General features: G+C 34.7%; 1 long non-coding RNA gene across 6 annotated transcripts; it reads left to right on the top strand.

Annotated features, from left to right (window-relative positions):
• The first annotated feature begins 41,550 nt into the window (after window positions 1–41,550).
• On the top strand, window positions 41,551–128,346 carry LOC144366185 (uncharacterized). Of its 6 annotated transcripts, none has more exons than XR_013425118.1 (7): window positions 41,552–41,798; window positions 51,907–52,119; window positions 56,345–56,549; window positions 58,213–58,321; window positions 72,677–72,739; window positions 86,710–86,858; window positions 99,542–101,764. It is a non-coding gene; the product is annotated as an uncharacterized LOC144366185 (long non-coding RNA). The 6 variants fall into 6 exon arrangements; XR_013425116.1 differs by lacking the exon at window positions 99,542–101,764 and adding an exon at window positions 127,882–128,346 and having other exon boundaries at window positions 41,553–41,798; XR_013425115.1 differs by lacking the exons at window positions 86,710–86,858; window positions 99,542–101,764 and adding an exon at window positions 53,975–54,128 and having other exon boundaries at window positions 41,551–41,798; window positions 72,677–73,026.
• Window positions 128,347–144,179: the final 15,833 nt, after the last annotated feature.

Genomic DNA, 144,179 nt, shown 5'->3' with positions numbered 1-144,179 from the left:
TTCATAAAATCAGTTATTAATTTACAGAAATGTAAGTTTTATTTAGCACTACAAAAGCAACCATTGTAATTTATCATATGAACAGCATAAAAGGAAAAACATCTTCATGTTGAAATAGCACCTGATAAAAATATAACAAGAATTGTAAAAAGACTTTCAGAAAACTAGAGAGAGATGTATTAAATCTGGCATAAAAAATGTTACTGTAAAACTTGTATTTAATTGTAATAGTGAAAACTTCTCCTCTTAGATTGCATAAATACACACTGTTATCATTACTATTTGTACTACACTAGAAGTCTTAAGCATGAAAATGAAATGAGAAGAAAATTTAGGATGGCAGAAAGGAAAGAAAAAAAACTTGTTATCCTCAGGGAACATGGTAGTGTATGAGAAATATAGAAATTGTTTCCAACCTGAAGTACATGTTAGGCCAACCCGATAATTAAATTTGAGTTTGTGATTTTCCTACTCTATAACACCTACCTTTTTCTTCCCTCAAGACAATAAACTTAATCCTAATCTTAGTGCTTTTCACATAAATGGTAATTATTTTCAGAATTCTCATGCTTATTATAATTTCATGACAGATTGTTATGAGACATTATTTAGAGACATTATCTCACCTACCATCCAAAGCAACCTTATAAAATACATAGTATTTTCTTCATTTTGCAGATTAAGAGAGGGTTAATAGCTGACCTTAATCACATAGGTCATAGAACTAGAATGCTTACCCTGGTATGTTTAGTCCCATGTATAGCATATTATTCACTTGAGCTTGACAAAGTCATATCATTTCCTAGTGTTTCTCATTTCTCATTTTTAAGAAAAAAGGGTTAAAAATATCTGAAGATTTTCAAACTTTGTAAATTGTGTATTTTTTGAAACAAAATTGTATGTATAAGCCTGATTTATAAAAGTCAAGCTACAGGAAGAGAAAAAAATGCTTAGTCTCTAAATCACAATTTCTCCTCTCATTTTTGGTAGTCTGGAAACAATAATCTGAGTTCCTATGCAAACCCACAGGAAGCCTTTTGTGGGCCTTATCCATGTCCTCTCAACAAGTGCCCTCTACATTTTCCCTTTAAAATCTGATTTCACCAAGAAACTCATGAATCTAGTACAGGGTTTCATAAATGAACACCATTGGGCTCCTGGGGGGAAACTAAGTGCCCAGGGTGCTTTCTTTCCTGATCGCTCATATGACAATTCCCATAGTGTAACACACTTGATCTGAGGACATGGTTGAGACCACCAAGGAGAAAGTAATATCATGTTGTATTTGCCTTTAACCTGGAAGATGGTGAAGTCATGTTCCTCCTGAGCAGACTCTTAATCAAGGTGCTCCCCACATTTTGACTTAACTCTTCTTAGGTTTCTTTTGTTATTCTGGGCCTCTGAACTCCCTTTGCTTAGAACTTTTACTTTAGAAACAAGATGATAAATTATTTCTCTATTCCTTTGAGATATAACTCTCCCAGGTTCTTTCCAGTTTAGCAATCCTAACCTGACATTTCAAGGAATAGATGATAGTCAGAGTTTGCTAGCCTCACAAGACACTGGTATAAACAGGTTAAAAAAATATGACTCATATTTTCAGATTTGGAGAGGGATTAGAGTGTGTTAAAGGAAAGAAACAACAAAGAATAAAATGTGCATGTTGAATGGGAGCAAGCATAAATCTCAAATGATTTGATACTCTTTCTTTTTACAATCACAGAATCTGTAAAAGTGGAAGAGATTGTCCTTGGGTAGAAAATGGAATAGATATGGTGGCATTTGGAGAAAAGAAAGGTATTTTAAAATAGCAGAATAATTTAGGGAAAAGCTAACCAAAAAGGAAATTAGTTTTAGGTTAAAAAAACTTTTCCCAGCAGTGATAAAGTGAAAAGATTTATAATTCAGGCAATCTTGAAGCAGCAATGCCTTTCTGTGATCTCCAAATTGGAAAGTACACTCACACAGAGTCCCGGGTGAAACCACTAAGGCTAAAGACCCAAGAACACTCTGTAAGACCAAGAATAGATAACAAAATTAATTGATGCTGGAAAGTTCATATGAACAACAGGTAACATTTTAACACAACCACATAACTACTATAAGAATTAATTGATCATTAAAACACTGCATTCTCTTTGATCCAATCTGATGATGCTGATATTCTAAGTAGTCGTAATCATTAGATCAGTGATAAAATTTTATTACATAGTGAAAAACTTGAAAGTTATATTTTTATATGAGACACAAAGGGAATTAAAAGTCAAAGCAATCAGTTCACAAAGGCACAGAGGAAGATGGGTTATACAAAAATTGACTTGAAACTCTGGGTTCTTTTCCATTTTCCAGAGTTAATTAATATTTGTGTTATGAGGGAGGTAAAAATGGCTCTAGAAAGTAGGAGGAATGCTGGAACTTTGGTGTGTAGTTAATATTTATCTTCCTTTTTCCCTTTACTTTATGTTCACAGTACTGATGAAAAGTTGTGGTCTCCAAAGGACAAAACTGTAAGAAAATATAATCTTCACATATCTGCATTTTCTCATTAAATGAGGAAGAATTAGCTAGAAATAAGTTAAAGCCTCTTCATGTTCCAAAGTTTTCTCACATAAAATAGGATAGGCATTTACTGAGCATGACTTTACTCAGTATCATATTAGATAATACTTCCTGTTTGTTCTGTTTATTTCTCACAATAACTTTGCTGGATGGTTTTTGCTATCTTCATTTTAAAGGAGTAACTCAGGTTCATGGAAAGCATATTACTAAGTAATAACAGATGCTATAAAAAATCAAGAAAAACGTGAAATGGCTTAAACATGGTAGAAGTTTACTTGTTGCTCCTGCAATGTGAAAATGGGTGACAATGTTATGTCGGAGTCTCTCCTCTATTAATTTAATCATGGAACTTGGTCCTATTCCACTTTTGGATTCTGCCACTCTCTCTACATCAAGTTTTCAAGGTCATGAAGGAAAAAGGAAACAAAACAGAATCTTATTTGGGAGTACTTTATGAATGAGGCCTTAACTGGGCTTATTAATTATAGTTATGCTCTTAGTTATACTCTCAGAAGGAAAAGAAAATGGGTTTTCAGTGGCTAGCCAGTTTGAAGCACAATTGACTTTTTTGTCACTAAATGTTCATTTAAATCTTCATCTCACATAGTTAATACCTACCTCTTTCCCCAAAGAAGATAGCTCAAAATCTCATCTGGCAAAACATCAGTTAAGAGCCCAGGATCATTTAATTCTCTTAGTTTTTGTGTTAGGTATAGATACAGTGTATTAAAACATGCCATCTTTCAAAGCAACACATATAAGACTAGTCAGAACAACATTATTTTTAGTAATATATCACCAAAAACAAATATTCATAGAGGATAACTTGTGTAATATTCATATAATATAAATTAAAAATGAAAATGAATTTTTAACTCCAGCCAAATCCAAATATATAGAGAGATCATAGAAAATTAATACACATGACTTCTCTGTAGGTTTAGAATATTTGTGTAACAATATGGATAAAATTATATTTTTTAACAACTAGTGTTAAGTACTCCCTGGAAGAAATACTCTATTTATTGAGCATTTTCTTTGGAAAATTCACTTGAAGTAGAAACTGGTTCTCCAAGGAGAATTGTGAATGAAGTTATCTTTGTAAGAAAGTAGAGAGAATGCATGGCTCCAGTGAGCAGAGATATGGGGAGTAGGCCACATGTGCCACACAGTGAGAAACTACCCTGTGATCTCTAATTCTATATTAGTTTCCTGAGCCCAATCACTATTTACATGCAAGTAAAAATTTTGAGTAACCGGAAAAAGAAGTTAGCTTTAGGCCTCAATTAAATGCAGAATTGGAGAAGGAGGAGTACAAAGGTGTAGGGAGGAAGTTAATGCCAATTGTAGAAGCCCTGTGTACATCACAAGGTTTCTGGAACCTTGTCAGACCAGGGAAGTCGAGTTCAGACTGAGTTTAACCATTTCATAGCTGGATGAGTAGATTTTGGAGAACATGTGAATTATAGTAATTGATCATCACGTAAGTGCAGAGTCTCTCTGAAGCAGTAGAATAACTGCATAGTTATTCTCAAATCTAGGTGCTGTGGCTATAATTCCAGCAACTGGGGAGGCTGACACAGGAGGATCGTGCGTTTAAAGCCAGCCTCAGTAAAAGCCAGGCACTAAGCAACTCAGTGAGACCCAGTCTCTAAAAAAAATACAAAATAGGGCTGGCAATATGGCTTAGTGGTTGAATGGCCTTATATTCAATCCCATGGTACCTTAAAAAAGAAAAGAAAAGAAAAGAAAAAGAGTTATCAAGAACAATATTCACCATATTTTACATGTATGCCACCAGCAATGACCAGACAGAATAAAAGTCTCTACAAAGATGATGCAGGGTCTTTGAAAGTTCCCAATATTCCAGACATGGATAACTAGTAACATGTGACATCTCAGGAGAAGGGTGAAATCACTGGGAGGACAATAAGGACACTCAAAGAAAGAAGAAAGCCAGAGGCTGAGACAGGATGATAATTGTTAGAGTCTGTAAACAAGTCTGGATGTTGCCTGGCATTTTGCCAGAGGGAGTGGTTTGTGAAGTAGCAATTAAGTGTGGAGATTCCTTATTGGTTGACTGCTGTATCTAGTTTATGTTAATTAAGAAAAGCTTTGTGGAATGTGTAAATACCTCTGTTGTCCTACAATAAACGGCTCCCACTCCTGCTGTATCAATGTACACAAGTTGTTTGTCACCCCCTGGTTATTTTGCCAAAGCCAGCCAGCCTGTGGCAGATAGTGGTTCGTATGGGGAGCCCTGGGACATTCAGGGGGAAGTGACGGAAAAAAAAAAAAAGCTGCCCATCCATAGATAGGACGGGAGCAAATCTGCTCATCCCTAGGCAGATAGGGCGAGAGGAAAAATGGCCATTTCAAAAAAATGTAGAGGATTGATACAGTATGTTTGTGTCTTGTTTGGTCTTGAAATGTTGTATTGTCTTTGTGATGAAAATATGGAAGGGGTGAGAAGTAAATTACTAAGGGAAGAAGGCACCCCAGTGAAACCAAGAGCAGTTAGGGCATGTGTTGATAAAAGCCCAGGAACTCTAGTCAGAAAGAAAAAAAGTTCAGAACAAGAAGTATTATCAGAAAAGAAAAGAAAGAAAGTTCAGAACAAGAAGAATTATCAGGAAAAAAGTTGCAGCAAAAGGCTATTACTGAATACTTTTTGTTACCGGAGAGTGCGTAAATTGGTGCCCAGCCAGCCTGCAGCAGATAATTGCCAGTTCAAGAACAACTTAGTGAAATTCTGTCTCAAAATAAAAATTTAAAAGGGTGGGAATGTGGCTCAGTGGAAGAGCATGTGCAGCACAAGCCTTTGAATTCAATCCCCCATGTGGCAAAAAAAGAAAAAAGAAAAAGAAAAAAGAAAAACTAGAACAGTGACAATTTACCAGCATTTTAACATTTGTATAAGTGTTATCATATCCTGTCTACCAGAAGAATGTAAGCACCAGGCACTTTCACCAGATAAGAAGTTACAGGCGAGACCCTGAAAATAAAGGAGAGGAATAACTTTCATTTTGTTTCCTAAAAATAATGAGTGATATTATTCTTCTTTGCAATCAATTTACTATTGAAACTCCTAAGAATAGGTAAAGTGTCTTCACCAAAAGGAGAAGAGGCAGCTACACAAAAGTTTTCAGTCCAGGAACAAGGGTAAAACAAAACAAAACAAAAAAGCCAATTTCTGGCCACAAAAAAAAATATGCATGGGACAAAAAAGCAGGCAGTTAAGGAAAAGATGCCTGTGTCACCAATTCCCTTCAGAGTCTCTCAGAAGGGCCAAGAGCATGTGAGCAAGAAGGATTAATAAGAGGATCAGTGGCATGGCAGTGGTATCTCCACTTGAATCCTAAAGGGGAAGTCCCACTAAGGCTATCTGTCTACTAGAGACAACCATAAACAGCAAAAACTAAATTAAAATAAAAATAAATACATCTTTAAAGGCCACATTGATTAACCAGCCTAAGAGTAATGAGGCACAGCTCCATCCAGGCATCTTGGCATCCATGCCAGTATCAACTGCTATAAGACTTACCCAGACTTCTCTGTGGAAGATACAAGAGTTAGCCATATACAGACACGATGCTGCCAGAAACCATGTCACTGAGGAGCAAAAGGGTCCTATATTCAAGAGCTAAAATTACCTGAAATTAAATGAGAGTTTATATCTTCAAAGCTCTATAATACCAATGAGATGTTGATCCTAGTAATTTGGGCAGGCCACTGGGTAGAACTGAGAAAGAATAAACCACATTTTCAATAGTAGTAAAAGTGAGAGGCAAAATTCACAACAGCAAATAGAATAGGGAGGCATATGACATCACTGTGGGGATCAGAGGTGTGAGACCATGGTGTGCTAAACTCCAGGGTCACCTTCTGTCCAACATATGGCTTGCAAGCCCCCTTTCTCCTTAAACTCAGGCACAGTTTTGAAGTTAAACAAGGAAAATGAATGCTACTCTGAAAAACTAAGTATGTGCCTAAAAGGACCTTATCAGTTATTATCTGGAAAAAACAAAGGGGAGGGGCCTAATGGGAATGAAATTTTCCATTATCCAGCAGAATAGTACTTATAATTTGCTATGTTAATTATAAATACATGCATTATCTTTGTACATATCAGTGCAATGTGAATAAACACATGAGATAATAATAAACAGATCAATGAACCAGACAAATGATGGACAAAGAGCCAGAGGTGAGGAGTAGGATGATATGCTGAGAAGGTAGGAGGTGAGAATGTTATATCTTAGGAAGTGTGAAAGAAAATCTAAAGAGGAAGATTAGTAGCAAGAGAAGGGAGAGAAAGTAATTTGGGGTAGACAAGTAAGTGGAAGACAGATGAGTACATAAAACAAACACACATATATTGAGAAAAATAAAAAAAGTTAAAATAGTAGAAATTGGTGGGATAAAAGAAAAATATATATGTATATATGTAATATATATAAACACACACACACACACACACACACACACACACACACACCACAGCTATTATATACTATTCAGACATCCCAGACCTCAAAATTCTAATTCATGCAAAATACTTGGTTTCACATATGTTGGATTTGTAAAGGCAGGAGAATAGAGTGGAAGAAGGGGGAAAAATCTTGAAGGAAGAAACAGGATTGTTTTGGTTGGAGATCAGTATCTTTCCTGCTTCCCTTCTCATCCAATAGGTGGGGCCATCTGTTGTTAACTGTTATCTCCTCCCTCAGGATGGTGAAGGTAACCAGGGTGTCACTGTTCTGGGTAGCAGCTGCTGGGGAGAAGCAGAGTTAGAAACTTGGTTCCTGACCAGCTAGAGTTCCAAAACTGGGAGTTGCCCTCCACTGAAGATGATGATGAAGGTGGCCCAAGATGAAGGTGCATGTTTTCAGTGGTGGGCTGTCAGGTTCTATGGGGGAGCGGAGCAATGGCTTTAGAAGATGAGTTCAGAGAGGAGCTTTTGGAGTGTGTGGCTGTCAGCTGACTTCAGAGCCTGTGTGAAATTCCTGGGTGCAGGCAGGCCACTGTATGCAATATTTCCATTACTGCAGATTTGCCGCAGTCTGGCTGGGCACAAATCATGAGCCACTGAAGCAGGAACAAACTTTTTTTTGAACTGCAAGAAAAAATCTCACACATGCTCCTGGGGAATTGTCCCGAATGCCACGTGGCTCGTCCAGGAACCCCCAGCCAGAAATATCTCTCCCGGAAATCTCTCCTCCTGCACTTCCCCAACCAATGGGAACTTTCAGGGAATCCCTGGAAACCTCCATGAGAACTCCAAAATAGCGTGAGAACTCAAAAGTAGCGGCAGAGGTGGATAGTAATGCCTCGCCTGTCAATCAATACTGTTGGCAAAATGCCAGGGGCCATACAGACTCAGCAGTGGCTCTTAGCATCTTCCCCCTTCTGTTTAATTAAGCAACAAGCAATGTGGCTTAGGGACCGTGCCTCTTAGGTAGTCCAATTCAACATATGGTCCTTACCCGTCATCGGATGAACTGACCTCTAGGCGTCAGCCTCCAGTCTTAGGTTGGTACCACTGCAATTGGATCATACCCGTCACTGACTACCAGTCCAGCATACAGCCATACTTGTGGATAGGCCTTTGCACCAGTGGGGGGAGTGAGGTTCTTTGCCTCACCTCTGTTGGCCCCCAAATTTTGCCTTGGTGCCAGTGGGGGGGTGACGTTCTTTGCCTCACCTCTGTTGGCCCCCAAATTTTAGACCATCACTAGTAGAAGGGAGGAGGATGCAAAATGCCATGATACTAAGCCAATTGAGGGCTCCTTTGAAAAATTGTACCACCAGTGACACCATCAGCAAAAATACTCCAGCACTACCACAATTCGCTGCACCAACAGATAGTTCACAATGCATACAAGTGATACATAGTCCAAGCAAGTTCTGCAAGCAGTTCAAAGCAGAGGAATCTGTCAATATGTCCATTCCCACCCAAAGTAAATCCACTCCTTGATTGAGCATTACTTGTTGAGTTATTATTCATTAATGCATCAGTTTATACAGGTTGTTGTGGTAACTATCGAAGAAGCTGTAGTTTGGTTTTATCTTTGTCTTCACTGGTACTGGGATGAAGATAGGAATTCTGGCAATGATGCTAAGAAAAAAATTTTGTAACATTCCAACAGGCACTAAGAAAACAATTTTTGAACAATTTACATTATCCTGAACAGAATTATTAAATATAATGAAAAGGAAAGGTGAAAGTAAACAAACAGATCTGTTAACCTCCTTATTTGTTCACATATTAAAACAATTTTCAACAGCTGTTTACCCAATCTAAATTAAACCATTAAAATCATGTGAACAAAAAAAATTAGGATCCATTTATTCATGAGCGCTCCTCATATATGATATATGGACATACACACATACAGACATACAACACAAAACAGAAGTGTGCACACATAACATACAACACATACGATAATAGTAAAGGCCTTGTAGCTTTACCTAGGTGAAATCTCCATTGCAATATTTAAAAACTCCACAGTCAAAAAATAAAACTGATCAGAAAAACATTAACCTAGGTCTGTATGAGCTCAAAAATAAAATAGAACTTTATGATGTGGGAAAAGGCAATAATAAAATAAATATTGAAAAAAGCATCCTGGTTAATCACTGTCGCAGATGTAAGAATAGCCAAACTGGAGCTCTAGATATCAGCTGTTATGGATTTGAGTCAAATCACCTTTTTTTTTTTTTTTTTTTTTTGGTCCGTAGAATTCGCTTTGGTTAGTTTTTCTGGAATCCAAATCAGCTGTTGTTCTTCCTATGGAAACACACAAACAGAAGCCCAACTCCAGACAATCACTGGGTCAGGACCTTTCCATTGTCCTGTTAGAATATCCTTCCAAAGTACCTTAGGCTTATGTACATTTTTTGGACACATATGCCTTTCCGCAGCACTAAGCCCTGATAAATCCAAATTTTAAAAGTTTAGAGTAAAAAGAGTTATTTTAAGTTTATCTTTGGGGGATATATACCCCTTTCCAATTCCCTCTTTTTGCTTTAATAAGTACATCTTAATAGTTTGATGAGCTCTTTCAACTATGCCTTGTCCCTGAGGATTTTATGGGATTCCTGTTATATGAGTAATGCTAAATGATGAGCAGAATTGTTTAAAACAGGTAGAAGTATAACCAGGACCATTATCTGTTTTTAACTGTTTAGGAACGACCACAGTGGCAAAATTTTGTAAGCAATGAGCTACAACATCTTTACTTTTTTCCTCCGGCATGAAGGGAGCCCATCAAAAATCTGGAAGAAGTATCAACTGTAAGATGCAAATATTTTAATTTTCCAAATTCTGGCAAGTGTGTGACGTCCATCTGCCAAATATGGTTAGGTATCAGTCCTCTAGGATTGACTCCAAGATTAACTTGTGGTAAAAAGGTCACACAATTTTGACATTGTTTTATTATTTGTCTAGCTTGTTCCTTAGTTATTTTAAAATGCTTTTGTAAAGTATTAGCATTGACATGGAACCTTTTATGAAAATGTGTAGCTTCTTCTAGTGTATAGAAAATATGTATGTCATGTGTAGTTTTATCTGCTAAATCGTTGCCCAAACTAAGGGCTCCAGGCAATCCTGTATGTGCTCTGATATATCCTATAAAGAATGGATCTTTTCTGTCCCAGATTAGACTTTGTATAGCAGAAAACAAAGAGAAACAGTAGAGGAAGGGGAAATCCTACCAGCATCTTCAAGGAATACTATAGCATTAACTATATACTAACTATCAGAAAATAAATTAAATACAGAATCTTTAAACATCACAAAAGCTTGTAAAACTGCATTAAACTCTACCTTTTGAGCTGATTGTTTGGGTACTAAAAATGTAAAAGTTTGATCAGGGGTAACTACTGCTGCTATACCATTATTTGACCCATCAGTGAATATATTTGGAGCATTCATGATAGGGTTTTTCTTGTCATTTTTGGAAAAACTACAGGATGTGAAGACCAAAAAGACAACAAAGGATTAGATGGTAAGTGATTATCAAATGAAACATTAGATTTACACATGATTATTGCCCAAATATTTAACTCATTAGCTAACTCATCAATTTGATCCATAGTATATGGAGTAATAATTTTATTGGGAGAAATTCTAAACACTCCCTTTGCTGCCTTTATTCCTTTGAGTATTAATTGTCCTACAGCCTCAGGATACCTAGTAAGAATAGTGTTAGGAGAATAAGATAAATGTATTCACAATAATGGACCTTCTTGCCAAAATATTCCTGTAGGAATATTTTTGTTGGTATTATAATAAATAATAAAGGCAAAGTTATATCAATTCTATCCAAATGCATATTTTCCATATATGTTTCAATAACTTTTAATGCCTTTCTTGCTTCAGGCGTTAACATGCGGGGTGAATTTGGATCTGATGGACCTTTTAGGATATCAAATAAAGGTTCCAACTCTCCTGTTGGTATGCCTAGATAAGGCCTTATCCAACTTATGTCTCCTAATAACTTTTGAAAGTTGTTAAGTGATTTGAGTTGATCTACTCGTATTTGAATTTTTGGTGGACGGACCATGCTTGAGGATAATAGAACTCCTAAATAATTAATTGGAAAATTTAATTGTACTTTATCTATTGCTATCTCTAGGTTATATTTTTTTAATAAATTTGTAAGTGTGGCATAACATTCTAGCAATATGTTTTTATCTTTGTGTGATAACAATACATTATCCATATAATGAAATATTTGTAGTTCAGGATTTTGATTTCTAAGTGGCTGGATTGCTTTGTTAACATAAATTTGACACATAGTTGGGCTGTTAGCCATCCCTTGAGGGAGTACTTTCCATTCATATCTCTGATCAGGACCTTCATGATTCAGTGCAGGGATAGTAAATGCAAAACGTGGACTATCCTCAGGATGAACTAGAATTGAAAAAAAACCTATCTTTAATATCTATAGCTAAAACGTACCAGGTTTTTGGCAAAGCAGACAATTGAGGAATCCCCGATTGAGCAGGTCCCATAATAACCATCTCATTATTAATGGCTCTTAAATCTTGCAATAATCTCCATTTACCAGATTTCTTTTTAATGACAAAATGGGAGTATTATAGGGAGATATGGAAGGTTGTATATGTCCCTCTGCTAATTGTTGTTTGACCAGGTCATGGGCTGCTTGTATCTTTTCTTTAGTCAGGGGCCACTGAGGAACCCATACTGGTCTATCTGATTTCTAAGTAATTTTTATTGCCTCAGTGACCCCTTCTGGAAATCCAGTCCATGTCTATTTATTCCTTGATCTATTCAAACTGGTGCTGCTATACCTTGTTCTCCTAATCTTTTTTCTTTCCTGAAACCTTGTCTAGCCCTAATAGTGGGCGCATTTGGATTGATGTTATTTGTTAATGTCAAACCTAATTGATCTAGGACATCTTGTCCCCATAAATTTATGGGAAGATGATCCAATACATATGGCTGTATAGTTCCTTCACATCCTCAGGATCCTTCCAATCTAATACCATTGCACTTCTATGGGGATTAGTTGCCACTCCTAGGCCTTGAAGCGTTTGAGTGGCTTGTTGTAATGGCCAATGTTTTGGCCATTCTTGACGAGATATGATGCTAAGGTCTGCACCTGTATCCAGTAGCCCATTAAATCATGTCCTTGAATATTTAGTTTTAGCATGGGGCAAGAATCTAAATTCAAAGACAGCATAGCCCAATCTTCACCTGTGGAGCCTAGTCCCCTGGAACCTCTTTCCATAGTACTACTGGAAAATTTATCATGTAGGCTGGGTATTATTAATAACTGTGCTATTCTATCTCCTGGTGAAATTACTGATATACCCTTTGGAGAACTAGCTATAATTTTTATTTCACCTTCATAATTGCGATCAATTACCCCGGGACTTATCATAAGTCCTTTTAGCATAGAAGAACTGCGTCCTAACAATAAGCCTACAGTTCCTTGGGGAAGAGGTCCACTTACTCCTGTGGGAATGATTTGAACTCCCATCTCTGGAGTTAGTACTGTTCTGGCGGAAGCACAGATGTCCAACCCTGTGCTCCCTCTGGTTCATATGAAGAGAGATCTGATGGATAATGTGTCCTGCTCACTACCCTGATGGTGTTGCTGAGTTCCTCCATGGTGTTTCTGGGTTCCTCCAGTGCCCCATACATTTGTGGTCGTGGGCCCCGGAGCATTGGGCCCCCCTGTCTGTTTTTTGGCAATGAAGCTCGATGCCTTTCTCCACGATATCGTGGGTAAACACCTGGTCCTTGTCCATTTTTTTGATAATGGAGTACCCTCTATGGTGGTTTGAGAATGGCATTCAATAGCCCAATGTTTCCCTCTACAGCATCATGGGCAAATACCCGGTATTCTATTCCTTTGATACCTAGCTTTGTTAAACCCTCCTCCTAAGGGGCAACTCCTTTTAGAATGTCCTGTTTGTTCACAATTGTAGCATGTTTTTGGCCTGGCATCTAAAGCCTGTTGTACTGTTGCCAAGACTTGTCCTTGTTCATTAATGTCTCTACATTATTTAATATATGTGTTTAAATCTTCATGTCTCCATGGTCCAATGACCTCTCTGCAGCAACAATTTGCTTGGTCATAAGCCAGTTGTTTTATAAATGGCATTGCTTGTTCTGTATCCCCCAAAATTCTGGAAGCTGCTTGAATAAGCCTATCTACAAATTCAGCATAAGGTTCATTAGTTCCTTGTATTACCTTAGATAATTGACCTTGTAAATCTCCATGCCCCTGTAAAGTTTTCCATGCCCTAACCGCATCTACAGCAATTTGTGCGTATACACCAGGATCATATTCAATTTGTTGCTGTTGACCCTCATAAGGTCCTTTTCCTAACAACATATCTATATTTCTTTGAGGGTAACCAGCTGTTGCATTTCGCCTAGCTGTCTCCCTGCAAAATTCCTCATTGGCAACCTTCCATAACAAATATTTTCCTCCATTTAGCACAGATTTACACATACTAGCCCAATCTGCTGGCGTCATGTCCAAGTTGGTAATGAATTCGACCATGCTTACAGTAAAGGGTGCTTGAGGACCATAGGTTGTTACATCCTCCTTTAACTGCTTCACTGTTTTGAAATCTAAAGCACAGTGAATTCGCTGCCCTCCTTCCTGCTCAAGTACAGGGCACGCTAATCTTTGAGGTCCTGTCTCAGGATCCCATCTATCAACTACCGGGGTTGAGGGCCACTCAGCTATCTCCATAGGTGGAGCTGTTGGTTGAATTACGCCCTCTGGTGATAGAATGGTGTTAGTAGCAGCCTCCTGTTGTAGCTTTTTCCCTAATAGCTGTTTCTCCTCTAAGCTTTCTTCCTTTAAATTTTCTTCCTCTGTCTGACTAGCTTGAGAGACCTTCTCTTTTGCTTGATCTAAAATGTCTTTCTCCATGATCTGAATCTCTAACAATTTACTTAACACTCTTTCAGTTTGATTTTTACTAATTTCTAATCTGTTATAAAGATAATGCAACCCAATAAGATAACACAAAACAAAACTGAAACAGAATGAAACAAAAACGAAACAAAAAATCATTGTATCAATTTTCCTATTTTCTTCACATGTGCATTTGTGGTCTAGTTCTATCTCTTCCTCAGGGGCAAACAACTTCAAACCTTGAGCCAACCATTTTTCCCAGTCTGCCTGAGAAAATTCTAGGGATAGGCAGCTTGAAACAAACACAAAACAAATCAAAACAAGAACACATTGTTTTTTAAAGTGGTCACCCATTCTCTCGCCTTCCCTTAGGGGCAAGCAATTTCACTTACCGCGAAGCTTCAGACGTTCCCCATACAGGCCGCCAAATGCTGCAGTCTGGCTGGGCACAAATCACGAGCCACTGAAGCAGGAACAAAGTTTATTTTTGAACTTCAAAAAAAAACCTCACACACGTTCCTGGGGAATTGTCCCGAATGCCATGCAGCTAGTCCAGGAACCCCCAGCCAGAAATATCTCTCCCGTAAATCCCTCCTCCTGCACTTCCCCAACCAATGGGAACTCTCAGGGAATCCCCGGAAATCCCCAGGAGAACTCCAAAATAGTGCGAGAACTCAAAAGTAGTGGCAGAGGCAGATAGTAATGCCTCGCCTCTCAATCAATACTGTTGGCAAAATGCCAGGGGCCATACAGACTCTGCCATGGCTCTCAGCACAGATTCCCAAGATGGAGGAAACAGGGGGAACCCACGCTGGTAGATGGGGTCTACACAGGAATGCTGGCTAGAGTTCCTGCATGTGGGAAACTGCTAGGTGTCCTGCATGGGAGTGGTGTCAGTGATTTCTGCTTGGCTGGGTGGCTGAAAGTTCTATGCGGGTGTTGATGGTTCTTCTCTGGTACCCAATAGTCCTGCATGGGTGAGTAGTTGGTAAACCTACCCTGATGTTGAGGCCTGGAGCCCTGGAAGGGTACAGTGGCCATGATTCCCACATAGGAGCTGGAATTTCGTTCGCAGAGAAGCAGTAATCTCACAACTTGACTCGCAGGTCAAGGAGCGACAAGAATGCTGCCTCCCTCTGGCCTGCCATCTTGGATTTCTCTCTAAAACTATTTCTAACTGTATTTATAGTTAAATGGAATTCTATGATGCTTAAATATTTTATTTTTAGTTCATTTTTAATATTGTTGTTCATTTTGTTTAAACTATGTTTTTCCTATTTTCAATAATTGCCATCAGATTTTAACTTTACTATTATATCCTTTTCTTTATCTGTGTGTGTGTGTGTGTTGGGGAGTCAAACCCAGATTCTTGTGCATTCCAAGCAAGTGCTGTCACACTGAGCCACATATATAACCCTCTTTTTTTATCTTTCATGTCATCTTCTCCTTCAGAGTACTCCATTTTTATCAAAGAAAAGAAAGGAGCAATAATTTCTTCCTTGACTATTCTGTGTAAAGTTCTATTCTGCACAGGAAGTACAGAAAATAAGGAAGACTTTGAAATTCAAATAAAACAATCCTAGACCAAACTCTAAGCCACTTAAACCACTGATGTTAAGAAAGAAATTTGTTGATAAATGTTAGAATAATTCAGAATAGCACAAATACTCAAGAAAAATCCCCAGATTCTAAAACAAGGAAGGCTGCATCACATCAATTGCTGCCTGAAACTATTTCTTGTTTTCCGGTGTGTTAGAAACTGGAAAGAAAACTTCTTCCAAATGTCTTCCACTTCACAAAAATTGGACATGTTAATTTGGGAGATGTTAACTATATATTTTAAACAAATTATAAAATGGTTTATAGATTAGAAATAAATGAGAAAGATTTCTTGGTTTCTCATCCAGGACCAAATATAGGCAAACTAAATGAAGTTCTCTTTTTAGTTTTTTGACTCAAAGACATCCTTTCCATGACAACTGAATTATTTTTCCCCTTCAATAGAGGTAGTATGCTAATAATGACTTCTGAACTATAAACAGTCTGCTCAAGACAATTTTAAATATCAAGAGACTCATAATTGTGACATGAAATGAAAGTAGTGTTTGCCCTTCCTTTGTCAGAAAGGTCAAGTGTCTCAGAGCATTTAATTTAAAAGAGGAAAAAAAATCACAAAATACAACAACACTATTTCAAAAGTTGAATTGGCTCTGGAGTCTTCCATCAACTTCAAGAATTAGTTTCAAAGTATAGCTGGCTTTCATTCAGTTTGCTACCAGCATGGAGCAGACCACCTGCTGTGAAATAAGGATGTAGAGACCAACAGTTATTATAGCAGTAGCCATAAGTTTATAGCTTATTGGTACTAAACTTAAATCTTAGTAATTTTGAATTACTGAGTTAGCTTAGATTTATGGAGATGCACAATCATTTAGAATGGCATTCATTCCAGAAGGGTATATTATCTAAACCAATTTTCTTATAGTGATGCAATTGCAATACTATAGTTACGGTTGTATCAGCATTTCCATTATAAAGTCCTATTTTCAGGGTTTTATAATTTGACCATAAAAATTCTCTCCTTGTAGAAACTTGGCAAACAAGATCTGAGGCAGAGAACTAAGTTATTATTTTTTTAGTGAAATTAAAAACACACACACATGTTTGATCTGTTCAGCCATTTTATGCCTTAACTTTGCAAACAAAAAACCCACCAAACTATATGTTATGTTTTGGAAACAGGATGTCCTCTGAAAGCTCCTGATTAAAACAGGAATATTTGGAGGTGAAGGGATTGAATAGTGAGAACTGTAACCTAATCAGTCCATTTTAGTTTGCGTGGACTGACTGGGTGGTAATTTTATGCAGGTTAGGGTGTAGCTGGAGGATTTACCCTGGGAACATATCCTGGAAGGTTGTTCTGCCCTGTGGCACCATCCCCACATCCCTGTCTCCTTGCTTTTATAGGTGGGCTACTTTCCTCTGCCCTGCTCTGTGACCATGATGTGCTGCCCCATCTTAGGCCCAGAGTAATGAACTTAGCCATCTGTCCATGGACTGAGGTCTCTGAAACCATGAACCCCAAATAAACTTTTCCTCTAATTATTCTTGTCATGTATTTTGGTCACCATGACATAAAGCTAACTAAAACACTATATTTAGGAGATGAGAAGAAGTAGAGAAAAGAACAATTACTCAAAACGCTAAATTGATGTAAATGGTCAGTTTTATCAGCTGCACATCGAGTTCCTGTGGGAGTAAGAATGCTGCTTTTGGAGTAGGCTTGAAGATGCAAGTGAAAATCTTACAATGTTAATCAATAGCAAACTAATGAATGACTTGAACATGGCAGTAAAACCTTCAAGTTTAAGGTCTTTTATCAGAAAATTTCAGGTCTTTTTCAGAGGTCTTTATGCATTGGTAAATCGTGTGAGAATCAAATGTGTCTAAATAAAAGAATTGAAATTGCAAAAGCATGTTGCAAGCATGCGATACTGTTTCTTTAGTTCACAACATTTTTCCTTCCAAATTTATAAATCTTGTCCACACTATTTATTTAGATTTGTTATACATTCAGAGGTCTTTCTAAATACATCACAAACTTCTGGAGGAGTGTGTCTCTTTGCCTCCAAAGTGGCAGACAAGAGAATTTGTTTAATTTGTAGCTAATCAAATTAGTTTTACATTTTCCTTCCAGGACTGAAATTGGTTGCTTGACTGTTTTGCATCCAGTCAGCATTTCTAGTTGGAATCAGTCCACCCTGAAAACATGACGATCGCCCTCGTGTGGTGGACAGTGAATATGCACACTGGGTGCAAAGAAGGGCCAGAAATCCGCCTTTAGGAGTCAAATCCATACGAATTTACTTAGTTTGATTTACAGAGTACATAAAACAAATCATGCTTTTGAAAAACAAAATCTTAATTATTCAAAGTAAAAGATATAAGGAATTTCTCAGTGTCCTATTATGGCAAATGGTGAAGAATACCAGCTGGAATGACAGACTTACTAAGGTTCAATCCTGGCTCTGCTACTTCCTAATTTTGTATAATATCAAGATGAGTAGTAACACAAAGCCCCAATTTCCTATCTGTGAAATTAGGAATAATAGTAGCAATTGCATCTTCATATTATTGTAATAATTGCATAAGATAATTCATGGACATCCTGGATCATATTAAGTATTGAAACATGTGAGTTATAGTTATGATTTTCTTTCTGCTGTCCCATTCTGAGTATAGGATTCTTTGAAGTTTTTATTAGTGATCAGTACATTCTTTAAAGTGTTTTTCTTTGAATGTTTTGTTTCAAAAACTTAAAGAAGCCTAATTTAAACAAAAAGAAGCATTGAGCATGTCTTGCTTCATGTAAAATGCAGAATATGTAATATTTATCTTCAAAACATTTAATCTTTTAACTTACGATATAAAATATAATTAAGAATCACATGACTATTAGCTAAGCACAACAGAAGGAATAAAAACAAAGATGTGATACATCCTGAGAAATTTACATTCATTCATAATACCACACATTATGAGGCTGACACTAGAGACACTAGGCATGGCAGGTGAGTGGTGGAGCACAGCTTGGAGGGTTTCTTTCTGCTGTCACTTATTATGTGAATGTGGGAAAGTTGTGGAACATTTCTGTGCCTCAATTTCCTTCTTTGCATTGAGCTGAGGAATGCATATCATATAATACCTGAAACAGTCCAAATGTTCCATAGATGTTAAACTCACTCTTACAGGCTTTGGTTTTCACACTATCTTAGATTCTAATGCTCAATGTCCATGGATAAATGCTGTCTACAAGCACATTCCTAGAGTTACAGATTGAATTGTGAGGTGATAAGTAGACTATTCTACTGGGAGATGCCCAAGGCAGATGCAGAACCATATCCATGAACAAAAGTCAATGGATACACATTTTTTTCCTTTGTTGGGAAAATCCAGACCTGGGTAAATTATAACCTCCCAAATGTGTAGGAGACCAGAAAAAAAAATATTTTTCAATATTATCTCAACTTTCTAGGTTACCTCACATTCAAGCAGCATAAAAAGTTATATTAAAAAATAGCTAAAAATATTTTGCTAAATTTATCCAGAAGTATGTTATGGTTCCAGAGGAAGGAGAATCATTTTTTATGAATTCTAGGTAAATGTGGATTTTTCCCCCTAGTAATCTAACTTAAAACTCTATGTGAGGATTGTGTATGTATGTATATATATATATATATATATATATATATATATATATATATATATACAGAAAATAAGAGATGCAAGAGAGTATATAGATTATAATAGTATATATAAATTGTTGTAGATCACATGTAAATACTTTCCTAAATTACCTTTCCTGGCCTTCACTCTATGCAAGAATAACGTAGAAGAAAGAACCATCTATACAGTCTAAACAGAATATATGAATTCAGGGAAGTAAGAAATTTCAGGATGTTTTGGGGGGAAATGGCATGTCATTCAGTGTATCTCCATGAGGGAGTATAAGCAAGCAGACACTGAAGAGGTAAGTCTACACAAAACCATACAGGATCTCTGGGGCCTGTGCTTTGAAATTTCAATCTAATCTCATCGCATCAAGGTCCCACTGAAGAACTTCAAGACTAAAATTGACATGATCATTTGGACTCTTCTGAGGCAATTCTGATAATATGAGAACAGATCACAGGGATGATACAGAATAGAACAATTTGTGTGACTTCTATCATTTCAGCAAGAGAAAAGGAAGGCACTAAATGAACTCAGGGAGCCCTGGTTAGAAGATCCATAAGTAGAGAAAGAGGATCTTATAATATTTTGGCTTAGGCACCAGAATGGTTGACAGTGCTAGACACTGAACTAAGGAGAACACAAGGGAAGGAGATACAGAAGAGAGAAAAGTTTTGGTTATACTCTGGTTGATGTGCTATTGGGACATCAGAACTGGTGGTATCCTGGAGGCAGTGAGACAAAATTCCCAGAAGATGAAGAAAGGCCTAGAATAAACATAAAATCTCCACTCTGAAATGAAGATGTCTGGCTGGTTGAAGCTGTTTTCCTACACACTCTCCTTAGAACTTCTCTGTTTCCAGATCCCTCGTGCTGTACCACCTAACATCCTAGTAACTTTGGATGAATTTCATTTCCTTATTCTGCCTGTTTAATTCTGCTGGGTCTCAATTTCCTGTGACATGGCAGTTACTGTACATATAAGATGAGGACATATTTTGAGAGTCCCAAAAATATTTGTCTGCGTTTTTATTCCAACTGTTTCAGAAGCTGTGTCGTTAGATAGTCTTTCTTTGGATTCCGGCATAAAAACCGTTGTTATTTAAAAAGTAAATCTCCTTCGGATGTTAAGTTTATTATATTCCAAACCATCCTAAGCAATTTTCGTATTTTAATTCATTCAATTTTTTAAACCTAAGTAGTTTACTATTTTTTATTATGTACGTACGGTCCATAAGGGGAAAAAGAGATCAAGAAACTTACACAAGTTCTCCCAGTTATTGGGAAGAACTGAACCCAGACAAACTTCAGAGTCTCATTACCATTAATTAGTACTTCTATTAATTTCATAACTGGAATGAGATACTAAAGAGAAATTATTTTAGTAATGTCAGATTATCTGATAAGTGGAAAAGTTTATTGAGTCAACCTTTCCCAGAATGGGATTTGGGATAGGTGAACATCAATAGGTAGAAGCTTGTTAAGTCCTTTTTAACACATAAGCCCTGCACTCTCCTAAGTTTCATGGGCATCTAGGTGAATAAAAACACAGCACATGCCTGGTGGAGGACATCAATGGATGTAAAAGAGCCATAGAAGGAGCCCATCAAAGACATTTTTCAGATACTTAAAGATGACAGCAACTACCTGCCCTATTTCATTACATGACTACCTGTTTACCCCTCCGTATTTCTGTAGGAAAGTTACTTATGAATGTGATAACAAATTTTTATTCAATTTAATGAAAAGGAGAGAGAGTCTTTAGGGACAAAGAATTTGAGAAGCATTTTAAATATTTTTTTTTAATCTCTTTCCTGTCCATGCCTCCTCTTGTTTTCATCTCACTCATTTCATCTTGATTTGCTGTAACAGATGCCGATGGAGTTTTTGACACTGAGAATGCCAGATCTATCATTAACGTGTTGCCAAACTGGAGAGGATTTACTAACAATATGTTTTGCCTGCATCAGTTCACTTCTTTTAATAGAGAGACTCATTTGAATAACATCTGAATAAAGGAGTTAATAATAGCAGCCTAGAAGTGAGAGCCAGATTGGATTAATGAGCAACTGACCCAAATCTTCACCCTGCATGAAAAATTGAATGGCATTAGAATAATTTTGGAAGCACAAAATGGTCTCTCAACGGCTAAACCCTCCTACTACCCTTTCTCTGCTACCACATTTTTAATATAGCACCCATCTTTGCTCCTCCTGGTTTTTTATGTGATTTAAGGACGGATATCTTAGAATGGCACTAAAATAATTTTGTGATATCCACAAAAAATATTGTTCTGAAATTACTTTTAAATTTGAATTCTTCTAAATTATGTGTGAGGTAGAACATGCCACAATTTATTTATTATTGTGAATGCAGTAACTTAAAACTAATAAATTCCATTAAGAAAATCATTTTCTTGTTTTAAATTATAAATATTTGAGGATGTTCTCATGCTATATCATGTGGACGTATGTGTTGGTGTTGGAGTACGGAGAGCTGGAAAGAGAGAGGGAGCAGGGAGAGGAAGTGAGAGGACTGAATTGCTGGTGTAAGGCATTCAGACCCATCCATTTACAAAGTTGGTAGTAGAAAAAAAAATTTGCTGTAAGAAAGAATAATTATTTTATTTGAGAATAGTAAGATGAGCACGTGGCCCTCTATAAAATATTAAAGCTGAAGAACTCAAGAAAAATATCTATATGGGAGAGTTATTTGAGAAATATTTTGTTTCACAGTTAATTTACCAGAAGTAAATTATATTGTGGTGTTGTTGACTCTTTTTGTGGTATTGAACATAGAACATTTCACAAATTCAAGGTGTAGATTTTTATGAGTGTATACATGTAACTAACACCCAGATGAAAAACAGGTATCCTAGTATCCTATTCATCACCCATCAGATCCATAAAAATGATAACCATTATTTGAGTTGAGTACTATAAATTAACTTGGTATTTTTAAAATTCTCTTCGGAAGAATTGTACAGTATATAATACTGTCTGGTTTCTTTCATCCAATATCATGTTTCTGAGACTCAACTTTATAGGTGTGTATAGCAATATACTGTTCATTCCATTTCTCATATGTAAGAATATATTACCACTTATTTATAGATTTTAATGTTGACAAAAGGTTGAACATTTAAAATGTATGGCTAATATAAGTACTACTGCTCTGAATATTTTGATGAATGTGTGGATAGTATTATGTATTTAAAATCTTCAGAAAGTTCTCAAACACTGATTTATCCTAGATTTCTGCTAGTCAGGAAATTTAAAGTCACTGCTCGTAAGTGCACACTCTATACAAATTTGCCTCCCATTTTTGTGTGCCATGAATTTGTCTATGTGAAGATCTCAAAGTCCTCCTGGAATCACTTCTACTTCCTATTTAAAAGCTACACTGTAGCCTGGAGTACTGGTACACATGAGGCAGGAGGAATGGCAAGTTCAAGGCCCACTTTGCCAAATTAGCAAGGCCCTATCTCAAAATCAAAAATAAAATAAAAGTACTAGGAGATATATCTCAGTGCTAGAGTACCCCTCAGTTAAATTCCTAGTATTCACCCCCCTCCCAAAAAATAATCTGCACTGCACTAAGTTCCAAAAAATAATTTGAGAAAAATTAAGAGACAAAACAACAAATAGACAATAAATACTTTCTTTAATTGCTACACTAAGACAATAACAAAATTTAACTTCAAGATTGTTCCTCAAAAAAGAGCTTATAACCTGAAATTCTTGCATTTTTCTATTCGATTTTATTTGCCCCAAATGAGCTACCTTTTCTTCAATTTTTTTCAGAAAAAAAAGGCTTTATATTGTAAAATCATCATTATATGTAGACACCCCTTAAGACTACAGCAAAGAAGCATTAAAATAAATAAAAATTTCAAAAAATGTAAAGAATATAGATCCAGTTAAAAGAATTTCATCAACAAACTATTCAAAAATGAAGTCAAGGAAAAAAATACATTTAAACAACTGAAAAAAAAAACTTAAAAAAAGTAAATTTAACCAAGGATGTGAAAGTCCTGAATATTCAAAAGTATAATAAATTGGTGAAAGAAATTGAAGAAAACACAAATAAGTGGAAAGCCATACCATGGTTATGGATTGGAAGAATCAAAGTTTAAAATACCCATACTATCCAAGCCATCTAAAAATTCATTGTAATCCTTATTAAATTTTAATGACATTTTTATAGATATAGAAAAATACTAAAATTCATTTGGAAACACAAAAGACCCCAAATAGCTATAGCAATCTTGGGCAGGGGAAGCTGGAGCATCGTACTACCTGACTTCAAAGTAGATTACAAAACTATAGTAAAAAATAAAATGTGATACTGGCATGAAAACCAGCAAACCAATGGAGAAATTCAGAAAGCTAAAAGTAAATCTACACATTTAAAGTCAATTGATTTTTGACAAAGTTGCCAAGAATATGCAATAGAGAAAAGGATAGTGTTTCCAATAGATGGCATTGGAACAATTGAATATACACATGCAGAATAGTGAGATTCAATATTCATCCCACACATTATACAAAAAGCATCTTAAAGGGGATTAAAGTCTTAAAAATAAGACCTAAAACTGAAATCACTAGAAGAAAAAAAGGAAAAAAGCTTGATAATATTGGTCAAAGCAATGATTTTTGCATATCAACCCCAAACCTTAGGTTAAAAAAAAAAAAGCAAAATCTCTATTAAAGGAAAGTACCCAATGTATATATACTATTTTGCTAACTAATTATGATTATTTTTGCATGTTCCTTCTCATATTACTATCCATTGATATAGTACTCTTAATCCAGCAATTATAGTTTCTGAACTGTCACTCAGTCTTTGCTTGAGGAGGGTAAGCTGTGAGTGATGAATGACTATTGTGGTTCTGGCTCTGTGTGTGGTGTCCAGTTTCTTCTTAAGTCTCATTCTCTAATCTGCGGTTCATGAGCTTCTCTCGGTGCAGAAGAGCCAGTCTCCTGTGAATACCAAGAAGAATCTCTATAGGCAGCACCACTCTGGTCTTTTCTATGTACAGCTAGGCTGGGAACCTATACAAAACCCTCATACTCAGCTATTGCCATCTGAATCTGTTTGCCCTGTTTACAATCTACTGTACCCAACATGTTCCCCCCTCTCTTCTAGATATTTTCATTGGGTTTCCTCATGTACAGAAAGACCAAAGTCTTTCTATCAGTCTGAACCTTCTCTTGATGCTTGTTAATAGAGACCCTGATGCAGTTTTTGTTTGCTTTGAGGAATTTTGAACGAACAAATTCCATAGTAATGTTACGACTGAATAGGCAAAGGAGGAGGGAATACTGAATACTGCAAAGGCAGGAGGGAATCCCACCAAAAATATAGTTTTGATATCAAAACTGGGACTACATGTGGCATGAGAGCACACATGTGCACACACATACACACACATACACACACAAAAAATACACCAACAAAGGTTGAATTACATAATTAGGATTTATGAGGATAGCAGGGAAGACTTCTCAAGCACATTCAAAATGACTTGAGAATTGAAGGTAAAGAGACTAGCTTTAGATTTTTTTTTAATTTGCCTTTTTATTTCGTTATGTTAGCAATAATTTTTCTTGCTGTTTTGTTTGTATCCTTATTTTTACTAGCATAGATGATCTGCTTTCTGGTCAGTGCTGATAAATACTTCTTTGTATCCATTCTGATTGTCTAAATATTTGTTACTATTGAGAATTGCCAATACCATACCACTAATAATATGTTTATATCATGATAAATATTTTTACTATTGGATTTTCAATTGTGATTGGGAGATGATATCTGGGTGAGGGACTATAATGGCTTGAATCTTCTACTATGTTAGAAACAGGCTTTATGAGCTTGCCCAGATGTAGGATCTGGGGGAAAAGGGAAAAAAGTGGGGATTAATAGCTGTCTCAGTCAAACACTAGAAGCTAGAGCCAGACTGCTTGTTACAAGCACGTTTTGTGTGCCAGGCATGGTTAGAGACACCTATGCACACAAGTAGATGAAACAGAGAACAACCCCTGCTATCGTTGAACTTTTATTCTATTTAGGAAAGATAGAAAAAAATCAAAACAGATATAATACATGAGCAAAGCAAATAGTATGCTAGATCAGATGAGTAATATGGGGTAAAGAACAGTCTAGAGGAAGGAAGATCAGGGATGCAGAAGCGGTAGGCTGTAGAAGGTTTCATATAGGATGATCAGATTGAACCTCTCTGAAAAGGGGATTTCAAACACTTATTTGAAGCAGATTAAGGTGTTGGATGCAGGATTTGGATACTTGCCAGCATGCCTGAGAAACAGCATGGAGGCTGGTTTGAAGGAGAGAAGTGAGAAAGGGGAGCAGCAGGAATAGAGGATGTCATAGAGGTAAAAGGGAGACAGATTATGAAAGGATTCAAGACTGTTACAAAATCTACTAATTGATATGGAAGCAATAAACAGAGAGGTGAAATGGTCCTATATTTTTAAAGAGATCCTTCTAGTTGCTTCATTGAGGATGGACAGTAGGAGGTAAGCGTGAAACCTGAGTGTTAGGAGGCTCTAGTTAGGAGGCTACTATTCTAATTGAGGTGAAAAATAATTTTCACTCAGAGTAACAAGAATAATAAATGAATTTTAAAGTATATTTTAAAATAGGATTTACTTTCAGATTGCACATGGATGTGAGAAGAATGTAGACATTAAAGAAACTGCCAATGTTTTGACTTGGGCAGCTACAGGGGCTCACTATAAGTGAAAAGGGTTTTCATGAAAACACATGAGTTGAGTCAAGCTCTTCCTTCCAGTACTCATATCATGGTTTCATTGAAAAGTTTTAATATTGTGTATTTAAGGTGGAAACAAATCTTAGCATACAAACTTGTGATGAGTAAAGGCATGATGAGGCAAAATGGGAAATGTACAGTGGGTCCCCTAGGACTGGATGTAAGGTTTTAAATTTGAAATCTACCTCTGTCTCTCAAAGTAATTTCAGGGAAACAGTGACTTTCTTTTTACCTATTTTTTTCCTGAACAAAATGGAAGTAAAAGCATATATTTATTATGGAAGAGAAGGATATTGGAACATAAAGAACATGGCCTTTAGATTTGGAGTTCAATTTAGATTCCTGCTGAGTCCCTTGTTAAAATTATAATTATGACTCCACTTCAATTTCATTATTTGAAAATCAGGAAAAATAACAACTAAGCTACACCATGTTTAAAAAAACTTACATGATTATCATGATGTCAGTGACCAATAATTAGAAGTTAATTATGACTTGCGGGCTGGGGATGTGGCTCAAGCGGTAGCGCGCTCGCCTGGCATGCATGCGGCCCGGGATCGATCCTCAGCACCACATACAATCAAAGATGTTGTGTCTGCCGAAAACTAAAAATTAAATATTAAAATTCTCTCTCTCTTTAAAAAAAATATGACTTGCAATTTTTATTCATTTATGGATTTATGTTTTTCTCTTTCAAATGATTTTAAAAATGTTTTCTCTCTACTTCATTTTTTATTTTACTTCTTAGCAAATATAACAGCACATCATGCTCTTTAGAAAGTAGCAAATAGCTTTATCCTTGAGAAGGCAAAAGACGATAAAGGGATAACTGTTTAAAACAACTTTATATTGTTTCAACTTCAGAACAACAGATTAGTGATATTAGCTGAACTAGGAAAAGATGTGAATTTGAACGAATTATCTTCAGGGCCTTCCTATCACCTTTATTATAGTACCTTTCTATTTCCTGTTACTATTTCTGTGTAAGTCAGCTTTTCATTCTTGTGATCATAGTACCTGTCAAGAACAGCTTAGGGGAGGAAAAGTTTATTTGGGGCTTATGGTTTCAGAAGTCCCAGTCCATACGCAGACCCATTGCTCTGGAACCTGGGTGAGGCAGGCCATTATGGTGAGAGGATGAGAAAGAGTAAAGCTGCTCACTTTATGGCAACTGGGAAGCAAAGATAAAGAGCCAGGTGCAAAATATACAGGGCTCATCCTCATTGACCTACTTCCTCCAGGCATACTCCACCTGCCTGAGCAATTCTTAGGAGAAACTCCCGTTATCCTGACTTTGATTTCTCCCTTGTATCTCATCCAGGTATTCATTATTCTTCATTTTCATGAGGTCTTTGTTGCATGCATAGCATGTTTTAGGTACTTGAGAAGTGAAGATAGCTATATAAGCACAGTAATTCCTTACTTTAGCCACCAAATTTCTTAAAACAATTGGGATTAAAAGAGGATGATCTCTATCCCATTAGATGTAATTATTTCTTTGTTTTATGATTAATCCAAACCTCAAAGTTCCTTGGTGTATACTATGCAAAGAGAAGATGAATAAATAAAATTACTTCTGTTCTAAAATTGCTTAAAATATTTTTTCGTTTTAGATTCAAAGGCTCTGAGAAATACCTTCTTAGAAAGTGAATTATGAAGTTACTACATCTGTACATTAAAGGTCACCAGGGATAACATCCTTCTTTACTAAGATTCTTCCACATCAATTTAGTGGTTCACTCATTGACTCAGCCAACATGTTAAGCTTTTGCTATGGCTTCAGGTATGTGCTATAAGTAGGGGAATAAGTATAAATAAAAATTTTCTTTTTTTCTTTCTATATAAAAAGAAATATACATTTAAAATCTAGTAATCACTCTTTATGTGATATTTTTACAGAAGTATTAATATATGAGAACTAGGAAATATATGAGACGTTAGGAAAAATAATAATTTCATTTTGCATTATTGAGTAAGATTTGACATACAACATTTGAAAGAATAAATATCAGGAACATGCCCAGGATAAAGTAATTGAGGTATTCTCCCTGAAAAGAAAAATATAAGATGGCGCCAAAGAACTCATTAAGAAAAATAAATAATATTTAGTAATACATTTTTAAGAAAAAATTGGCTTATTATGGGCCATGGGTCAGCCACCTGTTTCTGGAAATAAAGTTTTATTGGGCTTTCCCAAAGTAATATGAGAAGATCATGAGAAAACACTTGAAGATTTAGGTGTCTGAGTTTTGTTGTTTTTGCTGTTGTTATTGTTGTTTAATTTAAAATTTGGATTATAGAGCCATCTCAACTCTCCTTAAAGTTTATATCCTACAAATAGTGACATAAAAATTTAAGTAAAACTGCTTGTGATTCATTTGCAAACACAATGGACCTTAGGAATATCTGCTAAATAGGGTAGTTTACTCACAACTATTAAGAAACCTAGAAAGAATGAGAAATAGGCAAGAAAAGAAAGTATTTTAAAAGGGAGGTAATGAGTTAGAAGGCACACTTTTCTCACTATGATATTTTGATGGTCAGTTACATATAAAACAAACAGGTATAAACAAATAAAATATCTATAGAAGTTACAAATGCATAGAGTACTAAAAGAATATGTAATAAGAACAAAAAGAGAAAACATTTTTTAAGAAATTCTTTTTAATTTTAGAGGAAAACTAGGCATAATAGCCTATTGTATGGATTGATTTTAGGCATGTATTAACTGTGGAAAAGAAAAGAATATTGGAAAGAACAAACAATTTGAGGTGTATTTTCAACATGAAGAAAAACAGACAAAATATATTCAAAGGAAAGAAAGTTATCAAAATGTTATGCCCACTTCTATATCATGTGAAGAACACCATGACAGTTTTTCTACTTTATTTAAATGATATGCTGCATATGTATATTTGAAGTGCTTGCACATCTAGATATAATTGCATGTGGATCCAATTTTTAGCTCATTGTTGATTGTTACATAAGGCCTATTATTAAACTTCAAAGTTCAACAATGAATTAATTCCTAATGCAGGAAATTTCTTGACCCAGGGAGAAACCTCTAGGACATAGAGGCACAGCTGATTAAAATCTGTCTAGGTTACCACTTAATGTCTGCATACTAAAGAACTCCAAGGGAATCTGGACTTATCCAAAAACCTAGAGCTCAGGCACATTGTTGACATTAAGTGGATCACAGGCCATGGATTACCTGCTGTGTGTTCTTTATTAAGTCTATCTACGGCTGATAGGCTTTACTTCAAAATAGACATAATACTGCCAACTTCAAAGCAATATCAAAGATGCTAATAAACTAGTTAGTTCTAACCCTGCTCTATTATGTTCTGTCTCTATTCCCAGTTTACACCAAAAAGTAAGTTGTCTTTAAGAGCATTAAAACCATGAACCATAATCATATCAGGGGAGCATTTAGACTCACAAGTTTATTATTATTTTATTATCATAGTCCTGACTAAGGAACCACTAGATATAAGCCACCAAAATGAGAGCTAGACACAGCAAAATACGCCTTGAGCAATAAACAAATTTTAATTATTTCTTTAAAAGCATCCATCCATCTAGTGCCTGTGTGTGAAGTTTGAAGGAAGATTTCACAGAATTCAGCAACATAAACAGAACCGTATCTCCAAGTATATTCATGTCATTAGCAGTCTTCCTCAGGAGAGATCTAAGCACTGCTCAGGAACAAGACTGATTCCTTGGCAGAGTGGTCACTGGCAGTGACCACAAACTGTATTGTTTGTTTATCTTCCTTCTCTCATGCAGAATCTGTTTTCCCTGTCTCTTTAAAACCTAAGTATCTATGCAAACACTTATTTTTGCCATGATTATTATAAAATTCCCTTAACAGTTTATATTTTCCATATTCAATTATATTTATTACCTTATGCCATGACAGCCTTATGATACAAGGGATTTGTCCACAATGATGATTGCAAACAAACTGACATTCCCAAATTGAGAAAAATAAATAAATATTTCTGTATCATTAGCAGGAATCCAAAAACATTCAGGTTCTAAACAAATCTTGGGCCAACTCAGTTTCAACCAAAAATTATTCACAACTGTGTGTTGGCACTCACCCGTTTTCATTACCTCCACACTTCTTCTGCCTCCCCTTTCCTCCCACCTGCCTGGTGTTCCTCACTTAAGACTACAAACAGAATCACTTTTTTTCAAAACTCATTCTTTCTTCACCCAACTTCTCAAAAATGCCTGTGCTACTCTAGCCTATTCAACCTTTCTCTTCTTTCAAACTCTTCCTTCAATTTTGACCAAATCAAAATGATCACGAACTATTCTTGGACAAAATTTCTTTCTTTAGGAATCTCTTCCTGACCTACTGTGTTCCCTTATGAATTCTATATCCAGGTATTAATAGACTTCCTGTCAGTTTCTCGGGTTTATCATGCAGTCCGATGTCAACCTAAGTATCTGTCATAGAATGTGAAAAGCTGTAAACCTGCTGAGATCTGCATTTAAAATGTTATGTAATGCAGACAGCATTGCCAGGACATTTTAGCAACTGCATTGGGCTATAATGTGGACCAAATGTCCACTGTAGAAAAACCAGGCACTGAGGAAGAAAGGCATCAGAGTAAATATTATCTATTGCATTCATTCATTCACATGATTTTAATTTATTTATTTTAATTGTTGTATCTCCAGGTTTTTTAATTTCTTTCATCTACTAGAGTCTTAGAGCTAATGCATTATAAAATATTCCTTTCAAACCAGAGAAAAATCATTTAGGAAGACTTTGTCCAAAGGGTAAACAAAATTAAATTCCCTCTACACTTTTATCCATGAAAGGTTGAAGGGCATGGGATAAAAGAAAATACTCTAATGAAATCTCAGCACTGAAAATCTGACACCAATTAAGGTAACAATTCACATACCTGGATGCTGTTTTTCATGTAACCTCAAGTGAATAAAGAAAAGAACCTGGAAGAAAGTAAATACAAGCTAATAAAAAGATAACGCCAATCACAAAAGGAATGGCACAAAGGATTTCTACTTAAATATCAAACTTAATCATAAAGGAGACTCACAAAGACAAAGGTTATTCTTACTTTATATGATATTTAATTACAACAAAGCTGGATCCTATTGGTTACATATTTAAAATATGCTTTAGAAGTATGGGAAAGTTCTGACTTCTGGAGATAGGCTCACTGACCTCACATCAATTCTGGTAAAGACAAAGAAAATAAAATCTTCAAAACAGAGTCCCAAGAATTAAACACAATACAGAGTTCTTACTCTTTTGGATTGAGATAAAAGACCAAAACAGCACAGCAAACTTTTGGAATAACAGTGTATGAGAGATTTTTATCTGTTAACTTTTGCTGTAAAACAAACCAACCCAGAGCACAGTGGCTTAAAACAACAATCCCTGATTTAGTTCATGATTCTGGGCAGTTATTCTGTTCTGGCCAAACTTAGCTGATCATGACCTAGCTAGTTCATAAGTCTGTAGGGTTGCAGTTTGTTGTTGTTGTTGTTGTTGTTGTTGTTTTCCCCTGAGGCTTGCAGATCCCAAACATCTTCACTCATATATGTGGCAGTTGGCTGGCTGCCAGTAGGGTCAAGAAGGGTGATCTAGCCAGGTTTCCTTCATCATCCAGGAAGCTAGAATCTAACTATTCCCATGATGGCATTTTTTCCAAGAGTAGCAAAGAAGAAGCTGTAGAGCTTCTTGTTCTAAATGCTTGGAATTGGCACAATGTACTTGTCACGAGTGTCCATTGTTCATAACAACTTTTTAGGGCCCCTTAGACTCAAGGTGTGAGTCAACAGCTTCTCAGATCTATATATAATTTGGAGGCCCCTTTTGTAATCTATCATATATTTGGTAATAAAAAATTGGATGCTCAAAATGGTATCATAGAGTAAAAAGGAAAAGAAAGTCATAAGAAAAGTTGGTATTTTCAAAGCTTTTTATACATTTTAAAGAAAGAATCATAATAGTAGATAACTTTGAAATTGAAGAATAGCTTAGCTATTGCAATGGCCATAATAAAGCTGGGGAATATAACAATTATTTATATGTTCCATAGAATTCAATAATAATTAGCTTTGATTATTAACACATAAAAATCAGGAATGTTGTACAATCACTTCCATAGCAATACTGAATAAATTAGGTAAGTAAGTTATATATCTCTATAATATGCCATGTTCTGCATCTAATATTGAGTTAATATTAAAATGGTAAACAAAATAATTCCAGTTTCCATCATCATGGGTTATTCAGTCTAGTAAATGAGATAGATAAGAAAATAAAGACATAAAAAACTACTGTCAACAATTACTGGCACTATAAAAACAACAAGGTTTAGGTGTAGAATAAAAAAAAAGATGATGTTGCCTGATTATATGAAGTACTCAAGATGATGTCTCTTGGGATGATAGACAAAGTCTAGCACAAATATCATACATGAAATACTATAATGAACTCTAATTTAAAAGATGATGCTCATATAAATATTAGCATTAGCATTAAAGGTTTCCAGAGGAATGATCTAGTCAACTCCCTTCTTTGTAGACAAAAATAATTGGAGTCCTAAAAAGGGAAATGATTTGTTGAAGTTTCCTCAATAAATTGGGGAAGATTTGGTGTATGAACAAGGTCCATATGTACCTTCATGCCACCAAATACCCTTTCTCTTTGTTCTCAAAAAAAATGCTGGTTTGGGGAATTTGCTGCCAATTTTCCTCTTATAGTAGGTGCAAGGTAATAAAATACATTAGGGGAGTTTCAGGAAAGCAAGGTAGTTAAAAGACTTCCATGTAGTAGTTAAAAGACTTGGATCTAGCTGTGTAATCTCAGGAGTATTTGTGCTTTTTTCCTTTTCTTTAAAATTAGTATAAAATATTGATAATTAATTAAGAAGATTGGTAAAGTTTGTGACTCCAAAGCATGTAGTAAAACTCCAATAAATGTTTATAATTATTGTCCAAAAGTTTGTTCATAAAGTCCCAAGCCATCTTTTTTCATAATAAGCTAACTGGGATGGAGATGGGAATAAATGATATAATGGAAAGATTAGAAATGAGAAAGTTCTCATATAAAGAAGAGAAGCTAATTGTGAAACATTTTTAACTGGTTTTTATAGAAAGCAAATATTATGAAAAGTATAACACCCAAAAGCTTTTTGAAATCATGAGTTCCTAGTTGAATTTTCAAGAGTTGGAGATAAGAATTATGCCAAGGAAGATTCTTCATTCATTTTCATTTCTGCAATGTTGTATTTCTATTTACTCTTCTGATGCTGCAGGACAATCATTGTCTGAAGAATAATTGTACAAATAAACTACCAGCAATCCATCTTTGTCAAAACTCTAAAAACAACTGAATGATTGATACCTGTCATTAATTCATATCCTGATCACAATGAAGACATTTTGACAGCCATATGGAGTGTGGGTGGAGCTCCATGGATTCTCCTCCCCACAGCACACATGCTCAAAATCTGCAAATGTCCTTCATGTATGTGAATGTTTGGGAGCTGTCAAAGTAGATATTCAGATGTTATGCTATTTTAGATTTATGTTAATCTACCACAGGGTTAACATGAGAAGTAAGGAAATGTCATTCAAATATGACTTTGGTAACAATTTCTATCACCCCAACACACGTCTTGTCACATTCCATGCTGTTCTTTAGTGGCTCATATTGCCACCTGATCTTAACACTCCAAATTATTATCAGATTCCTCTTGTAGTGTCCCCAACACTCTTTAATTTCAGAATTGTGGAGTCCACGCCTGGTTAATCATAACATATATCTTCAAAAGCCTCAAGTCAATTTTGATTACCATCTGCTGCACATTTGAAAGTCATTTATGTGATAGAGTGGACAGAATGACATGTGTTATACCAAAGCCTTCATGTCAAAGTGCAGGAGCTCGTTTTGATAAACTTAATTGAAAGGCATTCTTTTAAAGGGACATTACACTTGGCTACAAACATGCATCAATTTAATTAATTTCTATCTTTGTTTTAATATTTTTTATTTCTTCTTGAAATTCTTAAATTGATTGTGCATTCTTTATAAAACTTCTGTAGAGAGGGTATCTACAGTGGTAAAACAAATGGTCTTCTGTTGCTACTGGGAGGCTGTGGAAGTATCATAGAAAGGTATGAAGCTTAAAAGTTAGGTGATGTGGATGTTTCAAGAAGATATTCAGACTTCAGGATTTACCCATCTCTTCTCCACTCCCCAACCACCAGAAAATAAAAACAAAAACAAACAAACAAACAAACAAACAAAACCCCATTCATTGCCTTGTAATTATTTGACATTGTAGTGGTTGGAGTCAGGGAGATCCATTTTTCCATATAAATTATTCTAATCCTAAAGGTAGCACCTTTTATGGATTCAGTAATTCTTACATCTGTGAACAGTATTACATTTATTCATATTATTCTTGTCATTCCCTTCCTCATCAGCATTGGCCTGGAAAATAGAACATTCTCAAATGTTACTTTCCATGATCACCTTCCTCTAAGTTCTATTTAGATACTGCTGTGAATGAAGTACTGTTGTAAGACTAGGAGATCATATAAACACACACACACACACACACACACACACACACACACACACTAATTTCTGTTTTTCAAGAATTCCCACTCTTAAACAAGGAAATGAGTTCAATATATCAATAACAACAGAAGCTGCATTCAAACAGAAAACAACTGTGTGGATTGGTAGCCTCCTTCATCACTCCTCATAATGGATATGGATCATCAAAAGTTCTTACTGTGTCCATCAGTGTCTCTTTAAAGGATAGATATTTTTGAATGTGTATTAAGTGCCAGACTCTGTGGAATGTTCCAGCTCTTCCCCTTTCTGATGACACTTCCTGGATTCACTCAGAGCCTATACTCTTCTTTTTTTAAAAAAAAAAAAAATATTTTTTAGCTTTAGGTGGACACAATATCTTTATTTTTAGGTGGTGCTAAGGATAGAACTCACTCTCTAAAGAAGGAAATTCTAAGGTCATTTCACAGGGTCTACTGAGGCTTCTTGATGTGATATTTATACAACAGGTGGCTGGAGAAGCTACCTAGAGGGACTGTCAAGGACTCTCCTATTCCATCAAGCCCAGAGTTCCAAAAAGTAATTTATTTCAAACAATAACTCCCTTAACCTAAAAGGATACTCATATTCCATAAAACTGTCAAGTTTATTTGAGACAAGAATTGAATATGACACCTTTACAAACCTCTGCAGTTGGTGAAATTTCCAGTTGTATTCCTCAAATGCTGATCATTCAAGCTTTAAAAGCTGGAATTGTGTTTAGGGGCAAAATTGACTATGCAGAAATTCCAGTGTTATATACAAGAATATTAATTTGCTGCCTCAACTCTTACTTATAAAAAGGTGGAGAAATTAATCCTTGGCCTGGTGCAGTCTCTTTAGCCTCTGTATGCTTATAATATTATGTCAAAACTTTTCTGTTGACCTTTTCTACAAGGATAGAAAACTGAGGTTTAGTTTACTGGGAAGTTTAGGTCAGGTTTTCTTGTTTGGTTGTTTGTTTTTTGTTGTTGTTGTTGTTTTTGTTGTTTTTTTAAGCAAGAATAATAATAAGGAAAGATTAAATGATGACATCCTTGTATTTTAAAGTTAAAAAATTTCTCCTGTTTTTGAGTATCCGCACATTGGCAAATCGGCAGGTTCATGACTATTCTTGGTTAGAAGTATTACATACAGAAGCATTTTGTAAAAGCCAAAGAATATCCTTACTGAAATGAGTGGGATATGTACTAATAAAAATGAAAATATTGTTGTTTGGGTAAACATTTAAAGAATAAAAAGAAAGTAGTACTTTCTCAGAAATATGTTGCTTTGCAAAAGTTTATGTAACTATATATCAATTTTGTTGCTAGGTTTATTTTTTTAAAAAAGCCTGAGTGAGTAGGATTTAGCTACAAAAGTATTTTTTTTAATTTATTACAGTTAACCTTATTTTGTCATTTGTATGACATGTTCTCCTGAAGGAAATCAAGACATTTAACAAAACCTAAAAGTAATGGCAAAACAGCATGATAATTGGTGTTAAATTGATCATTTGTTAAAGTGTTCTAATATAGTCACTCATCTCTATCCAACTTTATTCCTTTTCTCCTTACTCCAAAATGATGTCAATTATCTAAAAACCTTGGCTGATAATTTATTAGGCTTCATTTGTGAGCTCATGAACTCAGTCCTTCCTTTCTTTTTTGCAAACCTTTCATTACACAATTACATTCACCATTACTTTTAATTATAAAATTATAGACTGCAAAAGTATCTTTCAATGTCTATTACTAAAGCATAAAATATAAATCCCATTTGCCTTCTTCAGATTCTTTAAATATAGTATTGTGTTTTGTTGGATGTTCTTTTTGGCTTCTCAGAGGAACCAGATTTATTTCTTGCTCTTTGTTTTCCACTAATATATGATTACCTTATAAATTTACAGGCTTTTGTATAAGATTTGGGAGAAGTTTAGTTGGCATGGCATCTTTCTGACATCATTTCTACTGTTTCTCCTAGAGTTTATATTTGTCTATACAAAGCAACATTCTGTATTTATAAAACATTTTTCTTTTAGAGGATGTTGTCAAAAGATATCAGGACTGAGCATGCAGTTCAGTGGTAAACTGCTTGCTTAGTGTGCATGAAGCACTGGGGTTGATTCCCAAAACCACACACACAAACACACACACGCACACGCACACACACACACACACACAAATACACAAAAGTCCTTAACTCTTCCCCTTAACCTCCTGTAATTTTATTGCTCAAAGAGATATATGTTGAAACTCATTATTTGATTTGTATGTTTGAATACAGGCATTTTTTCAGTATATTGTACAGTAACTGCAAGGTAAAGATAAAATGCATTAACCAAAGAATATGTGAATATTATAGTTATTTTTCTGTTTCTCCAGATTGCTGGTAGAAAAAAAAATCTCATTGATTTACTTAGAATAAAAACCTTCCTAACCTATGCAAAGTGGGCCTTTAGGGATTCCTGACATTTGTAGTCTCTGCAAAGAGTGAATGTTTTCCTGTGTGCCTGGTTAATGACCACTGATTTTCAGGTCATGTGTCCACCTATACAGTGCTGTGTAACCCAACCCTTCCTACCTGTCCTGATTTCAGCTATTCAGCAAAATTATGTACATCACAGTTTGATTCATACTTTACAAACATACACTCTTACCTTGAGCTTAGAAAATAATGAATTCATACTGTTCATGAACTCGATCTTTGAGAGTTAAGGTTTCTAGGGCAAAAAAAAAAAAAAATCCCATACCTTGCTATCTTGGAAAAATATGACAAAGTTAAAAAATCATCATTTCCAGTTTTCATTTTGGCTGCTATGTTTTGGGGAGACTAATAGTCATACTATGTAGGAAGCTGGGATTCTATTCAACACCCACAGCAGATTTGGATGCTGACTTGGGTTTTATCAAGACAATAAAATATATGGGGAACATATTTGGATCTTTTATGCCATATAGTTTATATGTTGGCAATATCATCCAGTGTAGTTGAGAGGGTGGGCCTGATTGGGAGGACTTTTCATTCTGCAGTTGAAAAAATAAACATTATGAGAAGATATGTTGGGAGTTGGGATTTTAATACAGATTTATGTGGCTCTAAAAAGTATTTCCCATAATTTATTGCCTTCTTTATTAGCTTCTCAGGGTTGCTATAACAAAGTACTGCAAATTGAATATCTTAAACAAACAAACAAATATATATATATATATATATATATATATATATATATATATATTATATCAGTGTTCTGGAAACTAGAAGTCTGAAACCAAGTTGTTGGCGAGGTCATAATTTCTCTATAGAGATGATTTTTTTTTTCTCCTTTTGTAGCTTCTGGCCTTTGCCAGCAATCCTTAAACATTTTTTACTTGTAGATTCACCGTTTCAATCTCAGTGATCAAATTATATATTTATTTGAATCTTTGATGCCAATGAACCCACAACAAAAGAGATGTTCCAAACATAATTTTTGATTTGAATTTAACTGAATTATATTGAATTTTCACCAAAGACAAGCTACAACCTAAGATCATTATCTAGGGATGGTACACTCACTTCTCAGATGACTGCAGGTTCTAGTGGAAATACTGCTTACTAAATCTGGCTGAAACTGTGATAAATAGGCAGTGATGTTTTACCTTCCCCGCTAAAGCCAAAGAGGATTCTGGGAGTAGATTTCCATGAGAATAGACAAACCATTTGATCCAGCTTGGAAAAAGTTTAAATTAAATCAAGATTTACTTAGAAATGAAATAAACATGTTGAATTAGTTTCAGATTTTTGAAAAACAGAATATGTGTATGTGTGTGTGTGGAGAGAGAGAGAGAGAGAGAGAGAGAGAGAGAGAGAGAGGAATTTTGCATGCAATTATGAAACCTGAGAATTTTTAGCACATGCTTCTGCAAGTTAAAGAATCAGAAAAGCTACTGGTAGAGCTTCAGACTGAGTACAAAGGCCTAAGAACCAGTAAATACTATGGTACATGTTCCAATCTAAATACAGAAGAAGACCTATATTTCACCTCAAAAATAGTCATGCAGAGAAAGAATGAATTCTTGCTTTTGCTTTTGCTTTTTCTTTTTTTTCTTGTTTTTTTTTTTTTTTTTTTTTTTTTTTTTTTTTTTTTTTTTTTTATTCAGGCCCTCAAGGGATTGGATGAGGCTGACCCACAAGAGGGTAGGCAATCTGCTTCAGGAAGTCTACCAATTCGAATGTTAATCTCACCTTGAAATACTTTCAGACATACTGGGAATTGATGTTGAACTAAATCCCTGGACATTCTGTGGTCTAGTCCAGTTGAATATAACACTAACCACTACAAATCTACTCTTAAATTTTTGAGAGAACGAGTCTTATGTATTTATAAACTCCTTATGAGGCACTTTCCCTCATTTCATTTTTGCACTCAGTCTTCAAATTCTCAGACCACTTATAGAAGATGATCAGAGTTAGCGGAAGTGCAGCCTTATGCTGTCAAATGGGAGGCATTTCTGATGGTGAAGGAGCACAGTATTTTGTAGATCATCTGTATTGGTCACTGTCCCTTCCATATCCATTTTCTTTCTCCCTTTCATTGAGTCAACAACAGCCTAGAACTTTATTTCAAACATAAAACACATGAGAAATTTAGGCAGCACATCAAAACTAAAATAGCAGAAAGTTTTTAATTCAAACAGACCATACAAGAATCCCAGATTTGTTTCTCCTAATCCAGGACCTCTGGGGGCATAGTCTGACCATAGTGAGCCATAAACTCTCCCTTGTAATATTTGGAGATTAACAGGTTACTCGTGGATTATTTTGAGCAATTATCAAGATAATAAAATGCTATGCCAGAAGTATGCTTAGCATCATTTGGCTAATATGCAGTAGAGATGAAATTTGAAATGACAGATCATTTAATTAAGCAGACCATGGTCTACAACAACAAACTCCAGCTTGCAAGTCAAACCCATCCTATACCCTGCATCTATAATTGTAGTATCATTAGAACACAGACATGCCCATTTAAAAAGTGGTATGGGGGCTGGGGTTGTAGCTCAGTGGTAGAGTGCCTAGCACATGTAAGGCACCAAGTTTGATCCTCAGCACCACATAAAAATAAATAAATAAAGGTACTATGTTCATCTACAATGAAATATATTTTTAAAACGTAAAAAAAAATGCTCTGCTTCACAGACAAAAATTTAAAAACCTTATTATTTGATTTAGGGCATAAGAAATTTGCTGACCCCTTATTTAAAACATCACAATCTACTGTTGAAGTTATTTATGATAATGTTTGAATTAGAATATAAAAGAAAATATAAAATACATATGAAAAATAAAAATGAAACTAAAAGTTAGTATGTATTTTTTGGTATGATGTTTCTAGAAATAAATTTTTCAAAAGGTTATGTAACATTTACATTAAAATCTATTAACTATTAACATTAAAGAAGATATCAGTAAGTGAAAAGTTATATCAATAAATTAGAGTACTCACATAAAGACTACTTATTTCAGTAAATTAGACAGCACCTTGTATAGTCACACCTATAGAATAACTGGAAATCATACTTGTCAGCAATTTGGATACACTACTAGACACATTCTATTTTTTCCTAGGAGATTTCTATTTTAATAATAAATTATTGTAAAATGTCCCTACTAATATAGGTGTATACCATATTTGTGTTTTGTGACACATCAGCTAATAATAATGCAACTAATAATAGTTATATCATTATTAACAAGTTGTCATTTTAAGTTTGACAAGGATTATTCTGTCAGGGACAGATGGACACTATAATTCAACTAACTGATTGCTCTTTTTATACCATGTCTAAGAAACAGAGCATCCTTTAGATGACTGGATATTTCTAGTACAGCCATAAATTATTTCAAAACCTTCTAGTAATTTAAGCATTGTATCTTACCAAAAATACTTTTTTAAAATGTGCCACCTGTGGATTTTTAAAAAAGACATTCCCTTTCCTAAAACTAATATGTTTTAGACTATTCACATAAATACTTCCCAACAGATTTATCAGAATTAGGGAATTAAGATTGTTGTTATAATAGTCCAGTACTTACAAAGTCACATGTAAAAAAGGAAAAAAGGAAAAAAAAAAACATATTGAGTTGTTGCATAAAGTACTACTAAGCCTGTAAGATTAAATTTTTAAATCAAAGTTTAAAATAAAAACAATAGAATTTTAAAAATTTAAATTTAATAAATTGATTAATGCATATCTCCAAATTTACAACTGATTTTTCATGTAAGTAAAAAATTGGCAAGGTTTAATTGATTTTCCATAGTGTATCCTGAGTAATAAATAACATTTTTTTACCTCTTGAATAATTCACAAGTTTGAATCCTAAGGCACACATATATTATAGATGTGGGTATATGTTAAATATACGTATAGATATCTAATTATTATGGTAGTGAAGGTCAAAAGGACAAGGTGGCCATAAGTTACAATGGATCTGAATATTTGGATGGAATGTGGTCCTGGATTACCGTGTTACATTACCTTGTTGAAATCACATTGCTAAATTTTTGCACTGCTAGGCAGTAAACTAGAAAAAGAGAAATTGAGAAAGTGTTAATTTTTAAGCAAGTTTGACAAAGATTGAGTTTCATATGACAAATATTGTCAGCAAGACAGGATTCTGTCAGTGGAAGAAGTTTAAACATTAACAATTTCTGTCAGGCTGTTGACACAATCATGGCAGACATTTCCCAAGATGCCGAGATGACTGCTGGCATTTGTCAACAATCCTGTCATAGTGACAGCAATAAGACCATGTCTGGAAATGTGACAGTTTTGGCTTTGTGCTCCCCTGAGCAATAGCCCAGGTGTTCAGAGAAAGTGTGGGAAAACCCATATTTCTGCATTGTCATTCGAACACAGAAAACACAGGAGGAAAATGAGCTGTCACTCCAATTCCCATGATGCCTTGCTGCTTAGCATAACTCTACACTACGGCCCTGGGTCCACTGGTCCATACTCTGACAGATAATTAAGAAAGCAGCAGCTTTTTCTAGACGGCTCTTCCTCATGATTTGCATTTTAGCCAGAGGCGACCAGTTATAAAAAAAACATGATGGAAAGATGGTAAGAAGCCAATTAGATGGATGGATGGCTGACTGACAGCTCTCTGGTATTATGACTCCAGATTTCAGACTACATAGCCTGGCAGTTTTCTACAAGAACCAACTTTTTTGCAGGTTGGTAAAGCTGTTAAATGTGGAACTATATATAGCACTATATAATTTTTGCAAAGTTGTACATTTTCCTTAAATAAGTATGTATTCTTTTCAATCAGGGTTTGCATTAAACAAGCTTTCACAATTTAATCACAACTTGCATCACTAAATTTAGCAATATTAAAATTCTAGACAACTTGTGGGCACATTAGCTGTGCCAGTAGAGAAGTGATTAAAAAGCTGAGAATCACATTGAGCCAGCAGAGATAAAGTGAACTAATAATTAGAATGTCTGTGCAAATATGCCTTTGGAACTTTGAGATATACATTGTTTGGTTTTAAGCAACTGAAAACGTAAGCCCTATACTTCCTCTCCATCTCTAGATCTTACACACATATATTTGCTTATTATCCTTGTTCAAGTTTTAATATATGCTTGTGTGTCTGTTACTTGAGCTAATTTTGAAATTAAAATAAATAAATAAACAGGCAGCTTCCAGTTTGGCTGTGATATTCTATAGCTTCTAGCCAATAGGAGTCAACTCTTCATAATATTGTCCAATTTGGAAACCTAACCAGTGTTTCTTGTGTGCTGCATGTTGTATGTGTACATATATATAAGACACACAAACACACATGTTTTTGTAAAGCAAACCATTTGACATTAGAGTGACACATTTCTGTCTGTCATTTGAAATGAGAGATTTTTCTTGCAAATTGAAGTGATACCTCGGATTGGTTTTGGATCTTGAAATACTAAATGTAGGTAATTATTTCACTGTAAATTGGGGTTTCAGCAAGGAACATTATCCAAATCAGAACTGCAAGTGTATTTTTTTTCCACTATGAGTAATGGATATTCTACAAACTCTGGATATGCATTAAACCAATGGTGGGTCTGACTGCTTTTATTTGCTTAAAACTATACAATGTACATTTTGAAGCTCCATGTACATCATTTAATACACACTGATGTTGAAATCCACAACACATTTAAAGCAATACTGAGAGTGTTTTATTATGTTAGTAACTCTGTATTTTTCACCTGTGCTGTTCTTTGTCTTTTTGCTTTTGCTTTTTCCATTATGAATAGGAATAAGATATGCTTAGTATACTTAAAAAATCATAAAATATTCTACCTATTGATACTTAGAAAATTTCAACAGATGTTTAAGAAGGTAATTACAGTTTCATAAACTACATTTTTAATTGGAGTAAATATATTGGTTTTCATTAGAAAAATTAACATGTTTCTTATAGAAATGATGATACCAGTGGAAGCAAAATGTTTTTGAGGAATTTTTATATATTTTTTTAAAACTTTTCTTTTTAATTATTGAAGTCCTTATATAACCAAAATGCACTTTCACAATTCAACATTTTTGTTCCATTCTCCATTTCAAAGGGAGACCTACTGAATATAAAGTGCCCAATAAAATATTTTTTTAAATAAGGAAAGGGAAGAACTGAAAAATTTGCTAATTTGTTTGGATATACATGCTCAGTGTCTGGCTGGGTCTTTTTTATTTCCATGTCCTCAACTTTCCCTGGCCACTCATAGCTTTTATTGACAGCTATCTCATTTTTGTAAGCTCTTTCTTTCTTATGGCACAGTGTTAATGCACTATATTTTTTTAAGAAGCTCTATGGAAAGTTAATGTCCTTTAAAAATAATTAGAATTGATTATAAGGAAGAATGTATTTTAGACAAATTTTAAAATAATGACTTCTCTTATTTAACACAACTTACTTTACTAAAATATGCATTACCCAATTTTTATTTAAGAGAAAATGTGAATAGAGAAATTGAAATAAGTTCTGAAAATACTACATTGGAAAGCAGACCAATTTTACTACTGTTCTCTAAAGAAATATTTTTCTAAATAAAAATAACATGTTTTATGATCAAAACAAAAAGATTCCTCACCACAAAACTTGTAGGGTTGTATCTCGAAAATTGTAGTAAAAATGTAGTAAAAGTCATTGGCTCTAATCGCAGCCATCACATTCATATTAAACTAATTTGAGTGGCTGCAATTTGAACTTGAACAAAGAATGAGAATAAAGAAAGACATGTTTTAAAAAATTTTTTTTCTGCTGTGTATCTGTATTTCTAAGTAAGTATTTGGTTATAGGTTTGCTTTGCAAGATTTAAATTAGAAGTTTTGTTAGCATATAACTATTGGAGGTCTGCCTTTCAGGTAGACTTCTGCAAACAATGATTAATAATACATTTTAGAATTAACCAATTTTCTCAACGCAATTTACACGTACTAAAAAGTGGAAGAAAGGAAATATAGGTAAAAACCACTTACAATGTTAATGCTAAAGTTATTTTCCTGTTTTTTTGTTCCACATCGTTTCTAGAAATAAAACCTCATTGATAATTTTAGAATAGATCTTTATAGCCCTACATAGAGCAGACATCTTTGTTCAATACATACATAAGCATTTTCTATAAATAAAATAAATATCTTTTGATATATTTTAAACCATGTCAAAGAATAATTTTTAAGTAGAAACATTATAAACCATGTTATTAAGGAATGATGTTGTTTGTATACAATTGCACTTTAGCACTTCACAGGATTTTCTAACCTCTTAGCCACCAAAAAGGCCCTGCAAACCACAAGTAGACACACATTGAGGAAGTATTTTCCTCCTTTATTAACTTTTTTTTCCAGAAGCCCAAATATTACATAAAATCTGCTCACCCTTTCTGATATGTAATGGAGTCTTTCAGGGACTTTTTGACCAAAGAGAGAGAGAAAGAGAGGAGCAGGGAGATGAGTGCTTAAAGGGCAGAGGTACTGAAAGAAAAGGAAATTAGCAACAACTTTTTTTTTTTTGTATTGCGGATTAAGCCCATGGGTGCATAATCACTGAGCCACATCCCAGCCCTTTTTAATATTTTATTTAGAGACAAGGCCTTGCTAATTTGCTGAGACTGGCTTTGAATTTGTGATCCTCCTGCTTCAGCCTCCCAAGCCTCTGGAATTAACAAGTGTGAGCCACCACTTGGCAGCTACAATTTCTTACACAACTTAGTTATACTGTGTTCAAAAATTGCAGAATTGCACTAAAATAAATGGTTTGAAATACATTTTAAAAGTCCACTAAAAACTACACTTCCTAAAAACTACAGAGATATATAGATCCACACAGTAGAAAGAATCTTTCTCCCTCTCCCTTCCTACATTCAGATAGTCTATCATACATCCTGTCAAATGTATCACTGCCTGTCTTGTCTAACAGCTAACTTTAAGATTTTCAAAGACATGGGCTTTATCTCACTTGTCTTTTTATTCCTGCACCAACAATACCGACTCATAGTAAAGGCTCAAAATATTGTAATTGATTGGAATGCAGATTTTCATCTGGCTGCTCAGCTAGGAGTTTGCATATCTACGCCAGGTAAACCAACCAATTGATTGATTAGTTCCTGGGACTCAAGTTGTGAAATGGTCTGCAGCTTTTGCTATAATTCTTAAGCACCAAATAAGCAAACCTGAAGTCTGTATCTTGGTTGCAAGTTGGAATGAGCAGTGTGGTAGGTAGAGAACTGCCTATCCCATTCCCTGTCATTACAATACACTATCATCCCCTTCAGTCATCTGCTGGAAACTGATCATTGATAAAAATCTACTGATAAGCATTTATTCTATCAATGATTGAGTTCCAAAATAATATGCCCTTCCCAAAGGAAGATTTCCCTGTGCCCATAGATAAATATGACAGAACATTGACAATTTCTTATCATTTAATCCCATTTTATTGACTCAAACATATAGAATATCTGTAAAAGGTAAAATTTTGAATCTTTATTTTGAATCTGTGACACCATAGAAGTTAAATAACTTTCCCTAACTATAGTGTCTAGAATGTGGCAAGTAAAATTTTAACTAAGATCTTTGTGATTCCAAATCTCTACCATTTCCACTATGCCCAACTTTCTAAAGAATAATAACTACCACAAATATTAATGTATCTATAGATTCCAATTTTAATGCAAGCAGTTTTATAGGAAAAAAAACTTTTATATAAGGAATTACTAGTATTATGTGCCCTTTACATAATACCAACTTTATTTATTTTAATTATGTTAACAGTCATGGATAAACAACAGGGGTTTTTCTTATCTACAGAGATTCCATCTACTAAAAGGGGGGGGGATGGACACTAACATATTCATAACCAAACTGAAGGAGGTAAAAGGGAAAATATAGAGAATAAGATAAAGCCCTTACTTTTTGGATCTCAAATTCTGTTTGAAAAAGACACAGTAATACCCTCTTACAAAAAGTGATACACACACTATAATGTTCTGTGGGAATGGAGTTCAGTGACTCCTGGGAGGCTTCCTTTGTGTTCAGTCTTGTTAAGTGATTACATTTACACTGACCGATTTTAGGAAAGAGGAAACCTAAGCCTGGATACATAAAGATGATTGCCATCACATGCACCTAAAGCATGGGTGAATGCTAGGGAAAGGGTATGGAGGGATGAGTACTTTGGAAAATAGTCTTGGAAAATCAGGCCAAGACAACATAAAGGAGATGTTGTCCTACCAGGCTGAGAAGCTTCTCTTTCCTCCTATTGCTAGCAGGAAGTCATCTCTGAGACATACAAGGATGTGCCTGGTTTTGTGAATGAGAATGATAACTCAATCACAGAAAAACAGATCAGGCTTAGAAAGTCAACGTTTGGTGACAGAGAGGCCAATGTGGGACTCCATCAGGGACAGGGATGATGAGAAACTGAGCTAACACCATGACAATGAAGTACAGAGATAAAGGGTTTATTGGGGTAGTTCTAGATTCGCATATCAAAAATACCTCACTTCTTTGCAATTTTTTCTAGTTTTTTTTTTTTTTAAACAATGGTAACAGTTTCACTTTTATTAAATTCAGGGCCCAAATTTGCTGGAAATTGCCCAACTTGATTGTTATGCACAGTACTCTATCACCAGGGAAGAGTTGGAGCAAAGGAGAAAAATGTTTAATTATTTTCTTTTCCTTGGGGGAAAAATAATTATATTAATATTTATTTTTCTATATTTAGTTTTTCAACAGAAGGTCATACATATGGTGTCTCATAGTTCACAGCTAGACCCTCACTATTCCAATGGGGAGTGTCATTGCCAGGCTGTGGAATGGCAAGAGAACTGACTTGAGAAGGAAGACAATTATTCATGCTCCCCCACACACTGTTATCTCTGGGAACTCTTAATCTATGCAGGGTAAGAGCCAGTTAGCACGACTGAGGTTAGGGCATACGGGCTGTTCAGTAAGAGATGAGAAATTAAAATGTGATTGCTATTCAAATTAGAATATAAAGTAAAGAGCACAATCATGTGGAGGACAATAAACAAATACTTACCTACAGTATCACTTGCTGTGTGATACTGTAGTATCTAATCCTTGAAATGCCAGAGAAATTATAACCTGCTTTGACTAGAGGGAATGGCTTAGAGGATGTATACTTTGTTTCTATTTTGCTCCTGCAGATATGCTGAAGTACAAATTCTCAAATGCTGACAATGTATCAAAAAAAACCCCTGCATCTATAAGTTAAATTCTCTTATAGAAAATTACACTAAAAATAAAAACTATGTAAACAAAAAATAAATTCTCAATAATTTTAATTGTCTAGTGACTATGAAGAAAATAAATGATGAATCAAAATTAATTTTAATATAACAGTAAAATTTATATTTAAAGTTTGGAGTTCTCATTTGGGCTATAATCATGAAATTTGTAAAAAAAAATTTAAATGCCTCCTTAATATTTAAAAGCATAGATTTTCATTAAATAATAATTTATTCTATGGATAATTTAAGATAATTTTAGTCATAAATGCATTTTATTTGACTACCCCTGAAGGATGTTGCTGCTAATATAAAAGACCACTGATTTGAATTTATAAACATCCTAGTTATCTGAGTAATTCTGCTTTATCTTAATACATGCCTATCAGTTCATATTTTTTGAATTGTCTTTTTCATAAAAAGTTACCTACAGTGTTAAAATATTCTATTTCTTATTTTCATCATGTAGTTTGACTTATTTCCTTACAATCTAGTTTCTAAATAATGTAGTTATTTTCACTACTGAGATTTCTACTGTAACTATCCCATGACCTCAGTGATCATAGTATACTGCAGTATCAATAATTACGGGAACAGTAACAAATCTTGGAAATTCAAATAAATCTTGGAGCGTTCTTTTCATAGTGCCTCAATATCCCTCCCTGGATACAGGCATTATCACATATTGCTTTAGCTCCTTTTCACTTCTAGATTTCTGAGTCAGAGCTGATAAAATTCACATGCCACCATGAACATGCTGTGCTCCACAGTGCTTCAGGGGAGACCTTCTAAGCCACTGCTTTTCAGATGGTGTGAGAAGTATTGTTTGGGCTCAGCACCATTGGCTGTCTTTCTGTTCTTCTCAAAAGAGATTAAAGACAGAGCAGGGAAGCCTGGCCACCACCAACTTCAGGAAAACTGCACTGAGCAGCGTGTTAGTGAGCATTACAGGTGCATCTCTTCTTTTTCTGTTCTATGTCCCTCCTCTTTTTTCTCTCCCTCATTATCATATGCTTTCAAATTCGTATCTTCAAGAAAGAAAGATAAAGAAATATGTACATATGTGAGGAATTTGTAAAAATGTTTTTATCTTACATTTTTACTATTAAGAGGAATAACTCAATTTCCTACCTTTAAATCAATATAAAACAGCTAACTATGCTTAATTTTACAAAGTGAATAAACCATAACATTAAAAGTTTGAACTGTTAAAGGAGTATGAAATATTTTGTTTGTTTGCTGCATTTTTTTACTTTGAAAATAGGAGCATTTCCAAAAATGTGTAATATGTTGAAGTGATTAATTCACTGGACATTGTTGGTGTTGTTTCAAATTGCTTTTAAATGACTCTACAATGTCAATTATCTTTTTTTTTTTTTTGGCATATGACACAAGAGACCTTGCACTTCTTTTTTTTATACTCATTTATTTATTTGTACTTGTTTTCAATATACCTGCACAAAACTATTTTTGTTCAGTATGCCAAAAATATCCTTTTTCCCAAAAGCTTTCATTTTCAATATTATGAGTATATTAAAAGATTGCAGTATTTGTCAAACTGGGGAAAAATCTCTACTCATTTTCTTTCTTTTTTTTTTTAACTGAGTTCTTACAAAAGTCCAATCTTAACAAAAAACTTTTTTTTTCTTAAGTATGTACAAACACAAAGTGATATGAATTCTTTCTGTTCAAGGCTATTATACACTTTAAAAGGAAAAAATGTTACATGCAACTGAATCTGCAAATGAAAAAGTAAAAATCAGATAATATATTCCACATGATTGAAGAAGTCATTTCCCTATAAATAAATCGATACTGGCAATATGACTATAACAAGACTTTCACACAAGATTATGTACTGAAGCCCATGTGAGGATGCAATTCTCACATCATTTTCTTTTTTTCTCATTACTTAAACTCAATGGAAAAATCTTGGTTATTTTGGGATCTGACAACATTCTGTTTCATTATTGTAAACATATCATATGTGTATTAAGCACCTTCTATCCTGTTATTTTGTCATTAGCACAAAGTTTTTGAAAATGTACTCTTTTGCTCTCTGTGACCATAAATAAAAATGCAAATATAGACACTGAAATTGAATGGAAGTAGCAAATTATGAAGAGGCCATGAAAATGATCAAAAATACCAAAAGTTTTATACATTATCATTTAAAACCCTCACAAAATATGAAAATTTATATAGAGAAATCCGAAAGAGGATTGATTGACTGGCGGCTGGACAATTGTTAAAAAATGTGTCTTTTTTCATATCTTTTTTCTTTCAAAATATTTAGAAGGTAAGGCAATCAGTTTATAAATAGTTAAATCTCAAAGTATAAACATAATTTGCATTTTAATTTGGGAGTAAAAACTTTGAATGATAAATCTGACATTCCTGGATTTTCATGATTCTATTTCATAATTCACATGATTATCTGTTGTAGACACAATGGATATCTACTTTTATTTTGTTTTATTTTGGTACCAGAAGTTGAATGTAAAGATGTTTAACCGGTGAGCCACATCCCCAGCCCTTTCTATTTTTATTTTGAGATAGGGTCTCACTAAATTGCTTAAGGCCTTGCTAAATTGCTGAGGCTCACTTTGAACTTGTGATCCTCCTGCTTCAGCCACTAGAGCTGCTGGGATTACAAGTGTTCATCACTGCACCCAGCAGATTATCTACTTTTAAGTCATCTTTAATGAAACAAAGAGGATGTCTAAATTTACATTATTTTATGCACTCAGTTATTTTACTCAAAACAAAAAAAATATACTCAATAACAAAAGGTCATTTATTGATAATTACAGCCTCTTAAAATGCTCAGAAGAAACATGACTTATGTTGGATTTCCCAATTTTATCCTACCAGTGTCTCGGGACACGACAATAAGAATTCATCACTTAAATGAGCTCTGGAGCCCATGCACCTCCAGTAATGTGAGCTTTATTTGAGTTAATGTGATGGAACTAGTAAAAAGGTCAATATGAGCTCATAATACTTTGCTAAACACAGCACACTCCATTGTGATCATATAGCCCCCCCACCCCTTACTATTTCTGCTTCAAGATCTTGTCACTGGATCTTCTTTTTATCTAGAATGTTCTTTCCTCTTATAGTGTTGCTCCTCAGTTATCAGCTCCTCAGAGGTGTCTTTCCTAAATTCCTATGTAAAACAACACTGTCTCTATCAGTTCTTCTCTTCTTTCATTCTTAGAGAATTTGAAGATTAAAAAAAAAATAAAAATAACACTGTTTCTATGTTTCTACCAATCATAAAGTGTCTGAGGAATACATTTGTACTACAGCCCAAGAAAAACACATAAAGTAGCAGAGAACAAAACTGTAAGAGAAAGTTTATGAAATGACACAGAAAGATTTACAAAAATGTAGATACATCTCTCTGTGTAGCAATTATCCAAATCTATAGCACTTACAAAAGGAGTGTTCATTAGGAAGCATTTGTGGTGTTGTTTTGTTTACTTGTTTCTGAGATGGGGTCTTTCTAAATTTTGCAGCCTGGCATTGAACACACAATCCTCCTGCCTCAGCCTGCTGAGTTACTCCCATTTCAGGCTTGTGCCACTGTGTTCAGCTAGGACCATCTTTTAATCACCATAGATCTTCCTAGAGTTGGCTAGAAACATCTGGCTGAATTGGAACTACAGATATTGGAACTACAGAGAGTCATTCCACTGGAGAATCATTGACCAATCAGATTTTTATTCTTAATAATTCAAACTCTAAGACCTACAGAAAGATGACAACTTATTCAGTGCTAGAGTTCAAGTAGAGATTATGTTAAGTCAAAACCATAGATGGGCAGGAATCATGGGGGGGACAGAAATTATGAGTTAAAACTTAGAATGTCAGGCAGTCATATGAAGACAAGGGAAAAACAAAGCAGACACTACAGAAAGAGATAAAAAGATGAGACAAAAATACACCATTTGTCAATTTCCAATTTCTCACATTCAGTGTAAGAAACATTAGTTCTTGCTAATGTTTTCTTCTCAACAATGGATGTTAGACTCTAAATTATCTTAAAAAGGAAATTCAATATTTATTGGTCCTAAAGATAATAGATGCCAACCAGCTCCACAATCCCAAGCTAGGGGAAAGAGACTGTACTTTAAAAGAGGGATTCAAAAACTGGTTTTTACAGTGAGGCACAGTGGCTTACACCTGTAATCCCAGTGGCTCAGAAGGCTGAGGCAGGAAGAACATGAGTTCAAAAGCCAGCCTCAGCAAAAGCGGAGTGCTTAGCAACTTAGTGAGACCCTGTCTCTAAATAAAATACAAAATAGGGTTGGGGATGTGGCTCAGTGGTTGAGTGCCCCTGAATTCAATCCCTGGTACCAAAAACAAACAAACAAACAAAAAAACACCTGGTTTTACAGTTGTTAACACCTTATAGATACCTTGAATGTGTTGATGTTGAAGAGGGCAGCTTCTATGTTTTATTTGTATTCTTCTTTTTTTTTCTTTCTTTGTGTCTTTTTTTTTTCTTTTGAGGGCCAATTTCCAATGTACTGACAGATCTCCCTGACCATGGAGTAAGGACAGGACATGCCTTCACCTTACCTCAAAACTAGTGAAAAGAGCTTTGAGTTCTTATGAGCAGAGCTTGATCTGTGACTACCTGAAGTCAAATACATAGCCAACTGCTATCAAGAGTTATATCTGAAAATCTACATTTTGAAAGGAATCAGGACAGTGGCCTTGCCTATGTACATGGAGAGAGTTCAAATGGTAAGTAGCTGTTTTCCCACTCAAACTTGGCCCAGAATACAAAGCTTCCTGAGTCCGTCATGGAAACTTGACTAAGGCATAGGTTTCAGGAGTTGACATAAGGTCATTTAAAAAGAGATCTTTGCTCAAGAGGGCCTGCCTGAGATAGAGATGGGGCCTTAATAGAAAGAGGCTGAGTCCAGTGAATGTCCAGGTCCTAAAAGAAGAATGATAAGCAGGTAGCTAAAAGAATTCTTACCAGTTCTCAAGACATTCATACAGATGAATCTCATGGCCTTGATAAAAAGCACCCAAGGAATAAGCGATCAATAATAAGCAGCTGCAATAGTCAAAGATAAGCTGTGAGAAATGACATCTGGGTCAGGCAAGTAAGATTTTTTCCCATCCATATCTCTCCCTGGCTACAACTCTGGAGGAATCAGAGAACTGACCAACAACCATCAGGAAGGGACCAAGAATCCTAGGAAGACTGAGTAAAGAGGATGGCAGACACCTCATCTACCTCCAAGGGATCTCTAGGCCCAAGTGATAGGAAAGGAGTTCCAGGTATTAGCTTTTACTTAGGATTAGACTTTTCAGTTACAGATGAAACTGGTCTGGGGACTGCAACATAACAGAGAACTTTTTTCTACACATGAGCAAAGCAGGTAATCATTCTTCCAGAAACTTTATATAGTATGTCTTTGGTCAGATTCCTTGGAAGCAGAGCTAAAGTCAAAATTCTTGGTTCAGTGATGTTTGAAGGATATGCTGTCAGGAAAACATCTGTGGTCTCAGGACAGGGAAGATGAAATAATTAACTGCAGAGTGGTCTCAGCTGGGACCACCATCAGTCTTCAGTGGGGTTCCACAGGGAGGCTTTGCAGCACTAGGGCAGCACAGGTTTAGTCCCATCTTCACTCACTGGCTGAATTCTGTGGGAAGGTGAGTAGCCAGCAGGATGAAGGGGGAGCTTGCCCCATGTACCCTGCCATGGCAAAGTGAGAAGTCGAGAGATCTGGGTGGCACTGATAGAATTCATTATTCATAAGAGAGGTGAGGGAGAATTTGGCCCACAGAGCAAATTTGAATAGGGGGGAAAAGTAAAGTTGTTTCCTGGTTGTGTCCAGCTAGTCCCATTCATGCAGTAAGCATTTCAGTTACAGTAATTCATTCTTCTTCCTTGATGATTTAATGCATGTTTCTATTTTTTTTTAATTAAAAACAATGCCTGGAACAAAATGGAAGTGTTACATAGAGATTTTGTATTCCCAGCAAGTAGGAATGGAGAAGGACATAGAAGATATCTTAGCATATTGGTGCTGTAAAGATGAATGCAGTATTTCATTGATTGAAGCTGTTTGCTATTTCTAAGTTTTATGTTTCTGCAGTCATGATAATGAACTTCACATCTCTTCAGTCAGGGATGACTCAGAAATTAGTATCTGCATGAAAATAGAAAATAGAGAAAAGTAAACAACAGAAAGGAGGAAGGAGGAAAGGACTTAGGGAAATAGTGGAGAATGAAATCTACCAAGTATGCTATGCCCATGTTCATATACCACAATGAATATAGCTTTTATGTATATTTATAATGAACCAATTAAACTAATAATACAAATAGGAGGACAATTAATAGAGTAGAGCAAGCAGATCAGGAAGAGAGGAAAAGAGATAGATCAAATCATGTGATTTGCATGTACAAATATGGCATAATGATTCCTACTATTATGTATAATTATAGTACACCAATAATAAAAACAAAACATTATCTGTAGGCAGGTAGGGGAGCAAGTACATGGGAGGCTTATATAAAATATGAAAAATTGTTTTAATTCAGGCAATAGTTCATCTATCATACATTTGCCTTTTCCAGATTTCACAGCATAATAAAGAATTTGTGAACAAGGAAAGGAACACAATATTTCAGAATATATGACGTCCTAGCCTTTTATGCCAAATTCAAACTCCACCAATTTCAAGTTGCTATGAACCTTGAATTGTAGTATTTGAACAAGCAACACTTTTGGGTAAGACTTCCATCTTCTATTCACTCAGAAGGCCACACCCTGGCTTAAAAGCCAAAGGAAGTATCTTTTGTTACTTTATTTTTGTATAAAATGTTGCCTGGTCTGTGCCTTAAATCAGGTGCTGGGCTCTCCTGATGAAGGCTGTTATGGTATCTTAGTGCTGACTGATGGGAGCCTCTTTTTGTTGTTTGTCTTTGCACCATGAGAAGCCAGGCTACTCACAATTTCTGAAATACAATTGTGTATTAAGAGAAGAGAATTGAGAGCCACCAGAGGCCCTGTATTCCTTCCTGGTAGCCAACGCTCTTGGGTGCTTTACAGAAACAAAGCTCCAAAGACAGAGCCATGCCACCCTTAGGAAGCAGAAAAACACAGATGGCTGGAGTGGTCTGCTTGAGGAAGGCCGGAGGGTGGAACGCACATGCAGGAGGTCTCTCACTGCAATGTCTTTTCATACCTTTAGACAAATGCTCTGGTGGTACCAGAGCTTAGACAGTCAGTTTGGTTTGGAGATAAAAGTCATCCTGTTAAGAATATCTGGGCTCCAGCCTGGATCACAGAGAGTCCTCTGAGTGGCAAAAGAGGATCACACACAAATCCTAATTGGATGACCTGAACGAAAAAGGAGAGAGCCAGAGTTCTAAGAGCTCAGAGAAATAAGAAGGGAAAAGACTAAGGAGGCATTGAAATATGAAGATAAAATCGATACAGAATTGCCCAGGAAATCAATAAGAGGGATAAAGGACGTGCAGGGGATGTGAAATGTGTGTTCTTTCTCCTGTACGAGTGAGAAACCTGGCAGCACGTTTTGAACATGCTGCAATCCTGTAATTAAAGCTCGAGGGAGAACAGCAAGAGGAGTCTCAATAATCAAGTGAAAAGATGGCATAGCAATAAGTGACTCCTTGTCAGAAAAACAGTTTCATAGGCAAATCTTAAGTTAAACATGAACTCATGTACTCAGTCAAAAGACAGACTGGTAACTGCGCCTGTGTGTTTGTGGTAGAAATCAGGGCTTGATTCTAGAACCATAACCCAGCAGCAGCATCTGTCTTTCAATAGGCCAGAGTAACCTGTTAGGACAATTGCCACAAGCCTGACAGTCACAGCCTTGTCTCAGGGTGAACTTCGAAGGAAGACAAGGGCTTTCCAATGCCCAGTGTATCTGCCAAGGGACAGAGTAGCCAAGAGTGAATCTCTCATGGTTGAATGCATTATAGAAAGCATAGTATTTATACTTGTCCTCTTACATGCCAGATAGGAATAAAGCAATTAGAGATGTCTATAAATGTCAACAAAAAAAATAACAACAACAATCACAACAACAACAACAAAATACCAAGAAGTCTCTTGATGATCAGTAGAAAAAAATATATGATAAACTCAATGATTACTAACAATTAGGTTTGATCATGGGAGCAGAATATGAGACACTGATTATTTAAAAAATGTTTTTAGTTGTTCTAAACTCACCTAAACAGAGATCGATATTCTGTAAGTCCAGGGAAATCAGACATATTATCTTTGTAATTATCTCACTTCTCCAATTGTCTCCAGAGGTTTTATTCTCAAAGACCACCATTTAAGTATATGGTTCCTTTCCAGAATTTGTTCAACATATGTTACTAATTATAATTATGTTGATCTGTTATGGTTTGGATGTGAGGTGTTCCACCAAAACTCCACTTGTGCAACAATGCAAAAAGGCTCAAAGGTTGTGAGAGTCTTAACCCAATCAGTGAACTGATTCCCTGATAGTGGTCACTGAAGTGGTAGGATGTGGCTAGAGGAGATGGGAATTAGGACATTGGAATATATAAAATATATCAAGTGGTTTGTGCAAGTAGTCCCAGCTACTCAGTTGGCTGATGAGTAGTTCAGGGGCCCAGGAATGTGAGAGATGAGCTGAGGCAACATAGTGAGGTTTCAACCAGGAAAATGAATGAATAAACTAAGTAATTAATTAACTAATAAAAATAAATCTCTCAGAAGCCATAGATTGAAATTATGTTTCTCTTCTTCAAAGTGTTTCAAAGGCAATTTATAAAAACACTACTGCTAGACTATTTATTTTTGCCTATTTTCAAATTACCACTATTTTTCCAAAAGTGTATATTTAAAATTGATAATGAGCAAAAGTTATTTAAAGCAAAATTTCAATGATTGAAGATTTGAGAAAATGACAACAGAGGTATAATTTTTTTTTATTTCAATAGGTTTTCACATCAAAACAGAAAAACTAGTTAGCAAAGCCTAAAACATGCAACCATATTTACAACAAAACAATGATATTGAGATATCATTAGAAACTCTGAAACAGTATGCATCAATACCTGGGCTGGAAAAAGAGGAAACGACAGGCATCTGAAATTGCTAACCAAAGAGAATCTCAAATGGACTGTGGATTTGCCGGATAGTGTGGTAAGCCACTATGAAACTGGAAAGTTGTTTTCCTTCTCCTGAAATGGCTGAATGCAGGGAACCCATCCTAGGAAGGTTTGAAAGTGGATGGAACAGCATGGCTCCTGTGAGCTTTAGAAATGAAGCAGTCACATAGCATCCTGGGTGGGAGAGGGACATTGACTTGATCAATAAAAATAAAGGCAAGTGAACCTTGATACAGATAAATGTGGAGAGGAGAAAGAAAGGCAGAATATCTCAAAGAGCATCAGTCCATATATTTAAACACTACATTAAAACAACAGAGGAGAGAGCTCTTTGAGGGTAGAAAAGCTTTCCTGACTTACTTCCTCCAGTCATCTGAACGCATAGTAAGAATAATAATAAATGAAAGTTAACAACAAAACAGTATAGAGTCAAATATCTTGCTTAGCTGTTGCAAGATATAAAAGACAATAAAGAGCAGGACAGCATTCCTATAAACAATAAGAGCATGACATAAACACATGACCCTAAATACACGAAACATATTCAATGATGTGGTGACGTGGGAAACATTAGGAATAAGGAAAAAAATTCAGAAACAATTACTAAATTAAAAGCCTCAAGAGAATAACTAAACACAACAGATAATACCTGAAGGACATATAAGATAAAAAGGAGGAATATCAAAAAAATGAAATCAAAAGAAAAAATGTGGGGAAAAAGTTGTCAGCTATTGAACAGAGGCAAATACTGTCCATCATATGAGTAAAGAATGTCCAAAGAAGAAAATTAAGCATGAAACAGAACCAATACTAGAATATGCAATATAAAAATAGCTATTGAAAAAAAAGGAAGAACAGTATTTTGAAAATTCATACTTCAGAAATTTCATGCCAGGATGATCAACAGTAAGGCAGACCCATGAGGATAAAATTACTTGGTTTTAATGGGGGGGATGTCTGCCTTGATATAAGAAAGAGAAATACTAATAAAAGAATAAAAATTTGATGATTATAAGATTTTTTAGACTACAATGCTCTGTCCTAGAAGAAAATGGAGTAATATATTTAAGTTAATAAAGGAAAAAACTGCATAAAAATTTTAATCTACATATCTGATTTTGAAGCATAAAGAGCACAAAGTTTTTTCAACATGCAAAATATATCCCTGTTCCTGAGGCTATTCCATATAACAATTATTAGACAACCAGTATAACTAGAAACAGTCTTATTATACCATTATAATCAGTTTGATGGAGAGACCTTTAGAAATATTGCTCATGCTCAATGCTGGTTACTTCTTTCGAAACCTCTGTAAGGAGAATATCACCATGCACATTTTTTTAGAGGAGACAAAAAGCTCAAGGAGGTCGTGTCCTGCTGCAAATGAATAACAAAGTCTATGCTTGAGGTCAGGACATCTGGCTACAAAGTCCATGTTATTCCATGCTTCTGTAACTAATTGGCCAATCACTTAAACTCTCTGGCCCCACTGTCCTAACCTAGAAAAATATGACGGTTGACTAGAGGATCTTGCAGGCCCCAAGTGTGTGATTCTATGCTTCCAAGCCAAGCAAACTTTATAATCTCTGTTAGCTGATTCCCATGTCATATAACAGAAAATTCCTCCCAATTTTCTTGTACCTAATCTAAATTTGGTAATAATTAAAATCCATCCTCTCCTGTTCTTTCCTCTGCAGTAGTGTCAAACACCTGATTTGTCACAATTGTGCATAATAACTTTCCATTATGATGAGAGAAGAAAAAGCAGTAAGGAGGAATGAGAGAAGATTTTGCAAGGATTGTCTGGTAAGAAACCTGGACAAGCTCAGGCTTCATCTGATTTGAAATATTTAAATGTGAGACTTAACCTTAGCCAGCAAAAGAACATAATGGTTTATTTTCCTCATCTCTCATGTATTATAAAAAGCATAAATGTTTAAATGATGTCTATAGAGATAAACTTTCTAGGTAGTGCATTTAAAAGACTGTACAGACTATAGATTTCCCTCCTTAGCTATTTGTGAAAATTTAGAAAAATGTTTTTACCTAATGGGAAAACAGAATCTAGACCACTGGGGAAGGGGGTGGGGGCTCCCACCATGGTGTGCACTGCTTCTATGATGTTTTAGTGGCCATGGAGGGGATCTGGCTGTGGTTACAGCTCTGCTGTTGTCATTGTCACATCTATTTCCGACCCAGTCTCTGCTGCTGTGTGGTGAGCTCTGCGATTGTTCCCGCTGCAGTGCCTTTGTTAGAGATTTGCCCTCTTGACACATCTGAATGAAGAAGTTGCAGTACGAAAAGAAGATTGGTGACAGACTCTGCAATTTCATTCCCTGTAGTAGGTCCTGAAACCTTATCTACATGTCATCTGGCTAATCAGAGGTCCATGGTGAGATCTGTCAGAGATTTCTGTTTTAAAAAAGAAATTCAGACACAGTTGACAGGAGAATTGGAGTGCTTCTTCGGTCCTGTACCAGCACTGTCTATTATGCCAGTGCAAGCCTGAGGCTGTAGTGACAGAGGAACCTCAGGGTAGCCTCCTAAGGACATCAGCACAGGTGGGCAGAGCCCTTCCCCTCCCTCCACAACAACAGAACCAAACAAAGGACCCACCACCACAGCAAAAAGCAGGGAAGAGGTAAAAATAGAACAGCTGAACATCAGTGTGAACAAGTTTGTGAGAGAATATAATGAAACTCATGAATCATACAATCAGTTAGATAGTGTCAAATGGGGCAACTATATCTTCTCAAAGGGTTGGAAGTTCATGTCTGTAACCAAGCCAATAAAATCATCAAGCAGAAAATGCCACTTTATTACTTAAGAATTTATAAAACCTTAGAAATTTAAAAATGTACACTAATTTATAATACTTGTCTCTGGAAAAGCAACTCAGTTTCTTGGTGGCTCCTAATCCTTTTTTCTCTTAATACAAAGTTTAATCCAGTGTACAAAGTACACTGACCTTGGAGCCAAACCTTAATAGAAATGAGAATACAGATATTCATTAGACTCTGCAAACCTCTCTGATTCTAAGTAAATTGCACTTGTGAGTTCCACAAGAGGAAGTGCAGTTCAATGGTTAAGAACACAGGCTGCAGAACTGAATATCTGGCTTCCAACTCTGGTGGTACCACTCATAATTTTTTGTTGCCTTGGATAAACTATTTGGCATCTCTCTGTAGCTGTTTCCTCACCAGTAAAAGTAGAATAAATATAATAATCTATCAATGTCATAGGATTGTTGAGAAGATAAGAAAAATCTATACAACAAGGCTGACACATAATAAATCTTCTATAAATGTTGCTTTTGCTCTTGTGATTGTAATCATTATCAGTCAGGATAGGCTATATGCTATGTAACAGTCATTGGCAATATCTCAGGCATTTAAAAAAATGTGTTGTGTCTCATTGCTGCTATAATTCCATGGGTAGAGACACTCTATCCATCAAAGGTATTTGTGGGTCTTGGCTAGTAGAGAAGTCACAATCTGGAAGTTGATATTTGATGTGCCAGAGAAAAGGGAATGCGGGAGAGCCTTGAGTCAAAATCTAAATAGCCCAGATCAAAACAACGCACATCACCTGTGTTTGTAAGTCATTGTCCAGAAGCAACTTGGTCCTGTTAAACCATGAGGGTGGCAAGTAATGCAAACTTTTTATGTGACTAGGAGAAATAGTACTTGGAGGACAATATTAATGCCCAGAATCATTTCATCATTATTAGTTTTATTGTTATTAGTAGTAATATATTTCAAAACACAAATGATCTATTTATTAGATCTACTTATTAGGTATTTCTAATGAGAAAAAAAAAACCTTGACCAAAAAAATTATTACTTATTTATTTTATTTTCATCAATACATGAGTTGAAAAATGAATAATGTACATTGTAAATATGTAGACAATATGCTAGTTGCTTTCACATAGCATTATATGTAATTTTAACAATGCTATAAAGTAATTAATTTCAGCCCAATTTTACAGATAAAGAAGCAATAATTAGTTACATCACATACTCATTGGTATAGGTAGTAAGTAATAAGTCATATTTTGGAATCATATCTGCCTGGAACTATTGTACATCATCTTTATATTTGCAAAATTACATATTCAAACATATTATCTAGTAAAAATGAGCCCATGTTCCTACAAGAAGTCCACTGCTGGAGAGTGGGCAGTGAATTTAGCAAAGGTGAAAACTTAAATTTCTTTTTTGATTTTCTGAAAGTGAAAGGGGAAAAAAATGTCTTCATAGCATAATAGGAATCAATTTTAAGTTCAGTCAAATACTGTATTCACTATCTAGGTTTTCATGTCCAAAATGAAGTTTGAGATTGAGTCCAGGAGAGTAAGTCATGTTAAAAATGTGGTTAGTTCCACTGAATATCAGCCATCCTGATCTGACCCCAGATGGAACCTCTGCTTTAGAAAAGTGCACGGATTAGAGGGAATGACAGGATGGACTAGCAGTAGGCAGTGGATACAGAAATTACTCCAACAGCATACTATTTGGGAAGTTATTTTTTTTAAAAAAAATAGATATGATGTGGGTTGAGAACAGTACTTAACATTTTGTATTTGACTAAAATGGAAAAGGAAGAGACATTGCTACTTTCTCAAATACAAACCTCCCATGAATTATCCAGGATCTCTACTCATTCTGGGAATCAACACATAAGGCAAGAATAACTATGCCTTCTTAAAAAAAAAAATAAGACCACTGCCTAGACTTGGTACTTCTGTGTAGAAACAATTTTCTGTCATTGCTTTCTCCCTAAACACATGTTTAGCCCTAGGAATGTAGCACTTACAATGCAGGGTCTGTGGGAGACAGAGTTTGTTCTAATTATGGCAGCTCTATAGGAAATGTGTCAGTCATGCACCTAGAGAGAATAATTGTCTAATCTAATCTACAGTATCTATTCATTTTACCAATTTGGCAGAGATTTATAAAAATAAATATAGAAGACAACATTAAATGAATTAACAAATGCAAGCCTTTGTTTTTTGTATATATATTTCTGGACCATATCAACTTCTACCATTTCCAGCCTATGACACTACTCTGGATGACATGCAGAATTTTGTAGTAACCTGAATAAGCTTTAGTTAATTGCTTACATCTGCAAAATGTAAGTAAATGTTTATATAGTGCTTAGGATGTCTATTCTACAAACTTCACCTATATTATGTTGTTCTCATAATAATAACCCTTTGCAATAGGGTGCTATTATTACCCTATTTTGCAGATGAGAAAAACTGAGGGCATAAATACTATTTAACTTGCCCTAGGTCACACAGCTATTAAGAAACAGATGAAAATTCAAATAGAAGAAGTCTTATTCCAGAGTCCATCCACTTTACCTTAACCTATGTTTTCAAGTTTGATGTTATCTTTATACGAAGATTATTTCACCCATTTTTGTCTGGCTAACTCATTTTCAAAACTTGTGCCTGACTCCAATCACTGGGAAGTTGTCCTTTATCCCTCTAAGACTCTCATCTCCCTGCAATTCTTGGCTAGATTAGGGACCAGTACTCTGCTCTCCAGGCAGCTTGGATGTACTACTACTGCCATGGGGTCCATGTTGTATGGGATTGCTACCACTAGACTGCAGTCTTGAATATTCATTCATTTCTATAACCCATCATCATGCCTGGTGTATGGTGCATGGAAGGTTTTAAGTATTTATTGAACGAATCAATATGATAAATAGGTGATGGAAACATCTGTATGAAGATTGCAATTATCTTTTTTCAAGTTGGTGAGTGATTTTTGAAATTCAGTTAAAATCAACATTAGGTGTTTGTTTTTAAATTGGTGAAGCTCAGACTTTCAACCACCAGACATAGAAACCAAATGAAGGATTCTGTTGGCACACAGGGAACTCTCAGTGTTCAACGAGAGCACTATTTTTCAGCTATTATATGTGTTTCCAATGTTAATCCAGAAAGTGTCAAATTTTTATATCTCTTTCTCTAAAAGGACAGCTCCTCCTGGGATCTAAAGGATGCACTCTTTAGTTTTTAGGGAACAAAAGAATATAAATGAAATAAACACAGGTGATTGTGACTTTATTATGTTTGAGGAGAGGACTTGAGAGATGTTCTTTTTTTCCCAGGCACTGAGTGATTCAAATTCAAAATCCTTAAAGGAATTCCGATTTCAAGCTTGAAATTTCCTGTGTGTGAACTCCGATGGCAGAAGTTGGGGTTATGGTTTTAGACAACATGACATGAAGTCAATAGCGTGTTTTAAAACCCATGCTGATGTCAATGGCTTCTTTAATGTAGGCAGGGACTCCTGAGTGAGTTGCTATAGAAGAACCTGTTCTCCCATGGCATCTCCTTCAATGTCTCCTTCTCAAGTTTCTTCTCTTTGGTTCTCTGCTGAGAAGAGAAAATCCACAGGTCCAGCAGACCAGCCTGGAGGCTTCTACTACTTTCATTGTGCAAGTGCCTCTGAGAGTCAAAGTCTGCAGAGATTGAGTCTGCATCCTAGTTAAACAGTCTTCAGAAAGCCTCCCCTTATGTTCCTCTTCCTCTTCTTCCTCATTCTTCAGCAAACCTATTAATCCTACAAAAATTGTGGGCTTTTCATATAGTTAGAATCACACATGCATCTCATTAGACTGTTTTGAGGATAAGAAAAAACAAAAGTATTTAAGTGCCTGGCACAGTGTGGCATATGCACAATTGCCAACATTAATTTTGTAAATATGGAACCACCAACCTGAGTTGATACAGGTGGAGTAGTCAACATATTAAGGTATGTTGAATTTTTTTTCTATTTTTGAATAAATGTGGTCTGAAATATTATTTCTACTAGAAGCAGTGAGATGGAGCTGAGGGAAAACCGACTTAACATGCACCAAGTGGGCTACAGAGCATCACCTCTACACTTCACATTCTGTCAGACCAAGGAAAACCAGTTGTATCCATCATAACATCAAGAAAATGTTCCTTCCTTCTTCAGGTTAATCTCGAAAGAGTTTTGATCAACTGCAAGGGAATACTTTTTCTTCTTTATAGGATTTAAAATACTTTATACCCTGAGAAGGCATAAGAGATACTGTGTGAAAGATAAGAAGTATGCGGAACGGGGACAGAAGAGCTGGGAGATTAGCAAAGGAGGAGACCTTCAGAGTTCATGATAACAGGTTAATCTCATGGTTCAACCTCTTAGCAGAGAGCTTCATTCTCTGTTCACCCCATCTTCATTCAGTAGCTTCATTCTCTGTTCACCCCATCTTTATTCCCTCCCTTTCCATAAACTTTTTTACTATTTTTGAGCTTGAAAAATTGCTGTAGCAATTATCCATGTGATGGCTGTTTTTGTACAGATTAGGTTACTCAGGAAAATCTACCATCACAGACCATGGATAAAAGCCATTAGCCTCCTGTGCCTGCTTCTGTCCTCCTTCACTGCTCTCAGTCTCACCATGCTACCTGTCCCTTGGAAGTTCCACTGGAACTTCTCTAAGATTCTTCCACCATCAGATTTCACCAATTACCTGTACCCCTTCTGTTGTGTAAAATTTAATCACTTTCATGTTAATAAAAAAGAAAGAAGGAAGGAAGGAATGAGATGTAGGGAGGCAAAGCTCCTTTGTCATTAGCATCTTTTCACATGCTACTTTTTAATGGTTGGTTCTCTTCTTCACGTTTTTTGGGGGGTACTGGGGATTGAACTTTGGGGCACTCGACCACTGAGCCACATCCCCAGCTCTATTTTGTATTTCATTTAGAGACAGGGTCTCACTGAGTTGCTTAGTGCCTCACTTTTGCTGAGGTTGGCTTTGAACTCTGAATCCTCCTGCCTCAGCCTCCTGAGCCACTGGGATTACAGGCATGAGCCACCGTGCCCAGCTCCTCTTCACATTTCTTAAAGCATTCTATAATTGGTTTCTACATACAGTTCCTCTTATTCCACTCATTGCTTTCTACATACAGTTCCTCTTATTCCACTGCATTGAATGAGTGGAATAAGAGGAACTCAATATCAATTCGATTCATTTCAGAAAATGGATCTTGCTAAAGACCTACAACTATGATTTAAACTCAAAGTAATTTTTTCATCTTCATCTTATTCAACATTTCTCTTTCCCACTTATCTCTATAATTTTGGATTTCTTCAGAAATGAGCCCTAATCCATTTTAATTCCTATTCTGAGCTCTTAGAAAGCATCTATTAGAGTTTTAAAAATAAGTTACATGCTAATAGACACCAATTCAAGCCTCATTTTCCTGATCTTCAGAAACACAAAAATATGATTGTCCTCTGCTCAATAGTGCCAGTGGGATGTTTCCAAAGCACATCAAGCTCAGTATCACATACAAAACTTATGTTGTCCTCACACTGGAAACCTCTTCCACAGGTCCAGGGTCTGGGAAGACATCCCCAGATATTATGAGTCTCCCCCAAAGCTTTCCCATACCAGGCCCTGAAAATTTAAGTGTCCTAATCTGCTTTCCAACGTGTCCTTTTCTCACCTTACACTGCCATCATTCTTGTCCAGGCCATAATCACTTCTTCTTGCTGTAGGAGAGTTCTAACTAGTCTCTTCTCTTGTCATGTTCACTGTGTTTTCCATTTTACTGTGAGAAAAAGTTTCCAAATGTGTTTGTAAGTCCTCTATGTGGGTTCTTCAAGTATACCTTATTCACTCTGTGTTTGTCTACCCTTTGCCTGGGAAGACCAAACATTTCTAGAAGGTCAAAGTTACCCACATGAACATGTTAATTAATTAGTCCCTTTTCCAATGATATTTCTTTTTCTATTCAAAATGGGCTATGAAATGTATATGACATAAAGGGTTTTCCCATTTAGTACACACAAAAATTGTTAGATTTTTTTTCCTAAGCTGGAATCAGTTTCCAATGTGTTTAAAAGGTTTACATGGTTTTGGTTTTCTTTTTTCTTTCTTTTTTTTTTGGCTCCTGTAACTTATGTACTACACCAAATGAGTTTAAGCTCTTTTATAGTTATTTATTTAACCTTAAAATACAAAATTTATTTTCTAATTTCAATGAGAAATTACATATCTACTATTAAAAACAAAATCTATATTCTACTAGGGTCCAAAAAGCAGGTAGGCCAATCTTCCCCATGCTCAATATACCTGGAAATTATCTTGAGTGATTGAGACAGAATTTGAGTGATTCATTCATTTATTCTTCAACTATGAGCTTACTGAATCCCATGGCATCCTGATAGAATAGTATGGGGAAAATAATGGAAAACAAAAAGGCAAAAATCAGATAAAAAAGAATATGACATGGATTCCATACATAATCTGGTAGGGGGAGAAAATCATAACAAAAAATACATTCCTATGTTATATAGAGAGCATGCTTAGTTCACAGACTATTTCAAGGAAAGGGAACAATCATCTTTATTCAATGCTATTGATGGATCCAGTAAGATGAGCATTAAAAATAAAACTAACATTATTGGAATGATGTGAAGAAAAGTCTAGATGGGATTCAAAAGAAGAAACAGAGAACATATACACATTTTTGCAAATGATTTGCTGTAAAAGGGATAAGAGAAATGAGAGGCAGAAAGATGAGGATATAACATCAAAAAAGTTATGTGTTAGTTTAACAAAAAAATTGTTGATGGAAATTATGAACTAATGAGGAAAATTTGTGATGAAAGAAAGAGAGAGCATTTCTATATATTTGCATAGGTCAGAACAAGCTGTGGCCAGGTATACCCTAAACATTTTGGAACAAAGCCATAGCAGTTGTGTTTCCATGAAGAACTGAAACAAACTTAAAACATAGCAAAGAAACCTAGATCTCTCCTGTCTCCATTAATGGAATCAAGCACCCCACCCTACATCTTAGGAAGGAGTAAATAAATTTTAAAAAGACCCTGTATGTATTAAGTTTACACACTGAGTAAGTTTCAAATCTCTCCCACTTCTTTTCTGCTCCCTCCCAAGTCCATGCCGCTTCAATTAGAATAAAAATCCAGAAAGCAGTTAAAGGACTCTTAATGTGTATTTTCTGCAAAATGATGATGATATTTGGCTCTGTATATTGTCTCACACAATCTTCCCAGTTCCTTTTGTTTGTTTTTTGGTACCGTGGGTTGAACACAATGGGATTATAACACTGAACTACATCCCTCTCCCTTTTAAGTTTGTTTGTTTGTTTGATTTTTTTGTTTTTTGCTTTTTGTTTTTGTTTTGAGACAGGGTCTCACTAAGTTACCCAGGCTGGCTTCAAACTTGTGATCCTTCTGCCTCAGCTTCCCAAGTGCTTGGGATTACAGATATGCACCACAGTGCTCAGCTCCTACCTTCCCTTTGGAGCAGATATACTAACCCATTTTTTTTTAATGCACTTAGTAGTTAAATAAAATTCTCAACTCTAAAAAGCAAATCAAAATATTAGAGCCCTTGGCTATCTCTTGTGATTTAACTGTATGCTATTTCAGGAATTCTAAGGTGATGATAGAGTAATGTTGGCTAGTTTTAAATAAAGTAAACCAATTCCTGGAACAAGACCCTTTTAAACTTATCTAAAACAACAGTGGTGCTGCCCAGATAATCTAATCTCTTCCACTTTAAAAGAGGTGATAGCTAGCAGGGGACTTTGTCCCATTTCACATTTCTAGGCACAATCCTGGTCATGTCTCTGTCTTTCTCGATTTCAGACATCCATATCTCCACTGATCCTTCCAGTGTGGTTTGTGTTCTTCCAATCCTATGTTCCCTCCCTACAGGCCTGGTCCGGGATCTCTAACCTACTTTTTGTCTGCTTTGCTCAGTGTTCTGATGAGCTGTGGCTCCTAAAGGCCTGGGATAATTTCAAGCCTACACCCTTATAATACTAATAGATTCTATTTCTATGGTACCCCGCATGTGCACAGTAGAAAATTATTTTAATAAATAGCAATTGAAACATTAAGCAATCACTTGGCAAGAAAACATTACATCCTGAAATTATAGATGAGAAATTTGGGACAATGAAAAGTTTGAGTAACTTTCTGAAAACATGGAAGATTCTGGATTTAAAATCTCTTCTAACATCAACGTTTTAGCCCCACTAACCTGACCATTATTTAGTTTTTGTGTAACTGAACCCACCAAGGTTCTCTCTTAATTATTCAAAGCCAATTTATAACTCTTGACCTAGCCCAGTCTCAGCTCCTCTGGGGAGATTCCCTGTGAATCTGAGCCACATTCTAATGTTGGACCTGCCAGTTGTTCTGTCTTATGTGAGCCTAACAGTAAGAAAAGGGAGTATAATTGCCTTCCAAGAACTTCAGGGTGAGGACAAATTTTGTGTGGACTGGAGGATAAGGGAAAAAATTCTCCTGAATGAGAAGAATGCAAGTTTATGGAGCAGCATGGCTTAGAGGTGAATGCTCTGGCTGTGATGAGGGCACTCAGGCTGTAACCCCAGATCAGACACTTCCTAACTTAACGTATCTCAGTTCTTTCATCTATATAATGAGGATAACCTCAATAAGTAGTTCATACAAGCACAATGAGGATTCAATAAATTAAAGTATTTAAAACAGTGCATGGCACCTTTGTGAAGCTATGTTGTTATTATCATTTACAGTTTCTTGTTATTATTATTTATACTCTCTTCTTATTATTTATACTTTTTTGAATGTGAGATTGTGCTGGGCACTACCACCCATATACCAGGAACAGCCTTCCCCTTCACCATTCTTGGAAGCAGAGTTGGTTTCCTGGTCATAGAAATATTCTCAACTGAATCATATGCTACATAGTGTGCCATTTCTCTGGTAAAACAAATGCACAATGTCATTGCCATTTAGAAAAGCAATGAATTTTCAAATATTGCCCCACTTTCTATAATGACTTTTGTCCAGATTTTATGCATTTTTAGCAGTTACTTTCATACTGTGCTATTGCTTCTTCAGATTTTTACATTGAGTTAGATTGCTGGACTAGTGCAGGATGACTGTTCATCACTATCTTAATCATGGCATCACATTTCTTCTGACTACTTCCCAATTTGTCTACATGGCTCTTAAAATGAAAGTGGAATTTCTCTCTCATTAGAGGAGGACATACCATATTCCCATTCCACAGCCTGATGGCTTTATATCTGCATCTCCAAATAACTTTGGCCTTTTCAGACTCAATATTTCATGTTTGACTGATTGCAAGATCATCCCATAAACTGTCCACCTTGCTATAACAAAGATCTTTGACAATATCACTTTCTGCATTGTATTCTTCTCGACTGTCTACATGCCAGATGTGCAAGTTTGCTTTTTCCCCAAATGGAATCTCATTTTGTCATGTTCAGCTTCTACTTAAAGTGACATCTGATGGAGATAGTAATAAGTGGCTCCTAATACTTGATTAGTTTATCTCCTTGCATCAGATCAAGCAATTTAGGGCTTAAAAGAAATAATAATTTCCAAAGATAAGCATTTTTCTCTCTTTTCCCTAAAAAATGTGTAGTGTCATGTTTTATAAAATGATGCAACTTTTTAAAATGCATATTGCAAATCTGACCCAATTACAGAAATAGGAGGCTCCTGTCATTCACTTACCAGTTTGTTTTACCAAGTACCCAGTTTGAAAAGCATACACTGGTATCTGATTTCTATTTTGTTCGAGAAAAAGAACTTGCCTTGGATAGCTGTGGACATCTTGTTATATCCCATTCCCAAATCTGTCAAACATTTAATGATGGCTAGAACACAAAACAATATTTTACTTGTCCATAAGCAACAAGGTCCAAGTGTAAAAATAGCTACTTTTTTTTCTAAATGTTTATATGGTAAGGGAACAAGCTCCATTATATAGTTAGGCTCTTAGACAATCATGATGAATTGTTTGAGTATCTTCATGTCTTCATGTTCCATATACCTAATCAGTAAGAGTCAATATGAATGATTGTTATACTATTAAAATACTTCTAAAAAAAAAAAAAAGCTCAGTGGAAGTCAACCCTGATGAGACTACATCTCTCAATATAATCCAAGTGTCAAGAAACACTTTCAATATTAAGAGTTGACTCTCATGATCTGAAAACCAGTTATCTTGTCAATTGAAGGTTTTGAGGATTTTAGACAATCACGATTTAAAATTAGTGTCATGGTAAAATTGAAACAAATGTTCTACATGAACTTTTTATTGAATAAAAAAGAGAACATTATCAGACTGAAAAATTATTTTGAGGAAAATATTCATTTATTATCATAAAATTAAATTATTTTATCAAATAAGCATCATGATTGTCCTGCTGCTCCAGCAGGAGTAGATGTAGGGAGCAGGCTTAACTTCTTCTGGTAACTTTTGCTAGTCCTTTCTTGTCTTTCTCATCTCCTTCCTCTTCAACTTTGGAGTGTATTAGGGCTCAGATCTATTTTGGAGATTTTTCTCCTTTGTCATTAACTACCTTAGCGATTTAGTGCAGTATTATGATTTTAAGTACTATGTATATATTCCAAAATTTATATACATATAAAAAAAGCTACCCTGAACTCTCCCTGTGCATTGACTACATACAACTGACAACTTAACATCTCCACTTAGATTGACAACAGGCACCTCACATTTAATATTCCCAAAATTAGCTCCAGAACTCCTTCCAGGAACCTGCTTTTCAGTCTTCACAGTTGATCTCAGTAATGCCAACCCCAACCTGCCAGTTGCTCAGACAAGTACTCTTGCCAGATCTTTCATCACCTAGTTCAAGAGCACATCCTGCTGGCTCTACATTCACCATGTATCTGTAACCCGAGTGCTTCTTGCTACCTCCGTCCATGTGACTCTGATCCATGGCACCATCATCTCTCACCAGGAATATCCCAGGAGCATCCCACTGGTTTTCCTACTTCCTGCATTGCTTTGTTTCAATCTGTTCTCAAATCAATCAATCTTATCAGGTTTTTCCTCCACCAAAAACTCTCTAACAACTTTTTTTTGGTCTCAATTAATATACAGCTGTTTTATAAGGGAGCAAATTCTTTATTTTCCCCTTTTTAAGTTTTAATTTTAAAATCTTTTGATCGACACTTATTTGTACATATCTATGAAGCACAGTGTTATGTTTTGATTCATGTATAGTTTGGCTAATAATCAAATAAGGATAATTAGTATAACTATCACCTTAAACTTTTATCATTTCTTTGAAGTGAATACATTAAAAATTATTTCTTACCATCTTGAGGTATATCGTATGTTATTGTTAACTATATACTGTGTCACAGTATTCAATATACTGAGAAACAACACATCAGAGCTTAATCATCCTATTGATCAATGTCTCCTCAAAACTTACCCTCTCAACACGCACCCCAGTACTGGTAACTGTCATTCTACTCTCAATTTCTATAAGATCTACTTTTTCAAGTTTCACACATGAGTGAGATCATGCAGTACTTGTTTCTCTGGGCCTGGCTTATTTCATTTAACATAATGATCTTTAGATTCAACCATTTTGTCAAAAATGAGGATTCCATCCTTTTATGACTACATAATATTCCACCATGTATATACATTTCATCCATGGGTGAGTGAGTGGGCAATTCCACATGTTGGCTTTTGTGAGGGGTGCTACAATAAGCAATGGGACACTGATTTCTCTTCAACATGCTGATTTTACTTTCATTGGGTATATATGCAGCATTATGGTTGCTGGATAGCATGGCAGTTCTATTTTTAGTTTTTTTCTTCTGTTTTTAGGAAACTCCACACTGCCTTATTATTTTTTATACCATTTTATACTATTAACAGCCCATAAAGCCTCACATGATTCTATTATTAAATTGTTATTTCTTCCTACTCAGTGTTTCTGCAGATATCCAAAGACTCACACCCTCCACATCTTTAGGTATTTATTCCAATTTACCTGCTTAGGGACTATTCTGTTTAATATTTTAACTCCTCATACATACAGCCCATTAGGATCTAGCTGTTAGCCTGCATGGGTCCATTTCATATCCCTTGCAGTTTCAACAATGTCTGGTATACAAAGAAACTTAAAAATATGTATTGAAATCAGGCCTGTTATTCCATCTCCTTGGGAGGCTCAGGCTAGAGCACCACAAGTTTGATTCCAACCTGGAAAACACAGCAAGAACCCTATTTAAAAAAAAAAAAAAAGATAAAGGAAGAAAGAAACACTTATCAAAGGAAGTGAAAATTCAAATATTTCAATCCCAATTTGTTTTTATAATCACTTAAAAACTTACTATGAAATACTGGTTTTGGGACTAGTTATTGTATTCCATCTACATTAAATGTAAAAAACACTTTTTAAAACATAAAAGGAAAATTAGCCTGATAAAAATATTTCATAATATAATACATTTCCATGCTTCTAATTCAGTGCATCATCTCTTTTATATTCTGGTATAAAATGGTCTTAAGGATCTAACCCGTCAAAGATATTTTTATGGTTTGCATGTGAGGTGTCCCCCAGAAGCTCATGTATGAGACAAATCAAGAAGGTTCAGAGAAAAAAAGGATTGGGTTGTGAGAATCTTAACCCAATCAGTGAATTAATCTCCTGTCAGGGATTGACTGAGTGATGACTGAAGTGGTTGTGGACCTGGGGTGTGGCTTTGGGTATATACTTGTATCTGGAACATGGAGACCTCTCTCTCTGCTTCCTGATCACCTTGTGAGCTGCTCCCTTCTGCCACGCTCTTTTGCCATGATATCCTGCCTCACCTTGAGCCCCAAGGAATGGATCTGGCCTTCTGTGGACTAAGACCTCTGAAACTTTGAGCCCCTAAATAAACCTTTCCTCCTTTACAGTTGTTCTGGTTGGGTCCCTTAGTCACAGCAGCAAAAAAAAAAAAGCTGAGTAAAACAGATATATCTAAGGAGGGAAGATTAATGGTAAAGGAAGAAAAGGGTTTGAATGGCCCAGAGTTCCTCAGTTCCAGCCCTGTGTCACTAACGTGGTTTGCCCTCTTGAGAGCTGGTGAAGTTGTAGTACAGCCAGGGCATAGAGGCATCATGGGGGACTGGGATCACCTCAAAATAATCCTTATTTATTTATTTATTTATTTTTACTCATTTTTTGTTGTGTTTTTCTTTCACATAACAGGAAATCTGGACTAGACCTTTCCTGGGCTTAATTCACTAGTTTAGTGATAATACAAAATACATTTCTAATGTATTTTTATCTTTCTGTGACAGGTATACAATGGCTGCTAAAGCTATGGGTTGATGTTCAATTGGAAAAGAAGGATAAAAAGAAAGGTACAGCCAGTAATTCATTCATAGATGAGGCTGATGTTTATGATGTAGTGTTTCTCTGCAGAAACCAAGTACAAAACTCATGCAATGCGAAGATTATTCAACCTTATGTGTATCAGGAAGAGTTCATTTTTCCCATATCCATACAAAGACTAATATTTGCTTCTGTCTTGGTAAGAAAAGAAAATCAGATCAATCCAAGTATATAACACTTTAAGTCAAATGAGACATGATTTTTATTTAAGCTACTTTTTAAAAAATAAAGTTTAGTGATTTATAGAACTGTACAATTATTTCGCTTGCTCATATTTTTGTTTCCTTTCTATTTTTTTTTTTACTTTTTTCCTTTCTCAGGTCCACTGGATAGAAAACTATAATGTCTCTTTTGGCCATCATATATACATCTTTAGTATGCAGAAAATATAAGAAATATTTTAAACAAAACTAAGAGAAATAAAACCTAAAATAAGACATTAATCCACACTTTCAGGCCTGTCTTTAAGCAAACATTTTCTATCTACCTGTTTCATATATAGCAGTATTTTGTTATGTCAGCTACTTATTTTTCCATATATTATGGGTTCTACTTGTATAAGGTTGTATGTCCTACATTAATTGCAGTCTTCAGCATAGATCATCATCTACTATGAAATGGTCACTCAAGTACTTGTTGATGAACTAATTCCTGGCTATGTCTTCCAAAATGACAGTCCTGCATAACATAAACCAGTCATTGATTTTATTCCTGGCTTATGCCCATCACCATGTCAGAATCTTTAATTATTGTTATCTGCACATTTACTTGTAGACCATTTGCAATAATTCTCAGATGAAAGTATTAGAATGCTCATTGAATAATGACATATATTTTTTTTGGTGTGTTCTTTCACATAACATTCACATAAATAGGCAACTTCTGGATTTTATTCACTAGTTCAATGACACCAGGTTTAGCATTTCTGAAAGTTTCTTTGTCCTTCTGTAGCAAGTATAAAATGGCTGGTAAGATTACAGCCAACAAGTTCATGTTCCAGGCAAAAAGAAGGAGAAAACAGAAGGATACAACCAGTAATTCATTCAGTCCCTTACAAAAAAGTTAAAGGTTTCCAGGAAGTGCTTCAGATGCCTGCATGCTTCTGAGGAAGGTGAGCAAGTGACAATGAGGTTAGAAACATATTATCTTAGTTGCTTAGCATCTGCCACAAGCACAATCATGGACATCATCTGCATCTCTCAATTTCTCTAACCATAAACTAGGCATAAGACTAAGAAATTATGTCAGGGGAAATTGAACTTATAAAGTATTTGGGATCAAGATAAAATAACAAAACATTCATTAACTAGAAAAACAGGGGAATGGATTCTCAGATAAATAAATATAAAGTAATACTCAGTGAATCACAGAATGGAAATGTAAGCCTACTCTTGTTGAGCATGTACTAATGCAAAGAGAACAAAAAGGAGTATAGTGCTTACCTTTATTCTTTTCTCCCAATCTCAAGGCAATTTATGCCCAATGAAGCAGCAAGCAATCACATAAAAGACAAATATATCCGTACTCTTGCTCACAGAAAGTGTAAAATTGTTCTACATGTTTTGGGAAAGGGACAACTAAGTTATTTTGGAAAACAATCTGAAGTGTTTGGAAATCAAAATGTTAAATAATTCTAAATCATTTAAATGTAAGTTTGAGATTGTTTTCATAATAGATTAGCTACCTTTCAAACAAATACTAATTGTATTAACAAACTTTAAATGCCGTATTATATGTATATATTTGTTACAAGTTAAATACATTTATAAAGGTCTTTTTTGGTATTATTTTAGAAATATCAAAAATATAGATTAAATGTCTTAGTTAATACAGATAGTATGCATTTTGATCTTAATCTACACATTTGAAAATTTAGACAGAAGCTATAATAAAGTACACACTTGTATTATTTTGACAAAATAAGTATAAAATCTTGTCTGAATTTAACACACATAATGAAACAAATAACTTTTAGTCACCTTAAATGCCAGAACCCATATCCAAAAGGTTTCCTGTCATGTTTGAATATTTATTAAGCATTCTTCTGTGACAGCATATCTTATTAACTACACATAAGACTCTGTATTTTAAAAATTACAACTCAAATATTTTACTAATTCACAAATATATCATCTCCTTAAGTCACAATTAATAAAGAAAAAAATCTTGATACAATAGATTACCTTGACAAGTCTCATATTTTAAAAAAATAATAATAACAGCTATGCCATTTTATACTTCTATTTCAAATAAATAGTTCTCTGTCCTTCATTAGGATTAGTGAGAAATTGATATTTTTTATACTGAAATGATGATAAGAATTGTAATTACCTTTTTATTTCAACAAATGTAATTTATTCAGTTTTACCAATATTTAAGTTGTCTAATTTTAGCCTGTATGTGAATAGATTTAGGAATTGGAGCCAAAATTTAATTTTTATAATCCTAGATGATCACTAGGTGGCACTGTTGTCACAATGAAACTGCTGAATACTCAGGCTGTTTTCAGGTTCTAGAAATAGCAGAATCCTCTGAAGCTCTTGTTTAAGACCTCTCTGTGTATTACTTTCACTTTTCCGCTGTGATTAAAATATATCTGTAACAAATATAAAATAGATTAAAATTCATTGTCAACATCTGCTGTTCACTATGAGGTGTGAACCATAACTTTTAAAGGATGTGTTCTGCAAATTCTAGAGTTAAAAAAAAATGAAAAGGGAATAGTAGCTATTATGAATAAAACTCCTATTCTTTTTGTTCAAAATCTCTATTGTTTTAGTTTAAAGTAACCATACTATACAAATACTTTGAAATCCTTTCTGGAAAAGATTGACTGAAGTTTTTGGGTAACAATTACTGACCAAGTCTCTTTTCCTTTTAAATGATAGAAGAAATAATTCCAGACAATAGTAGTCTACAGTAAAAATAAAGGGAGAAAATCTTTAAAAATCAGTTAATATGTTTGTATCTCTGTGGAAACAGGAAAATAGGGATACAGGAAAAAAAAGAAACATTTCTGTATAAGGAAAAATGCTTAATTCTAAAAAGATATTTGAAAATGTCAGGTGAAGAGGTAAGGAAAAAAAAATGGAGATAGGATGTGATTCTGATGGGACCAACAGGTCACTGCAGCAGGTCTACCAAATATCAGATTGAAGATGAGCTTTGCCCTGCTTAATCTGAGCTTAAGTTAGATATATGTATGTAGAAATGAAAGGGAAAGTTTGCTGAACTCTGAAAAACTGGGAAGCTCATCTGCTGATAAGTGGTATTAGGTTTTAGCTTTTTGCCCAAAGCTGCAGGTTAGTCCAATGGGTAAGAGCACAGGTTCTAAGTTTGAGTGCCTATATTTGAAATCTGGCACAGGAGAATATTAATTAAACTTCTAAATTTTGATTTTGTAGTCTAAAAATTGGAGTAATTATATTACCTTGAATCGATTTGTGATTCAAGTTTAAAATCTATGTAAGGCCTATGATATTGGGTCTGTTGATAGTTGAAGGTATGGTGGAACAGATGCTTGTGGAAAATTGTTATTGCTGGCACCGTCCTGGAACTGCACAACTAGTGCCAAATCCCTGTTGACATGTTGCTTGAAGCCATCAGCAATCTGATCCAAAAGGGGATAGGTGCATACTTTGGATCAGGATTGTACTCCAAAGCCCCATGTGTTAACAGCTTGGTCCTCAACATGGTACTATTAGAAGGTAGTGGGAATTTGAGAGGCGGGGCCTAATGGGAGATTTTAGATTATTGAGTGTGTGTGCTTAGTGAAGATTGCTGGAAGCCAGTCTTTCTCTCTTCTGTTTGCTTCCAAAGCTGCCATGAGGTGAGCAGCTGGCTCTGCCACATGTTGCCTCATCACAGGTCTAAAAGCAATGGGGTGACATGATCATGGACTGACACCTCTCAAATTGTGAGCTAAAATACACATTTCCACTTTATAAGTTGATTATTTCAGGTATTTGTTAAAGTAATAGAAAGCTGACCAGCATACAGTGTTATTCCTGGAGTGGACCTGTGGTTCAGGGGCCTCAGGGAATTTGATTCCTCCAAATTTGGTTTGTACTATAGAGCACCCTCAACGCACTGCAGAGCCTTGGAAAATGTACATAAATTCTCTGAATCTCAATTTTCTAGTGTACAAACTAGAAATAAAAAGAGTTAACCTCACCTTAAAGGAGGTAATGCGAGGACATCAATTTATTGCTACAATGAATGCAATAGGAAGACCTCAGTGTATATTAGGTGTAATGGTTTCAATATTTGATGTCCCCAAAAAGCTCATGTTTAAAACAATGCAGGAGAGTTTAGAGGTGAAAGGGTCAGGTTATGAAAGTTTTAACTTATTCGTCCCTAGTCGGGATTCAGTAAGTGGTAATAGGTAGGCAGGTAGGGTATAGCTGGAATAGGTGGGTCATCAGAGTGTAACTTAGAGGTGTATATATTTTCCATGGTGAAGGAAGTCTCTCTCTGCTTCCTGGTGTCATGTCCCCAGCTGCTTTTCTATGCCTTATACTTCCACCATGATAGTTTTCCTCACCTAAGGCCCTAAGTAATGGAGTTGGCAATATAAGGACTGAGACCTATGAAACTGTGAGCCTCCAAATAAACATTTCCTCCTTATAATTGTTCCTGTCACGTCTTTTGGGAGTAGAAAAAAAAACTGACTAAAATATTAGATATTAGTACCACTACTACCATTACTTCTATTACTAACAGACAATATATCCTAAGTCCTCAGTGTGTGAGGGTTTATTCCCTTCAACTTATTAAATTACTTAATGACTTAAATAATATATTTCTATGCTGAACTCATCACTAACTCTAGAAGAAAATGATTTTTTAATATCAAAGGAATTTAGAAAAATGGCAACATCCCTAGGCTACACCCAAAACACATGGATTTAAAGTGTAGGAATAATGAGATATGGAAATCAAAATATACCACTGTAATTTGCCAACCAGATGATACAAACAGCAAATGCTTTAATTTTACCAAATTAAAATTCTCATCTTGCTGGGGATGTGGCTCAAGCGGTAGCACACTCGCCTGGCATGCGTGCGGCCTGGGTTCCATCCTCAGCACCTCATACAAACAAAGATGTTGTGTCCGCCAAAAACTAAAAAAAAAATATTAAAAATTCTCTCTCTCTCTCTCTCTCTCTCTCTCTCTCTCTCTCTCTTTAAAAAAATTTCTCATCTTCATAAAACATATATATCTAATTGGAAGAGAATCTAAATTGTGATTTTAAAATGTATACAAGCATACTGTTTTATTAAACATGCCCAACTTTAAGTGATCATAACTGCAGTAAATGATGAAATACCTGATCTAAGTTGCACTAATGCTTCTCCTAATTCTTTTGGGATAACTTGGTAACTTTTAGAAAATCCTGGAGTGTCAAAAGGATAAGAAGGCTCGATTAGATTGTAAACTACATGGTGATAAATACTGGTTTCATATTCCCAGCATTGATTTCAGTAACAGCATGTGGCAAATATTAAGTAATCTTTCTTAAGAAAGAACAAATGAATAAACAAAGTTCAAATATTCTGACAGTTGAATCATAATAAAACAGCTGCTTAAAGCTTCTTTCTGGCATTGGCAATCAAAATCACTTCTCATGTCTTGGGTGGCAGCTCTGTAACCTGTGGGTCTTTGTTGACATTTGAATACTGAACAAATGGACAAAGGATAAGTCAGCCTGATTCATAGCTGACTGTGCTGCTTTACCTTTCCATGAAAAAGGACAAGCTCCTTGCTCTTGACACTTTAGAATTTGCTAAAAATTACCAACTGTCTCAAAAGAATTGGGAAAAGCATTAGAGTAGTTTAGATCAAGTATTTCATTATTGACTGCTAACTTCTACTGTTCTGATTAGTATATTTAAACTAATGCTTAATCCTGTTTTTTAGTCTAGCAGAAACTGGTTTTCATCAATACATTTTTTTTTTCAAAAGAGAGAGTGAGAGAGGGGGACAGAGAGAGAGAGAGAGAGAATTTTAACATTATTTTTTCTTAGACACAACATCTTTGTTGGTATGTGGTGCTGCTGAGGATCGAACCCGGGCCGCACGCATGCTAGGGGAGCGCGCTACCGCTTGAGCCACATCCCCAGCCCTCATCAATACATTTTTAACTTAAATAAATAATAATTTTTATAAATCACTTACTCCTTGCCCTTAAGAAAGCAGGTTAAGATACTGTGCAACCATATAAAATTTAAGAACAATAATAGATAACTTTGAGTGAGATGTTCTATGCTGCAGGCACTATGCTGACCTCCTCATATTTATGCAATGGTTAAGATATCCTGAAAGCTGGACAGTTCTACAAATAACACTGAGTGTCACAGAGTAACTTCTTCATGATCGCACAGTTAATTAATCTGGGAGCTAGAATGTAAATCCAAATATTTCTGGCTTCATGTCTGTAGTTTCTAAACATTTCTACTGTCACTAAAAGAGTTTGCTGAGAGCCATGATTTCTCTATAAGAGAATAATTATTTAAGGTAACTAAGTTGTAATTGTGTTATTTGCATGCCAGTTTTGGATGGCACAGCTAATTGACAAAACACAAAGCAATTTCTGGGAAAAAGTACTGTTCTGTGGGACAAGAAGTTAAGTTTACAAAAAGGTTATAAAGAAAGGTTCACACAAATAAGTGGCACCATTTTTTTTTACATAAATTCATTAGATATCTACTGTGTGCTGGATACCAAGAGATTTCCCCAGAAAATAAAGTAGTAGATAGATGGATAGATAGATAGATAGATAGATAGATAGATAGATAAATAAATAAATAAATAAATAAATAAATAAATAAATAAATAAATAAATAAAACAAGTGGTGAGGCAGATCTTACAGATGAATGAGAGGCCATGGTCCCATAAACTTAAGAAGAAGAGGCTTCACAGGTGCTCTGTCTACGTTAAGCATGAACATGTGGGTCTTGCTACTTCAAAGCAACAAGAATGGAAAATAACTAGGCCTAGTGAAATAAAGAATTGAACAATGAGATGAGAATAAAATAATGCCACCAGAGGAAAAAATTAATCAAAGTGAATGAGGTAGGTTATATTATTTTGACTCCAACTCCCACAGCATGTGTCTAAGCAGCCCGAATGCTTTCCTCTCATACATTCTCTGTTCTACTTGTCCTTTATCAGCTTCATCGGTCAGGAAAGTAAGTGGTTGTTGTATCAATATATTTCTTATATTAAGACCATCTGCCAGCTCAATTACTCCAGTACATTCTCACAGTATGAGATTTCTCAGAGGAGTAATTCTATTGTAACACTGCAGAAATTATATAAATGTCCTAGGAGACCGAGAGGAAAGAAATATTCAGAATGACAGTCATTTATATTGTAAAGAGGTCTGAAATGTATTGTTGTATTGCTGTTGTTGTTTTTCTCATAAACTTCAGAACCTTATTTTGATTTTGACATCTTAAAACTATATATTGTACTTTGTTTATTGAATCTTGATGAGACAATAAGTTCACATGTTAAAACTGAAAAGTCACAACAATGTATGAAGCATTTAAAGGTAGTACTATTTAATGAAACATAGATAGAATCCAGCTTTCTTTCTCTTTTACCTTCACAGCATTTATTTCTATAAATGTAACTTTTCCCATCTCTAGAAAGACCAAATTAATAGCTAGAGTTGAGGCTGGAGTACAAAGGCCAAGGGATACTTTATTCTGAGTTATGGACTTACTTCATACATTCTTCTCATATAAATTGCCAAAATTAAAAGTAGACTTATAGAACATAAATACATTTAGTGTTCATTTTGTGACTTGATACCCAGGAAAATACACTGTAAGAAAATATGGCTTTATGATATAAACGAAAGCTTAGTGAATATTCTCATTTACAAGAATGGATGATACTGAAAATTATCATTCCTTATGAAGGATAAAAATATGTTCAAGATGAAGTGGGGGCAGGTGTGTTAATTTGAGCTCAGAATTATTATTGTGTGCATGGAACTCTAGCAAACACTACTGTTGGGTGCTAGGGAACACTGTAATCTCTTAAATCTTGATAATTTGTTGGTAGTCTTGAAACATTAACAACTGATCAGCTCAGGCTGGTTACTAAAGAAAGCATATTCCTATTTTGTTCTTTTTCAAGAAAATAAAATTTCCACATTTATATATGTAATCACAGAGGTCATTTTTTAAAACTTTTGGATGTTAGCAAAAATTAATAAGTTTAATTAGAATCTGAGTTCAACTATTCAGATTTCGGCTCAGAATTCAGCTTATTCCCATTTTTTAGGAACAGGTTTCAGTGCAGTCCTACAGGGAAGTGTGCATAAAAAGCAGGTGACCTTTGGTGCTCTCTCCCATAGCTGAGAGATTGTTGGTTTACATTCATTAAGCTGTTGATATGTTCAAAGAACTCCACCTGATTATTCCCTTTCTCTCATGGGATGATGTCCTCCCTGGGCAAAAGGAAAAAAAAAAATTCATCCAAGTCAAGATTCTATTATTTTCCTCCTGAATTCTCTCCCTGCTCCAGTTTATATGAGGCAGCAAAGAACATCTTGCACAAAGTCCACTGAGCAGACTCTTTATTCCATGGACAAGAAAGTTGCTGGGGAGAGAGGTCACAATTCTGCTTTTTTTTTTCTTTTTATTAAAGTGCCCAAAGTGAATTTATTTAGTTAATATTTATTTTGTGAGGGTCAACTCTGACTGCAAAGGTTGATAAGGGTCATGTTGCCCTGCTCTGGGCAAAGGTCCAAAGCCCTTGGCATAATCAGGCTCCACAGTTGGGGAAAAGAACATGTTCTTTAGAGCCCCGAGAACTGCTTTCCTCATCTTTGCTGTACTTGCAGGTTTCTATTTTATTAAAGAATTGAGTACATGACAAATTTTCCAAGTGATATCAGAAAAACGCCTTTGAAAGTATGTAAATGAGCAAATGTACATGAAAATTTTTACAAACCATGATAAAATGTACAAACATAGGGATTGTTAATGTTTTATTGATAAGTAAGAATATGCAAATGAAAAAAAAGTTTGCCACTTGTGAATATGGCTCTAAATGCAGGCATCCACTCCAGCCATGAGTAACTAGAAGTAAAAACAATATTCAGACATCTAGAGAAGACTGGTTTTGCACAAAGCCATATTTGAATAGGTTTAAAGTTCCAATAGCCCTGCATTTCTTCACCAAGGATTGTGGCTTTGGAACTATCATTAGTAGGGTTTCTAATGGATTACTAAGGAAAGTTTGCTATTTTTTAAAGTGATAGCACATGAAGAAAATATCATTCTTTATAAAGCAACGTATGCTTTCCAAATAAAGTAGATAGGGGAGAAAATCCACTAGGGAACTCTGCTCAGTGCTGGTCTTACTAAGTACCCAAAAGACGGAGGCTGGTCTTTCTAAGTACCCAAAAAGAAGATATTTGTGTAACTTATAACCCACTACAACACAAGTGTTAGCCAAGAAAATAAATAGGTGGAAAATATAGAAATCTGATCATTCTTCCTTTTCCTCACCAGGAATGTAATGCCATCCTAAGATTAAAGAATAAATAGATAAAAAAATGTTTGGGGATGGGCAAAAATCACTGTAGTTGACACTTGTAGGGGAAGCCCTCATGTTTAGTATATTTGGGTATATTTATCTTCATAGAGTTAGGGCTGTGTGCATGTGTATGTGTGTGTGTGTGTGTGTGTGTGTGTGTGTGTGTGTGTGTGTGCGCGCGCGCGCGCGCGCACGCACTTACATATGTGAATGCGTTCATTGGAGCTTTAAAATGGGGCAATAAAAGGGATGTGGGTTTAGCTAAGTGGTATCACAGTTACCTACTATGCATGGGGCCCTGGATTCAATCCTCAGCACTGCAAAAATAAGAAAGAAAACCAAGTGGATAAGGGGAGAATCCCACTAAATGAAACTTACTTTTCCTTTTAAACTGGACCAACCTTGTTTCCTGTGCTCATCTCTGGCATGATTACTCCCCATCACAATGGAAGGATATGGTAGTTATGCAGGAAGCTGAATAGGAGCAGAGTTTTAAGGAAGAGACTAAGCACACATCATTTAAAAAAAATGAAAGAAGAAATATGTAGCAGAAATAACCTAAGGTAGAACATTTACTTATAAAGACGGGAACTGAGAAAGCAAGAACGGATAGCAACTGAAAATAAGATGTTCTTCCTTTGGCCCTCCTTACCTTTCCATACTTCCATTTAAGCAAGAATGACACTTAGTAATGACAGAAACCAGTCCCCATATTCATTCTCAATGGCAGGAAGGGTTATTGAAGACACCTGTATAAACCCACATTACTCTCAGAAATCTCCCAAAAGAATAAATACTTATTTGAGAATGCTAAAGTAACAAAAGATAAATGCAGAATTCTAAAGAAAATATACAGCATCTTCACATTTCAAGACGACTTTTACAACAGAAGTTTCCAAGATTTTGGTGGAAGACAGATTTTTTTTTCTCCCTTAGGCCGGCTGTGCTGCAAATTTTCTCAGTCTATTGGAATTTACTGCTCTTTTCACCCAAAATCACTGTAAATGTTGTGACATGTCTAAAAATGTGTCTGCTCTCCTCTGGTTCATGTAGCCTCAAACTATTTTTCTTTATAATTTGACCATGCACTTTCAAAGCGTGTGTTACTATTTTCCTTGTTAGGGACTGTTTTTTATTCATCACATGGGAAGTCACTTTTCACTTGGTTTGAATAAAATGCCATAGATGGAGATTTGCTGTCTTGTAAATCAAAAATCTTTTGTACATGTGCTGAGTATAGAAAAAAATAGCTAAATATGCTTGCTTTAATTAAACAAATTTAGGTTTACAAAAAGATAGGCAAAGTAGAATTTTAATGAAAATTTTAATGCTAAAGTGATCATATGACATTCTTGAAACTAGCTCAATTTTGAGACTAGAAAGGGATTGTTATCTATTATGCAGGTTTTGACCTGAAATTGCCCAAGCCAAAGTGTGATGTTTGGTTACCTTTGGTTACCTTGTCAATACTCTCCATCTTTCCCTGCACTTGGCTGTGTGACCCAGGTGAGTGACAGTCCTTTGGGGAATGCACCAGTATTTGCAGTGTGAGTGAGCTTTGGTGCTGGACTTTTACTTCAGGGTAACTATTACTACTAGTAGAAAAAAATAGTTCTATGTGTTCCTCATCACCTTTCCACAATGAATAAAAAGCTGTGGAAAGATGTTTCTCCAGCTGTATTCCAGGACTCCTTTACTCTGCCATTTATTTATTTATTTATTTGTGTATGAATGTATGTATGTATGTATTTATTTTTCATTTTTTTTCCTTCTTGGGGGGGGGGGGTTTCCTCAAACACAAAAAATAGAAAGGGCTAAAGATACTGATGAACTGGCAAAGTTTATATTATTCTCTCATATCATATGTACTCTCCCACCCACATCACCTCTTACCCTGTCTTCAGTTTCTGGAAAAAGCTAACTGTGGAACTAAAAAATATGTCTATTTACATAATTCCCTTTTGATATTACAACAAGAACACAATGTTCATAAATTTTAAATAATTCATTATTATGTTGAAATTTAGGCAAAGTGTCCTTCCATCAGCCTATCCTAAGATAACTCTCACTTGTAAAAAGCAACAGTGATTTTTAACAAGTTTCTTATGGAAATACGTAATCATTCTAAATTGTGCATTGGAAAAGAATAAAATAAGTTTTTAAATTATTTTTAAAAACTGGAGTTATACAACATAGACATTAGGGGTGAAAAAGAAAATATAAATCAATTTTATTCTAGTTAGGCTCAAGTTTTACAGTAATAGTTGCCATCTATCCCCTGAGTGGACTGTTCTCCACTTACATTAATGAGTCTAGAAGCTTTAGCCTTATTTGAACATATTGGACAAATTAATTCTTCTTACATTATGATTCAATTTAAAATAAGCTTCAACCAAAAATAAATGTTGGCCTTAAGTTTTGTGCTTTGTAATGTTCTATAAGAAGCCAGAATACATTTGAATAGATGAAAAGGAAGCACTGGAGAAATTGTATGTGTAAGTGTATGTGTGTGCACATATGAGTGTATATATGTTGTGTTCTATCATCTTCTAGGTCATCAGCAGGGACCAAGGAGTTTATGTAAGTTACTTACCAAAACTTTTAGTGCATAAAAAATTATTGATATTAATGAAGCCAGTTTATATTTTACAGAAGGGATGCAATTTTTCCAACAGCTCGTGTGAGGAAGTTGTTCAATAAAAATACCAAAGGTGATTAGATAAGAAAAAAATAACTTGCAAAACTTCTCTTCTTTCTAAACATTCACTTGTATGTTTAATTCAAAGCCTGATTACTTGCAGGTATTTGAAGTTCATACTTCTGCTATAAAGTTTAGTGACAAATGTATCATGCATTAAACTTTAGATGGAAAACCCAACCGAGATTTGCAGAAAGTTGCACAAATGACTCATCCTCCAATATTATTGTATTCTTGCCTTAAAAAATTATCTCGAGAATTATTCAACAAGCATCAAGATAAAAAATAGCAACAGAAACAGAGAAATGCATATTTCATATATTTAATAATAAGACATTGAAGCAATAACTTCTTGATTACATATACCCATAAAGAGCAATACAAAATATAAGAACCAATGACTCAAAATAGTTTCTATTAATTTGAAATACATCATACGTATTTGCTTAAATGTTCTGGGTAATCAGATATTAAAATAAATACACAGCGTGTGCAATTTTCTCAGCATCTTAAGTCAAGGTCCACCAAGTGTGGCTTTATTGTATAGGACATATTTTTGTAGAGTTGATAGTAATTTCATTCAAATATGAGAAGAAAAACATAAACCTAAGTCATAAATAAGTTAAATGGGCTGCTCATGGGGTCAAACACTTTTTGTTTTAATTTGCAGCCCATTTCTGATTTTTTTTTTCTGACTGTATAACCTTGGGGAAGTTGTTTAACTTCTAGGAGCCTTATCTTTACACTGCATAAGTTGTCAGCTTCTTCCAAAGATTAAATGGTAGTTATTAATAGAATTATTGGCCTAGAAAATTATTTCAAGATTATTTAACCCAACTCTTTATTTTGTAAGGCTTAGACGAGGTCCACAGACTTGACTGAATTCCCCAAGCTCACATGTGGAATTATCTCCAGTTCACCCATGCAGTCAGGAGCACAGCTCCTAAACAGCCTGCTCCCACATGCTCTAGCAGAAAATTCTGCCTGCAGATACTTCAACTACTAGAACTCTTGGCCAATATTGTTTATGTTAAACCTTATTAATACATGATTTTTCTGTTTTCCAGAATTGCATTTCTGCAATTTGAGCTATTAGTCATACTAAACTGAAGTCCTAGAATGTAAATAAAACAGTAGCTAAATTTAGCTGTGTTCATTAGGTATGCTAGCCAATAATATCTCACAGAAATAATATCAGTTTTTTTTTTTTACTAATCTTCACTAATTCTCTGGAGACTTTATTTAGTAAAATTACATAGTGCATTCACTATAGAAATAGAAATAAATTTAAATAAATTTAAATTTATTATAATATAATATTCCATGAGTTATGCTTCTATTTTTAAAAGATATTGGGCTTAAATCATCAATGATTTATAAGAGATTTCATTAAAATAAAAGATGTATGACTGTTTTGTATTATCCTTTCTTTCAAGTGATTTTTTTTTCAAATTATTTTCAAGGCTTTTTTAATGAAAGATAAATAAAATTACACAAAATTCTAAATTACTGGTAATAGTTTAATTTCTTAGCTACATTTAGGAGTACAAATCTAAAAGAAAATAGAAGTGTTATGACATCTTTACCTTTTTTTTTTTAAGCATACAAAACTGAGCAAACAGAAATACCAATGGGACATGATGTTATGATCTAAACCTTTCCTCTCACACTTGTATTTTATTAGGTAGAAACAAACTTGCAGCCAAAGAAAGAAAACCATCAAGACGGAGTTCTAGGCCTCCTCAATCCAGGTCTAGACCAGTGGTTCTTCAACCTGAGCATGTGTCAGGATCACTTGTAGGGCTCCTTGCATCACAGAACTCTGGGTCCCAGGTGATTTTCTTCTGATTCAAAATTCTCAAGTAATGCTAATGATGCTGGTCAGTCCAGTGTTAAACCTTGAGAATCATTGGCCTGGACTTGCCACTGAGTCAAATAATAATGTGGCTATTTAGATGATTTTAGCTTTACAAATACAATACATTAGCATAAGTTATCATTACAATAATAATGACATTCATATCACTCTTTTAGGCAGCTGTGGATTATTATACATTTTATATATGACTGGGCTGTTGTAGGATCAGATTTGCAACACTGTCATAGTAGGGATCTGGCTGCTGGTCACAATACCTACAAAATATTCCCAATCAAATCAAACATGGGAACCAAACATCAAGTACTAGAACACCAAGAGAACATAATCAAAGATACATAAGAGTAGTGGGAAACAGAATAGTTGTACCAGCACTGGGTAGCACACAAAAACTGCATAAATAGAAATACCAGTAAGACTTGACTCTGTGACTTAAGTTATTAAAACAGGATGCGAGGAGGCAAAACGTCCACATGGTGGGAATATTCAAAACCACTGCAACATAATCCACTTGCTCTAGAGCCCCATACCTTGAGTGGCTTTCTGGATCTGAGATTCCTTAGTCCATTGAGTTCTAGAATTCAGTGTCCAGCAGAGATAATTTACTCCAGGAGAACCAACGAATGCATATTATGCCAGGAGTTGCACTGTAGTGAGAGTTTCTAAAGCATAATTTGAAACACAAACATTCTAAATAGTTCAGTGTCTTTTAACAAAGAATTAATATGAGGACCCTTTTCATCCACTATTATAAGGCTCATCATAATTTTTCACCTACTTGCCAGTCTGTACCCTTTCTGAAGAAACCTTCCCACACGCAGGCCCTACAGTTGCCTAACTGATTGGATGAGGGTTGTATATCTGACTCAAGGGCCTCAAATTCATGTTTGCAGTGCTAAATTAGATTCTGACCAGCTGGACCAATCATTCTTCTTTTTATTAAATTTGAACTGAGGAACTGAGTGAGAGAAAATTCAAAGTAGCAATGGATTCAGAGAAAGTATATTTTATGAAGTGCTAGCATGGTATGTAGCTAAGGTCAATGTCCAAGAGACAAACTATCTAGGTTAAAACCATTACCAGGTAATTGCATGATTGAACACTGTATGAAATATTGCACATTTTACATATTTATTTCATGTTTATTAGAACGTGAGTGTCCAAGTTTGCATTGAAGTTTCTCACTATTGCTTTGCTAGGGTATGATTTATTTTATGTGGATTCAAAGTCAACACCCCTTACACCAATTTACTCCCCATTATGGTACAGAAAAAAAAAAAAAACCCTAGACCTCTGAAGTCTTTGCTAATTTCAAAAATGATGATGCTGATACTTACTAGGTATATAACTTCAGGTGAGAACATATACTTTGGGCATATATTACCCCTACGTAAATGTCAAGCTATGCTAATATGTAGTCAATCTCATTATCATTGTCAGAATTTTAAAAATTAACGTACCACAAAGCCCTCTGCAGTGTCTGGCATGCCTAGTACATTTAATGTCATTTTAGTAGCCTCATATTTTATCATATAAAATAGTCTCAATATATATCACCTGGGGTTAAATATCATTATTATATAGGGAGATGGCTTTAACAGTTTATGAAAATGCAGATTTTACTTATTATGTTATGCTTAACATGTCAATTGTCATACATCTTCTTGCCATAGTATATAATTTAAAATACAGTGTATTTGTAAATACTATTTAATCAACTCAGTGTTTACCTAGAGTAAGGGGTTTCAGAAATCAGTTTTTGAAATTTCACATACTTCCAGAAATCTAGTCAAAATCTAAGAAGTTCAGATGTTCTATACTTAGTTCTCATAAAATCTATAGTTTACATTTTTTTCTTCCCTAAGACTGCTGATCTGACTTCTAGACCTATACACTCTCATAAGGTTCTCATGAGCTCCTCACTCTTTGAAAAAGAATGGGAGGTAAATAATATTTACACTGCACTTGAAAACTTCAAGCACGTGAGTCCAGTTTCATCTTCCAGGGAAGCTATTTTCACAACAGCTAATGCTTCATTACCAAGCCAGATCTGGGTGACAGCAGCATTGTTGTTGACAGTTCAAATGGCATATTTTTGAAAGAGTGTTTAATTCAGAACTACAAGTGGACACAGCAATCCAGACCTCTTCAGCACCCTTATTATGGGTTTCATATTTTTGCTGGTATTTTCTTCCTTTTTAATAGGTGAGGCAGCTGACAACTGAATTAGTACACTCTCTTTAGTATGCCAGTGGCTCATGACAATAGCCTAAGGGGAAAGATATAGATAACTGAGAAGTTTTCTCACTGTTGTGATATATTTTTTCATATGGTTAATAAGGCAATTGAAATGACATTCTGTCACAGTGGTGTAATACAGTGAGCTTGTGATTTCCCTTGTGCTACCACTAGGAGGAGATGCATTTTGTTTAATACAAAAAAAAAAAAAAAAAAGAAAGAGAAAGAAAGAAAAAAGAAAAGAAAAAAAGAAAAAGAAAAAGGAGATGACAAAAATGGTGCTTAAAGATGTGACAGTCTGCAAACTTGAATGTTTCTTACTATTATTAGATATAGAGAAGCATCTAATGCTAATGAGAGAGCCACTCTGAGTCTGTTCTGGTGATGAAAAGGTTAAATAGAATTAATAAAGAAAACTTAGAAACTTTAAAAAAAAATTTATGAAATGGAGTTGGAAGGAAAACAGATAAAAATATTTGACCTACCCTTCCTAAAGAATATTTTAAGAAATACACACACACACACACACACACACACACACACACACAGGTGCTTCCTTTGCTGTAAACTGTTACTTAGAGGTCTTTATCAGATATTAAAATGTACCCAAATTCCATGTTAAGAAATTATATGCACTTAATGTTGTGAGTTCATGTGCAGTTGATTATCTTGCTTAAACTATCTTTTTAAAGAAATATAACTAAACTTAAATTGATTATAATTTTTCCCGATTTTGAAATATCCACTTCCATATCTGTGGGAAGCCATTTCTGACACGTGATTGGGTGGCTCCCGTTAAGGTCCTGAGGCGCTCTGGCTGTGTCGGAGCTTTCCCGGCCCTTTCCTGATGAGAGAGCCCATCCGTGTGGGGGTGTGCCTGACCACTGACCCCGGGGACCCAATCACTGACCCTGACCTTGGAGTGCAGCCCCCCCTCAACCTTCATTGGATGGAATTCTCCCTTGAATCTCTTGTTCCCCAATAAAAAGCTACTCCCAGGCGTGTTCACTCTCTCTCTCTCCTCTAGCCCTGAGTAATCCTTGCTGCCCTGCTGGGCGGTTAGAGGAGGGAACCAGAGAGGAGAGCCGTCTGAGACCTGGCAATATAAATAAGATAACTGAGTCTGTGTGTTTTATTTCGATCTCATCTAGCTAACTTTATGCCTAGAACCTCATTAATAAAACCATCGCGCAGGCCACATGGTGGACATATCCTTTCTAATTTTATTTGCACCTGGAAAACTTGCATGTCCTTTATATATTCTAGATATGACAGTGTCTTCAAGAAGCATACGTTTCATTACAGCTCTTTTCAAATGCCAGAAGATGAGAATTCTCAACTTGATCACTGAAACACTACCCCTTGGCCTCATGACAGAGTCACATGGTGTGTGTATTAAGAACATGAAGACTATATTATCAAATATTAGGTTCAGATATTTATTTAGTAAAATATTACTATGGATTAATTTGATATATACAAATACATAAATATATCTTAATATTTTATTAAGTTTGCTACTTCAGTTAAGTCCTTTATTGAAAAGGTTTTGTAAGGATAAACTTCTTGGATAGGTTAGCAGCTACCTAAACAAAGAAGGGTTATGACGGGTTTATTACCCACATGTGTTTAACACAGGTTGCTTGGTCTATTCACCTCTCCCATGTATTTTGTCTGATGAGTCTCTTCTAGACCTACAAAAACAAAAAAGAACTTCTTGTTTTAGTCATTTTTGTCATTGCTGTGACCAAAAGACCTGAACAAGACAATGTAGAGGAGGAAATGCTTATTTGGTACTCAATTGTTTCAGAGGTCTCAGACTCTATTACTCTGGGCCCTCCATGAGGCAGAACATCATGCAAGAGTTTGTAGAGGAAGAAATCAGCTCAGGACATGAGAGTGGGGTAGCAGAGAGAGCTTTCCCATCACCTGGGACATAATATGTACCACAAAGATAGGCCCCCAGTGACCCACCTCCTCTAGCCATACCCCACCTGCTTATAGTTCTATTCAAGTGGATCAATGCACTGATTAGGTTACAAATCTTGTCTCATCTAATGATTTTACCTCTAAATTTTCTTTCATTTTCTTACACATGAGCTTTTTCAGGACACTCATATCCAAATCATGATACTTGTCATCTGTTGATAATATGTCACATGTATGTCACTTTTGAAATTTAATTTTCTATAAGACAGACATTATTCTTTTAGAAAAGGATGGTTGTAATCCCCCCCCCCACATTTTGGTGAAAATGTCAAAATTCAGGAAACAAAGATGTAGCTCAAACGTGTATGCAACTTTTAAAACAATTTCACCAATTTAGGTTGTCTCTAAAATGTAAAATTTATTATTCTTACTGCTAAAAATAAAACTGGATACTACAAAATAGCTTAGCTTAGGATAACAGAGCTAATGGCAAAGTTACACCAAAATATATTGGCATCCCAATTGTATTTCACTTTCCACTTCTTTACAATTTTTCTCTAAGTAGGTAGAGAAGAAAAGGATGCTTCCTATACCTAATAGATATGACTTCTTTCCCCACTTCCTGTTTTTAACTTTACTTATTTTTCCCCAAGATATAATAGGAAATAAACTCCCTTGCTCATTAAAGTAAGCAAGTTAGATATTCTTTCTGATTTCTATGAGTTGTATAACAATGTGATCATGAGAAATCTGAGTCAGAGTCATATCATTAATAGACTATTGCATAGAAAGAGGCAAAACCATTCCCATTTAGATTTTTGGAACTTGTAAAGAATGATGAAATGTAAATAGTTCTTTAAAGGATGTAAGCATTGTGAAGGGGCCTCAAGTGATTACTACAGGAAATAGGTAAATGAATAATGAAAGTTTAATGTAGCAAGTAGTTCTCTGGCTCTATGAACTAAAATACATATCAACACTGAACAGAAAAAAATTAGCATGTTCCCTGGTTCCTTGGAAATCCCATGAGTCACATAAATATTTGTCAGAGTAAGAAGACTAGAACTCTTACTTGGCTGAAATCTAAGGAGTGTCTAGGCAAGGCAGTAACACTTTATAAAAGTCATAGATGTCAAATTCAAGGATCAGAGCAAGGGCAAGTGCCAAAGAAGGGTCACTACTTCTGCCTTAATCATCAGATTGGGAGAAGGGGCTTGGTGTGAGGTTCCTTGGTTTCCATTTAACTTTCTTTCCTATAGGAATAGTACTGAGCCATATCCATGACTCTCTTTTAAAATTTATTTTGTTTTAATTTTTATTTTGAGACAGATTCCCCACTAAGATTCTGAGGCTAGACAAGAACTTGTGATTCTCTTGCTTCAGCTTCCTAAGTGGCTGGGATTACAGACATGTGCCACTGCACCCAGTCTAAAGCCCCAAATTTGACTATTAAAGATATTTTTTTCTGTTAATTTACCCAAAGGGAAATAGCTCTAAATGGCATTTAGGTGATACCCACTCAAGTATTCTCAGGACAATGAAGAGAAGAGGAGATCTGACAGGAGGCACAGGGTGAGAACTGAGTCTCTCTCATGCTTCTCTAGTGGCTTCCACTCCACTGGCTCAGGAGATTACTGGAAGAGAATATTATACATACTGGAAATGCATCACTCCTCCATTTCTTGGGGGAACAGAAAGAATCTACTTAAGTTTGGAACCATGTCCCTCCGGTGAGTCATGTAGAGATGGTCCCTTTTAAAATGAAACCTATCATCATCAAAGCAGGCTTGGAAAAATTATGCCAGAGTTGATAATTTTCAAATAGGGGAAAAAAGAGCATGTTCTTCAAATCACATTGAACTTTACAGTCCAGGCAGAAATTAATACTCACTCTGTCAAATTGTACTCACTTAGGGTTAACATAGGAAGAAACTGGCTACAATCTTCACCTCTGGTTAACTTAAAAATAATGAAGGTATTCACCATCTTGCCACCACTGTTAGGAGCAGATTCCCCTACCCACATTTCAGAAGAACTGAAATGTGAGTGGAAAAGAATAACCAATAGCTTTTCAAGGCACGGGGTTTATAACACTAGAGGTCAAACCAAGAACCAGAATTGCTTGCACATATTTGACGGTTTGGAGTTAAATGAAAGAAACAATTTGAGGTATCAGATTTGGAAATACAATCAGATAAAAGTAGAATGTAGTATTTGAATTTTGAAAGAGAAAAGTGGGAATCAGGTGCTACTGCTTGTACAAAACAAAACAAAACAAAAAACAATTACAACTTGCATCAATTCCATGTTAAGTGATTGGGTAACATCGAAGTGAGCTGACCCTTCCCTATGACTAGTCTGGGGTTATACTGACAGTAAATTATGAGTTGCTTAGTTAAGTTGAATATGAACAGACAGACAATTCTCATTACACAAAATCCTTAAACATAGTTTTTCATACCTTTTCTCCCTCCCAGGATGGCAACAGACATTGACTAAAGAACAACATATAATATTTCTTACTATACTCAAATGTATTTACTTGTAGATTCTTCTGCCTAACAAAGATTGAGGAGTTTCTTGATTACTTCTCTTGAGTAATTTACCTTTTGTGACTGTAATGTGGATCTTGCACACATGTCTAGTGACTTGGCACATGTCTGAAAAGCATGTGGTGGAGCTTGGGAGAGAAGGTAGAGCTGGGTTTCCTAACATCTATTATGCAAATGTGATGACCCCTTCAAGAGGTAGCAGACTAGATTTTATGTGTGATTCAAGTATTTTGTGTACCTACTACATAAGTTCAACACATTCTGAGGCAAAGCAGCACTAAGGAACAGTAGTTTCCCTGGCAGCTAATGCAATGATCTCTAATTTATATAAAATGACTTAGAACTGCAGGATTTTAGCATCATTACATATTACACAATGATGAAATAAATATCATCTTAAATCTGTTCAAAAGACTATTGTGTTTCCATCCATCTTAAATAACATTAATGGATTGATTATATATATAATGAAATGTTTAATACATATTTTATTGCATATTTTAAAATTAATACATATTTTTAAATTAATTATGTTTTAAATTATAATTTTTAAATTAAAATTTTAAATTTAATACATATATTGATTTAACTGCAAAATAGAATCTGAACAGCAGAAGGATACTGAAGCAATTTCATAAAAGGAAGTTATAAAAATTAATGAAGTTTAAATACATGTTTAACTTTTACATAATAAATATTTCTAACTTATTTATATGTTCTTAGAGCCTGAAAGAGTAAGTATCCCATTTAGTTCTTTCTCTCATCTTTTTATACATTTAGTGGACATGAATTAAGCCTTAGTGACTGCTTCTTTGATACACTGAGAATGTACATGTGTTCTCAAATTTTCCTAACCCACATGCACCTGCTCTATCATGTCCCTTTCCCACATAATGCCAATACCTAGTACATTAATAGAACAGCTATTATGACAGACTTGTTACAGCCACTGTCCTTATTCCAAACACTATACTGGTAATCTCTTTTCACCAGCCTGTGGAGTAATATGTAAGCATGAAACAAGCCTCACTGCCAAGATCCTGGATCTAAACCTAAAGGAAGGCGATACAGAAGCTCTCAGGAGTTTAGGAGCTGAGAAACATTGCTCTACACAAGGTTAATTAGTAAGAGCCTTACCTACCCTCCTTTCTAGAGCACACGTGCAAAGAAGTAGTCTTTGAGACTTGACAATTTTCTGTTTTCTTAGGAAACTCTGTACTGAATGTCACAGAAGTTTGTAATGGTCTTAAGATCCTGAGGACCTGATTTCTGGAAATTGCCAATCCATTTTCTCCTTCTGAGAAGGATGCCTCAGGAAGTTATTTTCACTCTTAAATTTTTCTTGAAACAAAGCAAATTAGCTTGCTGTTAAAAACAAAATCATTAAGTGCTCCACTTTCCTCTATGCAGTACATAACCTAAGGATAGAACAAATTCTTGCCCTCAAGGATCTTACAATCTTTCTCCAAACACTGGGTGTGCATTAGCATTTTAATAGTGCAATAATTCTCTGATGCCTTTAGAAATGCCTTATTTAATTGGGCACAACAGTCACATTTTATTCTAATGAAGACTCATTGGAAGTTTGGATTAGAATTTGCCAGTAGGAAACAGCTATTAACCTTGATATATGTGAATACACCCATGTAGAGTGGCCATGTCTTTGCATAGAACACATTTCTAAGGTACAAAGGGGGAGAAGGGTAGTGACTGAGGAGAAACCATATCCATGCTCTATTTACTATAGTTGGTGCAGTTGAAAGTGAAGGCGAGTGGAGAATCAGTTCCAGACCTCAAGCATGAGTAGAAGATCAAAGTTATCAGTAACAACTTATCAAAGTTCTGCTGCAATATCAGAAAAAAACAAATGGCCTTGTTTAAATTTCAATTTGCCATAATTGAATACTAAGTAAGGAGATACTGAGTCAATATCTAGTAAGCTTTTCTTGAAATATCCAAACATACAGCATAAAAGCACTACTAACTCCATGCTGTTTTTTGATATTAGCACTACTAGGTAGAGTTGCTAAAACACATATGATACTTTCTATTGTAGATTTCACTTAATTCTTACAACTCTAAGGTATTAATATTGTTTAAGATTTCACAACTTGTACCAAGGATCCAGGACTCTTTCTTAGCTTTGACAAATTTAGCATTTCTGCTCTTTTTATTTTACTCTAAAGTTAACAACCGTTGTAAGATCATTAGAATACTCTACCTCTCATAAATAGAACCATATATGTGTGCATGTACATAAAACACTACAAACAAAAATCCAATAAATCATAAATGTGTACACTGCTACAACCTCCATACAAAACACTTTCTTTACAAATATTTGAAAATTAAGATTACCAATGCTGCACAGAGAAGTCAAGCCAGAAAGTAATAGAAAATTCTCTTTTCAGAGATGCTGACTCTGATACTTCATGCCTCTATAATTTATCCAAGATTTAGAAACAATGACAGCACTGGAACAAAGCTCATCCATTTTGGAATACTGTATTTCCAGCGGAACCTTCCAATCCCCTTGATACTACCTTCAATTTCAGAGATGGACTTCTTTTTGTTTGTTGTTTCTCTGCTTGTCTTTCTTATTTCCACTTGCTTTGATGTCTCTAATCCTACTGATCCACGCAGGTGACCAAACTTTCATCCGTAATCTGTAGCATTCAAATTAAAGGAAGGATTTATAGATTCTAGGATTTTCCGAGCACCTCAAATAAATCCTTCCTAGGCCCCTTATGAATGGGATAAAACCATGAGCAGAGGATGAAGTTAAATTGATCCCAATCAATGTACCACAAAGCATCAAATTGCACTCACAGCCACTCAACAAACAAATAAAGACTGTTCTCCCCATTTTTAAAATAAATCCTTTTTACTGTATTTTCTTTTTATCCTAGTGCTCCTTGGTCACAAGCTGTTTTTTTTTTCCTAGAAAATATAAGATTCACAGGACTAATTTGTCCTTCATTAGGTGGGAAAGAGTTTTCTGATTTTGACAGAATTCCGTTTCTTGTTTCCTTCAATTATACACTTCTGAAATGCTATGTTCTGGTCTGTGCTATGTTAAGAACAAATATCTCTTTTTTGTAGAAAAATTCTATACTTCTTTAAAGAAAACACATAGGATGGAAATAACTGCATTTCCCCCCATCACATTAAACAGAAAGGTTAAGCTCCTACTGACAGGAAAGATGTATTTGCAAGTGATTAGTTATATTTCTATCATAGTGCTTGCCTGTGTTCTTCCTTTGATGTTTAGACAAAGCTCTTGAGCATGCTGGGTTGTATGCTCTGATGTTGATTTATAGGTAGAACTGAATTCCAAACACTAAGCCAGTAGGTAGGCTTTAATAAAAGGCACAGACTTTCCCCCTGCTGGTTAGTGTGTGACTAAGCGATATTGTTCTAGGGCCTCAATCTGTCAAGACAGGTGTACAATGGGGGAGTCCTTCAGGCACAAAGAACCAAGCTATACACAGAGGGCCACATTCTGCCATACAGGATTGCTGGGTTTTAAAGCCTTAGGAGGAAAATTAACTATGTTAAAACCAAAACAAAAAGGTTTTCTGTTTAACAATGATGTTAACACACCTTCACTTAGAAGTAAGATGTGGTACCTTGGCAGGGAGAAGTTAAAGGTATTCACACAGTCAGACAACAGGTGAGATTCAGGTCAACCAGTGCCAGTCCTAAAGCAAACACATCAGAAGGAATGGTAGAGCATCTTCCATAGGCTTATCCAGGCCTTCCTGACTGACATTTCTCAGTGAGCTGGAGGGTAGGGATCCAGGCAGCATTGTGGGCAGCCCAATGAAGCCATCTTATTGGGCCTCTAAAGGAGGAACTATTAATATAATAGAGATATTTGGTTAAATTAAGAGAGGCATCCCCATCTGGACAAGCTCAGGGGGATGTGGATTACTATAGTCATAATATGAGGGCGTGTGTAACACCTCAGTCTGCTGACTTCATAATCTCAGCACATAGAAATGCACAGGACCACGCCATCACCTGAAGAGACAGAGAAGCTGCTCATAATTCATTATTGCCAGTATTGCATCATTATCAACTGTATATTTTACAATAAGTTTTCCAAATAATGGATTGAAATTTCTTTGTTACATCCAGTCTATTTTGGGTTACTGCAAGCCTGGAAATGTACTAAATGTAAGATTTTGAAGTCAGAGAAGTGATTAGTTATATCTTAAAAGCAAGTCAGAAAATAGATCTTAAAAGCAAACAATCTAATAATACTAACATACTGCTTTTGTTTAAAAAGTTGAGTAAAATATGGAAAAAATAGAAAATCCACAAATGATACTACCAATCAAATTTAATCACTTTTGTAATCCTCTCTAAATCCTTTTCTAGTACGTGAACAGGAATATATTAATATATAGATAAATGTGTACATATTTATACATATGTGTATACACATTCATATGCATAAATATATATTCTGAAACCAGATATGAATATATATTTTGTAGTCTTATTTTTTCATTTTTCTTTTTATTGGGAGTATAATTCATGAAAAACACTCATTTATAACTCAAGTTTAGTGATGAAGGATTCACAATAATGGAAAGTTTAGATTTTCTCTAGTTATTTGCTATTTTTAAATACATGATATATTGAATATAGTAGATTCAAATTCACATTTTCATTCTGAGTTAGTGATTTAATTATAATAAGAATTCTTAGTACATTCTAATTTTTATCACTGCTTAATTATTCCTTAAAATATAATTTTTCTATTTTACTAGGTCTTGTTCACTTATTATTAGAAATCACGAATCTGATCTTAAAATTCAGATTTCTGCATGCATCTAGATTTCCCTAAGGAGTCTGAACCAAGTTGAGTACTAGTATATATCTTTTTTATAGTTTAACCTTAAGAATAAGAAAAATGTGTATATACCCTTGTCTTCACACAAAGAGGTCAGAAAATACCACAAACAGTACCACAAGACACCCTAATAAAACATTCCTAAAGCTGAAATACTGAGATATTGATACCAAAATATCTTTACTCAACACATCTTTTCATAATTCATTTATGTTCATACATAATTCTAATCCTAATTTCATAAATTAAGCAGTTATTGTATATGAGTAATATTTTATGTGTTAATACTTATGATTATATGCCCAAAATCCCATTTGTTCATTTACTGCATGTATTTTGACTCTTTACTAATAAAACTTCTTCTTTTTATGGCATGATAGTTATACACAATAGTGGGGTTTATTTTAACAGACTCATCCTTGTATATACCATAGTTTTATTCCTTTTCAATCCACAGTACTATTCTCTTTCCTCTCCCTTCATTCTTCTGATCCCCTTCTTCTATACAATTGGTATTCCTTCTATTTATTTTTTAATTGATCTATTAGACTTATATATAAAATTGGAATGCATTACAGTATATTCATATATGCACCTAGTATAATTTGAGCAAATTCATTCACCAGTTTTTCCCCTTTCCCTCCCCTGCTGCCTCCCCTTGGTCACTGGCTTCTTCTGTCTTCACAAAATGCCATTTTTATTCTTCTTTCTCTTTAGCTTTTGCTTATGAGATGCAACATTTGACCCTTGACTTTCTGAGCTTTGCTTATTTCACTTAGTATGTTGTACTGCAGTTCCATCCATTTACCAGCAAATCACATAATTTCATTTTTCTTTATGGCTGAGTAGAACTCCATTGGGATTATATACCACATTTTCTTAAATAATAACATTGTATCTTGGGAGTTTCATAAGATACCTAGATAAATGAACCATGGATCTGGTTTTTTTGTTTGTTTGTTTTGTTTTAGTTTTTGAAAGTATTCATTATCTAAAACTATCTAAAAGGCTAATTATATTTTGTATAATAATAATTTGAAGTCTTAATCTCATTACCTAGGATGGCTCCAACTATAAGAGGCTGTAATGATGTTCCCAGTGAAGAATTTCTTCCAGACCATGATCAGCTCAGTCAGATTCAACATCCTACTTCACTGCTTATCAACTGTGTGATTTCTTTAAAGTCCTTATCTCTCAAAATTCTCAGTTTTCACATCTGTAAAGTGTGGAAAACCACATTGCTTACCCCATAGATTATTTAAAAGTGTTAAATGTGAAAGTCCATGTAAAGGATTTAAGAAAGCTATGCCTGACAAATCCTTTCCATTCATTATATCTTTTTTTTTCGAGGGGGGGGGGTTGTTGTTAACTAGTTTCCCCTAAAAACCTGCTCTTTCTCCTAGGGTCCCTATTCTGCTAAATACCAGCATAATGCAGTTCAATCACTCAAGCCAGAAACTTAGAATTGGATTTTGTTTCTTCTTCATCTTCAAAATTTAAGCTGTTTTGTTGTAAATATTTTTTTAGTTTGATATTATCTCATTTATTGATTCATGCTATTATTTCCTGAGCTACAGGAATCCTATTGAGGAAATCACTGCCTATGCTTATACGTTGGAGAGTTTCTTCTTTGTTCTTTCCTAGAAAATGGAAATTTGGATTTTTTCGCTGGGTTTTTGATTCATGTTTAGTTGGCTTTTGTGCAGGGTGAGAAACAGGGATCTAGTTTCCTTTTATTTATTTTTTTAACATATGGGGATCCAGTTTACTCAGTGTCATTTGTTAAAGAGGCTGTCTTTTCTCCAACATATGTTCTGGTTAGCTTTGTCAAAAATCAGATGACTATGGTTTGTGGGTTTGTCTCTGTGTAATAGGAATGAAACTACCATTCCTGCATTCAGCTATACCATTCAGTTATACCATGCCTGAGTATTTATCTGAAAGAATTAAAGTCAGCATACAATAAAGAGCCAAGAATACCTATACACATATATATGTATACACACAATGGGATTTTATTCATGCATAAAGAACAAAAAATTATGTCATTTGCAGGAAAATAAATGGAACTTGAGAACATTATTCTATGTGAGATTAGCCAGACTCAGAAAGTCAAGGGTCATATATTTTCTCTCTTATGTGAAAGGTATAGAGAGGAAAAAAAGAAAGAAAGAAAGCCAGCAGAGAAGAGGAAGGGAGTCAGAAGGATGGAGGGAGAGGAAGGGGAGATACTGTCGATTGAATCAAATTATGTTATGTGCATGTACAAATATCACACAATGAAATCTACTATTCTGTGTGATAATTATGCACCAATAAAATATGTCTACTGGAGGAAAAAAAGCTTCACAAATTTACAAAATTGGTATAATGTAAGGTCTCAAAATATTCATCACTATTTATTCTGGATAGTATTTGAATTTTTCACATAGAGTTGAAAAAAAAATTCAACCTGTCACCAAGCCTGGTTCATCCTACAACCTATATGCAAATAGACGACTTTCTCACTACTCCATTTCTTTCACTGCTGAAGACTCCCAGCATTTTCAGCTAGATTTTACAATGGTATGTGGATATAAATTCAAAATTCTGTCTCTGCTCCCTCCAGGACAACCTCAACTCTGTTATTTCAATGATCTGTCTAAAACTCTTAAATGACTGTCAGTTCCATAGTTTCACAACTCCTCATTGACAACAAAATAAAATAAAAACTGCAGCCCACCAAACAAGGATTTTCATGATCTGACCCTTGCCACAGTATTCTTTACCTCCACGATCTAGCCATGCCAATTCCTCATATTTTCTAAAGCATACTATAGTGCTTATTAATTAAGCATTATGCTTATTTCTTCTTTTAAAAAGTAATATCTGTCTCCTGTGGGTATTCTTTACAGCTCATGCCCCAGCTTAACTTTCTCCCTCTTTATCAAGACATTAATAATACTCTCAATTTCATCTTCCTCTAACCTAGAAAAAATGCATTAATCTCCCCTTTGTGGAAATACTGAAAACAAATTTACACACACAAAATATTGTAATCAAATTATTTTAAAGTAATATATTTTAGGTCTGCTTTTTCTTGATGACCTTGATTAAAAAAAAAATGTCCAACACTTTAGTTCCATACCTGATACACAGAAGGGAAACGTTCCATGTAAACTGAATATGAAAAGAAAATGTGTTTGATTAAAAATGTTTTATCTTAATAGATCCATCTAGGTGATTTTATTTCCCTAATTTCTTCCAATAAAAATCTATCCTAGAATTATTCCTTTAAAATTCATTTTTGCATGTATTTATTTGGTATTTTACCATCTTTTATTGAGATTTGGGGTAACATTACAGCTCCTATAACCCCAATAACATTCATTTTTTTCCTATGCTGCTTTATGAAATCAATCAAAATAAGAGGATAATTTGGAGTAGAGAAGACCTACTAGTCCAACAAAAATAGATAAACAGAGAAATGTGGTTGTGTGTAAATGTGTGTGTGTGCATTTTGGGAGGGCGGTGCAGATTGGCCTATATTCCTATATTATCTTTGAAGGAACAAGGCAGGCAAGTCCAACATTCTTAGGCCAAGCCTTTAGGAAGAGGAACCTGGAAATTCAGGGACAAGCTATTTCTGCTGTCCACAGGCAAAATTCCTAAATACTTAGGGAATCTTCCCTTCTGTTCTAAGGGTTTTCAACTGATTGTATCAGGCCCACTTGGATTTTGAAGAAATTTTTTTTTTTGACGTAAAGTTGACTGATTATACATGTTAATTACATCAACAGGCTGCTTTCCCTGTAATACCTAGTATTTGATGAAGTAAATACTCTAGTCTACTAATAAAGTTCACACTTATAACTGACCTTCATAATAATATATTTTTTCAGTATTACACAAACCAGAATTTCATTATAATATATCTAAACAAAAATAAAATAATGTGTCTAATAACATTACACATTAATAGTATTTCTAATTTAAAGCCATATCTACACACATATATGTATATGTATACATAGTAACACAAGTAACACAAGTCGTATATATGTACTTTACTATTCCAAGTTGGTAACTGAATTAGAATTTTTGTTGCATCGTTTGTTAAAGTTAATGTATGAGTCTCTCCATTTTCTGGTCTGAAATTGTGTGAGACAAACTTCTTTCCACATTAACAACATAAAGGTAACATTGGTAGAAAGGAAGAAGGAGTACATACAGCAAATTTTGTGTTTTTTAGTTAAAGATACTACCTAATCAAATAATAACTGCTCATATGTTCTAAGCAAATAGGGAGAAAATGAGAATAGACTTGACTACACAAAGTAATAAAATATTCTGTGGGACAAAGAAGAAGCCACTTTCTTCTCCCTTATTTTTATTTACTTATTTGTGCAAAATAACTTATTCTCTATTATTAACATATCAGACACATTTAATATAAATAGGAAATTTTTCCATAGACATCTAGAATGGTGCAACTTATTTTTCTGGTTTCTTAAATATAGCCAGGGAGATGCCTCTGCCCCGGGTAATATTATTACCTAAAATTCTTTATCATTTTGAAACTACATTGACTTTCAAGTTTTTATAAATTAAATGTGCTCTTTTCACATTGTTCACTTAAATTTATAATAAAGCATATCCACCAGTATGGTATTGTATCAAAACTTCTCATTTATTCCTAAATCTAAAATCAATCTTACTTCAAAGTTAATTTTAAAATTCCAAATTCTGAGCTATAATTTTCTCACTACACTCTGACATTACCCTGGCAGTGTTTTTCTCTGTCAATTCTGAAATATAAAATGAGAAATCTGCTTTTTATTAATCCAGTTAGAGGAATGAACTTCAGACTTCTAAAACGCAGTAAAGAAATTGAGTCAGGCAGGAAAAAAAATAATGAGAAAGTTAGGATGCCTTAGTGAGCAGGCAGAGTCATTTTATGTAGAGGTTTCCCTCAAGCAACTAAATCGAGCCCAAACAAGCCTATTTCTCTGAAACTTGCTTTACCCGCCATTCCGTCGCAAAATACATTGTAATAATATCATAAAACAGCTTGAGACGAAGAAGGATTCTGATTGACTGTTCAACATTCCAAAAGGGTAGATTAATATCTGTGAATCTCACAGCTGAAGCATTTTAATGCAAACTTGCAGTTTGTGGGAATTGAATCTGTCCGCCAAAATCATTTATTTATATATAGAAAATGGGGGGGAAATAGACATTTCATAATAGCAATGAGTCCAGGGGATGCTGTTATCATGAGCTAATCACATCCCATGGGCATGATAGCACTCAGCTGTGTCCCCTGTCTTGTATTGCTCCAGAGGAATGATTATCTCATGATAATAACCCTTATCGTGGCTTAGTGGGTAATAAAAAATATATACTTTCTTCCCAAGTTCTTGGGTATTTATTCATCAGCTAACTTTTTCTCTCTTGAGTTCTGGTCATATGTTACTTCCTGCTTAGAAAACAAAAAGAAATTTTGTGTTCTGATAACATTTTCTGTTAGTAAAGTAAGAAGAAATATGTGTGACTGTATTGATCTGACTATGAAAGAGCAGCACTGCAGACAAGCCCTGATCTCCTGAGACCTGTGTATGGAAGATCCATACTTGCATTGACATGTGATAGGATGTCTAGACTGGCTAATCTGCTTTGGAGAAACAAATGTAATTTGTTGCATAGAAACAAGAAAGAGAAATAGATGCTTATACAATATAGTACTTAGTTTTGTGCTAGAATATACGACTATTCAACATGTACATATAATTGGGGCTTGCACACCATGAAACTTAAAATGTGGTTGTCCTACTTAGACAAAACATTCTAGCAATGACCCTCACACTGCCAAACTTCCAGGTATGTCAACAGAGATTCAAGGTAATGTCAGTCACAACAGCAGGAACTCCAATGCATTCTGTGAGTGTTTGCTACTTAGGATGCAAAGGCAACAGGAATTCTGAGGCAGAGTCATGGGGAAACAGAAAATCAAAAGGAATTGGAGCAAAAGACAATTGGGAAAAAGTGAAGTGGAACACATTTGTGAATTACAACACAGTTTTTTGTTTTGTTTTGTTTTGTTTTTTTACTATTGTTCCCTACCTCGTAATGTCAAAATTCTTAATCAGTTTTATTAGTTAATATAGAATTATCTATGCATTTTAAATTAAAAAATGCAAACTTAACACAATGCTTTTTTAATAGAAATTGCACTCTATATAAGATGCATTTTTATACCCTAAAACCAATATATAATATTTAATATTTAAAAATTAAGGCTAGATTTAATGAAAAGAAAATGCCCTTTTAAAACCCATATATATAACCCAAATGAGATAATTGAAAAATGAATTATATGTACTAAGTAACATAAAATTAAACATGTAGGGAAATATTAATAAGTCTTGATGATGGAAGTTTCATTTTGCAAGAAGATATATATCTCTACAAGCCAAAAACACACATATATATAGGGACAAGATAGACAAGGACTGGAATGTAGCTCAATGGTAGAGCTCTTGCCTAGGATGTGTTAAGTCCTGGTACAATCACCAACACTAATAAAAACAAGAGTGAGAGAGATTATACTATATTACGGGTTAAAAGAAACAGCAAGAGTGATAACTAGGGCTATCAGAAGGGCAAGTGAACTTGTGTATATCATATTCTCTCTCATTCATTTAGGTCTATTTTTTTTTATATTAACAGTCTGAATTAGGTAAGTTCTTATATTCTACCTTCTGACTTTCAGCCAAAACTATATAATTACGTAATTACATGTGGGTCTTACTTTCATCTCACAGTTCACTATAAACAATAATGGAAACTATAACCACAACTTAAGCCCAAGACCAAGATCAGAGAGAAGAAAGGAAATAGACATAAGGAACATTTTTGTCTGTCAGTATGTTGTCCATCTGCCAAATTGGTCAGATCTTTTAGGTGATTAATCCTTTTATGTAGAAAAGTAAAGTGCCATTTTAAAAATTGTTTGCTCCACTTCACAAGGACATTCTAAATTGTTAGTTCAATTAAATGTCATATATTATAGCTAATATTTAACATATATGACTAGAAATATTTTAACATGATCTCAAGAAAATTCGGCTGATTTCAACTCAAGATAGCAGGACAGTGAGTCATGTACTGAAATTTACTCTCTATTTAAAACTCTCCATAAAATTGATTAGAATGAAAAGAATTTTGAAATGAATGAAACCAAGAAGTTTTATTTTGTTGGTTCAAGATGTATTTAGGTCAGTGAATTTGGAAGAGACATTAAGCACAATCTACTTAGTACAATTTGATTATTGCACCAACTCTAATCTTGTAGAATGATTCACATTATATGTCATATGATCTAACTAGCTCCATGGCTAAGTTACACCAGAAGAATATTTTTAAGAGAGGTTGGAAGTGAGTCAGAGATAAAAAGGGAACAGAATTTATTTAAACTGAAAGGGGTTCTGGAGAAATAATAATATAGCAGCATAGTCTTTAAATCACTCTAAATCCCCCAATAAAACTGAGGATGCAATTAGATATCAAAAGCTAAATAAGAAAATATTTAAAACAAATTTAGTTGAGGGAGGAAAAAAAATCACCTCAGATACATAATATGAAAACTCTGTGTAGAGAAGAAGGAAGTAATAGGGACAGTGACTGATGGACTTTATAAGAAGAGCACCAATAAAGATCCAACAGGAATTTAATGGAAAGTAGTTTGACCAATTGGAAAAAAAGCATACAGTATTAGGCAGGGATTTGTCCTCTCCAATAAGAGTTGAGGGAAAGCCTCCATCACAAGAAGAACAAAAGGGATTGGAGCAGTCTAGTCCCTACAAACTTTCAACTCATCAATCAAGAGTTCTTTTCTACAACTGATGCCCACAATAAAGAAAATTTTCTATGGATAGAATCAAAACTGTAAATTAAAAAGAGACTATCAATATCGAAATGGTGGCAGGAAACAGGAAATAAACAACAGATGTTGGAGTAATTTGAATTTAGAAGTTTCCCAAAACCCTGCCTTATTTTAGGAGCCCACAAAAACTAATTCCATAATAAAAGAGCAACAAAAAATGATCAAGTCCAAATTTCTTTAAGAAAGAAAGAAGAGGAAGCAGTAGACCAATTATCCAACATAAAACACAAGTATACTAGAAAGACATAATTACAAGATAGAAGAAATGCCATTAAAAAAAGAGGATAAGAAAATAAGAAGCCTAAGAGATCAATATAAATCAGAACTAGAAAAATTAAAAGATAAGAGTATAGAAATAAGAATAGAGTACAAAATAAAAGAAATTCTTTTCAGAAAGAAAGATAAAAATATAATAATACAAATAAGAGCTAACAAATATGACATAATAATTTGAGGAAAATAGAAAATGAAAGTTTTAAAAAATGGACAAAAGGATAAATGGTCAGAATATAAGAGAAAGTGACATGAAAGCAAGTAACAATACCAAAATAATACTAAAAACTATAATTCAAGTTATCTGCTCTGAAATAATAAAAATATTTGGAACTACATGTTGATAGGACACATTATATATGTGATAATACTGACCTAGAACAGATAATACCTAGACACACTGTATTCTAGGAAAACTGTTATTATCTAAAATTAAAAAGATCACAAGTGTGTAAAGAATGTAAAGAAAAGGGAATCCTTGTACATTACTGCTGGAATATAAACAAACATAGCAATTACAGAAAACATTATAAAAGTTATCCATAAAAAGCTGAAAATGCTACTCTTATGGCTCAATAATTCCACTTCTGGGTGTTTGTTACAAAAGAAATGAAATCAAGAACTTGAAGTAATAAAATCAAGATCTTCAAGTGATCTTGAAGTAATTCATTGCAGTACTGTTCACTAGTCAGCTCTTCATCACTAGGCCATAATGCCTAAGAAAAACAACTTAAAAAAATAAAGATTTATTTTGGCTCACAGTTTCAGAGGTTTTAGTTCATGGTCAGCTGACTCCATTGCTTTGTACAGGAGATGAGGCAAAACATTATGTGGAAGGGCATGGTGGGGGAAAACTGATCACCCCAATGTAGCCAGGTGACAGAGAGAGGAAGGGGCTTGGAACAAGATATAGTCCCCAAAAGCAAGCCCAAAGTGCCCACTATCTACCGCTAAGTTCCACCTCCTAGAGTTTTCACTACTTCCCAATAATTCCATTCAGCTACGAATCCCTCAATGGATTAATCCATTGATGAAGTCAGAACCATCATGATCCAACCACTTCCCCAAATACCCCACTATGAACATTACTACATTGGGGAAAAAGCCTTCAACATATGAGACTTTGGGAGGTATTCTATATTCAAACCATAACATTCACAATAGCCAAGATGTGGAAATAGCCTCAACATTCATGGATGGATGAATGAATAAAGTGAGGAATAGAATACAATAGAATATTATTCAGCCTTATCAACAAAGGAAATACTGCCATTTGTGACAATGTGAAAGAGTACAAGGGTGTTACCCGGTGATGGAAGGGAGGGCAAATTGGGAGAAGTTTCTCAAAAGATACAATTTTTTCAGTTATGTAAAATTAATAAGTTCTAGAGATCTACAGTATATGTATTGATCATAAATACAAAGATGAGATGACATTTGCAAAACTGGAAAATACGTGTAATGTTCTCTCCACACATATAAGAATACCATAGATGTACACAAAAAACACAGAAAGTAAGTAAATAAATGCAGAATTGCATTAATCATGAAATTACATGAAATGAAAACTTAAAAACATAAATAAAACAACAAAAATGTCAAAATAATATAATAGCTATTAAAGAAAGGAATATATAGAATATATCCAATCATTCAACACTAGTAAATCTAACACAATAATACATAAAAAGGACAATATATCATGGTCAAGTGTTCTTTATCAAAGGAGTAAATAATCATGTGAAAATTTATAGTTAAAAAGTAATTAATCATATTAATAGATTAAAATAAGTAAGATCATATAATATCTCAAAAGGTACATAATAAAAAATTGGCAAAATTGAACATCAATTAATGAACATTCTTGGTACACTAATATTATCAGAGAGCTTACTTCAATCTGCTAAATAGTTTAAAAATACCGATAGCATTGTGATAATGGTGAAAGTCAATATAATACCCCAGAATCAGAAAAAAAGCAAGGATATTCCTTCCTATGACTAAATACACTACTAGAGGTTGTAAAGAGTCTAATAAGAAAATAAAAATTTAAAAAATACATATTGGAAATAAAGACATGAAAATGTTTTTATTTTTGCAGATTAAATATATATAAAATTCCAAGGACTCTTTAAAAAAAAGTCTATTATCTCTAAAAAATGAATTAAACAATTGATACAGGAAACATGTAAATATATAATATTCTATAATATTCCTAGATACTAGAAATAAACAATCACAGAATAATTATAAAGTTGATAAATATTTTTCTAATAGTGTCAAATAGCCATAACTAAAAGAATAAGATCTAAATATATAGAAAAATATAACATATTCATGGATTAGAAAGATTCATATTATTAAAATGGTGATTGTTATACTGAGTTTCAACACAATCCCAATCAAAATATGACAGATTAGTTTTTATAAAAATTGCCAACCAGATTTTAAAATGATTTAGAAATTACAAAGAACTATTCATTTTGAAAAAGAACAAAAATGGATAATTCTCACTAATTGATGTGAGGCCTTATAGTCATTAAATCATGAACTAAATGCCATGACTATGTACTTTAATAGCACAAAAATGATGATAAAGTTCAAAAATATATCAATACATATAAAGTTAATTGATTTTAACATGGTAATATCCTTAATGTAAAGAAAGGCAATTTTTCTATTAAATGGAGCTGAAAACTTAGGACAAACTTTTAAAGAATAATGAATCTTGACCTTCACCTCACATCCTATATAAAAATTAACTCATGATCAGTCCTAGACATACAGTTAAGAGCTAAAAGTATGCTGGGTATGATGGCTTACATCTATAATCCCAGCAACTCAGGTAGCTGAGGCAGGAGGATCATACACTTGAAGCAAGCCTCAGCAACATTAAAAGACCCTGTCTCAAAAAACAAATTAATTAAATTAAAGGGTCTGGTGATGTAATTCAGTGGTAAAGCATCACTGGGTTCAATACTCAGTAAGTAACCGCCCCCCCCCCAAACAACAACAACAACTACAACAACAACAAATAAAAGCATGCATCTTCCAGAAGAAATGTGAATGAAATCTTCATAAAATTGTTAATTGAAGATATATTACATAGAATACAAAATGCGCAAACCATTAGACAAAAAAAAATAATAGAAGATACTTCATCATAATTCCAAACTTCAGGGGCTGTGGTTGTCGCTCAGTGGAAGAGCGCTTGCCTAGTATGTGTGAGACACTGTGTTGGATTCTCAGCACCACATATAAATAAATAAAATAAAGGTCCATCGGCAACTAAAAAATATTTTTAAAAATTCAAAACTTCTTCCCTTCTACAGACATGATTAAGCAACTGAAAACTCAGACCATATTTTTTAGAAGAAATATTGGCAGTGTGTACACTCATCAAAGCACTAGTCCTGAAGCCAGATTTGAAGATAGGTAGTTAGTGTAGTTAGGTAAATCTGGTCTAATATGAATAAGATAAAAAAAAATGGAGACCGTTGTTATCAAGGATGGAGTCCAGGAAACCAGAACAACACCTGGGGAAATTGAAATGTTGATGTCCCCAAGGCCTAGGAACCCATCCTAAAGAACCCTTAATGAAGTGGCTCCCAGCAAACAGGGAGGTGCTAATCAAACCACCCAGGCCTTTCCAGCCCAGATTACTCTTCCCTGCCCCATCTGTCCACCTTTCTCCCACCTTTTGGCCTTCCCACCTGCATTCTATCACAGCAGGATAGAGGGAAACAAAGGACAGGAATGTGGGAGGATTAAAAGAAGACCTAAGATATAAAAAATGGGAAACCTTCCCTTTCCACAGATTCCACCTGCCTTTCAGTCCCCTTCTTCCTCTAGAAGGAAGTCTTTTCTGCTATCCTTTAATAAAGCCTTCCACTTTCTACTCTACACTTGCCTTGGCTTGCTTCTCTGGTGTTATACTTCAACACTGGGGAAGCAAGGACCAGTAAACAGTGGTAACAGTACCATGATATATAAGGACTTCCTACAATTCAGTCATATGAACGTGAATAAACTGATGTTTTTTTTAAAAAAAAAAATGGAAGATTTTAATATATCTTTCAAAAAAGATTAATCAGAAATGACAAAAAAAGCTCATGAAATCATGTTCAATATAACTAATAAGCACCATAAGTAAATAAAATCATAATGAAATACTGTTACTTACACATCAAAACAATTAAAAATAAAAACACAAGATCAAGTGTTTCTGAGAATGTGGAGTAACAGGAACTCTCATACAAACAAAAGGGCACATCCACTTTTGAAAATAGTTTGGAACTTTCTTAAAAAAATTGAACTCACACTAACCATACAATCCAACAAAACCACTTATAGGTATTTAACCTGAAGAAAAAGCAAAAACATGTCTCTGAACAATAAATTGGACACAAATGCTCAATAACACCTTTTTACATAAGAGCCTCAAACTGAACAAATTCCAAATGTCCATCAATAAGCAAATGGATAAATTTTGGAACTACTTACAATAGAGTAATGAATACTAATTACACAATGACTTGTACAAATCTCAAAAACATGCTGAGATGAGGCAAACACTGTGTGATCCTTTCTATATCAAATTCTAGAAAATGAAAATCTAATTATGAGAGAAAGAAGATTCCTGGGTTCCGAGAGTCAGCGCTCGGGGGACTAGTTGCAAAGATCTCTGAATAGACGTTTGATGGTAATAGAAATATACTATTGATTGTACAATTAGTCCAATATTGATAGCTGTAGTTATTAAATAGATGCATACATTGGCCAGACCCACCAAAGTTTATGTCTTAAATGGTTATATTTCACTTTGTGTAAGTTTACTTCAATATATTTTAATTCTAAAATTTAGAAGCAAGTGAATTAACAAAAACAGCAAAGGAAAATTCTCCAGTGACTAACCCATGATGCGCATGCAGTATCAATGAGACTACCTGTGTGTTGATTAAAGTCATTGATATTTTTGGGTAACTTTTTACAACAGAATAAACTAATTGATTCTGATTAGTACAGCTATTATTCAAGAAAGAGGGATGAAAAGATGTCTTTTTAGACTCACATTTTATCTTCTATTGACCTGTTTTTAGGACATCACTGGAAAATATACTCCAGGAAAATGAAAAGAGTAAAAAGCCAAAAAAAATTAAAAATGATAATATGAATCTGAAAATAAATGTGACTCTATCCCAGCAAAATAAAGAATGTAAGTCTCTAGATAGATCGGAGAACAAAGGCAAAGTAAAAGAGGTCTCTGTGGAAAAGAGATATGATAGGAAAGATAAATCTTTGAGATAGTTAGGAAGAACTTGGAAATAGGACAAAATATTATTAATAAGATGGAGAAGTTATTCTTAATACTGCCCACTCTTGTCCCCAGCAAAAATCTATGTAAGTCAGAATTCAAAGATGACTCATGGACTCCAGACCTTTAAGGGAAGTCAGGCAATTTCATAGAGAAAGAATTTGTGAAACCTATCATCAGGTACAAATGAGCAGGGGATAGGAAGTTTGAAGTTACTAATTATAAAACGAAAAATAAATTTTACTAGAATTATTATGCATGTATAAAAAACATCCATTCACTGTTTTAAATTATTTACCCACTTTTCTTATCACAATAATTTTATTAAATATGTTTTATGATCAACCCAATTTTAAAGATAAGGAAGTAGATCCCTTGTCATTAAAAGTCTCAGAACTGCTGCATGACAGTCATCAGTTGAATCCTAAGACTTTTAGTTACATTTAAATACTCTTCACCTTGGAGTTAGAAAGACAACCACATACTCAAGTAGAGGTATGATTCTTACATAAAACACACGCACGTGCGCGCACGCATACACACACACACACACACACACATACACACACACACAAAAAAAAAACCTCACAAAAATGTACCATTACTTTTAACAGCATAAAATTGTCTGAAAAAAGGAAAAATCCAAAGTGGAGGTGGCAAAATTGTAAATAAAGAGAATATGTACTCATGAACTCAAAACAATTTGTTCTGAAGTGTCTGAAATGAACCCTGATTATTACTGATTATTACTCAATGAACCCATAAATTAAGCACCCAAATCTAAATTTTAATTACAGGACAGAGTTTAATTGCTAGCGGGCTATAGTTTTGCAGAGGTGTGAATACTTCTTACATGGTGAAAAAGTTACTGCAAATAGATGAGCACAGGTGCTACTCAATATGTGCTGCCAGGAAAAGATATTGTCTACATGAAATAGTAACAAACCTAAATAAAAATATATTTCTTAGATTTGCAGATCAAGTAGATTCAGTACTTAAATGAAAACCCACCAAACTTCATAATATTTAGAAGAAAATGGAGAATATTAAAATCCTCAGTGTTAGGAAACTATTAAGACACCAAAATACATACTATAAATGGTGAATTTGACCACATTAGTATCAGAAACATCTTCACACTAAAAGAAACTCTAATTAAAGGGAGGAAGTGAGGGAAGGAGTTACTGGCACTGCAAATAATCGTAAAGAATTGATAAACAGCTTCTATAAATTATTCTAAGAAACTGACAAATCCACAAGCTATTGGGCACTGAATCTAGGCAGAACTTCACAAAAAAGTATAAATAGCAATAAGCAAATTAAAATAGTTTGCTTTCAGCACATGTATATGTAGAACACACACACACACACATACCACACTCCATAATACTCATTTTAGTAGGCTAAATAAAATTGTATTATATCTTTCCTAAATAACTCACCTTCAAACTTGATTACATTAAATTTGGGAGTGCATGCCTTACATTTTTATCTAGAGTTTCAGTAGTTCAACACAGCATATACTTTACAAGAGAAGTCTTCTACAAATTCCTCAAACCTGAAATATAAGTTTACTAATTCTATTTTACCTCCTCTCACATTATTATCACTTCAAAAACTCACTCTTTTGAGGTTGATTTTTTTTCAACATTCTGAATTTACATATTCAAGTAGGGCAAATTATGAATTGAAAGGGCAGGGAGCAATTCCCCATTCCTCTAACATTTCTAGCTCATTTTGAAATCTGTCAATTTTCTGATATATGCTATTATGAAAAATAACTATGATGGTGAAAGGTTGTACTAGAGACAAATCCAAGAAAGACTTAAAACCATTAAAGCTACATCTATAATAGTTTCTTTATTCTTCAAATCTATCAAGGAAAGGAAAATTCTGCCAAACTACCCCAAATTAGAATATATATAAGCCCAAAGTAGATTTTACTCATTTTTTTTCAATAAACTACAATCATTGCAATAACTAGGCATATTTAATTATCATGTCTTTGAAGAAATTTAAATGACAAGATATGAAAATTAAGTACTTATTTTTGCTAACATTTGGCAAGACCTTGTTGTTGATCCCATTTTTATTGTTTTCTAATATTTTAGTTCTTATTTCATTAATATTACATAATTGATATCATTAATTTCACCTATTTATTTTGTTCTGCATTTATTTTTTAAGCAATGACTATTCCTAAAAGAAAGAATTTGTTGGCCATAACTTTATGATATTATACATAAATTTAAAAATTTCAGGGATACAGGGTCATTTTATGAAGTGCATTAGTTTTGTGTCACAATGACAAAAATATCTAAAAGGATAACTTAGAGGAAGAAAAGTTTATTTTGACTCATGTTTTCAGAGATGTGTCCCATGTGGGCCAACTTCATTGTTTTGGGCCTAAGAAGAGGCACAAAATCATGGTGGAAGAGTGTGGTGGAGAAGCACTTCTATGTTCATGCAGCCAGGGAGCAAAGAGAGAGAGATAAAAAGGGAGAGGATGGGACCACTGGGCTAATGAACCCTTTCAAAGCATTCCCCCAGTGACCCACGTCAGTCACACCCCACCTTCCTATATATAGAGTTACCACTCAGTCCATTCAAACTAGGATGGACTGATTACATTACCGCTCTAACAATCCAATTATTTCATATCTGACAATTTGTTTATTAATACAGTAGCTTCTGGAGGACACATCATACCCAAACCACAACATGAAGCATCTCTAAAATCTAAATTAAATGGCAATAAGCTTTACCTTTTCAAAATTTCACAGTTCTTACTTTTTTCAACACTGACACAAATGGAAAAAAAAGAAGAAGATGGAAAAGGAGATAGAAAGAAAAAGTTGCTATTATACTAAAAATTGCCCAAGCACAATACCAATAACACAGAGGTATAAATATCTATTTGTAATTCTCACAAATATCCAGTGGGATCATTACAATCATGCTATAGTTTTCTTTTCAGGAATCTGAGACACAGTATAGGGAGTCTGCCAAAGATTACTCAAATAAACTTTAGGAGGAGAATCTAGACCTAGAGGCAGATCTGCCTTGATGCTACATAGTCATGTGACAAATGACATGCATTTGAATGATATTCATTTAATAGGAGTATAAAGTTGCCACATGGGACAAAAATAGGCTTTGATACACGATTCCCAGATTAATGGTTATAAATTCACCACCTTCTATGAACAAAAAAGTATTTAAGTGGAAGAGAGTGAAAGCAATATAATTGCAAAAATTATATCAAATCATCTTCAATTTTTGTGACAGAATCACTCTTAAACATTTATATTTTATGATTATGTTTAGTAAAAAAATTCTACATACTTGTGTAGGAAAAAAATAATGTTATAGTTGTATATTCTTCATGACTCCTTATCAACATGAAAAGCACAGAATGTTACAAATATCACCCCTAATCATTAGTAATCTATTTTGCTGTCTTCAGTTACACCCTAAGGCAATCAAATCCTAAACCCACAATATGAATTCTGTTGATTAACCAGGACCTAATGGTGTAAGCGTCTCCTGCTAGTAGAACATAGGTTTGTAGACACAGGGTCTAGAACCACATTACCCACTTGGCACCTATGAAATTAATGATTTGGGGCCAAGAGCTTACCTTCTCTTATTGTACTTTTATTTCCTTATCTCTAAGTAGGTAATAATAATGGCACCTATACACAAAAACTTGTTTCACTGGAAATAGACTTTGAGAAGTGTTTTACCATGCAAGAGATTTGTTGAAGAGTGGCATTGGAATCAAACAGTTAGTTCCAAAAAGATGAGGAGGAAGCAGGGAAGAGCAGAAGAAGAATGAGGTAATGCACATCCAAGGTCATATGTGGCCAACTCCATGGAGAAATCTGGATCTAGAATGGTCTTTCATAGTTGTCCAGATTAGGCCAAGATAACCAGGATTTTTTCACCCAAGCATTAATTAGACACTAGTAGTGAGCTGCCTTTCAGAGACACAGCCTTGGGTGAAGAAGATTTTGGCAACAGAGGCAATTTCTATAGGAGGCGACAGCTAAAGTCTACCTACTACATTCCTTTTAGCCTGGGAAACAAGTCTCTGGTGGAAAAGAGATCAAAATGGCACATTAACGCATCTTCCACACTACCTCATTCAATTTTTGTGAGTTAGATGAGACAGAAGGACATAGAGACAGAAATTATGCAAAGTCTTGGTCTGTAGTCAGCACTGTGCAAGTATTGGCTATTATTATTATTGAACAAATAGGCAACATCACGTGAAATGTAATGTCTCCATAGAAGGAAATAATAAGTCTAAAGAAAAATTGGGGGAGTGGGTAAAATAGTTATAGTGAACATTTATCTTTATGACATCTTTGGAAAATATTTCCTTTCTTTTTGGTGACTTATACTTTCCCAATCCAACCTTGTAGTTCTGGAGGAGCTGTGACCCCTATACTCCATACCTCCTTACTCCTGCATAGTGTGGTCATGCGACTTACCTGGGAATAAGGAAGGAACTGTTTCTTCTAACTACTGAGACTCTTAGGGTCTTAAGTAGACATGTGATAGAGGGCAATCCATTCAAGTTCTTGACTGGAATTTTTTGTTGTGTGGAATGGGGTGGGGAGATTCTGTCTCTCTAACAGTTAAAAGGCAGATTGATTATGAACTCCATAATATCACTGCGTTAACCTCATACTTTGTGTACAAATCTTACCTATAATCATTAATATGGAAAACAAATTGACTACAGAGAGGTTAGAACACAGTGTGCTGATGACCATGACATCTAGTAAGTTCTAGGTACTAATATTGAAGAGACTGAGAAGCTCTGGACATTTTTGAGTTAAAACTTCTCTGGTTTATTTTGTTTGTGAAGACCAAGATATGAGTCTTCCATAAAGGATATTATTCATAGATCCAGAAAGCACACTGGCAAGTCGTTTGGAATATAAACTCTTCAAGATATGAAATATAAATAAATCCATTATATCCTTAATTTATCCTACTGCCCTTCTTGAGAGATCCTGCTTAGGAGGAATGCAGCTGTCCTTGCAATTTGAGGTATTAACACTAGAGGTCTCTCCCTACTCATGAGCCTTTCTCCAGGCTTTGCCTCCCACATCCCAACCTGCTGTGCTTATGTTTACTAATATGCTATATCTATACCAAATGTTAACCATGCCAGATTGGAAAATGTTCAAGACATAGAATCTTGGAACTTCAAATCCAATCCTTGATCTCATTCCTAAAGTTATGTCATGTTCTATGATAGACATGCAAAAAGGACATTTTACAATAACCACAAAGGAACAAAAAACCCCAGCAACTATATGCATATAGTGCCCCTCGACCACACTCATGACCAAAACAGTAAGGCTGGTTGTAACAGTAAGGATGCCAAGGAGTTTCACATGGAGATCATGCATCTAGAGTAACAGCTGACTGAGTGATCAATTTTACTCCTTATCCCCTAAACTATGATATTAATAGCTCCCTCTTGAGGTACATGATGTGAACAACTCAGACAGCTATACATTCTGGTGTGGTCCCAACCACATAATGGCATTGTTTTATATTCTTAGGGTGTAGAAGATAAACCCAAGGAAAATGAAAGAGAGAAAAGAATCTTACTTAAGGCCTAGACTAGAACAAGCAATCCTATTTTACAGTGGTCTTCATTTGACACAATGAAGAGTGACTTCAATCAAACAAAAAGAAATGTTAGGGTTCCTTTAAAAATGGGAGGAAAGAATTGCTGAACTATAAAAACCAAATAAATCCTTTGAAAAATTTAAAAATTAATTCATTTCCCATGAAATTTCCTTATATTTGATTCCTCCCCAGAGTCATTCCTCCTTTTTAGAGAGGAGGACAAACTTCAGAGTGTGATAAGAGAGAAACATTGAATAGGTACAGGCTTAAGAGTGCCTTGAATTTCACCTGGAAGCCAACAATCTCATATGAGTTCATGCAACAAAATATTTGTATTTTTGTTTTATGCTTATTAACAGTTTGCCCCCAAATTGAACACATAGTTTAACTAATTTTAAAAAACAATGTTTAAATTAAGCTTAAGTTTAGCTTTCTCTTTTAAAATTTCTACCACTATTATCACTTCCTGGCAAGTCCATTGAGATTTGTGGAGGATGGCTCCTAATGCAAAAGGCTAGACTTGTGAAATATGTTTAACCTAGCAAAGAATCTTCAGAAAACCTGGCAAGCCAAACTTGCACTTAAATAACATCAGAGAAAACTCCAGCACTGTAGGTTATTTACTAAGGGTTAATCTCATACTATATATTATTTAAATGTCAACATTTCTATATTCAAATGCAATTTGATTTATAGTAACTTTTCAGGACCACAAATATTTATTTAGTGAAGTAATATTGCTAAAAAGGAACTAAAAGGAAGAAATGAAAATGTTGTAAATCGATTTTATCTAATCGTGCACATTTGACAAATGGTCATCATTTAAGGGAAACATTAATTTTTATCTACTAAAGCGTGTCCACCATCATGATATTAAAATTTCCTGTTCAGGTTGATTTTCAGTGCTTATCAAGAAAATATGTTCATTCTCTCTGGAAATGATCTCTAGCTGGAATGTAAAGAATGTTTTCTAGATATGACAATTAACTTCCTGAAAGAGAACCTTTATTTACCAAGACAGCTACCAAGTCAGCCTCAGTCTCTTTCCTGAAAGCTTTAAAAAGTTGAATTCTAGATCATCAACAAATACAGTGCAGCTGTAGCTCTTACAGGTATTCAATGTGAACACCCAAAATATTTCTGGATCCTTGTCTATTACCTGTGTTTCCTACACTGATTATGTGAGTAGGAGGGAGATATGTGCATGCATACATGTTTCTCTGCATGCATACATGTTTCTCTGCTTTACTGCAAAGTCAGTTACATGCCTCTCCACACTTTCTCAGGTGCAATCATGATGGTATTTATCAAGCTCAGCCTCTCCTCCTCCCATAAGACAGTATTACTTATAAGGGAGACACCATCATCATTTTGGCCTAGGAGCCAGCCAGACAATGCACCTTTTGGATGCCCCATTCTCATTGTCATTCTGCCCAGGCTCAGCCTGTTCCCTTGCCTCTCCAAAGGTCAGCCTGAGGTCTTCACTCCACTGCTAATGGGTGCACCCGTGGCCTGCTCACTGTGCCTGCTGTGGCAGAGGAGCTCCATCCCTTTATACCTCTTTCTCCCCAGCTCTTTTCCTTCCTCCCTCCTTTCCTCTCTCCTATGCTAGCTCTCTCTTTCTCTGCCTTGCAAATGACTCTGAGGAGCTATGCTGGTGGATGATTTATATTAAGAAAAAAAGCACTCAATTTTTTTTTTTTTTTTTTGAACTGGGCTCCCTGAGAGCACTCAGGGCTGCCTCGTACTGCTCAACGCCTACCTGCTCAACTGCAGGGAAACAAGCTTCTGAAGGCTTTAATGGGATTTCGCCTGAGGCTGTTTTATTAAGATGTCGGCTTTTTCTGCTGCCTCTGCAGCTGACACCATTCACTGTCAGCTGTCCCCTCCCCTTCCCACCCCCACTGCCACCCCCCCAACAATGCACCAAATTATTCGCTTCATTTAGTGCTCATGGCTCAGTGTGGGCAAATTGGGAGAAGGAGCCCTACTGGGCCAGATGAACCAGGCAGAGAGGTGAAAAGCCACTGTGCTACTTAACTGGGGGTTTGAAGGGAGGGGAGAGGCCAAAAAAGGAGGGCTAAATCAATGCCACTGGGGCATGCTTTCATTCTATTAGAATCACATTCAATATCAACATACCCATTTTAGAAGCACATTTACATTACTCATTTACGTGAAACCCTCATTTGAGAAAGCCTGTTTATAATTTTATAAACAAGGCTTTTTATAATTACCAACAACATATAATATGCATTGTATATTCATTGCAGGGCAGGTTAAAAGTTATGTTATTTAATTTAAAAAACTTATGCATATTTCTTAAGAGAAAATTGACATGAAATTATATATTTTAATGAAAGCTCTGAAATACGTGTGTCTGTGTGTGTGTGTGTATACACACACATTTGGTACTTGGATAGTGATGAGAGTGATAAAGGTAATGGGTTTTTGCCTTTGTGTGTGTGCATGTGGAAGGAGTCTGAAGTGTGTTTGCAAGAGAGGAAGACTGTTTACAACAAGACAGTCCTTTCTTAATTACCTGATATTTTTACAGCAAAATCAATTAAACACAGCTCAGCAGTCATAATGGTCAGGCTATGTAATCAATGGGGACACCAAATTAGTGGTGAAAAATTTATGTTTACATAGAATGGATCTACTAAGTGTTCAGGATACTTTAAGAGTTATTTATCTTGAGTGATAATTCAAGAAAAATTTACCATGTTCCCATTTTATGACAGAGTACCTAAAAGCAAAATAGAAGGAGAAAATTGACTCAAAATAATATAGCACTTCAGTATCAGATACCAAGGAAAACCAATATATCATGTTTTGTTTGATTGGCTTGCCCTATGAACTTGTTTAACAGAAATACTTTCACTCAGAAGTCACTCACTCACTAAACAAACATTTACTGAATACTCTATTTTGCACCTACTATGTACTGTGCCTGCACTGAAAAATGAAAAGCAAAACTTGACATTATGCCTGTCATGGAACCTCCAATTTAGTGGAAGGGACAGACATTGATGGAAGGAAGTGGCCCAGTTTTAAAAAAGTCTTCATTCAGAGCATTTGAGGCAGCTTGAAGTATCAGATTCAGCTTCACTGAAGACGTAGTAATAGATCCGAGATCTATTAATATGAGCTAATTGGTGATTATAAGTGTGTATTTGGGGAGGTTAGAATGTACATATGAAGAGGCACTTATGTAGGAGGAAGATGTTGTTCTTAAGGAAATAGTATGTGATTAATGCACAAATGGCAAATAGGCAAGTATTGCAAAGTACTCCTGGAGAGGTAGACCTGAGAGCTTACAACACTTAGAAGGCTTGATTACCAAGGTTGTTCTCCTTTATTCTCAAAGCACTGAAGAGTCTTATAGCATGGTGAGGTTTTGCTTTTAAACTCTGTTTAGAGGTATGGATGTTCTATAACCTAGTTCTAACTAGTAAGTAGTCCTTTTCACTTACTGTGTAGAGAATAAATTGGAAGAGTACAAGAAAGAAAGCACAAAGTAGCTAGAAGATTTTTGCCAAGATCTAAGGAGGACTAATGGAAGTTGGAGAGATAATAAGGAATTTGAAAAGAAATTAAAAAAAGTCTAAGAAATAGGTGGTAGGTAAACTGTCAGGTTCTAGTAATGGCAAGTGAGGGAGATTGATATATCAAGGGTAATTCCTAGGTTTTTGTTTGCCAAATGAATAAATGATGCCTCACTTATAAAGACAGAGGGACACTGGGAAGTCAGTCCTGGAAGAAGCAATCCTGGAGTTTGGTTTATTTGAGATACCTTTGAAATTCTAACGTTTAAAGTATGAAATAAGAAGGCATTAAATGACTGTGGATTGGTCTAGTGCTTGTGAAGAGGAAAGCCTTAACCATGAGCGGATTATCTGTGCATTGATGCATCATAGTTGGTGCTAAGAGTTATTGGAGACATTGATTAAATGGGATTGTGAAAGCACTAAAAATGCCAATGTTTATGGAGTGACTAGAAGAAATTTAAATAAATCTCCAAGGAAACTGAGAATTAGCCAAAAAGGGGAGGTAATCCCCAGGAATGTGTGATTTCATGAAATAGAAATTTCAAAATAGAAAAAGTGCTCAGCAGCTCCAGGGAGAGGTCAGGTGCAAAGGAGCCTCAACAAATATCCAATGAACTATGCAACATGGAACCCACTGTTGACTGAGCACTGCTAGATCAGTGGGAGGTACAGAAGACAAAGCCGAGGGAACTCAGGAGTCTAGTCTAGGAGCTAAGAGTGATCACTCTCTCAGGATATTCACAATGTATGCATATTTTCCGTTACAGCTTTAATAACCATCTTTTTCATGTTCAATTGTCCTGGTTTAGACAATAAATTTTATGAGCACACAAATTTTGAGTGTGAGTCCCTTTTGTGCATTTTTAATACTTTTGTCCCCTTCTGTTGCTCTTCTCTATGATTTAGATATTATCATCAATACCCAGATTTCTCTGTTCCGTATTTTTCTACCTCTGGGAATATCTGTCAGTTCTGTCTCACCCATCTACAGTGTGGGTACTGTCTTCCATTCTTACGTTCTTGCCAATGCTCTGATCCAAATCACCATCTTCTTTTGCCTCCACTTCAGTAGCATTTCCTGGTTTCATTCCATCTATTCATGCAACAACCACAGTAGATATTTTTAAATATAAGTCAAATCTTGTCACATGCCTCCTAAAAAGAATGAAAGAACAAATGACAGCCTTCAATAGCTTTACCCTGCTCTTAAAGTAAAGCCAGACTCATTATTGCCTACAAATGCTTGCTATGATACTGACTCTGTATAACAACCAGGTTTCATATGATATCATCTAGTACCTAGTTTCTCTTCCTAAACTGTAGCAAATTAGAATTATACAAGATATTCAAAGTGATGCAACACTCCCTAATTCAGATGTTGCATGTATTATTTCCTTGACTTAAAATATTCAAGTGAACTTTTACTAGTGAACTCTTATTCAGCCTTTTGGTATATGTTTGAAAGTCAAACTCTCAGACTTGCCTTGCAATACTTTCATAATCTAAATTAATCTCCCTATTACTCCATTATACAGTATCCTTTTATGTTTCACAGTAATTTTCAGTTTTAATTATAAATTTACTTATAAATTCATAATTTACAAATAAACTATTTTACATCTGTCTTGCAACATATTCTAATCCCACTGTAGATGAAAGCTATACCTGCATGTTCAATATTGTATGTTCTAATTACAGTATAGAACTTACATTTTCTGGGTACACAATTTTTTTTCCACAATTATTATTTATATGCTAAGCACTATGTAATGGTTCAGATAAGGATTTTCTGGCCAAGGGTTATTCTAAAGTGAAGACCTATGAAGTAAATACTATTTTACTATAATTTATCTTTTCATTACCAAGAGCTAAAACTTATGTATGTCAATATAAAACAAAAGAGCCATCCAATTTATAATGATATAATTTGAATTTTGACATCAAGTCTATGTGTATAATGGATGGTTGTGCTTGGACTTGATAATTGGTGAAAATTTTCTGCATAAACATGCCCAGTGTGCTTGAATACTCCAGCCTCAAAAATATCTTGTTCCTCAAAATACCTACCTGATTGACCTCTACTATCCCTGTCACCACAGATGAAAGTGGGGAGGCTCAGTGACCATCTCTGCAAGATAATCTGAAGCAACTAAACAGCCCTGATGCTGCATGACAGCTCTGGGTTTACTGGTAGAAATGCCAACTTCCACTGACTGGCACAAGAAAATTAGGCTTTCAGGAAAATGTTCCACTTGGGAGGAACCCCATTTCCTGATTTCCAATCCTTTCTCTCTACTCAGTCACAGAGTTGAGTTCTGAAATAGACTTGCCAAAGCCCTATCTCTTGAGTTGTGTGCTTTCTAAAGTTCTGCTGATCTAGAAGGAAGAAACCAACTCTGAATTTACCCCTGCCATGAGAATGTTCATTCATAATCATAATAATTTATAATAAAAGTTTTATGACCCTGGAAATGTAAACTCTGACTCTTAATTTCCAACAATCTTAACTCAAATTATTCAGAAAGCAGAGGATAGGGTGAAGCTTACTTTCTAAAACTCTACTCTGTGGTGCACTTCAAGGTGCAGGAGAATGAGTGGAAAAGTAATAAGGGTCAGAGAAAGATCAGAAAAGCAAGCAAAGATTGTTCATACATTATGGCTTTGGCTATGACTTCAGAAAAAGTAGAAAATAAAATGAAAAGTTGTTTAGTCATTTGAAGTATCTTCCAAACAGGCTTTGTGGGAGCACCATACTCTTGGAGTAATCTATCAGAAAAATAGGAGAGGGATTTATCCTGTTGATATTTTCCATCTCCTGACTCTTGTTGGTTGAAATTCACCCAACTGGGGTGTTAATTCCTACATGTATGAGTTAGCTTTCCTTCATTGAACATTTCTTCATATGAACCTAGAATTAGGGGGAATCATGTCCTGTCTGGGTCTGTTTTGTGTGAATCTGAACTTATACTGATTTTCATAAAAGATGGTGGTGACAGTGGTGGGGCCATGGATAGTTTTTTCATCTATCCTTGCATTTAAAAAATAATCTAGTATGCTGGATGTCAGGCCTATACTAATTTGAAGAATAAAATGATAAATATTCAGATAGATCTTCCTCTCCATGAGCTTATGGACACACCTGGATGATTTTGTGAATTTTTGTTCATGTGTATGTACTCAGGTTTCTAAGACACAGAAGTTATTTGGAGTGAATTTGAACATGAGTGCATTTTAATTTTGTTTTTGGATTTCTTAGGGGTAGAGATTACCCCTCTGTAAATTAAAATAAATAAATAAATAAATGTGTGTAAGTCAGTTAAAAAAATAAGAGTAGGTAACTCAATAACTCAGCCTATTCAGCACAAATCAAATATGTGCACCAATTAGCCATCGTACTTATGAAAAATAACTGCAATAGAGAAGTTTTTCATTGTTTCTTCTACATATGTGCTTTATTACCACTTTCTTAATTCCCTAACTAATGGAGAGAGAGGGAGAGAGAGAGAGAGAGAGAGAGAGAGAGAGAGAGAAAGAGAAAGAGAGAAGAGAAAGAGAAACAGGGCAGCAGCAGAAAAAAAATCAACATTTAAATCAGGACAAACACATATGGAATAACTGAATTGTAAAGAATAATCTCTTTTATATTAAAAATCATTTCTGGGCTATGACTTGAGAACAGACAAAATTTTTTAACGATTTTAAATAGGCAGATTCCCTCCTTTACAAATAGGAGGCAATGTGGTCTCTTCAGATTCCTATACAAAACTCAAATTCTAAAAGCATTTTTTTTATTGTAGCCTCATTAACCAAGAAGTTTATGTTTTGCCATATATTGTGGATATTATTATAGATGTGAAATTGGGTTTCAATTAGATGAAAGAGACTAATGCATTGTGGAGTTTTTCCCGAGACAGGGTGAAAGTGAGATCGACCCATGTGATAAGAAACAAGATTTAAAAGCCTCCCCCAAAAAAATGTGAATAAAATTTAGGCACATAAGCCCCAGTATATTTCTTGTGTCTGTGTGTGTGTGTGCAAAAAGACTACACATTAACAAGGTAGAATCCCCTGAGTGCCTGTCACTTCTTGGTTAAAAGTTGATAGTTCATGGAGACACAGCCATCTGTTGGCCACTTAGGTACCCTGGCATGCCCTGGAACGGTTCTGCCTCGGGCTTGGAGAGAAAGACTCCTTATAATAGTAACTCATTAATATGTTCTCCTATTTCCTGAAAGGGTAAATATCCTTCGTTGGCCCCTGACACTCAGAGAGAGTGTGGGTCTAGGAATAATTGGGCCCTCTGAAAATTATCAGTTCAATTCTATTGTGTACTTATTTTAAGAAAAGAAAAACAAATTAGTCCATGTAGAGGTTCATATGAAATTTAAAATATCAGTATCTGGATCTTGTTCCTACTAAATAACTTTATGACTTTGGATAAGTCAATAAAGTTAAGCAATATTAAATTTAACTTTAACAACTTAGTCCTGTGTCAGGGAGAGCACTGCTGGAATAGTCCTGAGGCAGGATTGTTTTAAAAATCATGTCCCTGTTCCTGATCATGTTGCTATTCCAGGAGCAAAACAACTGGAGATGTCCTTCCTGATGTCTGTCTTCCATGACAAGTGTGGTAAAAAAGGAGCACCGTGGGAGCGAGAGGAGGAGGAAAAAGAAATAGTAACTCTTGGAGAACCTGATATCTGAGTTAATTGTTCAAGTTAAAACAGAAGCCTTCAAAAAGAGTCACGCTTATAAATCATCAGGTGTGCTGGGCAGAGTGGTGCACACCTATAATCCCAGCAGTTTGGGAATATAAAACAGGAGGATCACAAGTTCAAGGCCAGCTACAGCAATGTAGTGAGGCCCTAAGTAACTTAGTGAGAACCTGCCTCGGAATAAAAAATGAATGAATAAATAAATAAATAATAAATTAAAAGGACTAGCTAGGCAAGAGGTTCAGTGACAAACTACCCACTGTATTAAATCTACAGTATCCCCTCCCACAAAACAAACAAACAAACAAAACAAAACAACAAAAAACATATGAAAGCTTTGTAACTTATTACTAATTACAAAGGTGTATGGAGTGTAGGCCCAGCATTTTGTCTACCTGTTATTCCACACAGCATCATCAAATCATCACATATTTTGTAAACTCCTATGTGGACATCATTGTTCTGTACTGCTAATTCTAAGTCACATAGACTTTGATAATGGCAGAGACATTGCTGACTGTCATGACAAGGGGTTGGGGATACAAGTGACCTCTTTTGAACAGAGATTAGAGATGTTACTAAATAAGTGTTCTATAGTAAGCATGGCAGCCTCCAAAGCCAAGAATTATCTTGTCCAAATTGTCAATAGTTACTGAGGAAATCCTATATTATTTTTAGGTAATGTTGATATGGTAGTTTAAATCATGTATTTGTGTGTGTATGTGTGGTGTTGGGGATTGAACCCAGGGTCTTGTTCATGTGAGGCAAGCACTCTACCAACTGAGCTATATCCCCAGCCACTCCTGTATTATTGTTGTTCTAAGAGCTGTACCATTCTAGGTGGAAACATGGAAACACAAAAGCAAGGTAGGCACACATGATCACACAGGATAACATGCATAGGGTATCAATTTGGTAATATCAATAACACATGGCAATGTTGCAGAGGAGGATTGTGAGTGAGGCCTGGGGAGCGTGGAGAGTCTCATCCAGTTACACTTAGAAAAGTGAAAGGCAGGGTTTAGTTTAAAAGAACAAAGAGCAGAGTATTTTCAGTTAGATTGGAATAGCAAATCCATAGAATACACTCAGCAGGTGAGATGAGAAGTTAAATCTTCACCAAAGCATGAAGACCATTATATGTCATGCTAAGAAATACATGTTCTAGTCTATAAAATGATCAAGAATCATTCAAAGTTTTTAATCCATCTTTATGCTTCACAATTTCTTTCTCTATCCCTGTACATTGAACTAGTTCCCTGAATTTTGCTGCTACTTTACCTCTCTTCCAATGAAGCCATTTTGATAGATTTTAGTATTTAAAATAATCTACAGTGGTAAAAATTCCAAGCATGATAAGCCTCCTCATTGTGCTCTAGAGAACTTTGTTCCTACTTACTTTCTTTACTTTTGTCACATTCCACCTTCATCATAGATATTTCCTTCACTTGCATTTGCATTTCTACTCAATTCCTGAATGCAGGATGTAGAACTTAGCCTTCCTGACCATTTCAATATTTTAAGAGTTTATTGAAGGGGTATTGACTGAATGTCTGCAGGGATCCTGGAGAAGGTTTGCTCCGGCATTTTGAGTCATAAGCAGCAGGAAATTCCTACTTATCATTTGAGCACATACAAATTTCCTTATCTTAAATTAACTAAAGTTTGTTGAAGTCTAGGATTTATTTGATGCTTACTCATCAAAAGTGAACTAATGTCAATTTCACTTTAGTGTTAATAGTAAGGGAAGAAAGAGAGGTAAAACTGGAAGAAAAAAAAAAACATCGGTAGAGACACCAACAATGGGCTCAAAGAGATTTGTGTTAATTTGCAAAAATTATTTTCCAACAAGTTTTATTTTAATGTCTTACGTGGAAGACTAATGAACACAGTGGTTAGAAATCGAGTTGATCTAGCAAGAACAATTTTTTCTTACTTTTTTTCTTAAGAATATTCTTTGCCTCTCTACAGTTCTGCTGTGCATTGTTGGAAACCAGCTGATGGAGTCTCCAATGGAAGAACACTGTCACTTTGCTCCTACACCTATCCTTCTTCTAATAACAAGATGGATAATTTGATATATTGGAAAAAATGTTTAATTTTTAGTTCTCAATTATTTCATGTTCAAATTAAAACACTTGAGTAAAATAAATTCTAAAATGTATTCCAAATTGATTCCAAATAACTACTTTTAATAGTAAGATCTCAATAAGTATATGCATATATAAATAATAAATATATAGGTATATATTATGATGGAGACTATGGTTATTCCACATATTTTAATCTGCTAGTTATTTCAGTGAGAAATGCTATTGATTAGATAAGGCAGATCCTTAAAGAAATGTAATTATTTTGCATTTAAGGATGAAGGAAGACAGGATATTGTGTTAATATAAGGTCATCTACTACTCCAATAAAGATAAAATAAAATAAGGTTTGCCTCATTGCTTTGTTGATGCATATTTAAAACAATGTATAGTGCTAATCAAAAAATAGACTCTGGATTATTAATTGAATGAAATTTGGTGAAGCAACCACCTACTCAAATATGGATTTTCAAGTAACTACTTTTCTATGTATCTATTTCCTTATAATATAATAAGAATTGGGGACACAAAATAACAATTTTATTAAGCTTGTGAGTTACATAAACAAAGAATCTGGACAAATCATGGAGAGGATGGCTTTTCTAAGCCTGATGATACCTTGGTCCTCAGCATGAGAGATCCTATCAGCTAGGGGTTATTTGAATGGCAAGGACCAGTGTGTTGATGAAGTGCTAGGAGGTTGTGTTCAGCTGACTTGATCACACACATGAGGACGCTACAGTAGAGTGAAATTTTTATATCAACCTTTCCACATAGCAATTCAGAACAAGAGTGAATGTTCTATTACAAGTTGGAAGCCACCTGGTCCTTCATAATGTGGACACAGCATCACTTCCATAACCCTGTGTTTTTTGTGCAGACACAAGACCATCCTACTTTAAGGGTAAGGACAGAGACCGCACCTTTTTATGGCAAGACTGTTGAAAGATTTGCAGCCATATTGTAAATCTGGAAGCATAAAAAGAGAGCTTTGTTAATGACATTTATAATCATGCTTTCCTGCTTTGGTTGCAAACCTAATCTGAGGTAAAATTTACATGATACCAGTTTATTCTTTCCCTTTGGTAGAGAAAGAGTGATATTCATTCTTAAGTAGAAAAGTGAAAAGATACATTTATTCTATTCATCACTAAGGCCAAATAAGTCATATTGAAATGACCAATTTATTTTGCCTAAGGAAATACCTGGCTTTGATGTATATTACACAAATTAGAATAAAGTGGGATTGCAGAGTTACTGACTCCACCCCTCTTCAGGAAAGTGGTGTTGATCCACTCTAGGAGAATCTGAATCCAACCTTCATGAGCAGATCTTTAGTTCATTTGCATGTGAACCCATCTCTCTGAGATCACCCAACCTCCTCCTTCTGATAAGACAGGTCCTCTGAGTGATTTTTCTTCTAACTCCATAGGAAAACACAGGTAATAGACCCGAAAGTAAATAAATTACTTTGATAGGGAAGTGTAGAATGCTTGTTTTGTGCTTTAAAATTTCTATTTCATGGAAAAATAGAAAGTTTCATTTAGGATTGAGTAAATGGAATCCTTTTTAATGTTTTTTTTTAAATTTATTCTTTTTAGATAAATGACAGTGAAGTGTATTTTGACATTATACTTACACAGAATATAACTTATTCTAATAAGAATCCCATTCTTGTGATTGTACATGATGTGGAGTTTCACTAGTTATGTATTCATATATGAACATAAGAAAGTTAAGTTCTATTCGTTCTACTGTCTTTCCTATTCCCACCCCTCACCATTCCCTTCATTCCTCTTTAATCCAGTGAACTTCTATTCTTCCCTCCCTCACCTTTATTATGTGTTAGTATTCATATATCAAAGAGAACATTCAGCCTTTGTTTTGGGCGGGATTGGTTTATTTCACTTAGCATAATGGTCTCCCATTCATGGGCAAATGCCATAATCTCATTCTTTTTTATGGATGAGCAATATTTCATTGTTTATACATACCACAATTTTTTTTTATCCATTCATTTGTTGAAGGGCACGTATGTTGGTTCCATAGTTTTGCTATTGTGAATTGAGCTGCTATAAATATTGATGTGGCTGTGTCACTATAGTATGCTAATTTTAAGCCCTTTGAGTATATACTAAGGAGTGGGATAAGTGGGTCAAAAGGTATTTCCATTCCAAGTTTTCTAAAAAGTCTCCATACTACTTTCCATAGTGGTTGCACCATTTGAGCAAATGGAACTTAAACTGTTTTTAAATGTGTACAGCTTGCTGTGCATATTTGACAGCTCTACAGTAATTACTGATTTTTCCTTTGAGAAATTTAGGTTGAGTGAAGGGGACACAGTTGGCATGTACCCACCAAACTGCTTGAATCCATTGGGCTCTCCTTTCATATAGCAAATAGTATACATGTGAGGGTCAACTAACAGTGGAGGCACGGGGTGGGGATGAGCCCTAGATGTCTCTAGTCTTCTTTCCTACCACTTAACAGAGCTGCTGGTTCTAATATTATAAGTAAGGATGTGTCAATTTGCACACCTAACACAATGAGTCAATGCAATGAAAATTAAGACTTGAAGAGCTCAGGGAATATATTGGCAATTTAATTTAATGGATTTTAGGTGTCAGTTTTAAAATCTTGTCATTCATTACAACATGCATGAACCTGGAGGACATTATGTTAGTGAAAGTAGCCAGACACAGAAAGACAAGCACTGCACGAACTCACTTGTGTGGCATCTAAAACAGTTGAACTCGGAAGCAGTGGATAAAACAGTGGATATAAGGGTGAAGAAAAGGAAGGAAGGAAGGAAGGAAGGAAGGAAGGAAGGAAGGAAGGAAGGAAGGAAGGAAGGAAGGAAGGAAGGAAGGAAAGGGAGAGATGGGGAGGGGGGGAGAAAGGAACTGAAAAGGAGAATAAAAAGCCAATGGGCTGGGCTTCATGATGATGTTACATGTTTTAGTCTATTTTCTGTTGCTAGATATGAATATCAAATTGAATAATTTAAAAAGCCCAAAGGTTTATTTGGTTGATGATTATAGAACGGTGGGGCCAGCATATGGCAAGGGCTTTGTGTTGAAACATCCTATTGCAGAAGGACAGAAAGGAGATGAGCATGTGCAGAAGAGAGGACTCAGGAGGGCCAGGCTCACTGCATAACTACCCACTGTCCCCACCCCCAGTGGTGACAACATTGATCCTTTCCTTGGCTGAGCCTTCATGACTTAATCACTTTTTAAAGGGCCATCTCTTAATACTATCACAGTGGCAAGTTTCAATTGGAGTTTTAGAGGGGACATTAAAACTATAGCAGATATGAAGCAAGTGGGTTGAAATAAGGGAATTTCACAGAAGAGCACCTGACAACATGTTCAATAAATCTTAAAACTGTTATTACCACTTCTATGACACTACTGTAATTGCTGCTGCTCATCCAAATTCTCTTATTTCTATGGGTTCAATTTTATTTATTGTGCCTTCCCCCAAACTGGAGTTCAATGATAGCCTCTTTAGTTTAAAAACAAATTTATCATCTTGTGTGTGATTCACACCCTGAAATTTTCAGTTATTAAGGTAGTAAAATGAGATCTTTTCCTTTCAAGAAGCACCAAAAATATGCCTCACCTTTGATTTCTTTAAGAAGTACATACAATGTTTCATCTGGTTCTATTTTTCTGTCTTGTCCTTTGGATGCTTTTGGTAATTTTATTTGTAATTTTGTACAGAAGCCTAGAGGAGAAGAAAATAATATTGATAAAACTTCAGCACTCTTTAAAGTCCCAGTTTGCTACAGTTTTATACCAGTGTATATATGTATTAAAATTTACTTTGTCTCTAATCCCTTTCAATTAAAAAGATAGGGTTGCCTTCAGCTTTATGAAATTTATGTTATGAAACACCTTAGATGTGCTATAACTGTTAAACTGAATTTTATTTAGTATTTTGATTATAAATTAGAGGAATGGTACATTAACTTCTTTCTGAGGCTAAGATTAAAAAGGCTCCATTTATTTGCTGTTGTAGTGTTTTGCAACATATGTTATATTTATAATTGCCTTATTAAATCTTATACATTGTAAGTGATAATCATATTGCCTAGGGCTATAAAATCATCAAAAATATATAATGGCATTTTAAGTTGTTGTATCTACAAATGGAAATTTTTATTTTTAGCTTTTTAATAATGTTTTCAACTGAGTGTTGGAAAGAGTCATGAGCTATTCAGAAGAGAGATATTATTTCCACTAAGTATTTGGTAAGTGATAATAACAGGAAATCTTAGTTAAATCTCTTCCAGAGCAGCATGGACATTACAGGATTATTTCACAGAATGCAAGAACCATGGCACATAGAGAAGACACATAGACACAAACAGGTTTACACGTCTAGCTCAGTGGTGCTCCCATTGCTGGCAGCCACTCCTTCCTAACCCTACCTAGTTATGCCCATGAATCTATACTGTGCTATTCCAACTGACTCAGCACCAATAGACCTCACCTCCTTTTTCTTCTGTTTCTTTTCCATTGTTTAATGCCTTAGATAACAAATTTAATTTCAATTACTGGTTCATTTCATTTCTGTTTTGATGTAGCTTTATGCATTCCATATTGAGTTTTGTAACTACCATGATTTCTAAACTAATAGCTCAGGAGAGAGGGTATGATTTCTTCCCTCAACCCCTTTGTAGCGAAAAATAGCTATAAAGTCTCCATACCTCTAAAATCCACGAAAGGGAGGCCAGCAGCTAATAACTGTCTCTGCTCCAAAAGTGTTGCAAATTATAAAAGTGGAAAGCTAAATATAATTTGGAATCAGTAAGAAATTTGATAATATAAATGCTATAATAATATTTACAAGGATTTTTAAGACATTTAAAAACATCATTTAATTTAATTCTGTAATTTTCCAGAATAACAGATTTTTTAAGGCAAATGATGGTCCTCATTAAATTGACAAAATGTTTTTTTTTTTTTTTAGCAGCTTTTAGACAGTTGTAATGGGGGAAGAGACTAAAATAAGAATGAATCTTCCACTTACAGATTAGGCATTTACAGAGTAGCTTTAGGAGGTAGGTGAAATTTTAATCTCTACCTATAAGCACTAAATGGTACAGATTTTAGACAAAAACTCCTGATAGAGATGCAAGTGTTGTTAAGAGTCCTAGACTGGTTAAATAAACTGTGGCCCATCCACATGGTAATGCAGAAAAATATGAGGGAAATCCCTATGCTATAGCACAGCCTCCAAGATATAATACTAAATCAATATAACAAAGTGCAGAATGTGCAGTATGTTATTATTATTATTGAAAGAGTAAAACAGAATATATGTGTGTATGTATTTATTAATATTTTCAAAGTGAAATGATGGGAAGGTAAACCAAAAGCTAATAAAATAGAATTTAGAGTTATTTGGATTGAATCTTTATTTATATTTTCAGTTTGGAACTATATAAATATTTTGCATGTTTATAAAATATGTATTTTTTAGACAGAAATATAAATTATCTCCAAAAATTAAAAACAAACTGGAACAATTATAGTTTAAGTTTGAACATTGGTATACACATAAAAATTTCACTTAAGCTATTTAAAATGGTAAAAATTTGTTTATCTTCAGATCTACACATGTGCCTATTCATACATAGTAATCCTAAAATGCAGTTGTTGGATTACTATAACTGTAGTTATATTGTTATATTTTATGTTAGTACAATATAGTTTACTTTACTCTTAATTTTCTTTCAAACCCTAAGCAAAATGTTTATTAGACATTAGTTAGTGAGCAACATCTGAGGAATGGTTGAAAATTTAGTAGAAATAAATACTATAACCATCATTTTTTACATATATACTTTGTATTAGATACTAGCCTCTTTTCTAAGCATTATCCTGTTAAATACTTCCAGCAGTTTTAGGAAGTAAGTGAAATTTTAATCTCCACCTATAAGCACTAAATGGTATAGATTTTAGGCAAATTTTGATGTGGAAAAGCAAAAAAAGAATGAAAGTTAATACAAAAGTAACAGTATGATTAAAAAAAAACTGTGGATTCTGACTTGCCAGGGTTTGAAACTAATTTTATTTGCAAACATTAATTTAGTTATGCTACTTAGTACTCCATAACTTTGATTTTCTCTGGTTGTACAAGAATAATGTACAACCAGAAAAAAGAAAAATTATAGTTTATGTATGATGTGTCAAAGTACATTCTACTGCCATGTGTAACTAGTTAGAACAAATAAAAAAAATCACTTACTAATTATCTTACATTTTTAAAAAAAGACAAGAATGGGTATGTTAATATCTATAAGAGTTAACCCAGGAATCTAGAATGAATGGTTTCCCTTCTTTTAGATTGATAGTACAGTATATTAATAAAAAGACATCACAAGAATAACTAAGAAAAACATTTACCTATTTAATGGTTTTCCTCTCATGTAGAACCTGAAGCAAAGTTCCTGTAGTGACTTTAAAGATTTTACTACTTAGAAATTACTAATGCACTGGAGAAATCCGGATCTCAATATCATATATAAACGCACTAATATGATCACATGAAGGGGAAAATAGCTGATATATGTGGGGAAAATCACCCCCTTTCTTCAAAAAAGATATTTGACTAACACTGCACAAAAACCCTAAGATTTCTTCCTTTCCTTTTTCACAAATCTGTGGATGCTTTCTCATTTTAATCTTCATAAAGACTGGACTTATGTGGTTCCTTCTTTTTTCTAACTCATCCTTGTTCTTTCTCTATTAAATTATTTCTATCAGTGTAAAAACCATGACCTATTATCTACTGCCTTAAAGTCACCTTTTTATGTCACACTTTCTAGTAACCACTGTCCTATTTCTCTGTCCTCTTTCACAGCAGAACTAATTAAATCATGTACTTGTTTTCAGCTTTTCCTTAGCTGCAAAATTCATCCTTTTCTCATCTTTTCCAATGAGACTTCTGAGCAGACCTATGAAATTACTCTTAAGATCACCAACAATATGTAAATCGATAAATCCTGTTAAGGTCTGTAGACAAGTCAAAATAACACGTGGTATTTTACCAGAGAAATGTTAGAGTTCATAAACAAGTCTGGATGGTACCTGGCAAAATACCAGAAGGAGTTTGAGAAGTAACAAAATCAAGCCATTAAGTGTGGAGATTCCTTATTGGTTGACTGATGTATCTAGTTTATGCTAATTAAGATAAGCTGTGTAAAATGTATAAATAGCTCTGTTGTCCTACAATAAAAGGCTCCCACTCCTGCTGCATCAATCTTAACAAGTTATTTGTCACCGCCCCGGGCTATTCTGCTGCAGCCCGACTGCGGCAAAATCCAATAGTCACGCTTTGTCCCTCTCTGTATTTCATCTTTTATCATCATTACACACATTTATTAAATTTTTGCGAAACCCTGGCTTCTTTTGTAGGGAAAGCCCATTTGGGAAGAAATTGCTTTTATTTCATTAGCTCTGAGTTATCCTATAAGATAATGGCTGCCCTATGCTCTCCATTTTCCATCTTCCCAACCACCCATTCCCATGTCCCAGACATATACTCTCCATTATCTAAAGCTCTATTTTTTCTTTTAAGGACTGTTTTGACCCCACAACCATTATGAAAACCTTTGAGTGGTGATATTTTTGACACTACCATTTAGTTAGTATTTTGTATATGCTATGATGCAATGAAGTCTTTGAAAGCACTATCTATCTATTCATCTATCTCTATCATTTATCCATCATCATCACCATCAAACATTCTCTCTCTCCACCCGTCTATTCTGATACACATATGCTTTTTTGTACAGAATTTTTATTCTTAACCTTTCAGTTTTTGTTCCACATGGCTATGCATTTGACATCAAATCATCTACTGGAAAAATAACCATTCCAGATAATATTTGTCATAAACTGGGTGATTGAATTTGAATTGGTGCATTTTTGGATTGCTCAATTTGTTCTGCTGTTAATTAGTCTGTCTGGCATGAGATTATTTTGACTCATTGAGTAATAAAGAATAAACATGCTACATTGATAGAGAAATAGGAAGAAGATTCTACTTGCCTAAGATTTAATTCCTAGTAATAGATAACAAGCTTAATCCTTGCGATTTGAGCATAGAAGGAAAGGGACACACTGCCTTTTTTCATTCCAGATGCACATTTCTCCTTCATGCCCTAAAAGTGACCATCTTGTGACTGAGCTGTGGAGAATGGGTTTCCGTCTCACACCGAGACTCCACAGTCCTATACTATGAGTTGAAACTTCAGAATAAACACAGAGCACACAGTGATTGTAATCTGCAAGATGTCCTCTGTCAGAAAAGTAACTTTTGGTCTTTGTTATTCTACGAACTCCAAAAATACTAGAGGAATTTTCCTATATTTTTTAATAACAAAATTAAAGAGATGAAAAGGGAAGGGATAATAATATGGGTTGGATTGTGCAACTCCTTAGTCATTTTATGAAATATTTTGCACAGTTTGGATTTCACGATAATGTTGACTAGTAGATAATAGTGTCCATGTTACACATGAGAAAACTGAGGCACAAAGAAAATGGAGCTTTCTGGTACTAGAGAAAGATGGCATAGATACACTTTCCTCTGCTACCTTCCATTTTAAGACAACTATACCTTTGAAGTAGTTCAATAGGCATCATAAAATGTTGCAAAAAGGAAAGGGAAAAGAAGACAGACTAGAGAGCTTGAGACATTGACACACACTGAATCCCTAGGTTTTCTTGTTTTTGTTTTTTTTTCCATAAGTCTCCCTGAGAAGCTTATAATTCAGAACATATGAGATATAAATATAACAAAGAAAAGAGTATCAAGAAAAGCCAGTTTCTCTAGTTAGAGGATTGGGAAAGCAAAAACCAAAAAGAGACCTTGCATGGGCTTCTAACTGGAGACCAAAACCTGGTAGCATCTGCAAAGCAGGTAATGCCAACACCTATAAGGTGCTGGGATCTCCTAGTGCTCCTCTCAATGGCAAAAGGATATCTAGACCCAGTCTTTCCTAAACTTCCAATCTAAGGGCACCAAGCAGTCTAGATGGCTCACAAAGAATTGTGCAGCAGTCTCAGAGGTCACAGAGAAATTAAGGTCAGAGTAGCATTGTAAGGGATCTAGAAACTAAACTGTCATTAAAATTACAGGTGAAAACATAGGCTAGTATACACAAACCCAAAATAAGATGACTATCTGTTGAAACATAACATGTAAATAGGATGAAGAGTTTCCTAACGTAAAAGGTACAGAATAAAGTTTAAAACACTCATAATATTCAAAATTAAGAAAACTATAACTCAAATGAGAAAAGCAAATCAATTGAAGAAGATCAAAATGGAGCAGATGTTAAAATTATCTAATAAGAACTTTAAATCAGCCATGACTAATACTTAAAATTATATGATTTACCTTAAAAATTGAAATAATAGAAAAATCTTAATAAATATGTAGAATTTATTTTTAAAATATCAAATGGAAATTATGGAAAGTAAAAATACAATTACATCAAAAAATCTTTAGACAAGACTCAGTGGTACAGTTCATAAAGAATTGATTCAGTGAATTTGGGGCAGAAAATAATTTAATCAATTTGAACAAAAGAGAGAAGAATTACTGAAAATAAATGAACCTGTACAGACTCAAAAGCTTATGGGACAAAAACAACAAATTCAACACTGGTATGACTAGACTCATAGAAGTAGAAAAGAATGTGAGAATTGAAAATATATAGATGATCTCCAACTAAAGCAGTATGCATTCGGCAGAAACCTTTCTTCAGCTTTTGAATTTTGATCTTTACCTAGGCTAGAGATATACTGTACAATAATATCTTATAGTGCTGGGCAGTAGCAGCAAGCTACAGTTCCTAGTCAGCCACAAAATCACAAGGGCTAACAACCACTATGTATGGTGTACTGTGTTGCTTATCCATGAATCTCATAGATTAGCACATTAAATACTAAATTTTCAGTATTATGATGATTGTCATGATAGAAGTTTGTTATAATTCAATAAACAACTGTTTAAAAATACTGGCTGAAAATTTCCAAAATTTGGTTAAAAAAATACTAGCATGCACATTCATGAGCTGAGTAAACATGAATAGGATAAACCCAAGAAATTCATACCAAGTCATGTCATAGTTAAATTTCTGTGAAAACTAGTGACAGAGTTAGATAGAATCAGAAAGGAATGAGGCACTGTCTGTAGAATACCAATTTGAAGGACAATGAGTTTTCCATCCAAAATCACAGAGGCCAGAGAAGGAATCAAATTTGTCAAGTGTTGAAAAATAAGAATGTTAAACATCAAACTTATATCTAGCAAAAATATTCTTCATAAAGGAAGAAGAAATAAAGACATTCTTAGATGAACAGAATGAAGAGAACTTGTCTCCACCAGAACTAGCCTTAAAGAATGCTTTAAAGCTTTCAGAACAGAAAGAAAAGAATAACAAGAAAAGACTTGAAACTTTACAAGCAAAAGAAGAATAAAATAAATAAAAGTATCAGTAAAAATATTAGACGAATTTTTACCTAACAAATTTCTTAAATTACATTTGATGTTTGAAATTAAAATTTAACACTGTTTGATGTGGTGTTCAATATATAAAAATAGATTTAAGATCATATATTAAAGTAAGGTAGGTAGAATATCTTAAGTGTAGATAAGGTTTCAGTGTTCACTTGAAGTAGTAAAATGTCAACATCAATAAGTCGTGAGAAATGAAATATTACATACTGTAATACTCAGAGCAAGTGCTTAAAAAAGAAACTATAGAAAACAACATATTCTAAAACATGATGAGTTAATCTAAATGTAACTCTAAAACATGTTCAAGTAACTTGCAAGAAGGTAAGAGAAACTTAGAAATGAGAAACAGAAAAATCAACCAGAAAGCAAACCAAAAAAAAGTCTGAGAACTAACTTATCAATATTTACTTTAATCAGAGATTAACATATATAAATTAAACATACATTAAAATTCAGAGATGGCATAATAAATTAAAACACACAAATTCTATAACCCAAGTATATGCTGTCTACAAGGTACTTCAAATATGATGATACAAGTAGATTAAATGAAAAAAGGGTAAGAAAAGTTGTATCATGCAAACATTAATTTTTTTAAGAAATGAGAGTAATTTTACAAAATAAACCACAGAGAAAAGAAACTTTTGAAGTATAAAGAGTAATATTCTATCATAAAAGAAAGATCAAGTCATCAAGTAAATACAGTCGTCTCGAATATGTATGCAGTCAATACTCAGAATTTCAAGATTATGCAGCCTAATCTGGAAGTCTGAAAGATATAAACAAATCTTTCATTGGAATTATATATGTTAATGCCTCACTCTGCACAGTTGATGGGACTTATAGAGCAAAAAATAAGCAACAATATAGAACTGAACAACACTATGGACAGACTTCTAGAGTATGAGAGAGCCTTGTGGTAGTAATCTAACTCTGCATGTTGATTATGGTTAGTCATGCAAAGTATAAGTATGTATAACTGCACAGAACCACACACACACACACACACACACACACACACACACACACATGCACACACATGAGTACATAAATAGTGGGCTATTGAAATTTGAATAAGTTCTGTGAACTGTACCATTGTCAATATCCAGGCATTAATATTAGTTTATAAGCAAGACATTCATTTTGGGGAAGGATAGGTGAAGTATTTGGTTTATGCTATGTCCCTAGATCTTTGAAACTTCTGTAAATCTAGATTTATTTTTTTAAAAGTTATTTTTAATATACAAGGTGAAAAAGTAAAGAAGTGTGTGCAGAACAATGCCAGAATTAAAATCCAACCCATTGCCTCCCCAGGTGATACTCAGTAGCCTTAACTTGACTGAAAACAAATTGAAGCACATTGAAGCCAATTCTACTGGTGGAAGATTGGGTTATTATTCAAATATCTACATGACATAGAAAGGGAGAGAAGTTCTGACAGTAATTTTTCATTATTTATATAAATACATTTTATACATTTTACAAAGACATCTCAATTTTCTACCCCCTCTGCCACTGATGATATCCATTTACAATTAACAACTTCTAGAGCCAGTCATAATAATTCAAAATACTATAAATGAAGTAAGATCACCTTATAGATACTGTGAGCAGTCATAAAGTTCCCTGAGATTTGTCTCTAGAATTTTCTAGCAATTTGCAACTTTTGGATCCCACAACAGAAATAGATTGTTGTAACTCTTGCAGAATAATGTCTAGCTTTAGCCACAAGCTGAACAGAAAATATGTTCATATCCCTTAATTTAAAAATTAATAAGATAATACCATGACTTTCCATACTTCATATTTCACTAGTCATCTTTTATAGAGGAAATTTAATTCACTTATTTAATTTATTGTTAATTATTTGCATTGTATATGACTTTTTTCTAACACAAAGATGTGGTGACTACACATATTCAGTCTTTCTTATCTTATATTTTTAATTTTAGAAAATGAGTCATTTAGCAAGCCATTCAGCTCAAAAGATTTTTAAAAAGGACTTGATCTTAAAACACTGGAAGAATAAATGCTAAACTATAATCTCTGGAAATTTATTTCCCCAATAATCTAGAAATATACACAGCAAGACCATACAGTTTCATGAGCTATGTAAAAACTGTTGATTTGATGTTACAAAGTTTTTCTTTCTCAGTGGTATTTATTTTCTACAGTTAAGCTAAGCAGAATTCCATAATTTCATAAATTATCAAGCTATTAAAGATGCATAATTAATTGGAATGTACTGTGCCATATTTATGAGGGTTATTCTGCACAGTAGGAGATAATCATAAATTATTTTGTTAATAAAATCTCTTGAGAGACATTTTAAAGAGTCTTCCCTTGAGTAACTTCCCTTGGTGTGACTGCTGTAGGATATTTTTCTGTTGTTTAAATCAAGAATGAGCTATTTATAACTTGATAATTATATGTCTCATATGTAAAATACCAAAGCAATCTGCAGAGGAGGTAGGTGAGCGATGTTGGGATTCAGAATTAATTTAATGTTTAAAACAGTTTGAAAAAAAAAGAGAGAGAAAACCGGCATTTGGAAATTTGATTTCTACATTGACATTGAAGTTTATCTGTGAGTTATAGGTCTACATTTCTTGATATAAAAAATGTATAAAAACTGTGAGGTTTTTATAATTTTCTGGAGCATTTTTTTTCAAACAGGTCTAAGCACAGTTCATGACCATTGACATAGGAAGAAAAAGACAAGTATTGCCTAAAAAAGAGAAGTCTAAAACACATCAAATAATATTTAATTGGGACTGGAAATATTCCAAGTTTGACTTAAAAAAAAAAAAGCTTTGATTACAATAGTTCATGTTGGGCTCCTATTGAGTCTGCCAAAAATCCAAGCTAGATCAGAGCCTTTTTTGAAATAAACACAGGCTTAATCTGATGTAGATATTTCAAAACCCCCACTGCTTTAGTTATAACATCATCTGTTACTGAATGATTTATAAATCTCCCTCTAAAGACAAATTTCTACAAGATGGGGGGTGAGATTTTTTAACCCAAGGACATAAGGACATGTCTAACTCATGTATGAAAGCCATAGAATAGTACTTCTTACTGAACAAAGATATGTCCTGTCCATACTTTCTTGAGACCGTGGTTATGCCTAAAATATTCAATACATGGGAATTACTATTATTACTGCCAAGAGTGGGCATTTTGCTAAGAGTATGCTGCATGCCAGGTACTCAACTGTGTGCTTTCAAATAGCAATTAAGATTCTGAGCTCTCAAGTCAAATGGGAGGGTTTGCATCCCAAGTTCCCCTTCACTTGCTGTGGATCTCAGGCATGTTATGAAACCTCTGTGTGTTAAAATGAAAATAATACTAGTGCCTGCCTCTGAGGGTTGCTATAAAGAAGAAATGAATTTAATGCACATAATTTCTTAAGCAATGTCTGTCATGGAAGTTTTTATTGTTAGTGATTATTGTCATTTTTGCTATCATTTTAGAGAGGATGACCTGAAATTAAGTAACTTTCCCAATGCTACATGATATTTGAATACTGGCTTATCTGACATCATGAACCTTTTATTTAGTCATAACCCTGCATTGCCACTGCAACATTGCTTCTTACTTCACATGAGGACAAATTATAATTTTAAAAATTAAGAGTTTTCACTGCAATACTCTCTGGTATTCTCTCTTAATTAAGTTTTTAATTCAGCAGATCCAGAAAAACACTTGTATCTATTAACACTATTGGGAAAATCTCCACAATAATCTGCATTATTGTTCAGGGAATCATTGAAAATAAACATTAGTTTATAAATTTCATCTGATTTTATAGAAGCAGATGATTCTCCTGGCCTTTTGGAAGTATCTGTGCAATGTTAGTGCATCTAAATGAAAAATGCTCATAAAGCCTGAGTACTTAAAGCTTTGTCAACTCAAAGTGAAGATTTCTTGTGGATACCAATCTGAGCTCTTTATGTTCACAAAGGAAAGCCTACTGATTTTCATTTGAAGACAAACCATTTTTAAAGAAGTTTTAAGTTCAAACTTCATTCTACTTGTATGACCTTAGATAAGTATTCAACAAAGTCTTACATCTTAGCTACTAAAATACATAATGCTTATAAAGTACTTAACAGAGTTAGGGATATTTGTAAAAGCTCAATAACTATCAGCTACTACTGTCAGTTATAGTTAGTTTGCACTTTATTTTTGCTATTTATTACAGTATGCAAAATAGTTTTAAGTCAGATTGCTCCTCTAAGACCACTGCAAACAGATCCATAAGAAATAGAAAATGCATTGCATATTATTAAAAAACAAAGATAAAAGGATTTTGAATATTCTCAACATGAAGAAACAATAAATATTTGAGGAGATAGATATACTTACCCTGATATGAATATTACAAAATGTGTGCATGTGCTAAAACATCACATGATACCCTGTACATGGGTATGATTATTATATATTAATCAAAAAATTTAGAAGATAAAAAATTGAAATAAGAACTGTCACAGTTATTGAGAGGGATAATGAATACATTCTTTATTCAGGTATGTGGTTAGAATTCCAGAGATTTTTCTACTCTCTTGTTGAAGCAACAAGAAATTACTATTTCTTGTCATAAAGCAGAGCTATTTTCACCATTGTACAATTCAGCCCAGAGAACTTGGGCTGCTAATTCCATTGTGGTTTCTGAGGCAGCCTGTAGTATCTAACCAATTGCTTCAGGGAGGAGGATCTCAGCAGTTTTGCAGCCCTCTAGGAGTTCTGTGATATCAGTGCAGTTAGAGAAAGCCCTGTAGAGACAGGCAGGGTAAATGTCCCAAGACAAAATATGAAAAGTCTTTAAGAAAGGAATGCAAAACAATTAAATTATTTGCTATCTTGGTGGCAATTGTTCTGTGTGATAATGGACTCAAACCTAATTATTATTATTATTAAGCAATTATATAGCACTTTATTTTTGAAAGCATTTTACAACAATTTTTATTAGATAATCATCACAATAACCCTGTGAAGGAGGTCAAAATATCTCCAAGGAAGAAAAGATGAAGCTATTTTGTTTTCTGAAACATTTTACAATAAAATGCTCCAATTTCCCTAATGCTAAATATAAAAAGTTTTATGTTGTGAATTGTTTGGTCTTCTAACATATGACCTGGCTTGATAATGTGCTATTTGGAATCACCCTATTTGCTGCCTAATGTAACAGCTGAGAAAGTCCTAAATTTTTGCAGACAATACAGATGATCAAGAAAGTTTTAAATGTGAGGAGCAGATAATTCGCAGAACAAAAATTCAGGAATAGAAGTAATTAATGAAACATTGTAAATTGTTCACTCAGAAGAAATAATAACAAGTATATATGCACTGGTTTACAGTTCTCTGAACATTGCTAATCAATGTATTTAGTAAATAATTTCTTGTTTACTTATCAGTTTCCCTAAGAAGTCAGAATTTAAAACAAAACAAAAAACAAAATCACCCATTTTTACAGAAACAAAATGAAGTTCAAAGAAGTGAATAACCAGTTCAAGGTAACACAACCAATGATTGATAATTTGCATGGATTATCATAGATGGTCTTAGTCTAGACCACACCAGCACTATTTATTTTATTAGATTATTATAAGTGGTAAAATCAATTTACCT

This window comes from Ictidomys tridecemlineatus, chromosome 8, assembly GCF_052094955.1.
Source record: "Ictidomys tridecemlineatus isolate mIctTri1 chromosome 8, mIctTri1.hap1, whole genome shotgun sequence".
NCBI lineage: Eukaryota > Metazoa > Chordata > Mammalia > Rodentia > Sciuridae > Ictidomys > Ictidomys tridecemlineatus.
The sequence above is the reverse complement of the archived record's forward strand: the minus strand, read 5'-3'. Positions and strand labels throughout refer to the sequence as shown.